The sequence below is a fragment of the Eriocheir sinensis genome, chromosome 16 (assembly GCF_024679095.1).
Source record: "Eriocheir sinensis breed Jianghai 21 chromosome 16, ASM2467909v1, whole genome shotgun sequence".
In the NCBI taxonomy this organism is placed as follows: domain Eukaryota; kingdom Metazoa; phylum Arthropoda; class Malacostraca; order Decapoda; family Varunidae; genus Eriocheir; species Eriocheir sinensis.
This window is the reverse complement of record NC_066524.1, coordinates 5,109,967-5,236,614: the sequence shown is the minus strand read 5'-3', so window position 1 is coordinate 5,236,614 and position 126,648 is coordinate 5,109,967. Positions and strand designations below refer to the sequence as shown.

At 43.9% G+C, this 126,648-nt stretch overlaps 1 protein-coding gene and 1 long non-coding RNA gene across 2 annotated transcripts; one reads left to right on the top strand and one right to left on the bottom strand.

The window, feature by feature from the left end:
* Positions 1-8,431: 8,431 nt before the first annotated feature.
* On the bottom strand, positions 8,432-66,110 carry LOC126999207 (uncharacterized; the record flags this gene model as incomplete). Its single annotated transcript, XM_050861535.1, is given in 8 exon segments — positions 8,432-8,599; positions 31,975-32,167; positions 40,248-40,375; positions 41,118-41,223; positions 44,708-44,838; positions 45,563-45,718; positions 59,420-59,548; positions 65,892-66,110. Coding segments are annotated over 8 exon segments (1,074 nt in total), but the record flags the coding sequence as incomplete, so codon positions are not given.
* LOC126999208 (uncharacterized) lies at positions 21,177-21,921 on the top strand. Its single transcript, XR_007753144.1, has 2 exons — positions 21,177-21,341; positions 21,529-21,921. It is a non-coding gene; the product is annotated as an uncharacterized LOC126999208 (long non-coding RNA).
* Positions 66,111-126,648: the final 60,538 nt, after the last annotated feature.

Sequence of the window (126,648 nt, the reverse complement as noted above, 5' to 3'; positions counted from 1 at the left end):
GATTGTTTTATTATTATCATACACCTCCCTTAAGGTCACCGACGCCCTCACCGGCTCACCTCAACCACCATAGCACACCAGCACTCCAGTCAGATAAACAAAATACAACAAGAAACATAAACATTTTTTTTTTTTTTTTTTTTTTTTTTACGTTGTTGCCTATTGCGCCGGTAGGCATCTTCCCGGTGGGGCCTGATGGTCGGCCCAAGGCTTCTTCCAGGTGGGGCCTGATGGTCGGCCCAGCCCGTTCTGGCGCAGGCGAGTGTTTATAGTGGCGCCATCTTGCATTGGCTCATGCTGCCCCCCGGAACTCGTACTTGATTCGCTTGGACGGCTTCCTCTAGAGTCCGGGTTGATGGGTGGTCTTCAGGACAGCAAGTGATGAATATGTGGAATACACAATAACATTTGGAAGGGGACTGTGAAGGTGCATGATGAACCTCATTTTTTTTGTTGTTGTTTACAATCACAGTCACCCGAAACACCTCTCCGCCATCACTTTGCCCTCGCCGCCTCATTGCAAAAGTAATTTTTACGGCATTGCACGGCGTTAGGTCCGCTGTACATCAACAATATGTATATGTCTACATGTCTATGAGCTCCTTCTAATGTCCTGTGACGAGGGCGTGGCTGTGCGGTGGGGCAGGCAGCGGCGGCGGCTGGATCCCACTGAGTGTTCAGCACCACTTTCTGTGGTTGTGTATTTGCATGGTGTATTTTAAACATTTTGAGGTCCCCTCCTGGTAATCTGGAAAATCTGATAATCCGAATGGTCCGTGACCCCCTGCATTCTGGGTAAAAGGACTTTTACTGTAAAAGCAGAACACAGCTTCAACGTAACCAAAAACATTTTGTTTAAACATGGACTTAATTAATGACTGTCCAGATGTATGATGACATCCAATCATGGAAGAGTTGTATATACGGCTTTATTCCTAGTCCATTGCATTTGTGATCGAGGTCATATGCCGGTATTTCTTGTCGTGGCTACCGGACTGATTAATGACTATTGTCGCATGCCTACCCCCATGTGAAGGTTAGCTTACAACAAAATAATTATGTAGATAAAAAAAAAAACATGAAATGAGTTACCCATACGAAATCATTTATGATATATTTTTTTTTCTTAACTGATGTTCTCTTGTGCTCTCTGTGTGGGTGCTTGGAACATCCTGAGCCTCTCAATCCCCGTTTACACAGTCACGACTTTGTCTCCGACAACGCCACGATCTCGCAATCGTAGCGTTGTCGTGAGTGGTTTTCATGATGGTTTTCATCGATTCGTGGCCTTTCGGCGACATGTCTTCGATCCTCTGGGCTTGTCGCGGGGGGTCACGATTTTTTCGTTTTGCAAAAAAAATTCGCGAACGGTCGCCGACACTAATGACGTCACAATTTGTCGGCGAGACGTCAGCGACTCTTCGGCGAAGCTTCGGCTAAGTGTCACCGACAAGTTTTGGTCTGTGGCCGACAAAAATGAGTTGAAAACCGTTATAATTTCAAATTTTGCGCTGCCATCGCAGTCGGGAAGGGTATTTATACGTACTCCAATCCATCCTCCAGTCCTTCACCCATAATGTTCTCCGCCTGGGTCTTATCATTCTCTCAGCGGGTGTCTCCCGGGCTTCCCTTCGTCGTTGTTCAGCTTCCTCCTCTTCCTCGTTAGTTATCATGCCCAACAGGATGCTTTGATGCAATGTCAGTTGGCTCAGCAGCAACGCCGTCCATTGTCGAGTGCGTCTCTGGTCCATGGTGGGTGGTGGGGAAATGTTATGGCGGTTCTGCTGCTGCTGGTGGATTGTGACGCAACCACAAACAAACGACGCATATATAGGTCAGCTGAGTACAGCTGATTCTCAGCTGGGAGATCGTGGCCAAGGTTTTGCCTGACGGCGACATGTTTCCGACGCGTCGGTGACATGTTTCCGACGAGTCGGTGACATGTTTCCGACGAGTCGACATGTTTCCGACGCGTCGGAAACATGTCTCCAATGCGTCGGCGACATGTTTCCGACGCGTCGGCGACAGAAAAAACGTTAAAAAATCGTGGCCGTTGTCAGCGATTTTTTCGCTGACAACGGCCACGATTTGGGTCGAGCCTTTGTCGTGGCCTAAGCCGTAACTGTGTAAACCAGGCATCACAGCATCAGCGACTGTCTCATGTTATATGAACTAAAGAGGTTGAAAGTGGACACAGTGGGGCTCTCTGAGATGAAGAAACCTGGCAATGGAGAGATCAGTATACCTACTATTGGTCAGGCCAAAGCAATGGTGTATGTCTCAGGGAAATTGTTATAGCTATATTAGGCACTGAATGGCAGAGGGGCTAATGCGCCAGTAATTGCAGGCGGCGTCTGGTAGCTCAAGGCTTCTTTTACCAGAATATGAATCATTTGAAGGTAAATCCATCGGTATATCCACAGGATTGAGGAGTGAGCTTCGCCTACTTTTTTCTCTCCGGTTATCTTCATATCCAAAATTTTCATAAAATTGATTTAAAGATCATTAAAAAAATTATGATTAGGATTAGGAAAATATAATTGCTGCAGACGATTTTGGTCATGAAGGGACTTTACTGGGTAGGATTAGTTTTAGAATCTTTTAGTATTTTGTGCTGGTCGATATAAAATTGGTAGGCCTATGCGATAGTAGGCCTTTTACGATTTAATTATTTTCTTGATTCATGTACATATTGTATGTATGTATTGTATAAGATCAAAAAGATCAACCCTAGAGCATTAATTTGATGTATGATAGGGAGCAATTGAGAGTATAAAGAAGTATCTGCATGATCTCCAACTTCAATCTTCATTCACTCAAAGATATGGTACTGGCGTGCTGGGCCGCTGGCCTCTCTGCCGCTCAGTGCCTCATACCCAGCCGACTGCAGTCCTTAATTTTTGGGGGTTACTCCTGTTGATGAGCGTATGATGCTGGTGAGGTTAAGCACACCTTGGGCTTCATATATCTTATTGCAAGGTACGCACCTACCGAGATGTATGTAGGCCGAGGACCTCGTGAACAAAACCCCTTGTACTATGTATATACGACGTAAATCGGACGTGATGCCGTACAAATTTTTAGAATGACTGGCAACGTGGTGGCGAGGATGAGGTTGCGGCGGTGAGGCGTTGAGAGTAGAGGGGCTGATAAGTCAAGTCCAGGGTGCGCCAGTGCTTTCTACATTTTTTTGTTGTTTAACGTTTCGGCCTATAGCTTCGGTAGGCTTTCTTGGTGGGACCTGTTGGTCGACCCAGCCCCATTGACGCAGTGTCGGCCCAAGGCTTCTTCCCGGTGGGACTTGATGGTCGGCCCAGCCCGTTCTGGCGCAGGCGAGTGTTTCTTGCCATCTTGCATTGGCTCATGCTGCCCTCCCGGAGCTCATCTTTAATCCTAGAATCTAGAGTCCGGGTTGATAGGTGGTCTTCTGGACAGCATGTGGGTAGTTTTAAGCCACTCGGCGGCGGCTGAAAAATCCCAGCTTGGTGGCACCGGGCGGGGATTGAACTCGCGTCCTCCTGAACGCGGTGGTGTTACTCTGTCGATTCAGCCACCGCCTACCCCATCATGCGTACGTACACCCTTACACATGTTATTGTGTTTACATTTTTATTGCTTGTTTTTAAAAAAAAATTCCTGTTTTGTTTTGTCTGATTGACTGGAGTGTCAATGTGATGGCGGTGGGGCAGCGCCGGCGGCACCGTTTGTAAACAAACAAAAGTATATGAGGTATGCCATGCGCATTTCACAGTGCCCTTAACCGTATTATTGAGTTTATTTTACATTTCCATCACTTGTTTCTGTTTCAGATAGGGGCAGGTCTATCTGGATGGGGAATGCAGGGTCCCGAGCTGTGTTTCTTTTTCTTTTTCTCTCGTCTGCTCATCCTTCTTCATTTGGATAACTGGGGGATTAATTCTCCCAGGGGTCCTGCGTTCCTACCCTATGGTGAGCAGTCAGTCCAGCCCCTGACCTGGGCTGGTTGGGGAGGGGTTAGCACCCCCTCCCCCTATAAAAAAAGAATCATAAACCAAAACAAATGTGATGTAGAGGTCGGGGTCGTGAGGCGAGCCTCGACCCCGATCCGGTCTTGCTGGGGGGCCCAACAGCGCAGGAAGCTTCCACGATTCATCCGCATTCGGGGAGCCTGCCGTCAGTGACGTGTGCAGGGCAAACCCTACGGTACCCCTGCACCTCGAAAGAGGAGGGGCCACATAGCCCCTCTTTTTGTTTTGGGGGCGGCCGGGGTGGTGCAGAGGCTGCGCCCGCCCGCAGAACCAGGCCTGGGGTTAACCTTCGGAGGGCTCTGCGTGCGGGCTCCTGGAACGTCCGAAGCCTTTCAGACGATGATCGACTGCCCTAACTACCAAATGAGCTCAGAAGGCTGAGGGTGGACATAGTGGCACTCTCTGAGACGAAGAGGCCTGCAGTGGCGAGATCAGTAAGGAGGGGTACACCTGGTACTGGTCCGGCATGAGCAATGGCTTCCATCTTAAATCCAATCTTTAGCTTCCATCCCCAGCCAACTGCTGCCATTTGTGGTTGAGGTTGCTCCGGATGAAGAGCGTATAAATGCGAGTGAGGCTGAAGCACACACTATGCTTCATGTCTCTTGTTGCAGTGTACGCTCCTACCGAGATGTGTAAAACGGAAGAGAAGATGTTCTACGCCAAACTCGACCCCGTACTAGACCAGTGCCCTCCCCGGGACACAATTATTGTCTTGGGTGACTTCAATGCTACTACTGGCACTGGCAGGGCAAGATCTAGGAGGTTGAGAATTAAGGGTTCCTGATACCAGAGACCAGAGCTGCACCGCTGGACTTGGTATAGCGATGCCGCAGGGGTAGCTAAGGAGATTGATCACACCCTCGTAAGTACTCATTGGAGGATCCTTCATAACTGCAGGGTTTAACGGAATGATGAGTTCTTTGCAACTGATCATAGGCTTGTTGTTGCAACGCTCAAGCTTCATGTCAGGTCAAGAAGACTTTCGAGATGCACCAATACTGTGTTCCATCTCGAGAGGCTGAAAGACCTGGCATGTGCTCAGGAGTATGCAGTGGCCGTCTCAAATCGATTCAATGTGTTCAGCACCCTGGAGGACCATGTAGAAGTGTGGGATACCTTCAAACGCGAGACTCTTCAAGCAGCCAAGGAGTGCACTGGAGAGCGCTACAGATCTAAGAGTGGATTTGCCTGGGCGGAGACGCTGGAGAATATTGAGGAGTGTCGCGCTGCCAGACTTGCTGGGAATCGGAACCGATACAGAGTTCTGTCGCGTAGGACTAGAGCTCTCATGAGGAGAGACAAGGAGAGATATGTCAAGGGTTTCGCTGAGAAAGTCGAGGGCCATTTAAATGCGAATTACCTCTGACCTGCTTACCGAGCCCTGAAGAAGCTCCGCTCCAAGTCTCCCTCTCAGGTGAGTGCTATCCGAACAGCTGATGGCTGCCTCGTGTCGGACATGGATGGGCAGAGTATTTTTTAGCAGCTGTACATGGCGGAGCCTCCAAGTGGGCAGCTTCCAGTTGCTGGGTTGCAAGTGGTGGATGCTGATCCACCCATCGACGAAAGTCTGCCCTCTCTCGCTGAGGTCAGAGAGGCTGTGGCAAATTTGAAGGGTGGAAAGGCACCTGGCATCTGTAACATCAGTGCGTAGCTACTCAAAGCTTGGGGTGAGGCCATGATCCGCGGGTTGCATGCGGTCTTGACTGCCGTATGTCAGTCCAGTACCATTCCTCCTGACTGGAAGAGGGGCTTGGTCGTCCCTATCTTTAAAGGGAAAGGGGGCGTCCAAAACTGCAACCTCTCTTTCGGCCACCTCTTATGATTCTTTTTTAGGAGCAGCGAGTAGCGGGCTTTTTTTATATTATTGTTTCCTTTTTTTGTGCCCTTGAGCTGCCTCCTTTGTCGTAAAAAAAAAAAATTACACTGTTCAGTGTGCCAGACAAGGTGCTTGCCCCCCTATTGCTGATGCGAATTTGCAGCCAGCTGCTGAAGCTGCAGAGACCTGAACAGTCTAGGCTCACGCCTGGTAAGTCAACAACTGACCATATTCTAGCGTTTCGCGTACTGGTGGAGCACCGACGTGAGTATCGACAGGGGATGCTTGTAGCCAATGTCGATCTCAAGAAAGCGTTTGACTCAGTGCAACGAGAGACACTCTGGGATCATCTGCGACTCCGTGGGATTCCTGCAAGAACTATTGGTTTGCTGACTGGCCTGTTTTCTGGGACTGAAAGTGCTGTGAAGTGTGGGGGGGACTTGTCCAGCTTCTTTCCCGTGAATAAGGTAGTGAGGCAGGGCTCTGTTCTTGCCCCATCGCTTTTCAGCACTTGTATGGACTGGGTACTAGGCAAAGTTGTGGACCAGAGTCATTGTGGAGCATCCATTGCCAATACCAGTGTCACTGACCTTGTTTTTGCCGATGATGCAGTAATCCTGGCGGAGTCGCTGAAGGTTTTGGTGATAGCTCTCGAAGCATTGCACGAGGAGGCAAATCAACTGGGACTTCAGATCTCCTGGGCCAAGACCAAGGTACAGGTGTTTGGAGAATTGCTAGATGAAACAGTACAATCTGTTCATGCGTGTGGAGAGGCCATTGAGATCTCGGAAAATTTTACATACCTTGGTAGCGTAGTTCATAACAACGCTGAGTCTCACCAGGATGTCTTACGACGGATTGGTTTGGCTCACAGTGTTATGAACTCGTTCAGCACGACTATATGGCGTTGTCGATACCTGTGCAGAAGGACAAAGATCCGAAACTTCAAGTCTCTTGTCCTTCGTCTTACTTTATGACTGCGAGACATGGACACTAAATGGGGACTTGAAGAGGCGGATTGATGCCTTTGGTAATAAATGTCTACGGAGAATCCGTGAGACTGATGAGACATGTATTACCTGCATAGTCCGTCAACGCCATCTCCGGACTATACGGGTACGTAGGACGTTACCCAGAAGCTGATCCTGCTCATCGGATTGTCTCTATAAGAGACCATCGGATTGTCTCTGTAAGAGACTATCCTGAGTGGAGAAGGCCAAGGGGACGAACACGGAGTTTGTGGCTTGAGCAAGTCGATAGATCCTGCCAGGAGGTATTCAAGATGGGAAGGGGACCTGCATGGAGACTCGCCTGGAGGGACCCTCGGACTTGGCGTCGTAGGGTGGGCGAGGCGACTCGCCCCCCGGCGTATGCCCCCATTGATTGATTGATCGATTTCTGTTTCTGTGTTTTGTTTTGTTTTGTTTGGCTGACTGAAGTGTCATCATGGATGCGGAATTTGATAATTGGTTCATTTCTTACCTGCACCTCGAGTACTATGGGTTCAACTTGCGCACTTTAGTTTGTGGGTTATACTTTTAGGTCCTTGCGTAGTAGGTGTTTCGCATAGTGTGAAGACCCGTAGTGGGTGTGCCTGCTTTACCCAAAATGCACATATTTATTGTTTATATGTCATGATATAGTAATTATGCCTCCCAAAAAAAGAAAAGTCGCACCAGATTAGCGTCAGACGTCATTGCCTCTGGCATTGAATGGGTTAAGCAGCACCTCTAAGAGATTAACCAATTCAAGTTATTTGAAGACAAGCATTACATGTCAACAAAGGACGCACTGTCTTGGAACTCAGCTGAGAATTGTAAACACAAACATGAGTGCGTGTCACAGGAAAAAAGACGAAGCTTATTGAACTCATTTTTAAAGTTTCATTGAAGACACAGACACACTTTAAGCATGATGTACTGATCCACAATTAGCAAACAAGGAATTCAACAATTCTGAACAGCAATACAAAGCGTAGTGAATTTGTGAATCTGTGGTGAAGCCTGGAGGCGATATGACAGTCATGGTTACCACAACAACACCACCAGCATCACCACCTGCAGATAAAAGTAGAGCAATGAGGAGATAAAGAGAGTAACGCGAATGAGAAGCAAAGAATGTGGATGACCAGAAGAGAGGCGATGTAGGTCAAAAGGAGATAAAGAGGGCACTGTGTCGGCAGTGGCATAACAGCATTTTCCATTTTCATCTTCATCTCTTCGGTTGGAGGAAAAATCTGATGTATGGCCAGACTTTTGTTCAAGCATCCGGACTTGGCCAGGCAAATATCCGGCAACCGCCTAGCTTAACCGAACCACAGATGTTATACCTGGATTCTGCTTAGATTCCTAAACTTGACAGGTCATATGTCTAACGACTAGCGGACCTTGGATTTTGTCAGGGAAATCAAGGTCTGGGAAATCGAGGGTCGAGTGTATTAGGAAAACTATTGTAAATATGTCCCCTGAAAAGTATGATTTCAAAAGAAAAAGAAAACAAGCTTTCCTGCAAATACGTTTAAACTTGAACCGAACGACATTTAAGTTAAAAACCGTGTAAGATTAACATTGACTGTTTTGTACCTTTACTACCTGGAAGTACTTACAGCTACAAACTGTCCAGGAAGGCAACCCGTGTGGTCTGTGGGTCTGGTGAGCGAAAAGGTGAAAGCAGCCATCTTCTTGGTAAGATCTGTATGAGATGTGAGGGTCAGTGGGGTCCATGTGTCTTGGTGAAGTGCTGCATGATGCAAAACTCCATCACTGCTTTTGACCTAGGGAAAAAATAAAAGAATTATTTAGGCAGAGCAACTTGATGCCACAACTGTTTTGGTAGTGTTGTGAAAGGGTTTTGTGATGTGCAGTTGCATCATAACCACTGAGGTTAATCATATTACAGTGCCATTGTCCAAAAGTAATGTAACTGAAGGGTGATGAGATAGAAATGTGTTCAGCTGGCAGCAATCCTACACACTTTAATGGAAAGATATGGAGATTTCTTTTATCCTTGCAAATATCAGACACAAACATTTTCGACTCTATACTCCTCCAAAACTTTGACTACTGATCCATCAGTCAAGCTTATCAACCCAATCATTTTTTTCATAATTCACAAGTGAAAGGTACTTTCCTTACTTGGCAATTGTTAATATTTAAACCACTGATGTTCACAGAACTGAATCAAAATAATATACTAAAAAATGGCAAATGCTGACACAAGAGACACTATCTTCACAATCACAGCTACTTGACTTCACTGTTCAAGCTAACTTGCAGATGTCTCATGAACCACAGCCAGCCCCTGGATTTATTAAAGCCATTGTTCACTATAAAAAAAAAAAAAAAATATATATATATATATATATATATATATATATATATATATATATATATATATATATATATATATATATATATATATATATATATATATATATATATATATATATATATATATATATATATATATATATATATATATATATATATATATATATATATATATATATATATATATATATATATATATATATATATAATACCATTACAATGGATGAGTGCTTGTAAAGTGCGCCATTCTTATGCTCAGGCACGCTATTAATAACACCTCCACTAATCAAGGGAAATGGCAGAATTTCAATAATTTTCAGTCAATATGCAAAAAATAAACTATGGTGAAATGTCTATTATTACTAATTTTATATGAAAAATTAAAAATCCAGAATATAAATATCCATGAAATCAAGCAAATACTGTATTTAAGTGGGGTAATTGGATTTACAATAGTTTTATTAGGATGGTGCTAAGGTCGAATAGAAAAAAAAAAAAAGAATATTCGTATTTAAGGCATGATATTTTCAGGATAGGCTAGGTATGTTCGGAATATGATTTCCTTCATTTTTTTTTACGTGTACGCCTATAGCGCCAGTAGGCTTTTCTTGAGGGGCCTGGATGGTAGTCGACCCCAGCCCGTCATGGTGCAGGCAAGTGTTTATAGTGGCGCCATCTTCTCTTGGCTCATGCTGCCCCCCGGAACTCGTTCTTGATTCACTTGGACGGTTTCCTCTAGAGTCCGGGTTGATGGGTGGTCTTCAGGACAGTATGTGGCTAGTGTGTATGCATATAAATGTTTTTTTATGCATGATGTCATGACCTCATGACGTCATGCAGAATTTATTTAAAATGCTCAAACGGCCTTATTGTTTGTCATTAAGAAACGTGTTGATGCATGTGAATATGTATAGCTATGTTATCTACATTGACGTAGAGATTGTTTTTTTGCAAAATTCCCTATACGTCATGAACTGTTTGGGTGCATGGCGTAGCATGTCATGACGTCACGATAATATGCCGATTTTGCACATTTACTTCCTCCTAATATGTATTATATTCACTTTAAAAAAATCGTCTCTACATTTATTTTTCCCCTCATTATCAATAAACACATCAAGTTTCAAGTAAATATATTATATTATGGACCAAAAGATATTTTATTTTTATATGTTTTATTTATGAATATTTTTATATAAGAAAAATCATGCTTGCGAGTAAATGGCACTTTAAAGTTTGGAAATCCCTGTATCAGTCATTCTTTCTTTCCCGATTTGGATAATTTATACATATGTTACTGATGAACACATAGTGATGATGCACCATAACAGTCATGTAGCTATTTCAGTATTTGCCAGTAATTATTGCGAGCAATCATCATGAGATTGCGTTGTAGGACACGTGAAATTTTCTTGTTTTGTCCCTTTGCCGGTAAATTGACTCTACCTCACTGCTGGGGATCATCACAATGCTACTTCATTAGAAAGGGGTTTATTTCTACCAGCAGCGATTGGCTTCTCTTTCCTCCATAACATTCCTAACCATTCCTAACCTCTAAGGCAGTGCAGAACTGTCCGCCAGCTGTGTGTGTCTGTATATCTCGAACGAGCAGTGAGCAGAATTGCCAAGACTCATTAGTTATAACAATGTTGCCATCACACATTCATCTGCACCTAAATAAACCAATACTAACCGAAAATGAACGATACACAACGCGGGTATAGAGGTCAGTGTTGCGGCACGCCCCTTCCTGGGGTTAAACCTTGGTCGCACCCACAGAGGCAGGGATGGCAGCATAACATTTCCTCATTAAATACAATGATTTTTGTGGCGAAACAGTACAAAAGAGGCGAGAAAACTGGGCTGGAAAAAGAGCGACTCAAAAGAATGGGATGATTCCCTAGTAGTAATTTCAAGGAAATTATCTGTAATTCCTTTCCCATGGCTTTTACACACAAACAGGTCAAATTGCTGGAATGTAGAGGTCTTTGGGTACTATCAAAAATCCTATGAGCACAAAGTTATTTTGCAAAAATGTGAAATAAGTGCAATTGGTAGGACCAAGTCGCCTTCAACCACATTCTCTCTCTCTCTCTCTCTCTCTCTCTCTCTCTCTCTCTCTCTCTCTCTCTCTCTCTCTCTCTCTCTCTCTCTCTCTCTCTCTCTCTCTCTCTCTCATTCTTTCTCTCATTCTCTCATTTTCATTCTTTCATTTTCATTCTCAATCTCTTTCAGTCTCATTCTTATTCTGTCTTATTCTCTCATTCTCTCTCTCATTCTCATTCTCTTTACTTCTCTCATTCCCATTCGCTCATTAATTCTCATTATCATTCTCCCTCAATCTCATTATCTCACTCATTTTCATTTTCTATCTCGATCTCTCATTCTCATTCTCTTATTCCCATTATCTCTCATTCTTATTCTTATTTCCTCTCTCTCATTCTGTCATTCTCATTCCCTCTCTCATTCTCATTCTCTTATTCTCATTCTCTCATTCTCATTCTCTCTCATTCTAATTCTCTAATTAATTCGTATTATCTCTTTCATTCTCTCTCTCTCTCTCTCTCTCTCTCTCTCTCTCTCTCTCTCTCTCTCTCTCTCTCTCTCTCTCTCTCTCTCTCTCTCTCTCTCATTATCATTATCATTCCCCCTCATATTCACTTCTCTCATTCTCATTCTCACTCTCATTCTCATTCTCTCATTCTCATTTTCATTTTCTCTCATTCGCATTCTCTCTCATTCTTACTCTTATTCTCTCTCTCTCTCTCTCTCTCTCTCTCTCTCTCTCTCTCTAGTAAGTTTTTTTTTTCAGCTCTGGTCATCAAGCCATCTCCGCCACTCCACAATCATTTCTCCCTAAAAACATGTAACCAACCCCTCTCAGTAATTGGCACCTGACCTGTATGTTGCATTTTCTCCATCTATTGGTTAATATACATATAATAATGACATGCATGATTGTTTAACACTGTTCGGTAACGTCGAGTCAAATATAGACTATTATATATATTTGCGTATGGGTAAGTTTTTTTTTCCTTCCTGCCCTAATACTTCCTTCTGTTTACTCGTAGTGAGTTGTGATCAAATCTGAGAGGCTCTATAAATTATAGAAGGCTGTACATGCTTCTACAATAAAAGTAAGACCATGGTCAATATATAATAAAGATTATACAGAGGAAGTGTGAGGAATCAAGGCGGATGTGGAACATTTCTTCTCAGTTTCTACGGAATAAAGACAAGGAAATGTTTTTCTATTAAAACCTGTACATACATCCTTAGTGCATATACTGCAGCAGTTAAATAACTAAAAACATAAGATTTGTGGAAGAAATAAGGCAGACAAGCTCATTTACGCCGACGGTCTGGGAGCGAGAAATGCAGTGATTTGGGTTTAATTCTTGGCTCCGCCCACCGGCCCCTCCTACCTCGCTTGCTTTACCTCACAATGAAGAGCGACCAGATGAGGGCCACTCCTTGTATTATTTCTCCTTTTTCTTTAAATAGTTGCCTGCGGGCGGTGTTGTCATTTTGTGTCAATTTATTTAATTCCTAGTATTTATAAATGGTTTTACTTCACAAATCTGCATGAATTAAAAAATGAAAAAAATATATTTTCTCTTGAATCCAGCCTCAGTAACCCCCATACAGATCTTGTATTGAAAAAAATGATGGCAAGTTGGAAATATAGGTATTTCGATAAATTCAGGTTCAAGGAGATCGGCAAGAACTGGATGAGTTTGAGTAGAAAGTCGAGTGTAGCGGTGGGAAGGGAGGTATGCAGTTAGCAAGTTCAGAAGAGCAGTCAGCATAAAAATGTCTATAGCAGATAGAAAAAGATGCAACATGGCGGTGTAATTTACGAAATAGAAGACTGTCAGTAAGAGGGGAGGAGTTGATGAGACGAAGAGCCTTAGACTCAATTATGTCCAAGGGAGCTGTGACTGTTGAATCCCCGCACATGGGATGCATACTCCATACGAGGGCGGACAAGGCCCCTGTATATGGATAGCATCTGGGAGGGGGAAAAGAACTGGTGGAGACAATACAGAACGTCCAACCCCAGGAAGCTTAAGTTCTAGATTAAAAATGTGGTTTAAAACCTTACAGAGAGCATGCAGGTGCCCAAGCAAAACGGGGCTGTATGGAACACATTATATGCCTGATTATAGTGTGATATGGCGAAACGGAAAAAAAAAATATTTGTGAATATTGTTGATTTTTCCCCGGTCTATGACGGTATTCCATGTTTTTATGAATGATGTTTTCTATGCCCTCTCTGGTATCAACTCTCGGAATGGTTATGGACCTGATGGAGTGCCTTCTATTGTCCTTAAAAACTGTGCTTCCGTGCTGACACCCTATCTAGTCAAACTCTTTCGCCTCTGCCTGTCAACATCTACCTTTCCTTCCTGTTGGAAGTAAGCCTGTGCCTAAGAAGGGTGACCGTTCCAATCCCTCAAACTACTGCCCTATAGCTTTACTTTCCTGTCTATCTAAAGCTTTTGAATCAATCCTTAACCGGAAGATTCAAAAGCACCTTTCAACTTCTGACCTTCTATCTGATCGCCAGTATGGGTTTTGCAAAGGGCGTTCTACTGGCGATCTTCTTGCTCTCTTAACTGACTCTTGGTCATCCTCTCTTAGCCGTTTCGGTAAAACTTTCTCAGTTGCGCTAGACATATCGAAAGCTTTCGATAGAGTCTGGCTGAAGTCTTTGCTTTCTAAACTGCCCTCTTTCGGACTCTATCCCTCTCTCTGTTCCTTTATCTCCAGTTTCCTTTCCGGCCGTTCTATCTCTGCGGTGGTAGACGATCACTGTTCTTCCCCTAAACCTATTAACAGTGGTGTTCTACAGGGCTCCATCCTATCACCCACTCTCTTCCAGTTATTCATCAATGATCTTCTTTCCATAACACAATTTCAAAACAATAAATCAAGTAAATAAAACCAGATACTGAAAAAGTAATCACATGCGCTTGTTAGGATAATAGGAAAGTATCTTATGTACGTGTAAGAAAGAAATCGGTGAAGAAACGACAAAGCAGACCCAAGTTGAAAAAAAAACAAAAAAATAAATTTTTTGTCCGATCATCTTCAAAATGTAATATGATAGTTATAATACTGTTATACACACATTATGGCCTAACAAAGACGATATGTACAATTTAAACCTACGGCATACTGTTCTCGTAAGTGGTAGTGTGAGATTTTTTTCATATAAATAAAAATGTTCTTCTTGAGATTTTCTCTTGGAAACAGAGGACGTGCACTATATGTTCTGGAATATTCTGCCAGTAACTCAAGACATACACAGCGCATCATGGATTGCAAAGGGTTAATGAGAGACGGGAGTCAGATGCTGGGTGGTTAGTGAATGGGAGAGGTGTCCTGGAAGACCCAGATTTACATCCTGCCCACAATTTTCAGTCATCACTGTGTGGCTGAAAACTACCCACATGCTGTCCTGATGACCACCTATCAACCTAGAGTTTAGCAAAATTATCAAGAGTAGCTAGTGGAGCTCCAAGAAAAAAAAATGATGCAAGCAGGAATGGCACCACTATACAGGTAGACCTTGATTTATGACGTATGCAACCATGGCCGCTCACACTTACGACCAAGGCCAATAACATTAGTAGTACTTGTTAAGGGGAGCATCAGCCTCCCCATTTTAGGAAATTCAGCAACATTAAAAATAAGTAAAACGCTCTGTCATGACCGTCTATGCCTAAGCTATCAAATGGCAGCTCTGTTTATGTTTTCCTCAAATTTAATGCCCCATTGAGCCGGGTTTAAATGCGTAATAAGTAGGTGTGGCGAGCCAGTCTTAGTGTGGGTGGCAGGAATCGTTTTGTTACACTAATTTCAATGAATATTTTAAAATGATCACATACCAATGTATTTCCGTGCATCTGGCAACCTCTTCCCGACCCACCGCGGCATTCCCGCCATACACTCAGATGAACTGGTGCCTGAGGGAAGTCTTTTTTTTTTTTTTTTTTTTAGAGCAAAGACAACAGTTCGAGGACAACAAAAATAAAGTGTAGAAAAAAGCCCGCTAATCGCTGCTCCTATAATAAATGCAAAGAGTGGCCAAAAGAGAGGTCAATTTGGGGTGGAGAGGTATCTTGATACACTCTTCTTGAAAGAGATGAAGTTATAGGCAGGAGGAAATACAGACGAAGGAAGGCTGTTCCAGAGTTTACCAGTGTAATTTATGAGGTAGAAGATTGTCAGTAAGAGGAGAGGAGTTGATGAGACAAGAGCCTTACTTATATTTTTTTTAGTTTGTAAAGACTTTCCGCTTTTATTGTAAACATACAGTATCACCGACTGGATTCCCCATCAGTACTGGTCCAACAATATTACTCAGTGGGAGATTATGTTCATCAGAATAGGATTTTGTGCCTGAGAAAAGTGATGATGTTGTGCAGAAAGTAAATGTAAGTAATGTTAAAAAAGTTTCTTGACATATTTACATGAAGAAGGTATCTTTCACAGATGCAAAAGTGTTTGGTAACTGAAACATCAGTTGTCTCACCCATAATTAGAGAAAATGGAGTGTGTTGTATGTCGTTGATCAAGCTATCATGGAGGATATACAACATTGGTGAGAATACTACTACACTTGTCCTTTGAAATTTCATATTGTACAAAAAAAAAATTCCTGAAGATTCCTTTATAATTGTCCCCCCCAAAATGGCAGAATACGGTTATATTGCTGACTAAATATGGCATTTTTTATTGCAACACTTAAAATATACCATAAAAAGGGCATTTGTTTGAGGCAACCGAGATTTAAGGCAAGAAATGCCATAAATTATACGACCTGGCAAACCGATGTGGCTGCCCGCGTCTGAACAGTCATGGATACCAAACAATCTTATAAATTAACTTATCCGTGTTACTGGATATTTGCGTGTAGATCAACATTAATTTTTATTTCATAATATATAATATATATTACAGGTAACTCGATTTACGCGAGTTTGGTTTACGCGTTTTTTAAATAACGCGGGGTCCAAAATCCAATAAATGTTTAATTTACACGCTTTTTCCACTTATACGCGATATTTTATGGAGTGGCCACCAGATGTCTCACGCAACTGGACTCACACGGCGCCGCGGCCACACAGCTGAGCTCAGTTCTTTCCGCGCGCCACTTGAACAACAATACAGTACCCACGCTACCACGCTACTCAACAATAGGGATGGGCAGGGACCGGTCCCAATACCGGTTCTAATGGTACCAGCTATACGGTACGGTACCGGTACCAGACTGCTCGGTACCGGTACCAATACTAGCCAGTCGCTCATGGTGTCCCTCATTTCTTCCTCACACGAATGAGGCTGAGACTGAGTGCCTGAGTGGTTATCTCGGTGATAAGGATATTCTCTCTCTCTCTCTCTCTCTCTCTCTCTCTCTCTCTCTCTCTCTCTCTCTCTCTCTCTCCCCACTGAATGAAGTGAATATTTATTTTTCGATAGAAACCTACCTCCTGTTTTATTTACATTGTTTTTGATTTACGCGGCCTCTTCAAGGACACAATACTCGCGTAAATCGAGAGTTACCTGTAATACATTGGTGTGTGAAAAATGGATTTTTTGTCTCGTTTTCTATAATTATTGGTTTGAAAGTTCTACCAACATTATTATGACGTGCATATCTGTCTCGGGGACGGAAAGGGGGAAGGGAGGTTTATACCCAGACCCCCGTATGGGGATGGGGACGGGAAGGGAAAGGGGAAGACTAATACTACTGCCGTTAGACTCTACTCTGTCCAAGAGAGCTGTGCGTGTGGAGACCCCACACCTGAGATGCATACTCCATACGAGGGCGGACAAGGCCCCTGTATATGGATAGCATCTGGAAAGGGAAAAATAACTGGTGTAGAAGATACAGAACGCCCAACCTTGAGGAAGCTGAGCTCTAGATTGATTGATTGAAAAGGCTTTAAGCCTTACAGAGAGCAAGCAGGTGCCCAAGCAAAAAATGGAACACATTGTATGCCTGAGATTATTGTATGATGTGGCGAAACGGAAAATAATAAAACTACTTGTGACTTGTGTTGATTTTTCCGAGACAGGTGTTGTTTCGCGTGTTACGTCGACTTGGGTGTGGAGCAGTGATGCTGGCGGCCTTGGCTGCCATGAACTCCGTTACAGAGAACATTATTGGTGACTTGATTAAGATGATAAAAAAAGGTTGTGATGTAGATACCTTCTTGTCCTGGATGTATATTTTAGTATTTATGGATGACACTGTACTTTTAGCAACAACAAGGAGCCGCATGATGCGGAAAATTAAGATCCTTCAAAAAATATTGTGATGAATATGGCATGATTATTAATGAGGCCAAGTCCAAGTTTTTTTTTTGTAATGAATGGGCAGGCGGGTGGTGCGGAAGCACTGTGAGTGGGCGATCTAAATGTCGAGGCATGTGACAAGTACGTAAATCTGGGACCACCGTTCCCCGCAGATGGCTTCCCGTCGTCCGCCGTCAACGCCCATACCATGTCAAAGATGCCTCACGTACTCAAGTTTGTCTCCTTTATTGGGAAAATAAATGACATTCCTTTTGTTGCGAAGAAACGTGTGTTTGACGCAGCGCTGATGTCGTCAATACTCTATGTTTGTGAGTCATAGCTCAACGCTGACCTTAATCCTATGGTAAAATTACATTATTGGTGCACTAATTAATAAGGAGTTATAAGGAGTTCGAAAAACAACTCGTTATGATTAGTGTTACATAGAAGAAGGATGTATTGCCCTGAAACAGTTGGTTCAATATAAGCAACACAAGTTCTTTAACAATATATGGTCTGAGAGGTCAGCGTTGAGAGGTGATCCTCTCATGTATGCGATGAGGGTGGTGATGGAGTCAACCATGGTAACATCTAGGTTAATAAAATACTACACTAAGAATGTGACTATGGACTTAAATACGGCAAAACAAGAAATAAGCGATACAATCACTGGGAGTGACTCCGTCAGGCGAGTAACATGAATAAATGAATCCAAGCTTGGACACACATTATATTTACTCCGAGAGGCATAACATACTAGCGCCACACAGAATGTCGTTCATGCTATTCCGTATCTGCGGCCACAGTTTAGCGCGTGAAACAACAAGGAGCCGTGGTCGCGCCCCCCTGGAGGAGCGTGTGTTTACTAAGATGCGGCTCCGTACAGACGGAGCGACACGTTGCCCAGCACTGCCCCCTCACCCAACACCTAAAAAACTACTATTTTTCTACCATACCGCAGTTGCTGTCTGATAGTTTACTCTAGATATCACATGTAAAATTATTCATGATATTTTAAGCACATAGATGTAGATACCTTAGACTATTTCATGAGGTTGATCTTCGAATTTAGGGTTATTAAATATGAGGCAAATAGATATACAGAATTTAGGGAAATATTATGTACATATGTTTTTGTGACTTATAATTGTAGTACAGGAAGTATAGGAATGTATTTGTTTAACTTTAACATTATATCATCGGATTGGCAACCCGTCACCAGTGGCGTGCCCCAAGGTTCGGTCCTGGGGCCAACACTATTCATAATTTACGTGAACGACTTAGAAACTGATATTCTATCAAAAGTAGCCAAATTCGCCGACGACACCAAATTAGGAGGTACGTTAATGAACAATCAAAGTTGCGAAAAGATTCAATCAGACTTAATAAGACCTGCCGACTGGAGCGAAAAATGGCAAATGAGTTTTAACGTAGATAAATGTAAAGTAATGCACATAGGTGAAAAAAAATCCTAACTTTAAATATCAGATTCAAGGACATGAGCTCAGCGAAGTAAAACAAGAAAAAGATCTTGGTGTCATTATCAGTAACACTCTTAAAATGAGTGATCAATGTTCTGCAGCGAGTAAAAAAGCCAATATGATGTTAGGATTAATCTCAAGAAACTTTGATTATAAATCACCTGAACTTATGAAGAGATTATATTTAGCATTTGTAAGACCACACCTAGAATACGCCGTTCAGTTCTGGTCACCGAACTATATCAAAGATCAAGTTTTGCTAGAAAGGATACAGCGACGAGCAACCAAACAAATTCCAGCGCTCCGAAACTTGCCAGATGACGAGCGTTTAAAGCGTCTAGATATGTTTTCCCTAAAAAAGCGAAGGATAAGAGGGGACTTAATTGAAGTGTTCAAAATTCTTAATGGATTCGACAACATTAACCCAGATAGTCTATTTCAGAGAGACACCAACACAATAACACGCAGCAACGGTATGAAGTTAAAGGGAAACCGATGTAACACATTGATGCGCAATTTTTTTTTCAATAATAGAGTCGTTGATCACTGGAATAGACTCCCACCGTCAGTAGTTAGCGCACAGAGTATCAATAGCTTCAAGTCTTCATTGGATAAGTACTTCAGGGATATAAGATTATACTGACCCTTCTTCGCATGTTTTCAGACAGATTGCAGCAAGACGTCAACCTAAATTCATATTATTCTCCCCCATAACCTAGATTTCAAGTAGCGTAAGTTAACAATAGAGTAAAGCAACAGTTAATGTCCGCATGACAGGTGGAGTGAAGTGTGGGTGCAGTAAGGTGACAGGTTACTGGTGCCGTGCCTAGTACCGCCGGTAAAACGAGGATCAAGCCCCCACCTGTGCCCCTGAAACTACACCTCACCCATCTTGAGTATTAGGGGGGATCCTGAGGCTGCCCTGTGTAGGCCACTCGTCCTCTTCCATTCTCCTTGTGTTTCTGTGTTCTTATGTTCTTATGTAATGAAGTCGTTTTCCCCCACAGCTTAGGTTACCAGTAGTGTAAGTTAAGGGTAGTAATTTCCTCTTATTTCTCTCTTTACTGTAAAATTTCCATGTCCCTTTCTTTCTTAAAGGTACATGGTGTTCTCTGCTAACTATTTCCTGCCGGCACGTTGCCGGAGGGAGAGGTGGGTGGGGAGGAGCCTTCATCTTTTCTGTCCTGTCCTACCACACGTAGATTACTAGTAGTAGCGGTAGTAAACAGACACCCTCGCCAAAGACCGATAGGTCTTCTGGTGTCTGTTCTTCCTATGTATTCCTATGTACAGAAGGTATAATGTGGATAACAGAAGCTTTCACTCTGCTTTGTAATGTAAAGGTTCAAGTAAAATCAAGTTGTAGAACATTATTCTGAGGTCAATAAAAAATCTATCTTTATAGCTATCTATCACACTGGCCGTTTTCCTACAACCGTTGGGGCTACGGGAAACCGCGGCTGTTGTCCGTACGCCCGACTGGGAGCGAGTGGTCGGTTGTTCGAAAGCTGGTGTCTTACTGGACCTTTTTCCTCCAACTGCGTTAGTAGTAGGGGCGACCGGCAACTCCAACTTTACTGTGTGTGCGTCACACACGGCCAAGATCGGTTGCCTGTATCCACAACGCAAACAAAGCAGTCGCCGAATGGGCTAATCACACTGACGTGCTATTCTTGATGTATAAATAAAAACCCACACTGGCAGACGATAGTTATATTTCTAACCAAACAGTTTCGGTGGACACTGCCACCATCTTCAGTGGTGTAAAGGAAGAGTAGAAGTAGTTACAATGGTTTGCAATTCTCCTTATATACAAAACGGAACGAGTAAATATGGGAGGGGAAGGACAGAGAGGGATGGGTAAGTCCATCAAGTCCAGGGGAGGGAAGTGAGGTCACCACCCCGCCCCAAAGCTGCGACTGACAGATGGGGGGAATAAGGGGGCGGGGGAAGAGTAGAAGTACAGTCGTCACAAAAAGTATCGGTGCATAAGGGGTGCGATGACTACTGTAAACATTCGAGCATCCGCTGATATTGTGGGAGGGTTGGCACGCCTGACTGTGGCTTCTCTGCAAGATTCGAACCACAAGCGATTGTTTCATAACTCAGATCCGAAACATTTCAACCTAAATCCGAAACGTTTCAAAGACTGACAGGATGTTAATGTGGTTATCTTCGTACCATGGCCATGCCAGTCAACATGGAAACACCGCAGGCGACGCGAGGGGCTATCGTAGCCCTCCATGCTAGGGGTTTTACCATAACTGGTATTGCCCGTCAGCTTGGTATTCACCGGAACACAGCAGCACGGTGGATTCGGCGGCACGGAGACACTGGTGCTACAGAGGACATGCCACGAGTCGGGCGCCCACGCTGCACCTCCGCAGCCGAAGACCAGGTTAAGGATATAATATTCTACAGTAGAATATTACATTCTGTAGTAGAATATTAGTCTGTACTAACAATGTAAATAGTAACATGGTGACAATAACTGGATAGGGTAATGTGTTGTAATATAATATCTCGTGTTGCTGTTCACCATTCACCTTACCATACTGATTGGGTGTTTGTGGTTTTATATCTAGGCCATAAATAACGCCATCGATGAGGACCCATTCACACCTGCTGTCAACATTCGCCGTGACCAGGGTCTGCAGTGCAGCACTCAGACCATTCGGAACAGGCTTCACAACAGGAATTTCCGAGGTCGGAGGCCAGCCACAAAGCAGAAACTAAGCGAGCGTAACATGGAGCAGCGCATGGAGTATGCGCTCGAGTATGCTGACATGCCAGCAGACTTTGGGAGAATGTAGTCTTTCTGATGAAAAGACTTTCTACTCAGATGGCACATCAGCAGCACAATATGTTTGGCGGAAATGTGGCACCAGGTTAGTCTCTCTCTCTCTCTCTCTCTCTCTCTCTCTCTCTCTCTCTCTCTCTCTCTCTCTCTCTCTCTCTCTCTCTCTCTCTCTCTCTCTCTCTCTCTCTCTCTCATGGACACTTAAACTAGTTGGTTGTTTCTACAGGTGCCTGTAGCCACCCGAACAGATTTGTGTTGTCTGTCTTGTCTACTACTACTCAATACCGGTTACAGAAGGTTTTATGTGACTAGTTCATAAATAGTTATAATGTTTCAGATACGACATTGGAAATGTAATTGCTACCAGAGGAGCGGGCGTGTCTCTGCTGGGTTATTTGGATGGATGCATGCCAGTGGCGTTGGAGAGTTGGCTGATGTTGGACCGGGATATTTAACAGGTGATAAGTATGTTGAAATCCTGGAGGAGGTCCTTCTTCCCACGGTAGAGGCATTGCTGTTCCCCGACGGGGAGCCTTTCTACCTTCTCCAGGATAACAGCCCAATCCACACATGCCAGGTTGTTAGAGAGTGGTTTGGCCGACATCCACACGTCACTCTGATGCCACATCCTCCCAAATCACCAGACCTCAACCCCATCGAGCACGTCTGGGCAGCAATGGTCCGACATATGCCTGAGCAGGACAGGGGAAGGAACCGTGATGCTGTCGTCAGAAGTGCAATGCAAGCATGGGAGCACCTCCGTCGTCCACCTGGTCAAGATATAACTAGTGCGTTGGTGGCATCCATGCCTAAACGGCTGAATGCTGTCTTAGCTGCAGGTGGTGCCTATACGTCTTACTGATGTATATTAATAAAGATAATGAAACACGCGTTGTTATATTTACCCTAGAAGTAGTAGTATAATAGCAAACCTACTGCTATAAAAAGTCTGTTCCACGAGAATTAGGTGATTTTTTTCAGGGGTGGACTCGCGAACGTGATATTGCATGTGTGCTGATACGGCACGCTCATTTGCCAATTCTTAACTTAAGTATTGTGTGCCTTGTGAACCATTAGAAATTCATCTGAAACAATTCGTAACAAGAAAAAATACCCTTCCTCTCGCTTTGAAACTGTGTTACCAGATCAAACAATCCAAGGCAGACAGTAGGCAGGCGAATGTGACTCGGGCCAGATGCCGTGCAGTTTTCTTTAGCCGTCGTGTGGACGGGCCTTAATGGAGTCAGAACTGCACGTGAATGGACAATGTCCAGCAGGCAGCGACTGAAGCGAGTGTTGAAACTATGCATTCTTCATTTTTTTCTGCTATAAAGTGCTTTGGATGTTTTTTGGCTTGGCATAGTCATAATGTGTATTGATGATATGGAGTCTTAACGGAAACATTGCTCTACGGCAAGAACCTTCACATTTCTCATCGTCCTATCATTATTCCTAAAAGATCTAATATATGTGGGTAATAAACTAATAAATAATCATAAGGAAGAGGGATAATAAAAATAACTACATTCATATATCAATAGTTTTGATTTTAAAAGTTTTTAATAAATTTATTACGCAAATAACGGGAGCTCCATGGTGTAAATGGTAGCGCGCTCGGCTCACAACCTAGAGATCCCGGGTTCAGTCCCCGGCCGGAGCAGAGTTAGATGGGCTGTCTCTTTATCCCTTGACCCTGTCCACCCAGCAGTGAATGGACCGGGTATCAGGTATACGGATTGTGTCCCAGCTTCCCGGGAAGGTGAATTGTGGTAACCCGGATGTCACAGTGGCCATGTGGCCCGGGGTAGCGGGTTCATACCCACCACAAGGCCAATGCGGCGGAGATGAGCTCCGTGGCTAAGCGCTGTTACAACGTATGCCCCCACCTTTTTTTATAGCGTCAAACAGAGCGAGTTTTACAATATGCATTTGTTTAAATGCCACACAACACCTGCTGCCCTTACCATGACACACACACACACACACACACACACACACACACACACATTAAAACAGAGAGCAGGTTGATGCATTTTGATTTTAAGAGATAGCAAAAAGCGATAAATAGTAGGCTATGTCATGCCAAGCGAAATTGCCGTAGCTTAGATCTACGTAGTAAACAACAGCCAATGAGCGGTGCGGAGACCGTCACTCAAGCAATGACGCCAAGTCCGCGAGTCCAACCTTAAAATGAAAATCTCCGCCAGTTATCGTGGATTCGACTATAGTAGTATTAAAACAGCATAATTACTACTATGAGTAATAAAGGCTATATTTTATGCATGACCGTATTCGACTACCATGTATACTTCACATACCTCATTTCATAGGTGATGTGTAGATATGTTTTACCACATGAAAGTGTTACCGTAAAAACCACGTGACAATATCTTGTTGCATTATCAACGAACGCAGATTGGCCATTATACGTAAACACAAGTGAACCAGTATGTGGTATCAAGCTGGCTGGTGAATTATGGCATTCACCTCACAGCAGAGCTACCAACATGCATCAAGTCGGCCACCTCTTTTCACTGTCTTTCGTTCCGTGCTGTCAGAATGATTCGTGCTTATACTGCACCGATAGTTTTTGTGACGACTGTACATAGGTATAGGGATTAGCAAAATAATCTTATTGACAAAAGGAACGTGTAAAAACAGGAGGGGCAGGACACGGATGGGTGGGCTAATTGTGGAGGTGAAATGTTAGGCAAAAGCTCAGTTTCAAAATATTCCATACATAAGGTACTTAATACTAGAGACCTGAGGGCTTAGGGTTGCCCACCCATCCTTGTCCTGCCCCTCCCGTTGTTACCCGTTCCTTTTGTCAATAAGATTATTTTGCTAATTCCTATACCTACTTCTACTCTTCCCGCCACCTAATTCCCCCCATCTGTCAGTCGCAGCGTTGGGGCGGGGTGGTGACCTTACTTCCTTCCCCTGGACCTGACGGACTTACCCATCCCTTTCTGTCCTGCCCCTCCCATATTTACTCGTTCCGTTTTGTATATAAGGAAAATTGTACACCATTGTAACTACTTCTACTCTTCCTTTACACCAATGAAGATGGTGGCAGTGTCCACCGAAACTGTTTGCTTAAAAATATAACTCTATCGTCTGCCAGTGTGGGTTTTTATTTATAAAAGCAATCGCCCTGTATCGACATGGCGTCATCTGCTAAAGTAAGGCTGTCGTGGCTTGTGCTGCCGTTATCCAAATTATGGACTTGTTGCTGCAGTTAAAAGGGTGGAAAAATTAGTTGTGGGTACGATTACTACAAAGATGGGAGGACAGGTGTGTTTACCCAAACCTCGTCAGAGAAATGTGCTGTGAAGATCGGTGTTGTGTTACTGAGCCAAAAAGTGGCCTTCATGCGGTGATTCATGGGTAAATTTACGGGAAATAGCATCTTGATATTTTCAAAAAACAAAACTGTCTCCATGTGCATATGCAGGCTCGTAATTTTGGTAGATTTTTTTGCGAGGCTTCAGGGCATCATAGGTTCATGAGGTGGGGGAGCTGGCAAGCAAAGTGCGCATAGCCATGCTGTCGGGGAATGCGTGAGAACAAGTCAACAAGTCTTTGTTGATTACATTCGCTTCTGAGCATGCATAGTTCGCGGCAGGACAGCCAGGAACACAAAACCGGGAGTCACTGGCAACTCTGCCAGTGAACTTTACGAGTCTTTAGGTGGGTCATCTTCCACTGCTCCTCATTCCTCAGCCGTAGCCGTCGTCAGTTTGTTCACATATAACCGCGCTGTTGCTCGTACCCACAACCATTGTCCATCCGTACGCTCAACCAAGAACTCGCTCCCGGTTGGGCATACGAGCAACAGCGGTTGATCGTAGCTCCAATGGTTGGAAGAAAACGGCCATTATGACACCACCTCTTAAGGCAGCGCGCGTGGCGCCGACGGTAGGTAGACGTGACCCCTACATGTCAAAGCAGTGCGAAACTCGGGGCGATAATGCGTGAAAATCTGGATGGTAAGAATTAAGACTAAGCGCTAAACTCGAGGATCGCGAAACTCTTACAGCGCAAAACTCGGGAGAGTACTGTATGTCGAATCAATCTCACGGAGTAGTCTCCGGTTTGCCTTAAAGTTATTCCAGTGATATCCCGTGATTCTGCGTAGACATTTATTATCAAAGGCATCAATCCGCCTCTCCAAACCCCCATTTACAGCCATAGAGTAAGACAGGGAGCACAAGGGACTTGAAGATTCGTATCTTTGTCGTTCTGCACATGTGTCAACAACGCCATTCACTCGTGCTTAGCCAGGCAATAACACCGTGGGCCAGGCCAATCCGCCATAAGACTTCCTGACAAGACCCAATGATTTTCTGAATTACCCTACCAAGGTATGTGAAATTTTCCGAGGTTTCATTGCCCTCGTCACATGCATGGACAGACTATATTGTTTCAGCTAAAATCTGAAGTAAAGTCTCAAGTGACTATATCCTTTAGTTCTGGCTTTTAAACGTATCTACAGTACCTTTTCGAGCTTGGCGCTATCTGAGTTTCGCAATCCTTGGGTTTCGCGCGTAGTCCTAAATTCTTATTATCCCGACTTTCGTGCATTATCACCCCGAGATTTCAGCTGCTTTAACTTGTACGGGTCACGTCTACCTACCGTCGGCGTAACGCGCAATTCCTTAAGGCGGTGTCACACTGGCAGTTTTCCTCCGACCTCAGCAGCTTAAAGGTGCGGTCACACAAGCTAATTACTCGGGAATTTTCCACCGAAATTATCTCCCGAAAATTTTGTCTCTAATTTTTCCTCAAGTTTGGTCACACGGAGGAGTACTGCATTCTGGGATAGATCAGCTGAACAGCAAAACAAACAATGTTTTCAGATTTTGCAGCGTTTGCTTTGTGGTGTTTGCTGAAGAAAAAAGGAAAAGAATGAAAAGAGAGCATATGTTGGTTCTTGAATGGTTAGCTCGCAGACAAAGGGAAAGTGTGTTACAGCTTGCTACTATTAAATGCTACGAGAACTTAGCAGTGAGGACCCAGACACGATGAGAGAGTGGCTAGTAGGAGTAGGTAGGAAGACACCTACCGAACGGGCGTGAGCTACTCCCGGTGAGGATATATGGGAAGCGAGGAGGGTGCTGAAGCCCTTCAAAGACCGTTTCCCTTTTGTCTCATCAACACCAGAGAGCAGTTCAGCATGCTCTCAAAAGACAGTTCCTCTCTCTTTCTACACCACACTACATTCACACAACACACACACCTTTTCCCAAAATTCAAAATTCAATATGGCTAACGAAAACACTGCCTCGGAGTCCCCGCCTGGGGGGGGGACCATAAATTCCCCAAGGGAGGACTCCCCTTCTGGCTGCCGACTTGAGAGGTGTCCTGATAACTCCTCGAACCTCCTCCTTATCAATTTCTGCAACATTCGCGGTCTTCGTTCTAATTTTCATTCTGTGGAACACCATCTCTCCTCCTCTAAACCTCACCTTCTCTTCCTCACCGAAACACAGGTTTCTGAGGCTACTGACAGCAACCTCTACTCTGTTCCCTCCTACTATCTCTATCCTAAATTTCAATCTAAAGCTGGATGTTGCGCCTACGTGCGCAACGACATCACTTGCTCTCGTGCCCACGACCTTGACTCTTCTGAATTTTCCACCATCTGGCTAAGACTTCATTGTCATTCTATCACTAAATATATCTGTGCTGTTTATCTCTCGCCTAACTCTACTAACTATGTAAAATTCTTTGACTATTTGAACTCTAAAGGGGAACACATCTTGACTCACTCTCCCTTTGCTGAAATCTCCATCTTGGGAGATTTCAATGTTCACCACCAGCTTTGGCTTTCATCCTCTTTCACTGACCAGCCTGGTGAACAAGCCTACAACTTTGCTCTCCTCAACGACCTAGAGCAGTTGGTTCAGCACCCTACTCGTATTCCCAACAGTCTTGGAGACAGGCCCAACATTTTAGACCTCTTCCTTACCTCTAATCCTTCTGCTTACTCTGTCAAACTGTTCTCTCCGTTGGGCTCCTCCGATCATAACCTTATTTCTGTATCCTGTCCTATCGCTCCTGTACATCCTCTGGACCCACCGAAGAGGCGATGCTTCTGGCATTTTGCTTCAGCTCGGTGGGAGGACCTGAGGATGTACTTTTCCGATTTCCCGTGGAATGATTACTGCTTCCAGGAGAGAGACTCCTCTGTGTGTGCTCAGCGCATCACAGAGGTGATTGTCTCTGGAAATGAGGCATACATTCCACGTACTTTCTCTACTCTTCATGCTAAAAAGCCTTGGTTCAATCATGCTTGTTCTCGTGCTATTAAAGATAGAGAGGCAGCTCACAAAAGGTTCCAGAGCCTTCGAACTCCCGCTAACTTTGATCTTTACATTTCAGCCCGGAATCGTGCCAAATATATTCTACGACTTACCAAAACTTCTTTCATTTATAGAAAATGTCAACACCTTGCTTCTTCTAGTTATTCCCGTGACTTCTGAAATCTAGCCAAAAATATCTCCTCCAATTTCACTTCTTCCTCTTTCCCTCATCTCCTTAACCCTGACGGCAGCACTGCCGTCTCATCTGTCTCTAAAGCTGAACTCTTCGCTCAAACTTTCTGTAAGAACTCCACCCTGGACGATTCTGAGCATATTCCTCCTACTCATCCCCCCTCTGAATCCTTAATGCCTGTTATTAAGATTCTTCCAAATCATGTTTTCTATGCCCTCTCTGGCCTCAACTCTCAGAAGGCTTATGGACCTGATGGAGTGCCTCCTATTGTCCTTAAAAACTGTACTTTTGTGCTGACACCCTGTCTGGTCAAACTCTTTCGTCTCTGCCTATCAACATCTATCTTTCCTTCCTGCTGGAAGTATGCCTTTGTACAGCCTGTGCCTAAGAAGGGTGACCGTTCCAATCCCTCAAACTACCGCCCTATAACTTTACTTTCCTGTCTATCTAAAGCTTTTGAATCAATCCTTAACCGGAGATTCAAAAGCACCTTTCCACTTCTAACCTTCTATCTGATCGCCAGTATGGATTCCGCAAGGGGCGTTCTACTGGCGATCTTCTTGCTCTCTTAACTGACTCTTGGTCATCCTCTCTTAGCCGTTTCGGTGAAACTTTCTCTGTTGCGCTAGACATATCGAAAGCCTTCGATAGAGTCCGGCACCAGTCTTTGCTTTCTAAACTGCCCTCTTTCGGATTCTATCCCTCTCTCTGTTCCTTTATCTCCAGTTTCCTTTCCGGCCGTTCTATCTCTGCGGTGGTAGACGGTCACTGCTCTTCCCCTAAACCTATCAAGAGTGGCGTTCCACAGGGTTCTGTCTTATCACCCACTCTCTTCCTCTTATTCATCAATGTTCTTCTTTCCATAACAAAGTGTCCTGTCCACTCATACGCCGACGACTCCACTCTGCACTATTCAACTTCTTTCAATAGAAGACCCTTTCAACAGGAAGTACACGACTCCGGACTGGAGGCTGCAGAACGCTTAACCTCAGACCTTGCTATCATTTTCGATTGGGGCAGAAGGAACCTTGTGTCCTTCAATGCCTCAAAAAATCAATTTCTCCACCTATCAACTCGACACAATCTTCGAAACACCTATCCCCTATTTTTCGACAACACTCAGCTGTCACCGTCTTCACCACTAAACATCCTCGGTCTATCCTTAACTCAAAATCTCAACTGGAAACTTCATATCTCCTCTCTCGCTAAATCAGCTTCCTCGAGGTTGGGCGTTCTGTATCGTCTCCGCCAGTTCTTCTCCCCCGCGCAGTTGCTATCCATATACAGGGGCCTTGTCCGCCCTTGTATGGAGTATGCATCTCACGTGTGGGGAGGCTTCACTCACACAGCTCTTCTGGACAGAGTGGAGTCTAAGGCTCTTCGTCTCATCAGCTCTCCTCCTCCTACTGATAGTCTTTTACCTCTTAAATTCCGCCGCGATGTTGCCTCTCTTTATATCTTCTATCGATATTTCCACGCTGACTGCTCTTCTGAACTTGCTAACTGCATGCCTCCCCCCCTCCCGCGGCCCCGCTGTACACGACTTTCTACTCATGCTGTCAGGACCCAGAAAACGAGGAAACAGAGGAGTGAGATATACAACTGTGTAAACACCTGACAGGACAAACACTAACAAAAAGGGTGACATATATATAAGTGTAAACATCTCAAGTACAAAAGAGGGGAAACAACGAGGGTAAAGGAAAACAGATACCCAGAGAGGAAGGCAGGGTATACACTGTGTAGTGTAGACAGACACACACACACACAAAAAAAAAAAAAATAACATATATATAAGCAAGCAAGCATCTCAAAACAACAAAAGGGAAAAAAAAAAAAAACAGAGAAAAAGAGATAGAAGAGAAGAGAAAAAGAAATGCCCAGTGGGTGTGAAAGAACAAAACAGAAAAGAAAAAGACTCTGACTGACGACGTGAGTCAAGTCGTGGTGACATAATAACCATAAAAATAAAAAAAGAAAAATCAAACTGACTCTGTGAACAATACGAAAAGATAAACAATAAAACATAAAACAAAAGCACATGTGGACAGGTGCAGCAGGAAGGTGTGGTATGAAAAAATAAAAAGAAAATATGTAAAAAAAGGATGTAAGTCGCCTAAAAAAAAAAAATGTAAAAAAGAAAGTAATGGTATAGAAATGAAGTAGCTTGGTTCTCGCCTCTTGGTTCTCGCCCTCACTCAGCTGAGAATATTATTGGCAACAATGAGCACATATTGTAGTATTATGTTTAAGACATGTCATTTTGTCATATCATTGCATCATGCTGAATATGCCAGTGTTATGATGTCTGAGCATAGAATATTAGGCAAACAATTACTTTTTTTTAAAATTAAAATAAATGTATTTGTTTTTTTTTTTTTTGTCCGAACACATAGTCTCAAATAACAAAAAGCTAGGGACTACCAGGGATACGGGACGGTGAGGATCATTGAGAGATTTTAAAATTTGATGAAGAAAAAGTTGAGTGATAAAACAAAGAAAGAATAAAATGCTCATCCCTATACTGTCCAAACCCCTTATGCAAGAGTTAACCAGCATCTTCACTCTTTCATCCCTCACGCTGGTAAACTCTGGAACAATCTTCCTTCATCTGTATTTCCTCCTGCCCACGACTTGAACTCTTTCAAAAGGAGGGTATCAGGACACCTCTCCTCCCGAAATTGACCTTTCTTTCAGCCACCTCTTTTAATTCTTTTTTGGGAGCGGGCTTTTTTTTATTATTGTTTTCTTTTTTGTGTGCTTTTGAACTGTCTCCTTTGTTGTAAAAAAAACAAAAAAAAACCAGCTTAGGCAAGACAAGTCCAAGACCTGTTCAACCTGGCTACTCCAAGCTTATCTAGCTTTGTGGAACTCATTGTGTTACTGGAATAAACACGCGCATAGCTACTGGACCGGTCAACTGACACGCTCTTCTGCTTGTGACCACAACTTACCGACCTTACGATAAAAGTAACCGACATGCTGGTGACCAAGATTCTGACTAGAATTTTGATAAGTTTCCCATTAAATGCAGCCGACTTTGAATCTCTGTACAAAATTCCAAAGAAACTAGCTGTTGGGTGACCGTGTTCACAAGTGCTGGGGCGGAGTTCACAGAGATCGATGCGTGCTAATGGCCTGCGGTAAAAACTACGAACTATTGATTTAACTATCAACGTTGACTTTAGATTCACAAAGCTTTCGTTTCGTCATAATCAGAGGCCGGTGATTGGGTGAGCGCCGGCGATGACTTAAAAAAGTACTCGGACCCAGTAAATCACAAGCGTGTTTTTAGAACTGTCACCCAATCGTAAGGCATCCGCCTTCACTGTGGCTTCAAAACAACCCTTTCTCTCTTCATACTTTCTTCCATTTTCAAGGTACGTATTTAGAGGCAACAAGGGAGTAGAATGGGAAAAAAAAAGTCAAGATTCTCCACAGACAAACACAAATAAGTGCTTTTTTTCAGTATTTTTAATACCCCGAGGCACACGATCCACGAGTTTAGCGTTATACCTTCGGAACAAAGCAAGAGCGAAACTCAGGAGGGTACTGGAGATTGTTGCGGGTGTGAAATAAATGCTCTAGCAATGATCCTAGATATATGTTGATTACTGCATATTTTGAAATAGCCATATTTTGACCCAGTAGTGATTAACACCCTCTTAAAAAATTGTGGTGTACAACATCAAACTCATAGCAGATAATTATATGACTGGGTTTTCTTACTAACCTCTGTGGCTGATGCAGGTGGTGCAGTGTTAAAAGGGTTGGTAAAGTCAGTGTCCTGATAGGGATGTGAGGGAGGTATTTCAGATGCTTCACGGGCCGCCTCATCAAGAAGTTGGCGTCCCAAGGCTTCCTTCTGGCTGGGTGACATCTTTTTCACTTCTCGTTGCACTACACGCTGGTTTGTGGACTCCTCCCTGGTGCAAAGATGGACTGCATTTGAACGTGCTGTTAGCTGGTTACACACACACTCCTTTCCATACCTTATATCAATATACATGAACTGAAGTAGTGCTAGTAATGTCATGTTTCCACTTGTATTTTTACATAGCTTTTATAACTGAATTCATGAATGTCTTTACCCTAATCTACAGTGCTCTCACATTTTGTGTGGAGTTGGTGCTAATAATGTTTCCAAAATGCAGTTTCAAAAAATGTGATAAAGGGTGACCATTCCAATCCCTCAAACTACCGTCCTATAGCTTTACTTTATTGTCTTTCTAAAACTTTAGATATAAATATTTTGTGGACCAGCAGTCAAAGGCACACTACCGAAAATAAAAGAGGAGTGTTTCATAAAATCATGATGTTTTTCAAAAGAAAAAAAAATCCCCGAAATACTTGTCCAAATTTCATCAAGCTTTCAGGCTTTTAAAATTTCAATATAAAAATAATAGGCATAGGAAAAACGTTTTAAGGAGCCGAAAAAAAAAAAGTTCGCGTTTAGGAGTAACAGGCGGAGGGTCCCCATCAGCAACTATCGAATTCCGACCTTTTATCTGATCGCCAGTATGGGTTCTACAAGCGGCGTTCTGCTGGTGATCTTGCCTTCCTAATTGACTCCTCTCTTAGCCATTTCGGTGAAACTTTTGCACTTGCCTTAGATATCTCGAAAGCTTTTGACAGGGTCTGGCACAAATCTTTGGTCTCCAAACTACCCTCCAACGGATTCTATCCCTCTCTCTTTACTTTCATCTCCGATTTCCTTTCCGGCCTTTCTATCTCTGCTGTGATAGATGGTCACTGTTCTACCCACTTACCTATTAACAGTGATGTTCCGTAGGGCTCTGTCCTATCTCCCATTTTCTTTCTGTTCTTCATTGATGATCTTTCCAAAACAATATGTCCTATCCGTACTTACGCCAGTGACTCTACTCTGCTTTACTCAACATCTTTTTAAAAAAGACACTCCAAACAGGAACCACATGATCCCAGGCTGGAGGCTCCAGAACGCTTAACATCAGACGTTACTATCATTGCCGATTAGGGTAAGAAGAACTATGTGTCCTTCAATACCTCAGAAACTTAGCTTCTCCACCTGTCAACTCGACACAATCTTCCAAACACCTGTCTGTTATTCTTCAACAGCACTCAGCTGTCACATCTTCTATAATAGATATCCTCGGTCTACCCTTACCTCATAATTTCAATCGGAAATCTCATATCTTTTCTCTTATTAAATCAGCTCTTTAGGAGAGAGTAGAGTCTAAGGCTCATCGTCTAACCAACTCCTCTCCTCTTATTGTGTCTTTTACCTCTCAAATCGCGCCGCCAAGTTGCCTCTTTATATATATATATATATATATATATATATATATATATATATATATATATATATATATATATATATATATATATATATATATATATATATATATATATATATATATATATATATATATATATATATATATATATATATATATATATATATATATATATATATATATATATATATATATATATATATATATATATATATATATATATATATATATATATATATATATATATATATATATATATATATATATATATATATATATATATATATATATATATATATATATATATATATATATATCATCATCATCATCATCATCATCGTTTAACGTCCATTGGACGGGATATAAGCCTCCTCCACTGTTGCCGGTCCATAGCCATTTTTCCGTGATGTTCATCATTCTCATATCTTCCTCCACCACCTTTCTCCACGTCTTCCTTGGCCTTCCTGATGGTCTTCTGCCCTTTACCTCAAAGTTCAGTGCTCGTCTTAGGATGTGTTCTTCTCCTCTTCTCTTCACATGTCCAAACCACCTTAATTTTGTCTTACTCAGTAACTCCCTCTTTGACAACCCCGACCTTTTCCGTCCTGACGGTCTTCACCTCAATGCGATTGGCTCAGCACGGCTTGGTAGGCTGCTGAACGAGGAAGTACTTTTGTACTCAAAAAACTCCGAGCGCGGGAGGGGCACCAAAGTATCGTAAACAACCAACCAGTAGAGCCCGCCCAGCATACACCAACGCCCCCAACAGAAAACACACGCAGACACCGGACTACTGTGCCTCGAAGCACTGAAGTCAAGAAGGACATTTCTGTCCTATACAAACACGCGCGGAGCTTAATACCCAAACGGGATGAGTTACTTGCCTACGTTGACGTAGAAAGTCCGGACGTGATTGCCATCACCGAAACGTGGGCCACCTCTGACCACCTAATGACCGAATTCTCAATTCCAGGATACGAGAGCTTCTACAAAAACAGACTTCACAAGAAAGGAGGAGGTGTTATCTGTTACGTCAAGAACAAATACCCTGCCGTGGAAGTAACCAAAGGAGACTCAGAGAAATATGACACAGTATATGTTGAACTGGAGACTAGCAAGCACAACAAAATAACGATTGGAACCGTTTACAGACCTCCAAAGCAACAAGAAGCGGACGACGAAGCGCTGTACGAAGAAATCCACACCGTAACGCAAAACAAACAATCAGTCATTATCGGGGACTTTAACTGTGCCAACATTGACTGGACCACGATGATTGGAGATCGGGAGGGTAACAGATTGCTCGAAATGTTAGAAGACACTTTTCTTACTCAGATTGTTACCCAACCGACGAGGGAAAATAACATATTAGACCTAGTACTCGTGAGTGATTCAGATCTCACACGTGAATGTCAAGTCGGCGAAAAGCTGGATGGTTGCGACCATCACCTAATCCGCCTAAAGATCAGAACAGACCATGAACTCACCGAAAACACGTCCAAGATTCCAGACTACGAAAGAGCCAATTTTAATTTCGCTCATGAGCTGCTAACCCAGACAACTTGGGAACCCATGACCTACACTCCTGTGGACGGAGCGTGGAATGGCTTCAAGAACAAACTCCTGGAGGTAGAGAGAACAACTGTTCCCATGAAGACAAGGAGAACAAATAATGCCATAAGCCCACCATGGATGACTACCCAGGTTCGACGGGCGATTAATTTAAAGAAGAGAAAATACAACTCGCTCAAAGAAAACGGCACTGACGAGGCACGCGAACAATACCATCAAAGCCTCAGAGCTTGCAGAACACTCATTCGCCAGCGTAAACGCGACTATGAAAAGCAAATTGCACGCGAAGCCAAGTCCAACCCGAAAAAGTTCTTCACGTATATAAGAACCAAAAAGAAAACAAAAAGCAATATCGGTCCCTTAAAAGATGAAAGTGACGTACTAACACAGGACAGTAGCCAAATGGTCGAAATCCTAAACAGAAACTTCGCGTCTGTGTTCCGGTCGAGAATACCCAGTCCGTACCCGAGAGCCCTACCCCACCGATGGGAATCACTCCCCTAGAAATTGGCACAATCGAAGAACGGGATGTGAAGAAGTACCTAGACAAACTCGAGACAAACAAGTCCACCGGACCCGACGACTTGTCACCCAGGCTGCTCAAGGAACTCAAGCAGCAAATCTTCAAGCCACTCACCACCATCTACAATCTGTCACTACAACAAAACAAAGTCCCAAAAGACTGGAAACAAGCGAATGTAACTCCGATCTACAAAAAGGGAGACAAAAACGTGGCCCTAAACTACAGACCAATCAGCCTGACCTCTGTGGCGGGAAAAATCCTCGAGAAGATCATTAGATACAAACTCGTTAGGTTCCTTGAAGACAACAACATCATTTCCGATGCTCAGCACGGTTTCAGGAACAAGCGCTCATGCTTAACCAATTTATTGGACTTCTTCCAAGGTATCTATGAAAACTGGGATAATCATATCCCCAGCGATGTTATATATCTAGACTTTCAGAAAGCCTTTGACAAAGTGCCACACGAAAGACTCCTCAAGAAACTCAAGTCGGCGGGATTAGGCGGCAATCTGACAGCGTGGATCAAGGACTGGCTCACTGGAAGAAAACAGCGAGTTGTACTCAACGGACAGGCCTCCGAGTGGCTCCCGGTCACAAGTGGAGTGCCACAGCGGGTCAATGCTGGGACCCATACTTTTCATCATATATATCAACGACCTAGAACTAGGATTGAAATCCAATCTTTCAAAATTTGCCGACGACACAAAGGTGGGTGGGAAGGCCCTCACAACGGCAGACTGCAAAATTATCCAGAGAGACCTGGACCAGATCACTCGGTGGTCAGAAAAATGGCAGATGTCCTTCAACACTGCCAAATGTAAAGTAATGCATATCGGATCCAGAAACAGCAACCACACATACCACATGGGTGGCGAACCACTACATGTTGTGCAAGAGGAAAGAGACCTCGGGGTCACCATCAGCAGTGACTTGAAACAAATAAAACACTGCAAGTCCGCCTGTAAGAAAGCCAATACAATGCCTGGGTTCATATCGAGGAACTTCGAATACAAGACGCCGGGAGTTATGTTATCCTTGTACAATTCGCTGGTAAGGCCCCACCTGGAATACGCCGTGCAATTCTGGTCTCCTAATTACAGGAAAGACATTGAATTACTTGAGAGAGTACAGCGCCGCGCCACGAAGATGATACCATCACTGAGGACGAAGCCCTATGAAGAGCGACTCGAGCGACTCAACCTCTTCACGTTGGAAAAGAGACGCCTGCGGGGAGACATGATACAAGTCTTTAAGTACCTGAACAAGCTCAGCAACGTTGATCACTCCAAACTCTTCACGCTACAAACCAACCTGAGAACAAGAAACAACGGAAAAACAATTCAAGCAAAGCGATGCAATACCGACATCGGCAGGAGTTATTTCTCGAATAGAGTTGTTCGCCACTGGAACAGCCTTCCTGCAGAAGTGGTTAGCGAAGAGACCATCAACTCCTTCAAGAAACGCATTGATCGCCACTTTGCTGCATCGGGAGTGAACTGAACGTTCCCAAGAGTAGATACACAAGTGCTTTAATCCTTCCCTGCAAGCCACTCCTATGGCAAACGGATTGATTGAATCACTGAACGCAGGCAGCCTAGTTATGAGCCAACAGGCTTTCTGCTGCCTGCTAGTCCATGTTTCCATGTAAACACACCCCGGTAAAACAGGATTGCCAAGGCGGCCTCATCCTGTCGCTCCCACTTTTATCCAGTCATTCGTACTGTATTTCCGGTCTAACATACCCTACGACCACTCATTCGTACCCGATTCCCGGTCTAACATGCCCTACGTACACTCATTCGTACCCGATTTCCCGTCTAACATACCCTACGTCCGGTTATTCGTACCCGATTCCCGGTCTAACATACCCTACGTACACTCATTCGTACCCGATTTCCCGTCTAACATACCCTACGTCCGGTTATTCGTACCCGATCTCCGCTGTAAACACAACCCTGTAAAACTAAATTGCCAAATCAATACCACCCCATAGCCCGCAGCTAGATGGTATACGTTTGGCATTCTATCCCCTACTAACGGGTCGTTTTGAAGCCGCAGGTGAAGGCGGCTGCCTTACAATTTTTTTTTTTTTTTTACATCTCTGCCTATAGAGCCGATAGACTTTCGTCAGGGGCCAGGTGGTCGGCCCATGCCCATCATGGCGCAGGCAATTTTTATAGTGGCTCCAGCTATACTTGGCCCATGCTGCCCCCCGGAACTCATTTTTGATTTACTTGGACGGTTTCTTGTAGAGTCAGAGTTGATGGGTGGTCTTCTGGACGTGCATGGTCTTAGGCCACTCGGCGGTGACTGGAAAAATCCCAGGTGGTAGCTTGGGGATTCGAATCGACGTTGTCCATGGCGTGATGAATGCTGGGCCCGCACGCTAACCACTCAGCCACCGCCTACTGAAAACACGCTTGTGATTCGCTAAGCCCGCTGATGTCATCCACGGTATTCACCCAAACATCACCCTCTAACTACGACGGAACGAAAGCTTTGTGAATCTGAAGTTAACGTTGATATCGATAGTTCATAGTTTTTACAGCGAAGTTAACGTTGAATCGATAGTTCATAGTTTTTACCGCGGGCCATTTGAGATCATCTCTGTGAAGCCCGCCCCAGCACGTATGAATACGGTCAACATGGTCACCCAACTGAGGGAGTCTGAAGCTGCTGTTCTCACACTGGGCCTTTTATCTCCAACCCCATTGGCGGTAGGGGCAACCAGCAACTCCAACTTTTTCGGGTGTGCGTTACACGTGGACAGGGTCGGTTGCACATAGTATTCACAATGTTTACAAAGATAGTCACCCTGTATTTCATGGCGCCGTTTGCTAAATGCGGCTTGTGCTTCCGCTACCCAAGTTAGGGACTTGTTGCTGCAGTTAAATGAAATGAAGAAGCAATTCTGGGCACAGTCATGGTTTCAAAGACGAGAGGACAGGAGGGTTTACCCAAACCTCGTCAGGGAGCTGTGCTGCTTAGACCGGAAATCTTTCTACAATTTTCATGGAATGGAGAAGAGTTTTTTTAGAACTAGGATCCCACAGAGCGGGATGTTCTCTTATCTTGTCAATTAAATAGTAAACAAAGCAGCTCTGCCAGTCCACTTTATAAGTTTCTTGGTGGGCCATCTTCCACTGCTCCTCACGCCTCAGTTACTGCCGTCGTCTGTTTGTTTACATACAGCTGCGTGGTTGCTCGTATCCCAAACCATTTTCCATCCGTACGGACATCTGACAACTTGCTCCCGATTAGGCGTGCAGGCAACCGGGGTCGCCAGTAGCCCCAACGGTTAGGGGAAACTGGCCAGTGTCATACCGCCTTTTAAAGCAGAGCGCGTGACGCCGACGGTAGTTAGACTTGACCCATACATGTCAAAGCAGCGCGAAACTTGGGACGATGGTAAGAGTTTAGGACTAAACGCGAAACTCAGGATCGTGAAACTCGGATAACGCGAAACTCGGAAGGGTACTGTATATCGTATTGACGGGAACTGAACTAATGCTGTAAATCATCTTAAAATGGCCATGGTAGCGGGGTGCTGAGGGTGAGGTGGTGGCGATGAGGTATTGAGCGGCGGCCCTGCTAAACAAAGGAAAGAGGTGTGTCACGTGCTTTTCACACTGGGTATCACTGGAGTGACACTCCAGTCAGTCAGTCAGTCAAAACAAAAGAAAAAAAGTAAAATAAATACAATAATGTGTGGAAGGGCACTGTGGAATGTGCATGGCGGGCCTAATACTTGTTTCTTTACAATCAGAGCGGTGCCACCCGCGTTAGTTTACGCCCTCCACCACATCCTGCCGACTCAAGTTAGTCAGAAAAAAATATAATGGAGAGACACAAAAACAAGCAATAAAAATAGTGAATAAGCAGAATAACATGTTGAAGGGCACTGGAGTGCGCATGGCGCACCTCATACTGACTAGGTTTGGTGATGGCGGTGAGTTGGAGCGGGCGGTGCCACTTGAAAACAAAAGTTTGAGGCGTGCCTTGCACATTCCACAGTGCCGTTCCATATGTTATTGCACCTTTTCATCGCTTGTTTCTGTTTTTGTGTCTCATTTGTCCTTCAGTCCTTGCCTCCACATCACGTACTGTGGGTTCAACTCGCGCACATTGAGATTGTGGATTATATTTTTAGGTCCTTGCGTAGTAGGTGTTTCGTGTAGTGTGAATACAAATAGTAGGAGTGCCTGCTGTATTTTGAGATACCAAGGGAGTAAAGTGGGAAAAGAAAAGTCAGCTTCTTCACTGGCCGGAACAAATAAGCGCTTTTTCAGTGTTTTAAATATCCCGAGTTTCACGATCCTCGAGTTTAGCGCTATACCTTGGGAACAAAGCAAGCGTCAAACTCTGTAGGATACTGTAGGTGTATAGCCTGTAAGTATGTGCACCTTCTTGATGCCCTTCGAGGCGACCGTGCGGCGCTTGGCGAGGGAGCCAGCAGTACAGAAATGGTCAGGCAGTCAAGCCAGTGCTCCCCATACTACTATTTTTCCCCAAAGAATATGAATTCCTACTACGCGAGTTTGTTTGGCACCCAATATAGTCACGTAGTAGACGTGCCTTCTGTACTTGCGTAAAAAGAGAGGTACCTTCCAACTCTCAAGGACTCTGAACTTACCATAGATCAATAGAGGGGAAGCCAGTCAGTGCTGCCAGACCAATCAGATTCCGCAAAACTTCATTAGAGGGGGCCATGACCCATCCAGCCTTCCCATCACGGTAAAGTCTCTCAAGTCCCAGTTCTGTCTGAAAGAGACAGATTGGTTAGGTGAAGAGGATGGTGCAGGCAACCCGTAAAGAGTGAATTAAAGAATGTAGCTTTATCAACCTTGATCTATGTTTCTTCGCCATATTGGCCCTTGAACCTGTGGCAGGAAATAACCCATTACCCTGAACACAGGGTCAATGTGCCATCTGGGCTACCACAGTTTACTTTCCCTAAGTTTCCTCAAGTTATTTATTTACTGACAAACCTGTAAGGATGGATGAACAGCTGGGTCAGCTATCTGGAGACTTCCTGGGCAAGGGATTCAAATTGAGCCTTGTGGATTTTTAGCTAGGCGTGTTAATCACCACTGAGGTGGTCACATAGGGTCAGTCAAATCACGAGACCAATGCAAGCATGGAAGGAAAGAGCGCATTAAGGAAAAATGTGTGCTTCTGTACCATGGGCATGGTAGAAGTCTCAACAGGCAAGGATATGTCCAGTAGAAAAAAGTTATGTGCGAACAGAATGTTGGTTAACAAATGGCATGGTATGAATAATAGAGAGGTAAGCAGATGTAGTTTGGTTGTGAGAGCAAGGTGACAGGGGTGGCGTAAATGCTGCAAAATGGGAGCATGTGATCAAGGAGAAATGCACATAGTAGTACTACTGCCATAGCTACCCATTCAAATGAATTTCTCATAGGGAGCAAGGCATCAAAGCTAGACAAAACATCAAAGCCATACAAAAAAAAAAAAAAGAGATACATAAACATGTACTCACTTTATAGCCAGTACCGCCACACACCCGCAGCATGTTCTCTGTTACGTTTGCCACATTCTTTGCAGCAGTAAACTTCAATTGCCAACACCAGTGTATCTTGCTTGACCTGTGGATTTGTTGTACACACAATTAGATATACGTACATGTACACGTCACTATCACTAACCTCACATTTTTACATCAGAGGAAGCTGGTTGCACTGAAGTGACTAACATCCTAAAAAGCTGCCACAGAATACTATATTTCAGTTATTCAAATTATAGTGCAAAATTTCATTCATGGATGTCAGGGTTGTTGATTATTTTTATCAATAAATAAATAAAAAAATCGATTTTTTTATATTTATGAAAGTAATTAAATTATGTTGCCGTATTTTTGCATCATATTTCATCATCATAACTAACCTGGTTGGCTGTTTGAGCCAGTCACAAGACTGGCCAGCCACAGCCAGCCAGTCATGGCCAACACCACACCACAACTCTCTCTAGTCACTTAACAGTCTAACCAGATCATGTCATAGTTTGGACACGTCCTGACTGAAACTGCACAAAGAAAAACGACACCAGCTTCAAATGGAAGCATTAGAAAAAGGATGTGGATGATCCAGATACCTAAGTATGTTTGGTGATTCTTTGAGAAATATAGGTAAATATTCAAATATTTTCTTTACTGGCACATCCTATTATTGGTGTTTTTGTTCCTTTTAATAGCTTCTCTTTAGTTCATTTGATTGTTTGGAGGGTCCTAAGACTACCCACATGCTGTCCTGATGATTGCCTATCAACCCGGACTCCAGCGAAACTCTAATGAGGATCAATTGAAGCTCGGGGGTGGGTGAGAGCGAATAGCCAAGCAAGATGGCGGCACTATAAAACACTTGCCTGTCCCTGAAAGAAAAACATCAGCTCCATAAAAAAAAGGTATACTACCAATATAAGCCGAACGTAAAAAAAAATAAAAAGATCCTAATAAAGGGTAAAGTTGGGGCATATGCTATAGCTGAGCGTGGCCGCAGTGCTCATCTCCGTAGCACTGGCCCTTGAGCTTGTTGTGGGAAGAATTGATCCCCCCAGGACACATGGTCAGCGTGACATCTGGGTTACCACAGTTTACTTTCCCCAGATTTCCCCGGGTATCATTTAACAACCAGCCCAAAAGGGAGGATGAACAGCTGGGTGAGCGGCACGCTGACTGCCCAGTCCAGGATTCGAACCCAAGGTCGCTGATTCGTAGTTAGGCACGCTTACCACAAGACCATGGAGGCACAAAAAAAAAGACTGAAAGGGTGAGAAACTTGTTATATGGGATAGACTTAATCAGCATCTAACACAGCCAATGTCAACAAGACGAGAAAACAATTACAACAAGCAAATGAACTGGAGTTGCTAACCCATGGTTGCACTGCACACATTCTAAATATTTGGATCATTATTTGGAAATTGGTAACATAAAAGAACAAGTGGTTTTTGTTGTAAGATACTTTTGAAACCATAACTCTACCCTCAGCAAGATACCCCAGGACACTAGATCACTAGTGTGTAGCTGATTAAAGTTATAAATAATGCACTAACCAGCTCAGGAAATGTTATGAAGTTGACAAGGGAAAATATTAATATCAAAGCTAGAGAGTGTTTTTTTCGATTATTTTTTTTCCATTTTATATTGTTGCCCTGCAATAAAATCAAGATTTAAATCAATGACATTAAAAAAAATAATTTGATTTCAATCTTGATTTCAATCAATGATTTAAATCAACTTGATTTACATCAAACAGCCCTGATGTACATTAAATGTGTTTTAAATCTAAGCTTTCACTAATACATACATATGATTCAATGATGCAACAATGTTTTGCCTCAATCAAAACAATAAAAAAAAATATTTCCATAACATGGAAATACAGATTACTCAAGGTATAAAAAACACCTGAACGGTTGGTTCCTATAAGAGAGAGAGAGAGAGAGAGAGAGAGAGAGAGAGAGAGAGAGAGAGAGAGAGAGAGAGAGAGAGTTGTTATACAAACTGCAATAACTGAATTATCTTAAAGTACACCACAAAGTGCTACAGACCAAACCCAGGCCTTCTGCATAGAAGTCAGGGCACATCACGGTTGGGTTGGTACATTGTGCACTGCAATAAGAAACATGAAAGCTAATGTGTGCTTCAACCACACCAGCACCATACGCTCATCAACCTGAGTAACCCCAACGACAGAGGACGGCAGTCGTCTAGAAATGGATATAGCTACTCCCTTGCAACGAGCACCATCGTTCTGGCCTGAAAAGTGGTAGGTTTAACCCTCACTACAGATCTCTCCATTGCCAGGTCCCTTTGTCTCAGAGAGCCCCACTATGTTCACCCTCAGCCTCATGAGCTCAGGTGAAAGATGTGGCAGTTGCTGATCATTCGAGAGGGTCTGGACGTTCCAAGCACCCACACGGAAAGCCCATTGAAGGTTAAATCCAGGCCTGGTTTGACGAGCTCGTGTCTAGTTTGCACCACCCTGGTGGTCCATGAGAGAAAGGAAAGGATGTGTTTGGGCCACGGATGCTCTCCTGCCCCAACCAGACCTGTTAAAAGTACTGGATGTCATATATTTATGTTGGGAAGTTAACTCCTGTGTCCCTGCCCACCATGGCGCCCAGCAAAGGGTGGCCGACTCTTGCATCTATATAAGCCCAACAGCCCCAAGGGGAACAGAAGAGTGTATGCAGCCACCACCTGACACAGTGGTGGGCGCCTGGAACTGGTCATGCAGACTAGCCGACTGACCTCTTCGAATCAGAAGAGGCTGCACGCCTTGGCCTAAATAAGGGACCAAAGAGGTGTGTTGCTAGCAGCAGCGCATGACTACGGCATCGCTCAACCTCAAGGACTCCCGTCTCCCGGCCTTACAGGGGACGCCACATACGGAAAACATGTGGGAGGACTATGGTTAAGGGCGCATCAAGCAGTCCTCAGGGTTTGGCACATCCAATGGAGAGAAGGAGTGATGAAAGAGGGAAAAAAATAGATGAAGAAAAGAAGAAGAAGAAAAAGAAGAAGAAGAAGAAGAAGAAGAAGAAGAAGATTGCCAAATACAGCAATACCTCGGTTTATGAGTGCCTTACCTTACGAATGTTTTGATTTATGAGCAAAAATAAATTACTAAAAATGCATTGGTTTACGAGTGGTGATGTGGTGCACGAGCATCCTGTGCGTTGTTTCCCTTCGTTCGCTCAGAGTGGAAAACAATGGGAATGGGGTCTCAGTCCGCGTTGTACACTCGCAGAGGTAGCACCCGCGCGCTCATGTCCACTTGCGTTTGAGCGCTAAAGTGCGATCTTTGTGTTTTCAGCACTAGAGTATGCGTTCCTTTTGGTTCACTAGTTTTTTGGTTTGCAAGCAAAATTCTTGAACGAATTAAGCTCGTAAACCGAGGCATGACTATAATTATGCAAGAGTCTGGAGCTACAGGCGTTGAGTGTAAATAATTATCTAATTCATGGAGAGAAGGTTAGAGAGCAATGTAATTTGGTTAGTTAAATATAGGCAAAGCTCACACTCATTATAATAAAGCTATGTAAACAACACTGCAGATAAATACCCACCTTGGTGTAACACTCAGGTCAGAATGAATGGTCCAGTCATTGTTATTTGTGACAGAGTCCATCATCTGGCACAGTAAATAGGCTGTGGCGCGTGCTGAGGTGCTCTCTATAACACACTCCCCATAGGCATCCTGGGATCAAGGAAAAATAACCTATTTAATTATTTTCAAAAGGAAATGGGTGCAGATTGACACGATCAGCCTATTAACGAGAGATACAATAAACTCTCGGTACAACGGACTTCCGTTTGTACGCTATTAACCGACTTATAAAAAAATAAAAAATAAGATATTGTATATTTGTCTTCATGCATCACACGATATCAACATGAATAAAATTATTATTGCCTTGTGTAATAGTATGAATGTACCCAGGGGTGGCAGTTTTGTTAACAAAACATAAGTAGGCCTTGTAGTTTTGAAAATATTATTAAAGAGCTAAGATTATTACGCTGATGCACAAGTCGCACAATTTGTTGCCAGTCATGTATCAGCGGTAAAATAAACTTATGGAAGAGGTATGCTACTCGGTTAAATAAAATTGGAGAATGGAGAAACACTTTCCAGGCAAAACAAATGGTAAAAATATACATGGAAGAAATACATCTAATTCAAGTGTTATTAAGGAAAATTGGTTTCATGAAAGACAAACAACTACAAGTAATGTCATCCATTGGTAAATAGGAAAAAAAAGCGAGTTTATTAGAATCCAATTTAGAGAAATACCAGAAGCAAATACCAAGTAAAGTAATCAAGAATGAAGATTACAATAATGTTGATAAATATATTAAGTAATCTTTCATAATTAAGAACTAGTTTGGTGAAATAAAAATTAATATCACAAAATGTTACACACCTGGATGGTTGGGTAGTCACACACCCGCATACCAATGTCTGCGTGAGCACTGGAGGTGAGGTGGCGGCGAGCGAGGTCGAGGCAGCCCATAGCAATTCCATTCCAACAGGATGATGTAAGCAGGAGGAAGTAGGCGTCTATGCACTCGACCATGTTCTAGGGAAAGGGATCCAACTTCTCAAAAATAATATGGCATTTCATGGATTTCACATTATTATTTTATACTCATGTAAACATTAACCCTACGGCTAGGATATAATTGACTGAGGAAGAAATTTAACCCTTAATAATAATATTGTAGAGGTCCATTACTACAAATTCTAGTTCCAAAAATCCTACTAGTCTATTTTCTAAAGCAGTGGCTCTAAAATTTTTTTGATGGGCTGCACACAATAGACAATATTTTGAATTTTGTCAACGCACCAAATGATATATGAATACATATTAAGCATGGTTTCATTATGAAACTACATACAGGTAACTCAATTTAGAAGAGTGATGCGTTCCTGGTGAGTTCGCGCAGAGTGAATTTCGCGTAAATTAAACATTTATTTTTATATTTCCAGTGGAACCTTGGATCACAAACGCCCTAAACACGAACGAATCGGTTCACAAACAAATTTTCCGAACACAAAAACATCTTGGGTGACGAACGGCGCCTCGAGCAAAGAACACGCAAACCGGCAACATCATGGGGAGACAAGCCTCGTTTGATCGTCTGTAGAATAATACACACACACACACAAAAAAAAAAAAAAAAAGTAATGGAGGGGAAAAGGAAGGAGAAGAGGGAAAGAGAGCGAATGATATGAAAATAAAGATATGTGGAAGGGTGAATGAGGAAAAGAAGTGGAGGAAAGAGAGAGAGAGAGAGAGAGAGAGAGAGAGAGAGAGAGAGAGAGAGAGAGAGAGAGAGAGAGAGAGAGAGAGAGAGAGAGAAAGGATGAAAACAGAAAGGGAAAGGAGAAGGGTGTGGGGGAGGAGGGACAGAAAGGAAAGTCAGGTCAGGGACTCGGTCAGGTAGAGGATCCGGAAATTGTGTGTGTGTGTGTGTGTGTGTGTGTGTGTGTGTGTGTGTGTGTGTGCGTAATTCACCACGGCCTGATTGGTTGGACCAAAATCTAATTATAACAAGTCTGGTCACTTCCCGGGAAAATCTCGTCGGGCTCGCGCATGACGTCACGCTGCCTTCAGAGGCGGGGGCCGTTGGCACCCGTTGCATGGAACCGAGTCAGTCAGCAACGAGACGGGGTCGGGTGCACAGCGTTGACATGAACCAGGATACCTAATAAATGTGCTGTAGGTGGCTGCACATACAATTATAAAAACAAATGTGGAATTGTTTTTCACATTTAAATAAGAATGGTATACTTGGAGTTGATAAAGAAATAATAGAATGACTGAAAAGGTAGTATACAGTGTACAAAAAAATATACAAGTCACCTATCAATTACTCCGTTTTCTGTCCTCGGACCATGGAGGTAGAATTTGTGGAGTCGACATCAGCTCTAAAAAGTGAATCCGCCGAACTGTCATTTTTAGGGCCGCAAGGTTGTGGACACCTGCCAGGTGTCAGGTGATGTCAGGTCAGGCTGCCCCGTAATGGGCTCGGCCAGGCTGCCAGGTGTTGTCAGGTCAGGTATTTATGAAATAGATCTACCGCAACAATAAATGTACAGTACTCAAAAGCACCACCATCATAATGAATGGGACGGAGTCTGTGGTAAAAACACCTAAGGTAATGGACGTGAGCTCTCACCCGGGTATCCCTCATCATGCGGCCCTAAAAATGAGAGTCGGGCGGCTTCACCTCAATGAATGGGTTTACCGGGCCGTGTCGACTCCACCAATTCTACCTTCATGCGTCGGACCCACCAAGGCAGCATGACGTCACGTCTTTGCACGCCTCTCCTGCGCTTGAACAGGCTTGGTATGAGTTGTCTTTGAGAGTGAACAAAATATAACAAGTCTGGTCACTTCCCGCGAAAATCTCGTCGGGCTCGCGCATGACGTCACGCTGATTTCAGTGGCGAGGTTGGTTGCGTGGAACCAAGTCAGTCTGCAACGAGACGGGGTCGGGTGCACAGCGTTGACGTGGACCAGGATGCCTAATAAATGTGCTGTAGGTGGCTGCACATCCAATTATAAACAGAAATGTGGAATTGTTTTTCACAGTTAAATAAGAATGGTATACTTTGAGTTAATAAAGAAATAATAGAATGACTGAAAAGGTAGTATACAATGGATATAAAAAAATACAAGTCACCCATCAATTACTCCGTTTTCTGTCCTTGTTTGTGGAGTCGACATCAGCCCTAAAAATTGAATCCGCCGAACTGTCATTTTTAGGGCTGCAAGGTTGTGGACACCTGCCAAGTGAGAGGTGATGTCAGGTCAGGCAGGCTCGGCTAAGTTACCAGGTGTTGTCAGGTCAGGTATTTATGAAATAAATCTACCGCAACAATAAATGTACAGTACTCAAAAACACCACCATCATAATGAATGAGACGGGGTTAACAACTAAGGTAGTGGCGCCTTCACCTCAATGAATGGGATTAGCGGGCCGTGTCGACACCACCAATTTTATCTCCATGCCTCAGACCCAACAAGGGAGCATGACGTCACCTCTTTGCCACACCTCTCCTGCGCGTGAACAGACTTGGTATGATTAGGCTTTGGGTTGGACTCGCTTTCGCCAGCAGGTACCCTCCTGACACGAGCAAGTGCATGCTCATTATAGTCGATCTCTGGGTACTGCCAGGACCTCACAGATCACACACCCCATCCTCCTTGCTCAAGGGGGGAGAGCAACCACTCCTAGTCAACGGAAAGAATCCGGCCTGAGCGGGGCTCGAACCGCCGCCTGTTTGGCCGTGAAGCCTTGCAGCGCGGCGCTCTAGCCGATTGAGCTACCGGATTGGTGTGTGTGTGTGTGTGTGTGTGTGTGTGTGTGTGTGTGTGTGTGTTTCCTAATTTGTATAAATCTATTTGTAGTATACAGGGCCTGAGCTCAAACTCGGATAGTCATGTCTCCCAATCTATATTTGTCGTACATATCCTTCATTTAATGGACACTGCCTGCCCGCTTCAACAATGTCATTACTTGGTCCATTCCATGTATCCACACTCCAGTATGGAAAACTGTATCTCTTTAAGTCTTTCAAACTTCAAATTTCAATTTCTTGCTGTGCCCTCTTAGTTGCTCCACCCCTTTTGTCTCGATCAGATAATTTTTATCCAACATGTCCATTTCACTTGCAGTCCTGTACAACGCTATCAGGTATCCTCTTTCTCTTCTTTCTTCGAGCGTTGGTAAGCTCAGTTCCATCAATCTAGCCTCGTTTGGCAGACTTGATAGTTCTGGCACCATCTTATCGTAATTACAATCCTTTGAATCCTTTCGAATTTCCTTATATCCTGTTTCTTGTGAGGTGACAAAACAACCACTGCATACTCTAACCTTGGTCTAATTAATGTTGTTCTTATTTTCTTCGTCGTCCCAATCCAAGTTTTGAAATGCCACTCTAATATTTTGCCGCAAACTATATATATCTCCGAATATCTTATATATGTGCTTCTCAGGTGTCAATGTTTCTTTTTCTCCACTAACTGTTGATAATGTCACTTCCATCCTAGACACTCCACATGGTCTATTTTTACTTTTTCCCATTTTCATTGTGACATTTCTTTTCATTAAAATCCATATTGTATTCTTTACTCCAATCATGTATCTCATTTATATCTTTCTGCAGCTTATTACAATCATCATCATCTCCTATTTTTCTAAGGATTTTGGCATCATCTGCAAATATACTCATAAAATTATTTACATTTTCCGGCATATCATATATTTATATTAAAAACATTATTGGCGTTATCCATGTGGCACTCCAATTCTGACCCTTCTCCAATCCGATTTTACATATTTCAACAGGTTCTTATTTCTCTGTTTGCCAGGTCACTTTTCATCCATTCTGACCTTTTTCTCCCTAATCTTCCTCTGTGTTCTGATTTCCACAACAATCTTTTATGTGGAACTTTATCAAATGCCCTTTTAAGGTCCAAAACTATGCAGTCTGCTGAGAGGTGGTGGCTGAGTGGATTGCGTGACGGCGCCGCGTCCAGGACGACGCGGGGTCGCGCCCCGCCCGGTGACACCAAGCTGAGATTATTCAGTCACCGCCGAGTGGTCTAAGAGTACCCACATTTTTTTTTTTTTTACAACAAAGGAGACAACTCAAGGGCACAAAAAAAGGAAACACTAATAAAAAAAGCCCGCTACTCGCTGCTCCTAAAAAAAGAATCAAAAGAGGTGGCCGAAAGAGAGGTCAATTTCGGGAGGAGAGGTGTCCTGATACCCTTCTCTTGAAAGAGTTTAAGTCGTAGGCAGGAGGAAATACAGTGAAGGAAGATTGTTCCAGAGTTTACCAGCGTGAGGGATGAAAGAGTGAAGATGTTGGTTAACTCTTGCATAAGGGGTTTGGAGAGTATAGGGATGAGCATGAGTAGAAAGTCGTGTGCAGCGGGGCCGCGGGAGGGGGGGAGGCATGCAGTTAGCAAGTTCAGAAGAGCAGTCAGCGTGGAAATATCGATAGAAGATAGAAAGAGAGGCAACATCGCGACGGAAATTAAGAGGTAGAAAACTATCAGTAGGAGGAGGAGAGCTGATGAGACGAAGAGCCTTAGACTCCACTCTGTCCAGAAGAGCTGTGTGAGTGGAGCCCCTCCACACGTGAGATGCATACTCCATACAAGGGCCGACAAGGCCCCTGTATATGGATAGCAACTGCGCGGGGGAGAAGAACTGGCGGAGACGATACAGAACGCCCAACCTCGAGGAAGCTGATTTAGCGATTGAGGAAATGTGAAGTTTCCAGTTGAGATTTTGAGTTAAGGATAGACCGAGGATGTTTAGTGTTGAAGATGGTGATAGCTGAGTGTTGTCGAAGAATAGAGGATAGGTGTTTGGAAGATTGTGTCGAGTTGATTGGTGGAGAAATTGAGTTTTTGAGGCATTGGAGGACACAAGGTTCCTTCTGCCCCAATCGGAAATGATAGCAAGATCTGAGGTTAAGCGTTCTGCAGCCTCCAGTCTGGAGTCGTGTACTTCCTGTTGTGATGGTCTTCTATTGAAAGAAGTTGAATACTGCAGAGTGGAGTCGTAGGTGTATAAGTGGACAGGACAATTTGTTATGGAAAGAAGATCATTGATGAATAACAGGAAGAGAGTGGGTGATAGGACAGAACCCTGTGGAACACCACTGTTGATAGGTTTAGGGGAAGAATAGTGACCGTCTACCACCGCAGAGATAGAACGGCCGGAAAGGAAACTGGAGATAAAGGAACCGAGAGAGGGATAGAATCCGAATGAAGGCAGTTTAGAAAGCAAAGACTTGTGCCAGACTCTATCGAAGGCTTTCGATATGTCTAGCGCAACAGAGAAAGTTTCACCGAAACGGCTAAGAGAGGATGACCAAGAGTCAGTTAACCCGTAAAGGCCGATAGGTCCCATATGGGACTGCGTCACCGCAGGCCGATAGGTCCCTTATGGGACAGCTACTTTACGCGCGTATCAAAACTGCGCTATCATTGGTAACGCTGCTAATTTGGCTTGAGGAGTAGGCTTATGTCTACACTGTCGACCCGGACCATCACTACCTCCCCCACGCACCCTACCTCTGTCCCATAGACCGACCCCGGTAAAGTGACCACCACCTCTGCTACGTCAACAACGAGTGCTACGGCAGCTGTAGCAACGGCTGCTGCTTCTGCACGTGCCCCTAAACGTCCAAGGGGGACCAAAAAGGCTGCAATGATGTCGGGAGATGATGCACGTGGGGCAGTTATGCGGGGGTCCAGTGCAGGCGGTCAGTCCTCCCACGCCTGAAAAAAATCACACTGTGACTGCCCCACTGTCACATAGGGTCAAAAACAAACAAACAGGCCCATAATAGACCAGGAAAAGGCCCTGAGCGCACAACGGACCGAGTCTGACATCGCAGCAGTCCAGCCCAGCTCGGAGGGTTGCACGCGCCACCACAATCTCCAACTACCGGCGATTATTCTGAAGCAACCGGGGTGGGCTAAGCAAAAATATTTCACATGCTGATGTATTTCTATGTATACTAACAGCTAAAATTGCAACGGACCGAGTCTGGCACCTTAGCAGTCCAGCCCAGCTCGGATCGAGGGTTGCACGCGCCAACACAATCTCTAACTACCGGCGATTATTCTGAAGCAACCAGGGGGAGCAAAGCAAAAAATATTTCACATGCTGATGTATTTATATGTATACTAACAGCTAAAACTGCTTCAAGGTAATTCTGCAAGAGTTCATTTTAAGACGATTAATGCGGCTGTGGGGGGGTAGACGCGGGGGGTATCGTCGGCCTTTATGGGTTAAGAGACCAAAAAGATCGCCAGTAGAACGCCCCTTGCGGAACCCATACTGGCGATCATGCTGTCCAGAAGACCACCTATCAACCCGGTCTCTAGATTCTAGGATCAAAGATGAGCTCCGGGAGACAGCATGAGCCAATGCAAGATGGCGCCACTATAAACAATTGCCTGCACCACAACGGATTGGGGCCGACCTACTATGCAAGCCTAATGGCACCACAAGTGAAGACGTAAAAAAAAAAAAAATCTGCCTCATGTAATTTATCTGTTACTCTTGAATGATAACTTAGTAAGTTTGTGACACAAGATTTACCTTGTCTGAATGTGTATGTGTGTGTGTGTGTTTTTTTAATATTTTTTTTACGTCGTTGCCTGTTGCGCCGGTAGGCATCTTCCTGGAGGGGCCTGATGGTCGGCCCAAGGCTTCTTCCAGGTGGGGCCTGATGGTCGGCCCAGGCCGTTCTGGCGCAGGCGAGTGTTTATAGTGGCGCCATCTTGCATTGGCTAATGCTGCCCCCCGGAACTCGTTCTTGATTCGCTTGGACGGCTTCCTCTAGAGTCCGGGTTGATGGGTGGTCTTCAGGACAGCATGTGGGTAGTTTTAAGCCACTCGGCGGTGACTGAAAAATCCGAGTGGTAGCGTGGGGATTCGAACCCGCGTCGTCCATCACGCGGTGAATGTGGGCCCAGTACGCTACCAGTTCGCCCACCGCGTGTGTGTGTGTGTGTGTGTGTGTGTGTGTGTTTACTTATTTTTGTTTACCTATTTGTAGTTTACAGTGCCTGAGCTCAAGCTCGGACAGTCCTGCCTCCCAATCTATATTTGACCAACTTTCCCTTCATTATATGGACTAGTGATGTATCGGATATTCGCCTCCGCCTCCGCCTCCGCAGTGTAAATAAAATCTGCATTACAATCCGCATCCACGTCAATGAACCACGGAGGTTGCGGAGCTCTATCCATCCAATATTTTTTTTCTCTTTTTGTCATATTTCCTTTACTCTATATTTCTTTTCATCCACGTCTCTCCTTTCCGTTCCTCTCACCTACCAGTCCTAGTTCCCCCCCCCCCTCTCTCTCTCTCTCTCTCTCTCTCTCTCTCTCTCTCTCTCTCTCTCTCTCTCTCTCTCTCTCTCTCTCTCTCTCTTATTTAAACATACACATATATTTACAAAACCCAAAGGTGTACTTCCGTGTGCTGCCTATTCAAAGGGCATAAAGTCTATAAATACATAAAAGAATAAAATTAAAACATACATTATACACATACATATATATACATACTGCACTGTGTCACTAATCAACTACAAGTGTTAGTGGAGTGGGGAGTGAGCTTCTCCAGTGGTAGGCCGCCAGTTTAACCTCCTAAGTGTTCATCCCCCGGACGTGAGGGACGGTGACCGTGAACACATTCCACATTCGGGAGACTATCCACAAAAGTGCGTTGGTGCTGGCTGGTGCGGGAACATGGCACCTCCACTGCGTCACCACGGTATAACACCATTCTCGTGTCCCACGTGGTGACTCTCGGAGGTTGACGTAGGCCCGCCAGGTGTGGCACTTCCTGCACCTGTGCCTTGTGGAAAACAACAAGCACCGCGACGTCCCTGCGGTGTTCCAGCGATTCGACGGAGCTGTGGGTCTCCGTCTGGGCTGGGGGGTCAGCAAAATCCACCAGTCGCAGCGCCCGTCGCTGATGCTGTCGAGTCTCCCGCTGTGCGAGGCAGCACACGACATCCAAGAGAGGGCAGCGTACTCTAGGTAAGGCCGTATCTGGGCCTTGTAGAGCAGGAGCCTCCCCTTTCTGTCGAGGAAGCTGGCCACCCTTCGCAGGCAGGAGACTGTGGGAGGCCTTTTGGGCAATGTGTTTGATGTGGCTGTCAAACCGTAGCCCTCGATCCACTTCCACTCCCAGAATCTTAAAGGATTCCTGGAGTGGGAGAGGGATGCCGCTAAAGCGTAGCCTCCCTTCCACTGCTGGCTCGGCAGTGGGGGATCGAGAGACCACCATTGCCTGGGTATTCTCCGGGGCAAAGGTCACCTGCCTGCCCTAGTCCTGTAGCACCCTCAGCTGCTGATTGACCTCATCAGCAGCTCGCCCACTGTCTTGTCGGGGGTAGGTGCAGGAGAAAGTGCAATCATCAGCTTAAGCTGAGACTGCTGGCAGCTGCCGGGGAAGGTCGTCCACGTCAGTGTTCTACAGGACTGGCCCCAGCACTGAAACCTGTGGCACTGATGCCTCCACTGGCAGGGACTCAGACGCCTTCCCGTTAACGACAACCTGGAGCGTCCTTCCTTGCAGGTAGTCCCCCAGGATCTAAAGAAGGTCGCCTTGGATGCTCTTTGCGCGGAGTTTTTCGAGGAGGCCATCGTACCCCACACTGTCGAAAGCACCCACTATGTCCAGGGCCACCACGACAGTGTCCAGGCCGTCGTCAAGGGCGTCCTGCCAGCTCTTGGTGAGAAGCATGAGCAGATTAGAGGTGGTCCGGCCAGGTCTGATCCCAAACTGTTGGTCTGAGAGGAGGTAATTGTCCTTTAGATGGCGACAGACTATGTCTGCCACAACCCCCTGGAACACTTTCCCCACCACAGACAGCAGGGAGATGGGCTGGTAATTTTTGCAGTCAGACCTGGAGCTCCTCTTGTGGACGGGAATCTCTCTCTCTCTCTCTCTCTCTCTCTCTCTCTCTCTCTCTCTCTCTCTCTCTCTCTCTCTCTCTCTCTCTCTCTCTCTCGGAACTTTATCAAATGCCTTTTTTAGGTCCAAAAATATGCAGTCTCCTGCACTATATCTATTACTCTTGAGTAAAAACATTAGATTTGTGACACTTGATTTACCTTTTCTCTTTCTGCATTGCCTACCTTTGAAATAACAACCGATGAATTCCTTAAGGCCCTCCAATTACTTAAAACAAATAAAAGTCCTGGACCTGACAAAGTATATCCTACACTGCTCAAAGAAACAAAGAGCGAAATACTCTCCTCCTTCACAACCGTATTCAATATGTCCTTGCGACAAGGAATCGTCCTTTCGGATTCGAAAAAAACTAACACGACACCGATTTTTAAGAAAGGAGACAGAAAATTACCAGGCAATTACAGGCCCATTAGTCTAACTTCGGTTGTAGGTAAGCTACTTGAGAGCATAATTAGAGACAAAATTGTGAGTTACCTTGAAAGCCACTCATTAATTGGGGACTCACAACATGGCTTCCGTAACAAAAGATCCTGCCTATCAAACCTCTTTATAACGACCTTTTATAACGACCTCTTCACAGTTTATGACGTAACCAAATCACTGGACGTAGTCTATCTTCATTTCCAGAAAGCGTTTGATAAAGTCTCACATTATAAATTACTTTATAAATTAAAGCAAATATGTATTGACGGTCAAGTACACCAATGGATCGCGAATTGGTTGAGCAACAGACAACAAAGACTGGTGATTGACGGATTTAACTGAGAGTGGGCGCCGGTCACTAATGGCGTCTCTTAGGGCTCGGTTCTTGGCCCAGTGCTCTTCATTATTTACATCAACGATGTGGATGTTGGAGTCAATAATGGCATTAGTAAATTTGCAGACGACACAAAGATTGGTAACTCGGTTCAGGCTGACGAAGACAGGCAAAGCCTCCAAGAGGATTTGCACAAAATTTCAGCTTGGTCGGATAGATGGGAGATGCCCTTTAACGTAGACAAGTGCCACGTCTTTCAAGTTGGAACAAGGAATAAGAAGTTCGATTACGAAATGCGCGGCGATGAACTCAAAAGCGTTCAATGCGTTAAGGACTTGGGGGTCAAAATCGCGTCAAACCTCGAATTCTCACAGCAATGCATCGATGCGGCAAATAAAGCGGACGTAATGCTGGGCTTCATTAAAAGAAACTTTTTATTCAAGAACAAACTTCCACTCTACAATAGTTTAGTCAGACCCCACTTGGAATATGCGGTACAGTTTTGGGCTTTCCACCATGCAAAAGACATTGCTAAATTAGAAGGTGTTCAGCGTCGGGCAACAAAAATGATCCCTTCCTTGCGCAACAAATCTTACGAAGAAAGGCTTTCCACCCTTAACATGTTCTCTCTTGAGAAACGTCGCCTTCGAGGAAAACTGATCGAATGTTTTAAAATACTTAATGGTTTCACGAATGTAGACAGATCAACATTGTTTATGATCGATGACACTTTGCGTACGAGGAACAATGGCGTAGAACTCAAATGTAGACAAGTAAATTCAGACTGCACCAAATTTTTCTTCACCAACGTTGTAGTGCGAAAATGGAATAAGCTCCCACCGTCAGTGGTCCAGTGTAACACGATTGACTCCTTCAAAAACAAGCTCGACCGCCACTTCCTTCAACTTAATATTAACTAGAGTTGAAATGCAGCGTTTTGGAGCCATCTGATTAATGTAGAATCACTTAGGTTTAAGGACAGACCACCTAGTCTGAACCATGGGGTCTGTGTGGTCTGATTTTCTATGTAAAATAACATACTTAAAACTTCCGTATTGTTTGGTCCTGTTCTCACTTTTAACACTTTTAAGTCAGTTTTGACCAATATCATCACCCCTCCACCACTCTTCCCTATTCTGTTTTTTCTATACATGTTGTAATTGCACTGTTCTATTCCCACCATTTCTGTACATTTTGTTAGTTTTGTTTCAGTGAAGCACATTGCATCTGGTTCAACTTTGTTCAGTTAGTCCTTTAATTCTAGCTTTTTTATACGAGTCCATCGACATTAGTGTGCGGTAACCTAAGCTTTTTCGTTCCCTTTTCTTTCTTATTTTTGTTGCTTTTTACTTGTTCTCCTCTTCCCTCTTTCTGATCCACCACTTCATCACTCTGTCCTTTCGCACCGTACAAAAAAAATTCTGACTGTTCTTTCATCATTTCTATGCTTTGCTTTGTTCACAAATTCCCGCATTTTAACTCTTTCTTCTATGCTCATATTTTCTTTTATATATGTTTCTTTATATTGTTCTATACCTTTTAGTATTCCAGTCCGACTTAAGATCATCTCGGGTGCTATTTGTGACCTTAAGTTCAGCTTGATTGGTCTATTTTTCCCTTCTTCATATTTTCCTTGTCTCGTCACCTCATCCATCTCCTCCGTCAGCCGTCCGAATTCATCTAGGCTTGTGAGTAATTCTTTCACTTTGTTGATCTCGTATCTCTCTCTTTGTGCCCTCATTGGGATTTTCTCCTCCCTAACACCCATACTTATCACAGTCTACTTCTTTTCTGCCAGTTTTCGAAACAAGTCTTCCTTATTTCCCATTACCTGGACAACCTCACGCTCCATCTCCACTTTTCTTTCCCTTTCTTGTTGTTCCACGATTGCTTTGAAACTTCCTTTCTCCATTTCATTTTCTTTTTTCCAAGCATTTATTTCTACATCAACTAATTTCTTAATCTTATTTCCGATATCTACTTCACTGTCAATATTTACCTTTACCCTTTTTGATACTTCCTCTTCGACCACTGTCTTTTCCTTGTCTTCAATATTATCATCACTGGCACTTCCCTATTTCAGTTTTTCGTTTTCCTCCCTTAGTTTTCTGACTTCTTCCCCTTTGGCAACTAACTCCTTCCGATCATCCACGAAGTCAACAAATTTTCTCAAGTCCTCCCTCAAACCCATTACCTCCTTCTTAGAGTCTTTCATTTCCTTCTCCAGTCGTCTGATGGTTGTCCACATTCCCGGGGCTGGCATTGGGGCCGGCGAAAAGCTAGCAAAACCATAGTCAGCTTCGTACACATTGTCCTCCTGATCGTCCCTACCCGAAGCCATCTTGCCCGGGCGGGTCCGACAATGACATTGTTTACACTTACGTGCGTGTGTAATTCACCTCTTGGTCTGCTGCGGGTCTCTCTCGAGACAGACAGCCGTTCCCCTACGGAAGAGCACAGAGCTCATAGTACCGATTTTTGGGTAGGACTGAGACCACTCACACACAACACACCGCGACAATGAGGTCACAACTCCTTGCCTGATGTCGCGTACCTACTCACTGCTAGGTGAACAGGAGTTACACGTGAAAGAAGATAAACCCAACTTATCTTCACCCGGCCGGGGAATCGAACCCCCGGTCCTTCTGGTTGTGAGGCAGGCACTCTATCCACTGAGCTACCGGGGCGTGTGTGTGTGTGTGTGTGTGTGTGTGTGTGTGTGTGTGTGTGTGTGTGTGTGTGTGTGCATTTACTCTAATGGGGAAGGAGAGAGGGAGGAAGAGAGTAATGAGGGAGAGATAAGAATAGGAAATTAATTCATGTACCGCTCCGCGCTACTCCGTCACATCTGGACCACGTGGGTATTGTTGTTTAGCGGTGCTTAGTGATGGGAAGTGACTATCTAATTTTTGAAGCGTGTTGTTATCCATATCCAACTAATTCATAATTCGCTCTGTGAAACCCATTATTTTTTTCACCGTGGGTCAAGGGTCACCTGAATGTCGCGTGCAGGTAGGTACCCAGTCTTCCCGTGCAGCTCCCCAGCAGCGACTTCTTGGGCCATCTTGATGCAACTTGCCCATTCATTCCTCCCAGCCAATTGGAATATTTTCACTATTTCTGCGGCTTTGATCATTAGATTTGAAACTTGGGAATGTTTCCACCCTATCAATAGACTTGAAATTGCTAGTTAGAAATACGGCAGTCATGGAACCCGACTGTACATGGAAGTAGGAGGTGTTGTGTCAAAGGCAAAGTCTCCAATGCTCATCAGATCTAATCTGGGTCGATGTCATTTTTCAATTATTCTATGAAAATAAGACAGTTATGGGCACTTCTGGCAAATACAGTGACGTTAAGTATTTGAGGAAATTCCCTTAAGCATTGTTGACTTTGTAATACCAACTAGATAAATGTTTGTTGTCCTTGATAAATAACAAAATGTTAAAAAGGGTTGGTTCATCTGTTCGTAACCCCCATCAGCTGAGCAGCAGTCTGTGGAGTCTTTATACACATGAATACTTACATTACATGAAACTAATCATCTTCACTATGTATTACGTAGCTAATTCGTGACAATCTATATAGTTCGATGTTGCAGTCAATATGTTCAAGGGTCACAGTATACTTTTCATATAAGACTCGTGTTACAGTTGTGGGCAAAAACATTGATTCAACGTACCCTAAATGCCTGATTTAATAGGCATTTTCCTCATGGTAAGTCACCAGGGGATAGTTGGAATGTGAAGGGAAATTTGGTCAGGATGAGAGGGGGTTAGGGGATGAACTGATGAGGGAAGAGAGTGATTTTCTATGAGCCAAGGTTCTACTGAGTCTCAGCAAATTTAGAGTAAGGTGAATCAATATACATTTATGTCTGCAACTGTATATTCCAGTGTGTGTGTGTGGTGCAAGGGTGGCCCATCTGTGACTCCATTTGAGTGTAGGCCAAGTACATGAGCCATCTGAGGTCTGGTTAGCTGTTTATATATAACTCACTTTGCTCCCATCACCAGCTGGGCCAATCATCCTCTCAACATCAAATTTGCCCTCCACTATCATTGGGCCAGAATGGTTGGCATGCATCCCCAGGGCACTCCAATCTTCAGTATTGGCCCGCACTTCATCCTGAAAATAACAAAGGCATTATTCACATATTCAGTGACGTTATACTAATGAAAAGTTGATTGCACAATAGAATTGACCCCTTAAATCTGTAGAATCCATACACTTAAGCTGCATCCCTCTCTAAAGTGGGTGGATCCCTAGCCGCGTATGGAAAGACGGGGCTGATTGGCTGTTTATCAGGAGGGGTGTCTAACGTCTTTGTCGCCCAACACAAGCTGAGGTCCAGAAAATATTATTTTTTCTTTACTCAGGTCATATGTTACACAACACAGGCAAATTTTGTTAACATCAGTAGATTAAGCAGTAACTATAACCCTGACACGATTAAATACGATAAACAAAACTGGCTAATTCTGGTGAATAAGAGTCAAAGAATAATAAAATGTTGATATCACTTTTTTGTCTATTATTTGTATTGGCAGGAATTATAGAACCAATTCTAAAATAAACACATTTTTCTTATAAGCAGATGAGATAGAATTTGCAATAGGAGAACTTTGCCCAGAGTAATACCATAGTAATTTTTGCAGTCCTTTTGGTCACCTTTCTCTTTCCAGACACGGACAACCAACCCCTTTTCCAGTCACGAGGGAGGGCACTGCAAGCCATGGATCATGGCTTCACCCCTGGTTTTCAGCAGCTCTGAACTTTATTACAGATCCCAGCTGCCTTTCCAACTTTCGAATTTCTCACACCCTCTCTCACCTCTGTAAGAGAGAGGGTGGAGTTTTATGTATTGGTGGAAAATCAGCCAGCCTTTGCAAACCGGCCAGACGAAGCTGTCCGTTTAGGAGCTCTGCCTTGCGCAGCACACACATTCCCGGGGCTCTCACACATTCCCGGCCCCGGTCCCGATCGTCCCCAATGACTCCCGATAAGCCGATCGGGGCCTGACCGCCGACAAAATAGGCAACAATCCCGGGACCGGCGGCTTACTGCCGGTCTGCCTGCGGTAGACCGGCGACCATATACGATTTTCGATTTCTCCGACCGGCATCTGCAGCAGGTCAGTCGGCGGTAGGCCGCCGGCCTACCGGTGGCAGACCGCCGGTCTACCGGCGGCAGACCTGCGGCACATCGACGAGCAAACACTTTCTTTGCATTTACATATATTTATAATTACCTCATAAACCGCTTCATACCTAAATTCATTTGTGTGCATAAAACACACACACACTCTCTCTCTCTCTCTCTCTCTCTCTCTCTCTCTCTCTCTCTCTCTCTCTCTCTCTCTCTCTCTCTCCTTTCACCCATTCTTCTTCCTCCTTTCTTTCATCTCTTTCCATCCTCTCTCCCTTCCTTCCTCACTCCCTCTCTCTTCCTCACTCACTCCCACCTGTTCCTCCTTCCATTCCTCTCTCTCTCTCTCTCTCTCTCTCTCTCTCTCTCTCTCTCTCTCTCTCTCTCTCTCTCTCTCTCTCTCTCTCTCTCTCTCTCTCTCTCTCTCTCTCTTTTCTCTCTTTCACCCACCCCTCTTCCTCCTTTATCTCGTCTCCCTCTCTCTCTTCATCCCTCGCTCCTACCTGTTCCTCCTCGTTTTCCTCCTTCCTCCCTTGCTAATCCCCAGGTCATACACAGGTGTTCACTCGCGGTCTACCGCCGGTCTGCCGCCGGTCTGCCGTGGGTGTCGGCGGTTGACCGCCGGTCGACCGGCGACATTTTTCGACACCGCCGGTCGACCGGGCGCATCGCCGATATCTTTGAAAATTTTAAAGTTGACCGGAGGTGGTCGGCTGCGTCGACGGTCCTCAGGGTCGACCGGCGGTCGACCGGCGACCGGCTTATCGGGAGTCATCGGGAACTGTCGCGACCGGGACCGGGAATGTGTGAAAGCCCCTTAAAAGTACTTAGCTCTCTCCCTGGGGAATGACGCTTATGGCTTCCTACGGGAGACTGGCGTCATCAACCTCTTGTAGGTTTTGCTGACCTTTTATTGAGTTCTCTTTTATCATGCTTTTAATTAATTACCGTCTTTTAATAGTTTTATATTATAATTTATTTTGTTTTATATTCGGCGCCATATAACCCTCCAGTTGCGGCGCCAAGAACAGAACGCCCCAATAATCATCATCATCATCATCTCACCTCTGTAAGAGAGAGTGGAGTGTTATGTATTGGTGAACAGCAGCCGCCATCTGTAAACCAGCCAGACGGAGTTGTCCGCTTTGGAACTCTGCCTTGTACAACTACCCAAAATACTTGGCCAAACAAGCCCATCCGCTCATCAGCCATTCATATAGTAATCGTCTAAGATGGGAATTTGAAGCACAGCTTCTTTAGAGCTCGAAAGACAGGTCTAAGGTCATTTTCATTGAGACAACCCTCAACATCCTCAGCGAAGCCTTTGAAATACTTCTCCTTATCCCTCATCAAAAGACTTCTAATCCTTTGTTACAGAGTTCTGTGTCAGTCTGAGTCCCCAGTCAGCCTGGTAGCATGGCTCTCCTCTTTATTCTTCAGTCTCTCCCTTGAGGCAACTCCATCCTTAGACGTTGGATGCTCTCAAATGCACTCCTCGGTAGCTTTGAAAGTTTCACAATAAAAGTACGTATCTCACAACTCTCCAGGGTCCTCAAGAGCAACAAGCACCTCAAACCGATTTAAGACTACCACTGCATACTCCTGAGCACACGCCTGGTCCCCTAATTTCTCGAGATGGAACCCTCCAGGGTTCCATCTTGAGAAATTAGGAAGTTTCTTCGATCTGTTGCAACACTAAGTCTGTGGTCGGTCACAAAAAAACTCAGCACTCAGAGAGCCCTACAGTTCTGAAGGATCCTTCAACGAGTACTAACTAGGATGTGATTAATCTCCTTTGCCATGCTGCCAGCTTTACTATACGAAGTCAAGAGGCAAGACTTGCGTCTCTGGAACCAGGTACCAGCAATTCCCAGCCTTCTGGACTTTGTAAAGTTTAGAAGGAGTGACTTCTTTACATTTCTGGTGCCAGAGTCATGGGGACCAACACATAGCTCATAGCGAACTCTCTCTTATCAGTAACTGCATAGAAGTCACCCAAGACAATGAGTGTATCACTTGGGGACACTTTGGAAAGACACATATTGGAAAGTCACCAAGGGATAGTTGGAGTGTGAAGGGAAAAGTGGTCAGGATGAGAGGGAGGAAGGGGATGAACTGATGAGGGAAGAGAGTGATTTGCCAAGAGGCAAGGTTTTACTGAGTCTCAGCAAATTTAGAATAAGGTGGATCATTATACATTTATGTATATGGATGGAGATTTGTTTGGGGTGTTTGAATGGATTAAGGAGATTAGCAAGAGTAATTTTAATGAAGATGATGCGAGAACCTGCTGTAATGAGGATAAGCTGGTAACTTTAGATTAACTGTTGTACAAAATACAAACAAACTTGGGTATTAGTGCAAATCAAATACCAGTGAGAACTTGATTTGAGTTAGCTTCGCATCAGCTTGGCGGTAAGTGTCTTGCTACTGCATTAAACATGGTTTTAAACTTCTGTACCCTCCTCGTGGGGGGAGCTCACAAGGACCTTCAAGACATAAAACAAATATGCAAAAGGGTCACCACACGAAGTAATAATCAATCAGCAGACCAGTCGGGACAAAAGTCGGAGAGGGACTCAAAGAGTGGGGGAATTTAGTTTGAGTCAGCCAGGAACCAGACAATCAGTGAGACAAGACTCACACTGGATTACGAGAGGCAAGGACTCATCTAGATCATCCCGGTTGTGACTGTAATGTACTGATGCAAGAATAAAGACTACCATTTACTTCCCAGCTTTCAATGACCGCTTGCTGGCTAGTGTTGTCTCCAGTGTATGCAAACGCAGAACTCACTGGAAGAGAACGTGTGAGAGAATCCACAACTATCATCTGTGTAACAAAAGAATAATGATTTTGGTTTCATTTGGGAGGATAAACGAAAGTAGTGGTTTTCTTCTCTTTCATTCTACCATAGAGTATTATTTGAATCAAATTTTGTTGTACTTCGCCTTGTTTTTTCACAGAAGCAAAGGAACGATGATTTACACTTTTGCTTGCAAATGCCAGACTGGCTAATAGTAGTTAGTGATATCTGTTGAAAAAAGTTTTAATAATTCTCCATTATCAACAGAGAGTAATTATGACAACATGTATTTCCTGAAAATATCTATAATGTATTGTACACAACAGCGTCCATTACTGTCCTGTAGTCGTCACTGTACCTACGCTGAGTCCAGTGTTGGTTAGGGATGGGCAAGTACCGTTAATTTGAGTACCGGTTGTACCGGTGCCGAAAACTCAAGTACCGTTAGTACCGGTACCGGTACCGGTACCCAAAGGAGTTTTTTTTTTCTTAATGACTTCTGATGAAATTCCCAAATAAATTTCCTGTAAAAAAAACTCTCTCTCTCTTCTTCAACTTAATATCAACTAGAGTAGAAATGCAACGTTTAGGAGCCTTCTGATTAATGTAAAATCACTTAGGTTTAAGGACAGACCACCTAGTCTGGACCATGGGGTCTGTGTGGTCTGATTTTCTATCTCTCTCTCTCTCTCTCTCTCTCTCTCTCTCTCTCTCTGAATGAAGTGAATATTTATTTTTTCGATAAAAAAATAGCAAGGATAGTTATTATGGATGTACTCGATCATAGTCTAATAACAATAACAATATATATTAGCGTTTTCTAAAGACTCGTGGGACTCACTAACTTTTAACCCAAGACTTCGTTTTCTTTTTACTTGCCACTGTTAAATTCGTACGACTCGTTAACTTTTAGAGAGAGAGAGAGAGAGAGAGAGAGAGAGAGAGAGAGAGAGAGAGAGAGAGAGAGAGAGAGAGAGAGAGAGAGAGAGAGAGAGAGAGAGAGAGAGAGAGAGAGAGAGAGAGAGATCATATTTATCCAATAAAGCATTAACGAAAAAAGAGTTTGAATCCCTTGGCGAGAGTTTTTGGCTATAAAGAATTGTATGATGGATTATATAAGATGATTAAATATTGGAGGTGTAGTAGGAGAGAGAGAGAGAGAGAGATCACCACTTAGTAAGTGGATATCTCGGTGATATGGGTAGTGGGTACTCGATCATAGTCTAATAACAATAACAATATTTATTAGCAACCTAAAAAAGAAAAAGAATCGGACATCAAGAATTATCCAGTAACTCCAATAAATAAATCAAATAATAAAATAATGGAAACAGGAGCTGTGATGGAAACGGAAAGCACGGCAATGCGCAGTGCCGAGTGATCGAAGCTTCCCGGAACCCAAGTGATCATGAGGCTTCGCGGTACCAGGTACCGGTACCGGGTACCGCGAGGAATCGATTCTTCGCGGTACCAGGTACCGGTACCTGGTATCGGTACCTGGTACCGCGAAGCCTCATGATCACTTGGGTTCCGGGAAGCTTAATGATCACTCGGCACTGCGCATTGCCGCTAGTACCGGTACCGTTTGGATCTTAGTGACGCTCGGCGCTCGCCCGCCTCCATGTGGTATGGGCCCTGTGTGTAGACGCTGAGTCACTGCCCCGCTGACCGTCTCCCCAAGTTCCCACCATTTTGTCCTGCTTTCCGTTTCCATCACAGCTCCCGTTTCCATTATTTCATTATTTGATTTATTTATTGGAGTTACTGGATAATTCTTGATGTCCGATTCTTTTTCTTTTTTAGGTTGCTAATAAGTATTTTTATTGTTAATAGACTATGATCGAGTAGTCGAGTACCCATATCACCGAGATATCCACTCACTGAGTGGTGATCTCTCTCTCTCTCTCTCTGAATGAAGTGAATATTTATTTTTTCGAAAAAAAAATAGCATGTATAGTTATTATGGATGTACTCGATCATAGTCTAATAACAATAACAATATTTATTAGCAGCCTAAAAAAAAAATCGGACATGAAGAATTATCAATAAATCCAATAAATAAATCCGAGCAACTGGTACCGGTACCGAGCAATCTGGTACCGGTACCGTACCGTTTAGCTGGTACCGTTAGTACCGGTACTGGTACCGGTACCTGCCCACCCCTAGTGTTGGTGGCGTCAATGCTAGCAGGTAAGACATCTGAAGGAAACCTATGTGTTAAAAAAAAAAAAAAAACACATACACGTCAGGGGATAGATGCAGGACAGTGAATATAGTATGAATTTCACATCAGATGAACTTATAGATTTTTACGAAAATAGCACGGTTCCTGATGTTGACACAGTTAGTTCTTTTGTCCCCAGAACATATACGATTATACTTATCCTTGCTTGCAGCCTTGATGGAGTTGCATTATGCTCACACAGCCACATCCAATTTTACTACCACTCTCCATATTCCGTCTTCTTTACGGCTGTCACTTTCCCAGTGACCCTCGGATCCTTTCCCATTGCTTACCTTGTACACTACAAAGAGCGACATGTTTTCATAGTTTCCTGTGAACTTCGGACTAACGGTCATGATGCTGTAGAAGTCGGCGTGCCCAGCGCTGGTGACCCATGAGCCAAACTTAAGTAGCTGGACAATCTTCTCATCCTTCAGGAACTTCACCTTGGAGGACAATGGGTACCAGTCATGGCTTCCTGTAGAGAGAACGGGTAACGATGAGAAATATATTAGAATGAAAACAGATCGAGACCAGTTTATTGTCAAGTTTAGGGACTCAACTTTTAGATGGATACTACTCTTCTAGTGGATTACTACTACTGCTACTACTATGGCTACAATGGCCTCGCATCCGACGCGTGGTTTTGGTCAGAGATCGTATCGAGTTTGACAAAATTAGCGTCGGATTAACAAAAGAACCTATGGAAAAATGGACTTTGACAGATAATTTCTGAAAAAGGCACACGACCCTCGACTTCCTAGATACCGGATTTCACTGACAAAATTTGGGGTCTTCGACATATGGCCCGTCAACCCTAAGAATCTCAATATAGTCCAGGTATAAATTCTAGGGTTCGGCCAATTTTGGCAGTTGTCGGACATGCTTAGTCAAGTCCGTGTCTTCAACACTCACTAGGCGGCAGCATGCTGTTGCTGTGATGTCACCTCCATAAAAGGTTCACTAATTCACTAAGCTTCATATTCTTGTTCAGTGTCGATGAATTCCTATAATTTTATTCGCTCTTTGTGCATTGGTACTTCACTCTTTCTTTAAGTTTATCTTTGTCTTCAATGAAATGTCCATAACGGGCTCAATAAACTGCTTCTTCCCGGGGCAAACATTCTTATTTGTTTGTTTACAGATATCAGCTGACCAGCCACTTGTAGTTTTGATTTTTTGCTATCATTCATTTGATATTTTCACAACTTGATATAGAAGGCAGAATGTATTTGTAAATAAGAGGCATGGGATGATATGCTTCAAAGTGCTTACATGGTGTGGGGGCAGGCAGGTTGGTTTACCCAGTGACTCCGATATAGGCAAAATATGCACTTTTTCACATCATGTGACAGCCCCTGCTCATATAAGTGGATAGTGCCACACACCACACTTCTAGCTGATCAACAGGTGCAGTGTACCATGGATGATTTTTCCACGCATCACAGATATGTCTGCAAATTAGAGCTACTTGTCAGCAAGGCTTGTTGCACGCTGAACCATTTTAAATGCGCTACAGTAATATAAAGGATAATTATCAAAAAATGCCGCATTGAATAAAAAATGCCCTGGTCACACATATTGGACATGAGGCCACTATACTACTACTAATACTAATACTAATAACCATAATATTAATAATACTATTACTACTATAATAAGTCCTCGAATAACAACAGGGTTTGGTTTTGATTGGCAGGTTGTAAGTCGAGTTGGCTGTAGGTTGAATAATTTGTAGGTCGAAATTTACATTAATATAATTAAAAACCACAATGTATACTATGTACTGTACTTACTATCATATGGGACCAACAACCAGCGAGTGGCTATATCCTTCACTTATCAGGCAACTGGGAACCTACTATACAACCGTGCAGTATACGGAACTTATTTCTTGTTTGTGTATTACGGGTAGTCCTCGAGCTACATCGGGTTTCGGGACCGACATGCTGGTTATAAGTCCAGTTGGTTGTAAAATGAAATTTACATTAAAACTAATCAATCAGTGGGGTCATACGCCGGGGGGCGCGTCGCCTCGCCCACCCTACGACACCAAGCCCAGGGGTCCCTCCGGGCGAGTCTCCATGAGGCCCCTTTCCTAACCCGAGTACCTCCCGGCAGGATCTATCGACGTGCTCAAGCCACAAACTCCGTGGGCCTCCCCTTGGCCTCCTCCACTTAGGCTCAGCTTTAAGGTAACGTGCCACTTTGCACGTATAGCCGGAGTTGGTGTTGAGGGACTATGTTGCTAATATATATCGAATCAGTCTCACGGAGCAGTCTAGTCGGCGGCTTGACACAAAGTCATTCCAGCGATATCCCATAATTCTGTGTAGACATTTATTACCAAAGGTATCAATCCGCCTCTTCAAGTCTCCATTTAGTGTCCATGTCTCACAACCATAGAGTAAGACAGGGAGCACAAGGGACTTGAAGATCCAAATCTTTTTCCTTCTTCGCAGGTATTGACAACGCCATATACTCGTGTTGAGCGAGTCCTTAACAACGTGGGTCAGGCCAATCTGCCGTAAGACTTCCTGGCCAGACTCACCGTTGTTATGAACTACGCTACCAAGATACGTGAAACTTGCTGAGATCTCAACGTCCTCGCCACACGCATGAACAGACTGTACTGTTTCATCTAGCAAGTATCCAAACACCTGTACCTTGGTCTTGGCCCAGGAGACCTGAAGTCCGAAGGGCTGCGCCTCCTCATGCAGTACCTCGAGAGCCAGGTGCCAGGTGCCTTTCCACCCCTCAACTTTGCCACAGCCTCTCTGGCCTCGACTAGAGAGGGTGGGCTTTCGTCAATGGGTGGATCAGCATCCGTCACCTGCAACCCAGCAACTGGAAGCTGCCCACGTGAAGGGCCCGCTATGTACTGCTGCTTAAAGTACTCATCCCAACGAGCCCTCTGCCCATCCATGTCCGACACGAGGCAGCCATCATCTGTTCGGATAGCGCTCACCTGAAAGGGAGACTTGGATCAGAGCATCTTCATGGTTCGGTAAGCAGGTCGGAGGTAATTCGCATTTAAATGACCCTCGACTTCCTCAGCGAGCCCCTGACACACCTCTCCTTGTCGCTCCTCAGGAGAGAGCTAGTCCTACGCGACAGAGCCCTGTATTGGTCTCGATTCCCAGCAAGTCTGGCAGCGCAACTCTTCAATATTCTCTAGCGTCTCCACCGAGGCAAAGCCACTCCTAGATCTCGGGCGCTCTCCAATACACTCCTTGGCAGCTCGCAGAGTCTCACGTATGAAGGTATCCCACAGTTCTACAGGGTCTACCAGTGCGCCGAGCACATCGAAACGATTTGAGACTGTCACTGCATATTCCTGAGCACATGCCAGGTCCTTCAGCCTCTCGAGATGGAATACAGTAGTGTTGCATCTCGAGATTCTTCTTGACCTGACATGAAGCTTGAGTGTTGCAATAACAAGCCTATGGTCAGTTGCAAAGAGCTCAGAACTCCGATAAACCATGCAGTTCTAAAGGATCCTCCAACGAGTACTTACGAGGATGTATAGTCAATCTCCTTAGCTACCCCTCCGGCATCGCTATACCAAGTCCAGCGGTGTAGCTCTGGTCTCTGGTACAAGGAACCCGAAATGGGTTTACCTAACATCACCAAATATGGGGTACAAACTTGGCGGAGAGACTGTTTTGGGGGGCCATTGAAAGTAATGGGCTAAAGAGTAGCCTATTACGAGACATCCTAGAGTTAAATCAAAGTATGTGCTTATCTTTGTATTCATTCATACACAGACTGGTAATATTTATGTGGTATATTTATGAAAGCTCACGAAGTCACAATAAGTGACATCACCTGCTTTGTGCAGTAAAAATATGCTATATAAAGTATCTGATACCCGGAAAATGGCGGGCGATGCTGCCTCGGGCATCGGGGCTACAGACCAACGTTGCCAGATTGTCGTACTCTCCCGCTTAGATTTCCCGACTTCCTACTCCCAAACTGTCTTCTGGGCTCCAGTAACGAAACTAATTTATAGTTATCGTTAAAAGAGTTAGATTCTGATGTTTCTTGCAATAATTAGGCGTCGGAAACCAGTAAATACTATGCTCTAAGTACGACAATCTGGCAACGGTGGCTATACGTATTTTCATATTATTGTTCTGTTGAGTATTCAATGTTGTGTTCAAGAAAAAGAATACTCATAATTTGAGTTAGTTTTTGGTTATAAGGATTCTTTACGAAATTTATAACGTTCCTCCTCTACCTTAGGAAACGTCCTGAATCCTGGATCGGCTATGGTGATGTTAGGTGCGCCTATTCTCAGCCTTCTGGATTTTGCAAAATTCAGGAGGAGAGAGTTGTTGATGTTCCTAGTACCAGAACCAAGGGGATCAACACCTAGCTCGAAGCCAACCCTGTCAGTGCCAGTAGTAGCACTGAAGTCGCCCAGGATAATGAGTGTGTCCCGGGAAGGGCACTGGTCTAATACAGAGTCGAGTTTGGCGTAGAACATCTCCATCTATTCAGTTTCACGCATCTCGGTAGGAGCGTACAAGAGACATGAAGCCCAGTGTGTGCTTCAGCCTCACTCGCATTATACGCTCATCAACCGAAACCTCGTCCACAAATGGCAGCAGTTGGCTGGAGATGCCCATAGCTACCCCCTTGACATGGAAGCCATTACTCATGCCAGACCAGTAGATGTACCCCACCCTACTGATCTAGCCACTGCCAGGCCTCCTCGTCTCAGAAAGTGCCACTTTGCTAGGTAGGGCAGTCGATCATCGTTCGAGAAGCTCCGGACGTTCCAGGACCCCACACGCAGAACCCTCCGAAAGTTAACCCCGGGCCTGGTTCTGCGAGCGGGCGCAGCATCTGCGCCACCCCTGCCGCCCCCAAAACTAAAAGAGGGGCCAGGGGACCCTTCCTCCTTTGAGGTGCAGGGGTCCCGTAGGCTTAGCCCTGCACCCGTCACTGACGGCAGGCTCCCCGGATGCGGATGCATCGTGGAACCCGGCCGTGCGGTCGGGCCCCCCAGCAAGACCGGAACAGGAGAGAGAGAAAGAGGGGAAAGACAGCTCGGGGAGGTTGAGGACGCTGCATTCCTCATTCAGACAGACCTGCCCATACCCGAATAAATAGATAAAAATAAAACAAAATATTATTCAAAAGGTCCTTTTGCAGATAGAGGGATGTTCCTGATCCTCCTCCCCTCCCCTCTAAACCTGGCTTTGTCCTCATGAGCTCGCCGTGCCTCAGCCATGCATTTGGTTGGCCCTTTAGCCATGCAATGTTGTGCAACGTTACAAAACTGAGCCATAAAATTTTGTCAGAATGGTGCCATTAGCCAAACACTCCACCAAGTCGTTGCGCCGCCGGTTGTGCTGGCAGGAGAACAGTGTAAACAGTGGGCAAGTCAATTATGTTAGTGGCCAGTGTCACTTCTGTTGCATTTTCTTTTTCAATGTTTCTTTCAACTATGATTGCTTTTCCAGTAAACAGCCACCTATAACAGCTACCGCAGGAATACTGTGAGGGGACTGTTGTTGTGGGGTCACCATTTTTCCAGCATATTAATGTCTGCTAGATCTAGCAGTAAGCTTGGTAAAAAGTGCAGGAACTCGGTGTAAACAAACAGCTGCTTTACCCACAGCAGGATATATGAAATGTCAACTAATCACTTAACCAAGTGTTACTAATATTATTGGCCTGGTTGAAAGTAGGACTACAAACTTATAGAATAGCGACGAGTGACTCCACCATGAATAGCACTTACAGTTTGAGTTCCACAGGCAACTGAGGGGAAGCGTGGATGAGCTGGCCTAGTCCACCAACCCTTAACCTATCCTGCCTTACCCCAGCCCTGCTGAGTCAGCACGTGAGGACAGCAGTGGGGAAAAGGCATGAGAACTATCTATAAACAAACAGCTGCTCTACCCCCAGCAGGATACTTCAAATGTCAACTCATCACTAACCATGTATAACTATTACTATTGGTCTGGCAGCAAATGCAAGTGTTTGCAGGTCGCATATGTCGGAATTGAGGACTACCAGTACTGTATGCCTTATTAACTCATGCCCTGGTTAGCAACGGAGATTTATTAATAATGGCATCCAGCCCACCTGACTCAGTCCCTCAGTTCCCCCTCAAATGAGTGAAAGAATATCTTTGTCACATTTGATATTTTCTCTCCTTCACTCCAATCTCTCTCTCTCTCTCTCTCTCTCTCACCTGTGGGATCTCTCTCACTCAGAGCTTCTCGGCAGGGATGCGACGTAAGAGTTGCTGCAGGTGCGGGTTATTGTGGTAACGAAAGAGTAGAGTGGAGCAGGCAGCCACGTGCATCGCTGTGTGAATGTACGAGTGTTTATGTGTAAGAGAGAGAGAGAGAGAGAGAGAGAGAGAGAGAGAGAGAGAGAGAGAGAGAGAGAGAGAGAGAGAGAGAGAGAGAGAGAGAGAGAGAGAGAGAGAGAAAGACACACATGAATAAAAGATAATATAGTATTGACCTAATAACATTATCAATCAGAAAATAAATATATATGAATACAGTTAACACACACACACACACACACACACACACACACACACATATATATATATATATATATATATATATATATATATATATATATATATATATATATATATATATATATATATATATATATATATATATATATATATATATATATATATATATATATATATATATATATATATATATATATATATATATATATATATATATATATATATATATATATATATATATATATATATATATATATATATATATATATATATATATATATATATATATATATATATATATATATATATATATATATATGTATATATATATATATATATATATATATATATATATATATATATATATATATATATTTATTTATTTATTTCGGGGAGGCGGTGGCTGAACGGATGGCGAGACGGCCCCGCGTTCAGAAGGACGCTAGTTCAATCCCCGACCGGTGCCACCAAGCTGGAATTTTTCAGCCGCCGCCGAGTGGCTTAAAACTACCCACATGCTGTCCAGAAGACCACCTATCAACCCAGACTCTAGATTCTAGGATCAAAGATGAGCTCCGGGAGGGAAGCATGATCCAATGCAAGATGGCGCCACTATAAACACTCGCCTGCGCCAGAATGGGCTGGGCCAACCATCAGGACCCACCGGAAAGAAGCCTTGGACCAACCATCAGGATCCACCGGGAAGAAGCCTACCGGCGCAATAGGCCGCAACGTAAAAAAAAAAAAATATATATATATATATATATATATATATATATATATATATATATATATATATATATATATATCGGCGGTGGCCGAAGTGGTAGCGTACTGGGCCCACATTCACCGCGCGATGGACGACGCGGGTTCGAATCCCCACGCTACCACTCGGATTTTTCGGTCACCGCCGAGTGGCTTAAAACTACCCACATGCTGTCCTGAAGACCACCCATCAACCCGGACTCTAGAGGAAGCCGTCCAAGCGAATCAAGAACGAGTTCCGGGGGGCAGCATGAGCCAATGCAATATGGCGCCACTATAAACACTCGCCTGCGCCAGAACGGGCTGGGCCGACCATCAGGCCCCACCAGGGAAGATGCCTACCCACATATATATATATATATATATATATATATATATATATATATATATATATATATATATATATATATATATATATATATATATATATATATATATATATATATATATATATATATATATATATATATATATATATATATATATATATATATATATATATATATATATATATATATATATATATATATATATATATATATATATATATATATATATATATATATATATATATATATATATATATATATATATATATATATATATATATATATATATATATATATATATATATATATATATATATATATATATATATATATATATATATATATATATATATATATATATATATATATATATATATATATATATATATTTACAGCTAAGGAGACAGTTCAAGAGCGTAAAGAAAAATATTAATAAAAAGCCCGCTACTTACTGCTCCTGAATAGAGGTTAAAGGAGTGGCCAAAATAGAGAGGTCAATTTCGGGAGAAGAGGTGTCCTGATACCCTCCTCTTGAAAGAGTTCAAGTCGTAGGCAGGAGGAAATACAGATGAAGGAAGATTGTTCCAGATTTTAACAGCGTGAGGGATGAAAGAGTGAAGATGCTGGTTGACTCTTGCATAAGGGGTTTGGACAGTATAGGGATGAGCATGAGTAGAAAGTCCTGTGCAACGGGGCCGCGGGAGGGGGGGAGGCATGCAGTTAGCAAGTTCAGAAGAGCAATCAGCATGAAAATATCGATAGAAGACAGAAAGAGAGGCAACATGGCGGCGGAATTTAAGAGGGAGAAGACATCAGTATGAGGAGGAGAGCTGATGAGACGAAGAGCCTTTGACTCCACTCAAGGAGAGCTGTGTGAGTGGAGCCCCCCCACACATGAGATGCATACTCCATACGAGGGCGGACAAGGCCCCTGTAAATGGATAGCAACTGTGCGGGGGAGAAGAACTGGCGGAGACGGTACAGAACGCCCAGCCTCGAGGAAGCTGATTTAGTAAGAGATGAGATATGAAGTTTCCAGTTGAAATTTTGAGTTAAGGATAGACCGAGGATGTTTAGTGTTGAAGAAGGTGATAGCTGAGTGTTGTCAAAGAATAGGGGAGAGTTGTTTGAAAGATTGTGTCGAGTGGATAGGTGGAGAAACTGTGTTTTTAAAGCGTTGAAGGACACCAGGTTCCTTCTACCCCAATCGGAAATAATAGTAAGTTCATGTAGGGTGGGTCTTCTATTAAAAAAGGTTGAGTAATGCAGAGTGGAGTCATCGGCGTAAGAATGGATAGGACAATTCGTTTTGGAAAGAAGATCATCAATGAACAACAGAAAGAGAGTGGGAGATAGGACAGAACCCTGCGGGACACCACTGTTAATAGGTTTAGGGGAAGAACAGTGACCGACTACCACAGCAGAAATAGAACGGTCAGAAGGGGAACTGGAGATAAAGGTACAGAGAGAAGGATAGAAACCGTAGGAGGGTAGTTTGGAAAGCAAAGATTTGTGCCAGACAATATCAAAAGCTTTTGATATGTCCAGCGTAACAGCAAAGGTTTCACCGAAACGGCTAAGAGAGGATGACCAAGAGTCAGTTAGGAAGGCAAGGAGATCACCAGTAGAACGCCCCTTGCGGAGCCCATACTGGCGATCAGATAGAAGGTCAGAAGTGGAAAGGTGATTTTGAATGTTCCGGTTAAGGATTGATTCAAAATCTTAAGATAGACAAGAAAGTAAAGCTATAGGACGGTATTTTGAGGGATTGGAACGGTCACCCTTCTTAGGCACAGGCTGTATGAAGGCATACTTCCAGCAGGAAGGAAAGGTAGATGTTGACAGGCAGAGGCGAAAGAGTTTGACCAGGCAGGGTGACATCACGGAGGCACAGTTTTAAGGACAATAGGAGGCACTCCATCAGTTCCATAAGCCTTCTGGGGATTGAGGCCAGAGAGGGCATAGAAAACATCATTTTGAAGAATCTTTATAACAGGCATAAAAGAGTCAGAGGGAGGATGAGTAGGAGGAATATGCCCAGTTTATATATATATATATATATATATATATATATATATATATATATATATATATATATATATAAATATATATATACATATATATATTTTTTTTTCACAACAAAGGAGGCAGCTCAAGGGCACACAAAAAAAGAAAACAATAATAAAAAAAAAGCCCGCTAATCGCTGCTCCTAAAAAAGAAATAAAAGAGGTGGCCGAAAGGAAGATCAAGATCAAATACGGGAGGAGAGGTGTCCTGATACCCTCCTCTTGAAAGAGTTCAAGTCGTAGGCAGGAGGAAATACAGATGAAGGAAGATTGTTCCAGAGTTTACCAGCGTGAGGGATGAAAGAGTGAAGATGCTGGTTAACTCTTGCATAAGGGGTTTGGACAGTATAGGGATGAGCATGAGTAGAAAGTCGAGTGCAGCGGGGCAGCGGGAGGGGGGGAGGCATGCAGTTAGCAAGTTCAGAAGAGCAGTCAGCGTGGAAATATCGATAGAAGATAGAAAGAGAGGCAACATTGCGGCGGAATTTAAGAGGTAGAAGACTATCAGTATGAGGAGGAGAGCTGATGAGACGAAGAGCCTTAGCCTCCACTCTGTCCAGAAGAGCTGTGTGAGTGGAGCCCCCCCACACATGAGATGCATACTCCATACGAGGGCGGACAAGGCCCCTGTATATGGACAGCAACTGTGCAGGGGAGAAGAACTGGCGGAGACGGTACAGAACGCCCAGCCTCGAGGAAGCTGATTTAGTAAGAGATGAGATATGAAGTTTCCAGTTGAGATTTTGAGTTAAGGATAGACCGAGGATGTTTAGTGTTGAGGAAGGTGATAGCTGGGTGTTGTCAAAGAATAGGGGATAGTTGTTTGGAAGATTGTGTCGAGTGGATAGGTGGAGAAACTGTTTTTGAGGCGTTGAAGGACACCAGGTTCTTCTTACCCCAATCGGAAATAATAGTAAGGTCTGAGGCTAAGCGTTCTGCAGCCTCCAGCCTTGAGTCGTTAAGTTCCTGCAGGATGGGTCTTCTATTAAAAGAAGTTGAGTAATGCAGAGTGGAATCATCGGCGTAGGAATGGATAGGACAGTTCGTTTTGGAAAGATCATCAATGAACAACAGAAAAAGAGTGGGAGATAGGACAGAACCCTGTGGGACACCACTGTTAATAGATTTAGGGGAAGAACAGTGACCGTCTACCACGGCAGAAATAGAACGGTCAGAAAGGAAACTGGAGATAAATGTACAGAGAGAAGGATAGAAACCGTAGGAGGGTAGTTTAGAAAGCAAAGATTTGTGCCAGACCCTATCAAAAGCTTTTGATATGTCCAGCGCAATAGCAAAAGTTTCACCGAAACGGCTATGAGAGGATGACCAAGAGTTAGTTAAGAAGGCTAGGAGATCACCAGTAGAACGCCCCTTGCGGAACCCATAATGGCGATCAGATAGAAGGTCAGAAGTGGAAAGGTGCTTTTGAATCTTCCGGTTAAGGATTGATTTAAAAGCTTTAGATAGACAAGAAAGTAAAGCTATAGGACGGTAGTTTGAGGGATTGGAGCGGTCACCCTTCTTAGGTACAGGCTGTATGAAGGCATACTTCCAGCAAGAAGGAAAGGTAGATGTTGACAGGCAGAGGCGAAAGAGTTTGACCAGGCAGGGTGACAGCACGGAGGCACAGTTTTTAAGGACAATAGGAGGCACTCCATCAGGTCCATAAGCCTTCTGAGGATTGAGGCCAGAGAGAGCATAGAAAATATCATTTTGAAGAATCTTTATAACAGGCATAAAGGAGTCAGAGTGGGGATGAGTAGAAGGAATATGCCCAGAATCGTCCAGGGTGGAGTTTTAAGGAAAAGTTTGAGAGAAGTGTTCAGCCTTAGAGATAGATGAGACGACAGTGATGCCGTCAGGACTGAGGAGTGGAGGGAAAGATGAAGAAGTGAAGTTGGAGGAGATGTTTTTGGCTAGATGCCAGAAGTCACGGGAAGAGTTAGAGAAAGCAAGGTTTTGACATTTTCTGTTAATGAAGGAATTTTTGGTTAGTCGGAGAATAGATTTGGCACGATTTCGGGCAGAAATGTAAAGTTCATAATTAGCATTAGTTTGAAGGCTCTGGTACCTTTTGTGAGCTGCCTCTCTATCATTGACAGCACGAGAACAAGCGTGATTAAACCAAGGCTTTTTAGCGTGAGGAGTAGAGAAAGAACGAGGAATGTATGCCTCCATTCCAGAGACAATCACCTCTGTGATGCGCTGAGCACACACAGAGGGGTCTCTATCCTGGAAGCAATAATCATTCCACGGGAAATCGGAAAAGTACATCCTCAGGTCGTCCCACCGAGCTGAAGCAAAATGCCAGAAGCATCGCCTCTTCGGTGGGTCCAGAGGGTGTACAGGAGCGATAGGACAGGATGCAGAAATAAGATTGTGATCGGAGGAGCCCAACGGAGAGAACAGTTTGACAGAATAAGCAGAAGGGTTTGAGGTAAGGAAGAGGTCTAGAATGTTGGGCCGGTCTCCAAGGCGGTCGGGAATACGTGTACGGTGCTGGACCAACTGCTCTAGGTCGTTGAGGATAGCAAAGTTGTAGGCTTGTTCACCAGGCTGGTCAGTGAAAGAGGATGAAAGCCAAAGCTGGTGGTGAACATTGAAATCTCCTAGGATGGAGATTTCAGCGAAGGGAGAGTGGGTCAAGATGTGCTCCACTTTAGAATTCAAATAGTCAAAGAATTTTACATAGTTGGTAGAGTTAGGTGAGAGATAAGCAGCACAGATGTATTTAGTAATAGAATGACAGTGAAGTCTTAGCCAGATGGTGGAAAATTCAGAAGAGTCAAGGTCGTGGGCACAAGAGCAAGTGATGTCGTTGCGCACGTAGGCGCAACATCCAGCTTTGGATTGAAATTTAGGATAGAGATAGTAGGAGGGAACAGAGTAGAGATTAATGTCAGTAGCCTCAGAAACCTGTGTTTCGGTAAGGAAGAGAAGGTGAGGTTTAGAGGAGGAGAGATGATGTTCCACAGAATGAAAATTAGAGCGAAGACCGCGAATGTTGCAGAAATTGAGAAGAAAGAGGTTCGAGGAGTTATCAAGACACCTCTCGGGTCGGCAGCCAGAAGGGGAGTCCTCCCTGGGGGAATTTGTGGTCCCCCCCCCAGGCGGGGACTCCGAGGCTTGGTGTATGTGCACCATTTTGAAATTTTAATTTTGGGAAAAGGTGTATATGTTGTGTGAATATATATATATATATATATATATATATATATATATATATATATATATATATATATATATATATATATATATATATATATATATATATATATATATACACACACACACACACAAGGCGTGTCAGAAAAGTTCCAGGACTGGTGTGACAAAAGATTTATTTCGAATTGAAACTGCAAACTACAAGTTTTCTCCTTCGAAGTAATCCCCCTGGAGTCTAACGCACTTTCCCATTCTTCTCTGCCACGGTTGCATGCACTCCTAGAAGGATTCTTCCGGGATCCTCCGCAACTCCGTCGTCACGGCCTTTTTGATGTCGTCCACGTTTTCAAAACGGGCCCCCTTTATGACTACCTTGAGCTTGGGGAAGAGGAAAAGTCACACGGAGCCAGGTTGGGTGAGTAGGGAGGTTGCTCCAGCATGGCGATGTTCTTCTCGGCCAGGAACTGTCGGATGCTCAGGGCATTGTGAGAAGGCGCGTTGTCATGGTGAAGCAGCCATGAGTTGTCCTGCCACAACTCTCGCCTCTTCTCGCGCACTGAACGAAACAAACGCCGCAGTATCTCTCTGTAGACATGCTGGTTTATCGTCTGGCCCTGTGGCAAGAACTCGCAGTGGACGATGCCCCTCACATCGAAGAATGCGATCAACATGACTTTGACTTTGGACTTTCGAACGTCGGACTCTTCCACTGAAGGCTCTGGCTGCTGGAGCAACCTCCCTACTCACCCGACCTGGCTCCATGTGATTTTTCCTCTTCCCCAAGCTCAAGGGGGTCATGAAGGGGACCCGTTTTGAAGACGTGGACAACACCAAAAGGGCCATGACGACGGAGCTGCGGAGGATCCCGGAAGAATCCTTCCAGGAGTGCATGCAGGCGTGGCAGAGAAGGATGGGAAAGTGCGTTAGACTCCAGGGGGATTACTTCGAAGGGGAAAACTTGTAGTTTGTAGTTTGGATTCGAAATAAATCTTTTGTGACATCAGTCCTGGAACTTTTCTGACACACCTCGTATATATATATATATATATATATATATATATATATATATATATATATATATATATATATATATATATATATATATATATATATATATATATATATATATATATATAGTTGGTAGGAAGACACCTACCGAAACGGGCGCAAGCCACTCCCGGTGAGGTATATATGGGAAATGAGGAGGGTGCTGAAGCCCTTCCCATGTCCTCACTAACCGTTTCCCTATTGTCTCTTCAACACCAGAGAGTAGTTCAGCATGCTCTCTAAAGACAGATCCTCTCTCTTTCCACACCACACTAGCTGCCTTGTATAGGCCAACCGGCCTCTTGCAGACTCCTTACGTTCTTATGTTCTTATATATTCACACAACATATACACCTTTTCCTAAAATTCAAAATTCAAAATGGCGCACAATAACACTACCTCGGAGTCCCCGCCTGGGGGAGGGACCACAAATTCCCCAAGGGAGGACTCCCCTTCTGGCTGCCGTATGAGAGGTGTCTTGATAACTTCTCGAACCTCTTTCTCATCAATTTCTGCAACATTTGCGGTCTTCGTTCTAGTTTTCATTCTGTGGAACACCATTTCTCCTTCTCTAAACCTCACCTTCTCTTCCTCACCGAAACATAGGTTTCTGAGGCTACTGACAGCAATCTCTACTCGGTTCCCTCGTTCTATCTCTATCCTAAATATCAATCCAAAGCTGGATGTTGCGCCTACGTGCGCAACGACGTCACTTGCTCTCGTGCCCACGACCTTGACTCTTCTGAATTTTCCACCACATTGCTAAGACTTCATTGTCATTCTATTACTAAATACATCTGGGCAGTTTATCTCTCACCTAGCTCTACTAACTATGTAAAATTCTTTGGCTACTTGAACTCTAAAGTGGAGCACATCTTGACCCACTCCAACTTCGCTGAAATCTCCATCTTGGGAGATTTCAATGTTTACCACCAGCTTTGGCTTTCATCCTCTTTCATTGACCAGCCTGCTCTCCTCAACGATCTAGAGCAGTTGGTTCTGCACACTACACGTATTCACGACTGTCTTGGAGACCGGCCCAACAAACTAGACCTCTTCCTTACCTCTAACCCTTCTGCTTACTCTGTTAAACTGTTCTCTCCGTTGGGCTCCTTCGATCACAACCTTATTTCTGTATCCTGTCCTATTGCTCCTGTACACCCTCTGGACCCACCGAAGAGGCGATGCTCCTGGCATTTTGCTTCAGCTCGGTGGGACGACTTGAGGATGTACTTTTCCGATTTCACGTGGAATAATTACTGCTTCCAGGAGCGAGGTCCCTCCGTGTGTGCCCAGTGCATCACAGAGGTGATAGTCTCTGGAATGAAGGCATACATTCCATGTACTTTCTCTACTCCTCATGCTAAAAAGCCTTGGTTTAATCACGCTTGTTCTTGTGCTGTCAAAGATATAGTGGTAGCTCACAAAAGGTACCAGAGCCTTCGAACTCCCGCTAACCATGATCTTTACATTTCCGCCCAGAATCGTGCCAAATCTATTCTTTGACTTACCAAAACATCTTTCATTAATAGAAAATGTCAAAACCTTGCTTTATCTTATTATTCCCGGGATATCTGGCATCTAGCCAAAAACATGTCCTCCAATTTCACTTATTCATCTTTCCCTCTTCTCCTTAAACCTGACGGCAGCACCGCCGTCACATCTATCTCTAAGGCTGAACTCTTTCCTCAAACTTTCTGTAAAAACTCCACTCTGGATGATTCTGGGCATACTCCTCCTACTCATCCCCCCTCTGACTCCTTTGTCTGTTATTAAGATTCTTAAGAACGATGTTTTCTATGCCCTCTCTGGCCTCAACTCTCAGAAGGCTTTTGGACCTGATGGAGTGCCTCCTATTGTCCTTAAAAACTGTGCTTCCGTGCTGACACCCTGCCTGGTCAAACTCTTCCGCCTCTGTCTATCAACATCTACCTTTCCTTCCTGCTGGTAGTACGCCTTCATACAGCCTGTGCCTAAGAAGGGTGACCACTCCAATCCTTCAAACTACCTCAATATAGCTTTACTTTCCTGTATATCTAAAGCTTTTGAATCAGTCCTTAACCGGAAGATTCAAAAGCACCTTTCCACTTCTGACCTTCTATCTGATCGCCAGTATGGGTTCCGCAAGAGGCGCTCTACTGGCGATATTCTTGCTCTCTTAAATGACTCTTGGTCATCCTCTCTTAGCCGTTTTGGTGAAACTTTCTAAGTTGCACTAGACATATCGAGAGCTTTCGATAGTGTGGCACAAATCTTCGCTTTCTAAACTGTCCTCTTTCGGATTCTATCCCTTTATCTGTTTCTTTATCTCTGGTTTCCTTTCCGGCCGTTCTATCTCTGCGGTGGTAGACGGTCACTATTCTTCCCCTAAACCTATCAACAGTTGTGTTCCACAGAGCTCTGTCCTATCATCCACTCTCTTCCTGTTATTCATCAATGATTTTTTCTCCATAACAAACTGTCCTATCCACTCATACGGTGACGACTCCACTCGGCATTATTCAACTTCTTTCAATAGAAGACCCTCTCAACAGGAATTACATGACTCCAGACTGGTGGCTACGGAACGCCTAACCTCAGACCTTGCTATCATTTTCGATTGGGGTAAAAGGAACCTTTTGACCTTTAATGCCTTAAAAACCCAATTTCTCCAAATATCAACTCGACACAATCTTCCAAACACCTATCCCCTATTCTTCAACAATACTCAGCTGTCACCTTCTTCAACACTAAATACCCTTGGTCTATCCTTAGCTCAAAATCTCAACTGGAAACTTCACATCTCTTCTCTCATTAAATCAGCTTCCTCGAGGATGAGTGTTCTGTATCGTCTCCGCCAGTTCTTCTCCCCCACACAGATGCTTTCCATTTATAGGGGCCTTGTCCGCCTTCGTATGGAGTATGCATCTCATGTGTGTGGGGGCTCCACTCACACAGCTCTCCTGGACAGAGTGGAGTCTTAGGCTCTTCGTTTCATCAGCTCTCCTTCTCTTACTGATAGTCTTCTACCTCTTAAATTCCCCCGCCATGTTGCCTCTCTTTCTATCTTCTATTGATATTTTCATGCTGACTGCTCTTCTGAACTTGCTAACTGCATGGTTCCCTCCTTCCCGCGGTCCCGCTGCACTCGCCCGTCTACTCTAGTTCATTCCCATACTGTCCAAACCCCTTATGCAAGATTTAACCAGCACTCTTTCATCCCTTACACTGGTAAACTCTGGAACAGCCTTCGTTCGTCTGTATTTCCTCCTGCCTATGGCTTGACATCCTTCAAGAAGAGTGTATCAAGACACCTCTCCAGCCGAAATTAACCTCTCTTTTGGCCACTCATTACTTTGTCTGTTACGGGAGTGGTGAGTAGCGGGCTATTTTTTTGCAGTCTTTGTTGCCCTTGAGCCGTCTCCTTTGTTGTAAATATATATATATAAATATATATATATATATATATATATATATATATATATATATATATATATATATATATATATATATATATATATATATATATATATATATATATATATATTATCGAAAGTGAGAAAAGAGAAAGACTTGGGAGTTGTCATACATGAAAACCTATGACCTGAAAGTCACATCAACAAAGTGTTTGGAGAAACGTACGAGTTCTTTAGAAACATAAAAGTTGCGTTCCATCACCTTGGCAAGGATATGAAGCTAATTACTTCATTGATCAAACCAAAACTTGAGTATGCAGTAGTATGGCAATCACATGAAAAGAGACATATAAGGAGATTAGAAAGAATATAACAAAAATATAACAAAAATGGTTCTATAACTAAAAGATGTTGGACATTTACGCAGACAGATTGTGGGAATTTGACAAGTTTAAAAGAATGAAGAATTAGAGAAAATCAAATTACCATATATAAACTTGAAAATGATCATCAAAAGATTGATAAACAGGGTCTGCTATTAACAAGAGAGCGTAGAGGAAGAAAACTAAGAGGACACAGGAGGTGTAGGAGGTAGTGGCGGGGGCACCATACCACTATACGACACCAGCCCACCATACGACATGGACGAATCAAATTACAGTTATAATGGAGTGTGGAATAGCATTGGAGCATGTATTGTGGGTGGGAGATTCAAAATTGACTATGGATTGTAGCGAGTATTTAGCGGAGTTGTCCAAGTGTCCTGTGCGGTTGTTGCGAGCATTTAGCAGTGAAAGGATTAAATGTCAAAAAGTTCAGTTTTCCATATAGGATGGTAAATACGTGGAAGGGGTAAAGGAAAGATGTTGTGATAGCACTCGGAGTCAAACAGTTTAAGGAGAGAATGAACAACTATAGATGTGGAGACGGGACCACATGAATGTAGCGCTGACCCTGTCTTCAGGTAAATACAACTATGTAAATATACACACATACATACACACATAAGGCGTTTTCAGTAATGTCACCGACAACTCAAACGAAATCATACAACACAGCATTTTTAGTGAAAACGAATTACAGCCCCGCTGCCAGACGACAGACGCCAACCCCTGGGAATAACTCGTGTACATCACTCTTCAGACCCAAGTACTCAGTAGAAAGTAGAAAGATGAAGAATTCGACGATTTGTTCCTAGAGGATGACTACAGATCACCTTTGTATATGCCCCTCATCCAGAGGCAGACGATTTCTCGGTGGGAGGAGTTGTGTTTACAATTCGCGTGTATGAGTTCTGAGCCACCTCTCATTTTGTCCTTGTTTTAGCTTGATGTCAACTATAATATTCCAAAAATATATATTTCCTCGCCCGCGCATGATGATTATGTTAACAGATGATGCAAGAAACGCACCAACATACGAAAAAACAGCTCTGCTCCGGGATAAAAGTCATAGCCATGAAATAGAGTCGGACAACGCTACCTAGCGGTCAAAAAGATGCGAAATGTCATCAGAAAACGCACCATTTTCCCTTCTTTCCCTTGCCTAAGTCATTTTAGGTTCTTTTTAATGTGAAATGACAAGAAAATAAATATTTCTTTATACAACACCAACTTTCTAGGTTTCAAAGAGCTTTATATTCTATATTTTATTCTCCAAAACATTTCTACGGGAACTTGACTGCTGTGTGCTGTGGTTATACCTACTCGCTGATTGGCCAATGAAAAGCGTTTGCTGGTATTTGCCTTTTGGGTAAACATATCTCGGAGCACGTTTGATCCCATTTGCATCTGGATGCTCTCGTTTGAGTTGTCGGTGACACTACTGAAAACTCCTATATATACATGCAAAGACACTCTTCATGTTAATGACCCAACAATCTTTTAAATAGTACAGTTCTTACTGAAGATCATGGCGGTAGAAGGACAACCGTAGCGAGCAATCGTCTCCACAACCATTGCCGCGCTCACATGGTTCTCGCCCATGCCGCCCATCTCCTTGGGGATGATGATGCCCATCAACCCAAGATCTCCTAGAGCATTGACCGACTCCCTCGGATATTGGTATGTGCGGTCACATTGGATCTGTAACGAGGAAAAGATCATGTTCTACAAAAAAGAACCCCATATTATTAAATATATATATATATATATATATATATATATATATATATATATATATATATATATATATATATATATATATATATATATATATATATATATATATATATATATACAGCTAAAGAAACAGCTCAAGGGCAACAAAAAAAGGTATAAAAAAGCCCGCTAATAGCTGTTCCCACAAAGAAAAAAGTAATGAGCGGCCAAAAGAGAGGTCAATTTCGGGAGGAAAGGTGTCTTAATACACACCTCTTGATAGAATTCAAGTCAGAGGCAGGAGGAAATATAGACGAAGGAAGGCTGCTCCAGAGTTTACCAGTGTAAGGGATGAAAGAAGGAAGATGTTAGTCAACTCTTGCATAAGAGGTTTGGACAGTATGGGGATGAGCATGAGTAGATAGTCGCGTACAGCAGGGCCGCGGGAGGAAGGGAGGTATGCAGTTAGCAAATTCAGAAGAGCAGTCAGCATGAAAATATTGATAGAAGATAGAAAGAGAGGCAACATGGCGGCGGATTTTAAGAGGTAGAAGACTTTCAGTGTGAGAAGGAGAGCTGATGAGACGAAGAGCCTTAGACTCCACTCTGTCCAGGAGAGCTGTGTGAGTGGAGCCCCCCCCACACATGACAAGCATACGAGCATATATATATATATATATATATATATATATATATATATATATATATATATATATATATATATATATATATATATATATATATATATATATATATATATATATATATATATATATATATATATATATATATATATATATATATATATATATATATATATATATATATATATATATATAGATATACATATATATATATATATATATATATATATATATATATATAGATATATATCAATAAATATATATATATATATATATATATATAAGTTCAGAAGAGCAGTCAGCATGAAAATGTCGATATAAGATAGAAAAAGATGCAACATGGCGGCGGACTTTAAGAGGTCGAATACTTTCAATATGAGGAGGAGAGCTGATGAGGCGAAGAGCCTTAGACTCCACTTTGTCCAGGAGAGCTGTGTGAGTGGAGCCCCCCAACACATGAGATGCATACTCCACACTGAATGTGCAGTAACAGTTAGTGGGATGATCACTGACTGGTTTGCAGTAGATGGAGTTAGCCAAGGCTGCCTACTCTCACCAGTGATGTTCAATCTGTTTCTCGAGTTTATTATGAGGGAATTGGTAAGCTTGGACGATAACTTACAATATAGTGAAACTCTATCCATTGACATCAGATATGCTGATGACACTACCCTTCTGTCAGCAATTTTTAACAAGCTGAAACAATCAACGAGGGAGCTGGACGATGCTTGCAAAAAATGGGGCATGAAGATAAACAGTAGCAAGTGTAAGATCATGACACCCGAACAAGAAAGTATTGAAATAGAAGTACGGGAAATAGACAACGTACAACATTTTGTTTTCCTGGGTAGCGTAGTGCCGAGCACAACAGAGAACGTCAAGAGGAGAATATCACTGGGCTCAGCAGCCTTTGGTAGATTGAGAGCAGGAGTGTGGAACAGGAGAGACATAAGCAGAAGATTAAAAATAAGGTTGTATGGCTCCCATATTCTGCGAATTGCCATATACGGTTCGGAAACGGGGAGATTAAAAGCACACACAGATTAGGAGCATTTGAAATGAAGTGCTTAAGAAGTCTGCTAGGAGTGACTCTGCGGGACAGGATGAGAAGGGAGTAAATACGAGAAGAACTTAACATAGCAACCAACATTGCTGACAACATCAAGAAGAAACGGGTGAGGTGGTTTGGTCACATTGTTAGGAGACCAGAGGACAGCTATGTTAAAAAAGCATATGATGGAGATTTTAGGAGAGCCAGACCAAGAGGAAGACCACCGAAAAGATGGAAGGACCAAATACCATCAGACACAGGTCTGATACTACCGACGGTCGAGAACATCGCCACTGACAGGGACGAGTGGAGACGAACGATTGAGGCTGGTATGGATAGGAGAACAAGGGGTCGATACGATCTACGCAATTAAGTCAAGTATGTCATATATATATATATATATATATATATATATATATATATATATATATATATATATATATATATATATATATATATATATATATATATATATATTGAACTCTAAAGTGGAGCACATCTTGATTCACTCTCCCTTCGCTGAAATCTCCATCTTGGGAGATTTCAATGTTCACCACCAGCTTTGGCTTTCATCCTCTTTCACTGACCAGCCTGGTGAACAAGCCTACAACTTTCCTCTCCTCAACGACCTAGAGCAGTTGGTTCACCACCCTACACGTATTCCCGACCGTCTTGGAGACAGGCCCAACATTCTAGACCTCTCCCTTACCTCTAATCCTTCTGCTTACTCTGTCAAACTGTTCTCTCCGTTGGGCTCCTCCGATCATAACCAGTAGTATGTAATGGTGACAGTGACGGGACCAAAATAATTCGCAAGCATGATCAAGAATTCGCAGCAGAAAAAATTACGTCGAAAAATTTTATACGTCGAATTTGCCGGCCGGGGCAGCCGGCCGGGGCGGCCAGCCAGCCGCCGAGGGGACCTCCCCACTACCCAACCGGGTAGTGGTCATAAACCTACCCAAAGTGACCATCCCCCCCCCCCCCAACCCCCCCCCCCCACCCCACCCAACCCCCCATCCCAAACCCCACCACCTTCCACGCCATCGTGTCTCCCCCTACCCCCCGGAGGCCTGAGCGTCACCCTCCTGCCGGGGATTGGTTAGGGGCGTCCTTTCGCGCCGTGCCGGGGCGTCGCCCTCCTGCCGGGGATCGGTTAGCGCGAGCGGTGACTTGTTCGGGGGATCGGTCAGGGGCGTCCTTTCGCACCGTGCCGGGGCGTCCTTTCGCCCCAGTGCCGGGGGATCGGGTAGGGGTCTCCTTTCGCACCGTACCGGGGCGTCACCCTCCTGCCGGGGGATCGGTTAGGGGCGTCCTTTCGCCCCAGTGCCGGGGGATCGGTTAGGGGCGTCCTTTCGCACCGTGCCGGGGCGTCCTTTCGCCCCAGTGCCGGGGATCGGTTAGGGGCGTCCTTTCGCACTGTGCCGGGGCGTCACCCTCCTGCCGGGTGGACTTAAGACTCGAGTTTTGGAGCACGACATGCGTGTTTGGGCGGGAAAAAAAAAAAAACTGGTGTGCATGCGGCTTGGTCCCCTACGCCTTTCCGGCGTGCCCACGCCACCATGTCTCCCCCCTACCCCCCTTCTATACCCACCCTTATGTGAGCGTCGGCTTGTTGGGCGGAGGCCTGTGGCTACCATTCCCCCACCTCCCTCCACCCAGGGAAATTTATTGAAGAAAAGTTGCTCATTTTATCACGAATGAGTCTGTGAAAAGTATAGTTTATAAACTTATAAGGAGAGAAAGAGAGAGAGGAGCGAGAACGGGAAAAAAAAAAAAAGTAGAACAGCGGAAGCAAGGCCTCGGCTTGGTGACCGAGTTATTTATTGCCTCCGAGCAGCGACCACCACGCCACGCCGTCCCTTGCGCCCTTTTCAGTTCATCTGCGACAATCGAAGCGAAGGGAGACACGAGCGTGAGTAAAGTGGTGTATATACGTAACCGTTTCGTCTATGAAAAAAAGAGTGTGGGGAACGTGCGCTATCGGTGTGATTTAAGCGGCGTATACACGCCTCCGATTTCCCACGACCGTATTTTATATATGAAAATTGGACGACAGTCAGTCAAACCGACCAAAAGGGTGTGCTACGCGCTGAGCATCGCCCTCCTGCCGGGATCGGTTAAGGGCGCCGTTCGCTCCGTGCTGGGGAGCCACCACTATCTTTCACGCTATGCCGGCGCGTGCCTCCCTCCAGCGACCATTGACGCCCCCCGGTGAAGCATGGGCGTGTTTGGGCTAGCGTGAGCGCTGCTTAGCCCCCTACCCCCGATCCCTCGCGAACGGCGGCGGCGGCTGAGGTTTGAAAAGGGGTGTGTGGGGAGACGTCCGTGTGATTTGCGCATATTTTATATACATGAGCTTGAAAAAAAAATCCGCATGATTTGTGTATATTTTATATAAATGAACTCAAAAAAAAAAAAAATGGAAGATACCGGCGATAGTAAGGATAATTGTTTGAGTTTCAAAAAAGAGATAAATGAGGAGGTAGATAAACTCATGGACATTATTAACAGCAGTGGCGAAGGAGAGGTGGATATGGACGGTAATTGTTTGAGTTTCGATGAAGAGATAGATAAACTCATGGGCATTATTATCGACAGTGGCGAGGAGGAGGAGGAGGAGGAGGAGGAGGAGGACGGGGAGGAGGAGGAGGAGGAGGACGGGGAGGAGGACTGGGAGGAGGATGAGGAGGAGGAGGAGGACGGGGAGGAGGAGGACGGGGAGGAGGAGGAGGAGGAGGATGGGGAGGAGGACTGGGAGGAGGAGGAGGAGGAGGAGGAGGACGGGGAGGAGGAGGAGGAGGAGGAGGAGGAGGAGGAGGAGGAGGAGGATGTTTGCTTGAGTTTCGATGAAAAGAGAAAGAAGGAGCTAGATAAATTCGCTGACATTACTATCAGCAGCGGCGGAGAATGGGACGGAGAGGAGGAGGAGGGCGAAGATTGTAGCGACAATGCTATTAATGATGATGATGATGATGATGATGATGACAGGGGGTTTGCCGCACATACCCCTGTCAGAGAAAGGGCGGAGGGGGAAAAGAGGGTGGAGGCTGACGCCCAGCAGCGTGGGAGTGGAGACGCCTGTCCAGATGCAAGCAAAGATGAGGTCAGCCAACAACGCGGGGGTGGAAGTGGGTGTCCCGCTGCCAGCGAGGAGGAGGAAGGGAGCGTTGGTGACGGCAATATTGATAGTGACACACCACCCGCTGATGAAGATAATGTTGAGAGACAGCGCGCAGAAGTCATCAGAAGGGAATACGCCTTTGAGGGCGATTTACTTTATTTAGAGTTTAGTATACCTCCAGATGACGCTAGCGATCCACAGAGCTTTCTTAGAAACAACGGAGTAGAATTTATTCAAATATTACGTGATGAGATAGAAGCCATGGATCATCCTCCCCCCCAAGTCAGGGCGTATGCTGAAATGCGAATCCAACTTGTGAGATTGGGCGAGGAAGAGGATATTAGTCCGTTTTATATGGTTTTTCCATCAGAGCTCATTACCCAAGGCGAGGTACCGCGTTTTGTAGAAAACGTAGTCCAGTACATGGCGGAACGCTTGGAAAGACATTTGAATGAAGTAGAAGGCTCGGGTTTCATGATACTGGAAATTGACATGTTTAAAGTAATCTTAGGTAGAACAGGTCATCGAGCGGCGATAGGCATACACGTCAATAAACCATTGGGCTTCCGGGGAGCTCGCACCATTTTTAACCCTTCGGGCGAGGAGGGTTACTGTCTTGTGCAATGTCTCGCGGCTCGCGCTCTTTTGGAAAAAGATCCTAAAATTCAGGACCTTCCTCGCAAAACAAAAACACTGAGACAATGCAAGAAATTAGTGACTGTGCCAGATATAGATTTCCCTCTAGCGTGGGAAGATATTGCGCTAATCGAGCGGATGAATAAGCTCTCCATTTATGTGTACGCAGTAGCCCCCATTGATGAGCATGATGATGATGATGATGATGAGGAGGAGGAGGAGGAGGAGGAGGAGGAGGAGGAGGAGGAGCGCCAAAGAATGCGTCGGAAGAGCGGAAATAGTTGGGGTGGGACTAGGCACGAGATTTATGTAACCCGGAAAGGTGCAGCTAGTGGGACATATGTTGCTTTATTATTACTGGATGGGCAACATTTTGCCCTCATAAAAGATTTCGCAAAATTCATGCCAGCATTTATGAGAGGTCATAAACGGCGCTTAAAAGGCCAGACGCTGAATCAGTACTCTAGATATTGCAAAAACTGCTTGACTGGATATTTTGACAAAGCCGACCTTGAGGAACATGAAGCCAGTTGTCAGATTCAGCAGAAACTTGTATTCCCCACCTCAAAATCAGTGCTGCAATTCACTGACAGCGGTAAAACATACCCTCCATCGCACACTGCCTTTTTTTATTTTGAGTCTATTCTTGACGACTCTGAATCCAACAGTCACGTTATCAATCAGCACAGAGCCATGGCGTACGCCTTCTGCATCTTGGATTCAGCGGGCTCTGTAGTTTGCAAACAGAATTACTGCGGGAGAGATGCGGCGTCACACTTTCTCAAGAACCTGGCCTCCTCCTGGAGGAAAATTAAAGAGGAAAGGAAAACATATGACATGGTCCTAACCCCCGAGGCGGTAATTGATTTCAAACGTCAGACGGCGTGTCAGATTTGTAAGAAAGAATTTCAGAATACAAAAGACAAACATCGCCATCACGATCATACCAGACCTGGCCCAAACTATCTTGGTGCATTATGTAGAAGATGCAATACATTATGTGTCAGTAACCGCTGTCAACTTCCTACATTTGCCTTTCACATGACTTATGATATGAGCCTGATACTGAAAGAAGCCGACCGACGGAGTTTCCATAGGAAGAAAACTAACGTAATCACTAAAGCGGGATTACGTTTTTTGAGGGTAGATGTGGACAATATAAAGTTTCTCGACGCGAGAGCCTTTCTTGATGGCAGTCTGGCCCATCTCAGCGCAGAACATATTGCCTCGGGGGAATCTCTACCTGTCACTCGAGCGCTCATAAATCATTTCCCCGCACCAGCGCGTGAGCTCCTCCTCACAGGAAAGCAATGTTTTCCTTACGAGTTCGTCAATGATTTTGACAAATTAGCGCGTCAGTCACTTCCAGACATTGAAGATTTTTATAGCAGGCTTAAAAGCCGCGGCGTAAGTGAGGAGGAGTACAGCCACGCGCAAGCAGTGTGGAATGCCCTGGGTTGTCAAACCTTAAAAGACTACATGCGCGCATACGCATCTAGTAGATGTAGGCTTGCTTGCTGACATTCTACAGAAATGGCGAAGCGTGTTGCATGAAACATGTGGATTAGATATAACACATTATGTCTCTCTCCCCGGATACGCTTTCGACAGCTTCTTAAAATCAACAGAAGCCAAAATAGAACAGCCGAGCGATCCAGACTTGTATCATCTTGTAAGAGACAATGTAAGAGGAGGCTTTACTACAGTAGTCCAACCACAGGCAGTTGCAAATAACCATCACATTAATCCTGATTTCAACCCCGAACGAGACACCCCAACACACATTATCTATTTAGATAAGAATAGTCTGTATCCTACAGTAATGTGTAGGCCGCTTCCTGAGAGAAATTAAAAAAAATTATCGGTAGAAGAAAGAAAGGAGTGGTTAAGAACTCATGACATAGCAAATGTGGAGACGAATGGAAGCGTGGGGTACTGGTTTCGCTGCGACTTACACCCAATTGAGCCCGATGTGGCTAGGTCAACGGATGAGTTTCCCTTACACATCCACCACATGGATATAGATAGCGAGCAACACCTGTCTGAACTTAGCAAGGCATTTATGGCGAAAACAGGATGTCAACTCCCTAGGGTGACGCGAAAGCTTGTTGGATCGCATTGCGCTCAGAATGGTGTCCTCACCACGCTACCCATGTTGCAGCTTTACTTGGGAATGGGAGGTAAAATTGCAGAAATCCACGATATCTATCAGTTTACCCAATCCACATTTCTTAAAGAGTTTATGGAGGGTAACATCAAAGCACGACGCGAGGCCAGCAGTAAAATCCTACAGAAAGCCTATAAAGTCATTTCAAATAGTATATTTGGTCGAACCCTTATGGATCCAGTCAAATATAGCGTAAATACAGACATTGTAACCTCCAAGCCAGCACTACGGCGCAGGTTACGAGACCCATTATTCAAGAGACTCATACCTCTTAGTAACGACAGAGTCCTTGTTGTTCGAGGAAGGAAGAACATTCGCATCAACCAACCAAATTACATTGGTTATCAGATTTTGGAGCTTTCTAAGGTTGAAATGTACGACTTCTATTACCACATAATTCGAAAAGCCTGTGGCGCAGAGAATGTCTCATATATTTACGGCGACACAGATTCGGCTGCCATATGCATCTCTAACTTCCAGGACATTAGTGAATTTTATTCGCTTCCACTCATAAAATCCATAATGGATTTTAGTAACTTCCCCACCCACCCCGCCTATGACACTTCCAAGAAAGGTCAAGCGGGTATGTCAAGTCAGAAGTGGGCGCGGCCCATATAAAGGAAGTGCTTTGCCTGAAACCTAAGATGTACTCTATCAAATTGCATGATCCCTCAAGCGGCGAGGATGCAGAAATAAAAAAGCTAAAGGGTACCTCACTATAGTTTGAGAAACTATAATCATGAAAAATACAGACAGGTACTGCAAGGGGGGGTGGATAAGGCACGCCTCTATAGCATCCGCACCCTGAAAGGTCAGGTATGCACTACCTCCATTGAGAAGGCGACTTTAAGCGCATTAGACAACAAAGAGTGCATCTGCTCTCTGATGACAGCATGCCGGGTAATCCTTCTCGTGTTTTTACGAGAGCTTATGGCCACCCTGATTTACCTGAGAATCTGCGTCAAATGCGGAGGACATCTCAAACTGCTTCTACTAGCCGCGCCACTACTGCCACTACTGCTAGTACTACTCATAATGTTGTCGGGGATACTTTAAGTGAAAGTGGTGATGAGGGTGTGTATAGTCACGGAACTAGACCAGTGGCGTGTAATCTATGGAGAAAAAGATATAGGAAATACAACGTAGAGAACGTTAATCGATCAAACAAAAGAAAGAGGAGAGAAACCAATGTCTCCCCATCGCGCCAGCTACCAGCAGCGTCAACATCATCTCCACGGTTGCCTTTATCCTCACCCTCCCCACCCCCGAGAATGGCATGGAGATTCCTCCCCACCGGGCTGGGTTTCAGACAAAGGAGCTCACGCGAGTGGCTGTAACGGTGACAGAGCTCGCGCTAAAAGCAATCATTGATATAAAGGTCGAATATATAGGTATATGACAGCTCACAATAAACTCGAGTATATTTCCATCTTGCAGAAGGTACTCGAGAGCTATAACCGCACGCTTCACGCACGTCTAGGAAAACCCCCAGCCGAAGTACATGCCATGAAGGACCCGCGAGGAATCATTCGTCAGTTTAAGAAAATGCATAATTATAAAAACAGAGAAAAGCGTCAAGGTAAAGCCAGTCGTGTGCTGAACATCGGGGACTACGTTCGACTCGTGGGCGCGGATAAAGCTTCTAAATTTAACCGAGGCTTTCATATCCAAAACACAGAAGAAATATTTAAAATTGCAAGCGTGGATTATCGACAATCCCCATTGGGTTATACCTTGCAAGATTTATCCAATCAACCCATCCAAGGCTTGTTTTACAAAGAGGAGCTTATCAAAGTTCAGCTACCGGACGTTTTCCCCATCATCATAAAAAATCGAGAGTGGTGAACGGTCGCAAACAATTTTTTGTATCTTGGTTGGGTTATGATCCGAGTCAAGACTGTTGGATCGACGCTCAAGATATTTCCTAATGACCTCGAATTCACCAACAAGAAGAAAAAAAAAAGCACCTCCCCTCGCCTTTGTTCACAAGGATCTTGTTTTGTTGTTGGCTAAACTCTCCCCCGACAAGCGGAAAAAAGTAATTGCAGTGTTGAACAAGAAACATATAGATTGCTTGTCAGAAGTGTTTCTAAATTTCCTAAAAACTAATCTTACGCGAAATACAAAGATTGTGAAATCCCTGAACAAATATAAAAAACTACTGCGAACACAGCGGGGCGGTGCTATACTCTCTGTGCTGTTACCTCTGGCAGCTAGTGTCATAACTGGTCTTTTAACAAAATGAAGGAATATTGTCTCATCCCGAAATCAACAGCAGAACAATTTTTACTCAAGTCTTCTACGGGGAGCCGTAACATAAAACGAAACAGAAAGACGGACGAGGAAAAAAAGAAAAGAGAGTGCGGAAACCGTTGTCGGGTTCGACGGTCAAGGTGTCAACTGCATTAAAAAATATAAAGAGACGCGCGCTGCAAGATGTATTAACCCCAAACAACCACCCGCCATCTATAGCGGCCATAGGTCCTCGCACGACGTTCCCCACCAATACTATCGATTCGAAACCTGCCATAGATAACAGGATTGATGTTAGAATGAAAGCAGCTCAAAGGGATTATGCCAAAGCTTTCTTAGCTCTCATGAAACATACTCCAGGAATTACATGGGATACAAACGGAAATCTTTTGAGCCCCATTAATAATTTTAACGTCATTGATATATTGCAAACCTTAAGTGACGTCAACAGCAAATTAGGCTTCAAAGCTGATGATATACCATTTATTAAAATGCTTTTCCACAACACAAACTTAGATCCCTCATTTATACGCACTAATAAGGCAAGGAAGCAACTGTTTGGAGGAGGAGGTGGGGGAGGAAGGAGAAGTGCCCCAATTCGGGCAAAGCCACGCCCCACGCCTTCTTTCTCCGCCCCCGCGCGGATGCCGGGTATGACGTGGGAGAATTATCGCGTATAAAAAGGATTTTGTTTTGGGGTGGGATATAGGCACTTGTGTGACCTCGGGACAGGGAGACTCTAAGCGTGAGTAAGAGCGAGAATTAATATATATTTTTCTATAAACATGTCAGACTATCCCATCATTCCTGTGAAGGGGCGAATGACCGATCGCCAGTTCATTGACGACAGTGTGTTTAGTAGCCACCATCAACGCCAGCAGTTTTAAACTTAGCGGTATAGCCAAGGACTTGGCTGAAGTGTATGGCTATGCTAATCTCTTTGAAAATCGGAAACAACTTTATAATTTGAACAGAGTCGTGTTGAGTGACAGACCGAATGTGGGGTCGCTGGTAGTGAAGGAACCACCTACGGAATCAAATTATCCCATTGTGGTGGGTATGGTGACTCAATTTTGTCAGGGTGAATCTGTAGAATATAATGACGTGTCAAGATATTTTATTGAAACCAGCAGAGATATGCATTATGTGAACGGTTTAATGTCGGACACCAAGCAAAGCAGACGCGATAATTTTAAATGTTGCCTCAATGAGCTAGGTGATTATGTAAAGCAGAAAAAAAACATTCGAAAAGTCATTTTTCCTACCGGCGTAGGACGAAGGGGAAAGATGGATCATGAATGGAACGTGGCCTACTTGAAGGAGCTAAGATCTTTTGCCCACCAACTAGATTTGAATAACGTTAAGGTAATGCTCTTGGGGCAGGAAGAGGGGACGAAGAATCTCCCCGCGAAAGCCTCAACTGCCGGGGATGGGCGACAGACACAAACCACTGTGTAGCTATAAAAATTACGTTTTATATTTTTTTAACTAGTGGTCATGCAGTCATCGTTGCGAACAGTGTTTCTTCCGCCTACGGAGGGTGAATTTTCAAGTCTTTTGAGTAGCTTTCCACATCAGGTGGGGGGTGGTTTTGGCAATATTCGAACTGTGCATTTCGCCCATCCTGCAAGACTACATCAAAGAGGTGGCGGTATTTTTAGTACGCTCGCAAACCTAGCCAAGAGTGTAATGCCCTTTCTATTCAGAACCGGAAGACATACGAGGCACAGTGCCTCTTGAACACAGTGGAAACTTACGCATAAGTCTTCAGCTTAAAAAAAAAAAGGCTTGGATGAAAATTTAGTAATTATCTGTTTTGGGGATACAAAGGGAGTGTTGTCAATCAACTCGGAGAGGCACGTGTCTTGCGACACTAGAGCATAATGAATAATCAACAAATTATGAAAGCTCTACAAGGAAGACTTTATCACAATAATATATATTTCTTAGGCTGTCTTCCCGCTGACGATGTAGCGAAATTAAATCTAAGGAGTGAGTCAGACAAGCCCATTGTCTTTATTGCTAATGTGTTAGGCGCACCGCAAGCTTCGAAAATGGGTCACTGGGTGGTGTTCTATGTTAGTGATAAGTGTATATATTTCTTCGACACATACGCCCTGACCCCATCATTATATTCTAAGTACTTTCGAAGTTTCTTAAATAAGCATAAAGATTATCCTGTTTTTAAACTTGCCACAAGATTACAGTCGGACAAAACTCTGGTGTGTGGCGTGTATTGCATTCAATTCGTATACTTATGTAATAAAATAGGCTCTGAGAGGACTAGTCAGTTTTTGAAAGATAATTATGATTTAGGAAATTTTTTGAAGAATGACAGAAAGGTGTTAACATATGCTTATAGAATGTTTAAAATATATATATATATATATATATATATATATATATATATATATATATATATATATATATATATATATATATATATATATATATATATATATATATTTTTCTTGTCATTTCAGCGGATGTTGGTGGTGGTGAGGTGGGGGATGTTCCAGAAACTCCCAAGTCTACCGGTGAACACATCACGGGCGAGTCATTGGGCAACAACAACCGCGGCGCGTTGGGAGGTGTCGGTAAAATGGGGCGGCGCGTGCTGAGAGAGGGGCTTCTGCGACTTCTGAAGGATGTGATACCTCCATTACCAGTGTCTCATCTGAAGAACGACCCACCGGCCAGCGTAACGCATAGTAAGTATTTTTTTTATTCTTACAAGAGAGAGAGAGAGAGAGAGAGAGAGAGAGAGAGAGAGAGAGAGAGAGAGAGAGAGAGAGATTGATTTTTTTTGTCTAATAATGTTTCTCTATCTTTTCATAAGTCCACGGCAACAACAACAGACACGCTTCGGTGATGGTGTGTCTTGACTCTCCGTCGGGCGCTGAATCGCGAGAGCGGCGGCGAAGTCGTCTGCAGCAAAAAGATCATGAAATGCGTCAATCACGACTGGAAAAAAAATGCAGCATATGGCGGAAGTGTTGCGGCAGCTCCAGCAGCAGGGGCGTAGCGAGCAGCAGGAGACGCACCAGAGACGACAAGATCGCGACCGGGGACAAGAACGGCGGCGAAGAATGACAAAGAATAATTTGCCGAAGCAGCAAGAACACCGGGACCCAAGACTGTCTCAGAAGAGCCTCCATAAAGTTGGGAGAAAAACTTCAGGTGGCCAAACGTGAGGCGGTCTCTTCTCCTCAGCAGCGGCGTACGGTCGGGGAAAACCAATGAAAAAAAATCTCTCTGTGACCAAGAAACTCGTCTTTGAAGACCCACCAGCGCGGCGTGCAGCAGCTGCGGCCGCTGAAGAAAATCTCGCGCCACAACCGGGCCCTTCCAATGCGGCTTGTGCGGACGAAACAAATGAAAGCTTCTCAAGCACTGACCTTCCTTCAGCTTTCAATTCTTTGAATTTTTCTCATAGCATGGACGTGAATAATATTATAAATGTTCTTGATGAGACTCCTATATTTAGTGCTTAACAATCATTTTTTTTATATATGTACTCGCTCTGTGTGTATTATTTTTTATATATATGTACTTGTGTTGTGTATTTTTTTTCTTCATTTGTATATGTACTCGTGTTGTCATCCTTTTATGGGCTGTCTTTGGGCATGTACGACATAAGTTTGTAATATGTCTCTTTCAATTAGGATTTATTTTGGGGGAGGGAAAAAAAAAAGGGTAGGATGGGTGGGTTTCCATTGTATTTCTTTGAGCCTGTACGGTGTGAGTTTGTAATATGTCTTTTTTTTTTTATGGCGATTGTGTGTTTTTGTTTTTAGGCTTAGCATGTATTTAGTCTGGATTAAGAAAGAACAAATTAGCCTGAATTAAGAAAGAACAAATAAAATAGACTAGATTAAGGTAATATAATAACTTGTCATACCATTTTTTTTCCACTATATTTCAATAAAAATGTATAAAATCTACTTTTCCCGTTCCTACCCCCTCAGTGAAAAGACAATCGATATAACTCCAGTCAATATGAAAATCAACAGTAACACACACACACACACACACACACACACACACGCATATGCTGGCAAACTGAAAAATCAATAGCGGGTAGAGGGAGAGGGAGGGGTAATGGTACCCTCAGACTGACCATCAAGTCACCGCTCGCGAGGGGTGGGGAATAGAGGGGACACGCACACACATGCTGGCAAACTGGAAAAAAAAAAATCAATAGCGGGAGGGGAAGAGGGAGAGGGAGGGGGAAAGGTAGCCACAGGCCTCCGCCCAACAAGTCACTGCTCGCGCTAACCGATCCCCGGCAGGAGGGTGAGGCCCCGGCACGGTGCAAAAGGACCGATCCCCCGGCAGGAGGGTGACGCCCCGGCACGGTGCGAAAGGACGCCCCTAGCCGATCCCCCGGCACTGGGGCGAAAGGACGCCCCATACCGATCCCCCGGCAGGAGGGTGGCGCCCCGGCACAGTGCGAAAGGACGCCCCTAGCCGATCCCCCGGCACTGGGGCGAAAGGACGCCCCGGCACGGTGCGAAAGGAGGCCCCTAACCGATCCCCCGGCACTGGGGCGAAAGGACGCCCCTAACCGATCCCCCGGCAGGAGGGCGACGCCCCGCCACGGCGCGAAAGGACGCCCCTAACCGATCCCCGGCACTGGGGCGAAAGGACGCCCCGGCACGGTGCGAAAGGACGCCCCTAACCGATCCCCCAACAAGGCACCGCTCGCGCTAACCGATCCCCGGCAGGAGGGCGACGCCCCGGCACGGCGCGAAAGGACGCCCCTAACCAATCCCCGGCAGGAGGGTGACGCTCAGGCCTCCGGGGGGTAGGGGGAGACACGATGGCGTGGAAGGTGGTGGGGTTTGGGGTGGGGGGGTGGGGGGTTGGGGGGGGGGGGGGGATGGTCACTTTGGGTAGGTTTATGACCACTACCCGGTTGGGTAGTGGGGAGGTCCCCTCGGCGGCTGGCTGCCCGCGCGGCTGGCTGGCCGCCCCGGCCGGCTGCCCCGGCCGGCAAATTCGACGTATAAAATTTTTCGACGTAATTTTTTCTGCTGCGAATTCTTGATCATGCTTGCGAATTATTTTGGTCCCGTCACTGTCACCATTACATACTACTATAACCTTATTTCTGTTTCCTGTCCTATCGCTCCTGTACATCCACTGGACCCACCGAAGAGGCGATGCTTCTGACATTTTCCTTCAGCTCGGTGAGACAACCTGAGGATGTACTTTTCCGATTTCCCGTGGAATGATTACTGCTTCCAGGAGAAAGACCCCTCTGTGTGTGCCCAGCCCATCTCAGAGGTGATTGTCTCTGGAATGGAGGCATACATTTCACGTTCTTTCTCTACCCCTCATGCTAAAAAGCCTTGGTTTAATCATGCTTGTTCTCGTGCTATTAAAGATAGAGAGGCAGCTCACAAAAGGTTCCAGAGCCTTCGAACTCCCGCTAACGATGACCTTTACATTTCAGCCCAGAATCGTGCCAAATCTATTCTCCGACTTACCAAAACTTCTTTTATCAATAGAAAATGTCAACACCTTGCTTCTTCTAATTCTTTCCGTGACTTCTGGCATCTAGCCAAAAATATCTCCTCCAATTTCACTTCTTTCTCTTTCCCTCCTCTCCTTAAACCTGACGGCAGCACTGCCGTCTCATCTGTCTCTAAAGCTGAGCTGTTCGCTCAAACTTTATGTAAGAACTCCACCCTGGACGATTCTGGGCATATTCCTCCTACTCATCCCCCCTCTGACTCCTTTATGCCTATTATTAAGATTCTACCAAATGATGTTTTCTATGCCCTCTCTGGCCTCAACTCTCAGAAGGCTTATGGACCTGATGGAGTGCCTCCTATTGTCCTTAAAAACTGCGCGCTTCCGTGCTGACATCCTGCCTGATCAAACTCTTTCGTCTCTGCCTATCAACATCTACCTTTCCTTCCTGCTGGAAGTATGCCTTTGTACAGCCTGTGCCTAAGAAGGGTGACCGTTCCAATCCCTCAAACTACCGCCCTATAGCTTTACTTTCATGTATATCTAAAGCTTTTGAATCAATCCTGAACCGGAAGATTCAAAAGCACCTTTCCACTTCTAACCTTCTATCTGATCGCCAGTATGGGTTCCGCAAGGGGCATTCTTCTGGCGATCTTCTTGTTCTCTTAACTGCCTCATGGTCATCCTCTCTTAGCCGTTTCGGTGAAACTTTCTCAGTTGCGCTAGACATGTCGAAAGCCTTCGATAGAGTCTGGCACAAGTCTTAGCTTTCTAAACTGTCCTCTTTCGGATTCTATCCCTCTCTCTGTTCCTTTATCTCCAGTTTCCTCTCCGGTCGTTCTATCTCTGCGGTGGTAGACGGTCACTGTTCTTCCCCTAAACCTATCAACAGTGGTGTTCCACAGGGCTCGGTCCTATCACCCACTCTCTTCCTGTTATTCATCAATGATCTTCTTTCCATAACAAACTGTTCTGTCCACTCATACGCCGACGACTCCACTCTGCATTATTCAACTTCTTTCAATAGAAGACCATCACAACAGGAAGTACATGACTCCAGACTGGAGGCTGCAGAAAGCTTAACCTCAGACCTTGCTATCATTTCCGAATGGGGCAGAAGGAACCTCGTGTCCTTCAATGCCTCAAAAACTCAATTTCTCCACCTATCAACTCGACACAATCTTCCAAACACCTATCCCCTATTCTTTGACAACACTCAGCTATCACCATCTTCAACACTAAACATCTTAACTCAAAATCTCAACTGGAAACTTCACATCTCCTCTCTCGCTAAATAATCTTCCTCGAGGTTGGGCGTCCTGTATCGTCTCCGCCAGTTCTTCTCCCCCGCGCAGTTGCTATCCATATACAGGGGCCTTGGCCGCCCTCGTATGGAGTATGCATCTCACGTGTGAGGGGGCTCCACTCACACAGCTCTTCTGAACAGAGTGGAGTCTAAGGCTTTTCGTCTCAACAGCTCTCCTCCTCCTACTGATAGTCTTCTACCTCTTAAATTCCGTCGCGATGTTGCCTCTCTTTCTATCTTCTATTGATATTTCCACGCTGACTGCTCTTCTGAACTTGCTAACTGCATGCCTCCCCCCCTCTCGCGGCCCCGCTGCACACGACTTTCTACTCATGCTCATCCCTATACTGTCCAGACCCCTTATGCAAGAGTTAACCAGCATCTTCACTCTTTCATCCCTCACGCTGGTAAACTCTGGAACAATCTTCCTTCATCTGTATTTCCTCCTCCCTCCGACTTGAACTCTTTCAAGAGAAGGGTATCAGGACACCTCTCCTCCCGAAATTGACCTCTTTTTCGGCCACCTTTTTTATTCTTTTTAGGAGCAGCGAGTAGCGGGCTTTTTTTTTTATTATGGTTTCCTTTTTTGTGCCCTTGAGCTGTCTCCTTTGTTGTAAAAAAAAAAAAAAAAAAAAGTTTTATGCCATTGTTCCTCGTTCGCAAAGTGTCATCGATCATAAACAATTTTGTTCTGTCTACATTCGTGAAACCATTAAGTATTTTAAAACATTCGATCAGTTTTCCTCGGAGGCGACGTTTCTCAAGAGAGAACATGTTAAGGGTGGAAAGCCTTTCTTCGTAAGATTTGTTGCGCAAGGAAGGGATCATTTTTGTTGCCCGACGCCGAAAACCTTCTAGTTTAGCAATGTCCTTTGCATGGTGGGGAGACCAAAACTGTACCGCATATTCCAAGTGGGGTCTGACTAAACTATTGTAGGGCGGAAGTATTACATCTTTATTCTTGAATAAAAAGTTTATTTTAATGAAGCCCAACATTCTGTTCGCTTTATTTGCTACATCGATACATTGTTGTGAGAATTTGAGGTTTGACGCGATTTTGACTCCCAGGTCCTTAACGCACTGAACGCTTGTGAGTTTAACGCCGCCCATTTCGTAATCAAACTTCTTATTTCTTGTTCCAACTTGAAGGACCTGGCACTTGTCTACGTTAAAGGGCATCTCCCATCAAACCGACCAAGCTGAAATTTTGTGCAAATCCTCTTGGAGGCTTTGCCTGTCTTCGTCAGTGAGAACCGAGTCACCAATCTTTGTGTCGTCTGCAAATTTACTAATGCGATTATTGAGTCCAACATCCACATCATTGATGGAAATAATGAAGAGCACTGGGTAAAGGAAACCGAGCCCTGAGGGACGCCACTAGTGACCGGTGCCCACTCTGAGTTAAATCCGTCAATCACCACTCTTTGTTGTCTGTTGCTCAATCAATTCGCGATCCATTGGTTTACTTGATCGTCAGTACCTATTTGCTTTAATTTATAAAGTAATTTATGATGTGGGACTTTATCAAACGCTTTCTGGAAATCAAGATAGACTACGTCCAGTGACTTGGTTACGTCATAAACTGAGAAGAGGTCGTTATAAAAGGTCAATAGGTTTGATAGGCAGGATCTTTTGTTACGGAAGCCATGTTGTGAATCCTCAATTAAGTGGCTTTCAAGGTAACTCACAATTTTGTCTCTAATTATGCTCTCAAGTAGCTTACCTACAACTGAAGTTAGACTAATGGGTCGGTAATTACCTGGTATTTTTTTTGTCTCCTTTCTTAAAAATCGGTGTCACGTTAGCCTTTTTCCAATCCGAAGGGACGATGCCTTGTCGCAAGGACATATTGAATACGGTTGTGAGGGAGGAGAGTATTTCGCTCTTTGTTTCTTTAAGCAGTATAGGATATACTTTATCGGGTCCGGGACTTTTATTTGTTTTAAGTTATTGAGAGCTTTAAGGACTTCATCGGTTGTTATTTCAAAATTAGGCAATGCATGCTCTGGTGCTGGTGGTAGTGGGAGGAAGACTGTTAGTATTAAACACCGAGGAAAAGTAACTGTTTCAGAGGTTTGCAATGTGTTGGCTGTCACTCACTAGTGCACCGTCGCTGTTTGTTAAAGGTCCAATTCCACTTCTGATCGCCTTTCTGTTGTTTATATAACTGAAGAAGAATTTCGGATTATTTTTACAGTTGGCTGCAATATTTTCTTCATATCTACGCTCTGCCTGATATACTAATCTTTTTACTCGTCGCCTGGCATCATGATAAAGTCTAACGTTTTCGGGCGTGCTTTGTTCTTTCTTTAACCTGTAAGACAATTTTCTCTCCTTGACTGAGTGTTTAATTTCGCTATTAAACCAGGAGAGGAAGACCGGAGACAAGGTAGAGGGACTGTGTAAAGAAAGATATGGAAGAAGTTGGACTAACTCCGGATGTAGCACAAGAGAGAAACACCTGGACGAAAATCGTGAAGGATCATTGTAGCGACCCCAAGTATGGAAAAGCTGGAAGATGATTCTCTCCCAAGCTTGCCCGCCAAGTTTGAAAAGCGCGCGCGACATTTCTCGTCTCCCATTGGCCGACTCCAGCGTCCTTCGCTTTCTCTGCCTTGATTGGTCGCGGCACCTCCACCCGAGGCTGTGATTGTCCCGCACCCCACGCGTTGCTACAGCGAGTCATCTGATTGGCTCGTGAGCATGGCGGCCATTACAAGTGTTCACAAGTGTTAACTTTACACAAACACTTAAAACTACTATCCATATCAGACCCTATGACATACCGTTTTTCGCAAATATCTTTCAAACGAAGACTCGGATCAGCATGGGGCTTTGACACAGATTGTTTCACACATTCCGCTAATTTTTGACGCTATTGTGCATTGCCAGATGCGGTTAATTATGGCGTTTACTCTTGACTGTGATGGCAAAACCTGCGTGAGCCACTTACACATTCGAACAAGTGAGGCGTGACGTATTTGTGACGTGTATCCACCACCTACCTCCACCCCTGGCCTCCCCTACTCCCATCCCTCCCTTTCCCTCCCTCCTACCCTCCTCCTTCTCCCCCGCACTCTCTCCCCCCGCCCTCTTTCTCCCCATACCCCCCCCCCCTCTCTCTCTCTCTCTCTCTCTCTCTCTCTCTCTCTCTCTCTCGGTGTACATGCGATGTGAAGCTTTGCACACATATGACTTGTCTATAATGGCGGATAACTAGAAAGTATATGCTAAGTATGGTCTGGTGTTTTATGCACACGACCCTGATTCCTGTTCCAGCGTAACGGGATGTTGCTTAAGTGCTGTATGAGGTTTGTTTGGCAATTATCCAACCATTGAAAGTTGTACGAGTATATGACCCTCCTTCCCACAGGTTGCGTTGAGCGTATGATGGGATGAAGCACGTAGCTGACGCTTGATCATTTATAGGAAATCGCGTAAGAGACGGAAAGGAATAAGGGTGGAATTGAAGCGGGAATTCATTGCAGAGTAAAAACGTGAAACGAAATTGGAGAAATAAATGAAAATTTTATTTTGAAAATAGGAAAAGACTGCCATACGATATGGGTTCATGTAGATATGTTAAAAAGTCATAGCACACAAAAATAGTCAGCGAGTATATAATGGGTGAATTAAAAATACAAATAACTGACCACATAATGTTACTTCAATATTCATCACTATCGACAAACAGGTCATCCTCGTCATCACTGTTGATGCTGATGCAGACGGCATATAATTTCTAATTATCTGCCATTAATTCAAGTCATACGTGTGCATGTATTCATATCTTGTGTACATCGCAAGAGAGAGAGAGAGAGAGAGAGAGAGAGAGAGAGAGAGAGAGAGAGAGAGAGAGAGGGGGGCTGGGTATTGGGAGAAAGAGGGCGAGGGGAGAGAGTGCGGGGGAGGTGGAGGAGGGTAGGAGGGAGGGAAAGGGAGGGATGGGAGTAGGGGAAGCCAGAGGTGGAGGTAGGTGGTGGATACACGTCACAAATACGTCACGCTTCACCTGTTCGAATGTGTAAGTGGCTCACGCAGGTCTTGCCATCACAGTCAAGGGTAAACGCCATAATTAACCGCATCTGGCAATGCACAATGGCGTCAAAAATTAGCGGATCGTGGGAAACTATTTGTGTCAAACCCGCTGGTGATCCCAGTCTTCGTTTGAAAGATATCTGCGAAAAACGGTATGTCATAGGGATATGATATGGATAGTAGTTATTTGCAACTTTGTCATTTCTGTGTCAAGTTTAGATCAGGTTAAAGTAACCTTGTCCTACTAATCACAGTTGGTTGCTAAACACATGTTTATTACAGCTCTCGTTGCCTTGCACACTGATTTTTTTTTTTTTTTTTTTGGTATTTTTAACTGTAACGAGTTGTCATTTGTGCTAATTGCCTTTTGTACTTCATTGACAGAGTACTAACCTAACATTCATTGATAGCCTACTTGCCACTGTCACTGTGATTTTGTAATCACTAGTAGACTATTTCTTTTCACAAATTTGTGTCATAATTTATACCATTGATTTGATTGCCTTCCAGCTGAGGTAACTTCACTTGTCACATAACTGTGCTGTTATTTTATTTTTCATGTTAACTTTACTTACTAATTCAGTACGTGCCTAGCTTTGCTATCAGGATCAGGTCGTCATTTGCAAACTAGCAGACCTCAACCTATGAATATGCCTGGGACTCCTACTTCCTCCTCCTCTACTCCTACTTCTACTATTAAATTGCTACACCAGACCCCTTCTGTCAAACTTTTCTCTGGTGAGGATCGTTCTTTCTCCGCACTTGCTTTTCTTAACCAGTGCGAAGATGCCATGGTTAACAGCACTGCTTCCTCTGATGCTGACAATATCTCTTTTGTTAGATCACTCATTGCCCCTGATTCCCTTGCTTGTGACCATATGGGTGCTGCATCTTTCAGTGCAAAACTCATTGACTATAAGTATTCCACGTTCAAGGAAAACTTTTTACTTACCTTTGGCCACACACGGTCTCATGACTCCTTACAATGGGCCTTCCGTCTAGTTGACTCTGCTGCTGCTGAAAAAAGTTCGTTCAATTTCTTGCGAGCTCAGTCTTCGGCACTTTAACATTCATTAGATGCTATTGCATGTCTTGAACAAACCTCTTGGTTTGAGTAAGGTGCTTTGTCTAAGAACAGACTTCAACTTTTGCTTCAATTTATATTTCATGTCCTTCACCTCCTTCACCATGAACGTCGTGCAGCTGCTTCCCTTGCTTATAAACCTGATGATCAACTAGTTGGTTTTGCAGCCAAGATTGCTAAGAAACTAGAGGATTCCCCCAAGGCTTCACCTGGCGTTCCTGTTGCAGCTTCCAGAAAGACAACTCACACCAAGTTGTGTGCAACTACTGCAACAAAAAGGGTCATACAGCACCAAACTGCTTTCAACGAAAGCGTGACATACGTTCTAACGATGTCAGTAACACAGGTGCTCGACACAAGAAGTCTTTCTCATCAAAGGGAGATAATTCTCCATCAGACCGTCGCCCGCCCCCCTCCTCCAGTCAAAAAGATCGGCATTCGTCTGGCCGTACACCACCGCCACAGAGGACTAAGTCCTCAAAGTGGTGTGCCGTTCATGAGTCTTGCAATCACTCCACAGATGACTGCTATGAGATTCAGCGTCTCCGACGAAATGTGTGCTCCCCTTCGGGTCCACTTGTTAGGGATGGGCAAGTACCGTTAATTTGAGTACCGGTAGTACCGGTACCGAAAACTCAAGTACCGTTAGAACCGGTACCGGTACCGATACCCGAAGGAGTATTTTTTTTATCTCATTGACTTCTGATGAAATTCCCAAATAAATTTCTTGTAAAGAAAACTCTCTCTCTCTCTCTCTCTCTCTCTCTCTCTCTCTCTCTCTCTCTCTCTCTGAATGAAGTGAATATTTATTTTTTCGATAAAAAAATAGCATGTATACTTATTATGGATGTACTCGATAATAGTCTAATAACAATAACAATATTTATTAGCAACCTAAAAAAGAAAAAGAATCGGACATGAAGAATTATCCAGTAACTCCAATAAATAAATAAAATAATAAAATAATGGAAACGGGAGCTGTGATGGAAACGGAAAGCAGGACAAAATGGTGCGGGAACTTGGAGGAATCGGTCAGCGGTAACCGGTACCGGTACCTGGTACCGCGAAGTCTCATGATCACTTGGGTGCCGGGAAGCGTCATGATCACTCGGCACTGCGCATTGCCGCTAGTACCGGTACCGTTTGGATCTTAGTGACGCTCGGCGCTCGCCCGCCTCCATGTGGTATGGGCCCTGTGTGGAGACGCTGAGTCACTGCCTCGCTGACCGTTCCCCCAAGTTCCCACCATTTTGTCCTGCTTTCCGTTTCCATCAGAGCTCCCGTTTCCATTATTTTATTATTTTATTTATTTATTGGAGTTACTGGATAATTCTTCATGTCCGATTCTTTTTTTCTTTTTTAGGTTGCTAAAAAATAGTGTTATTGTTATTACACCATGATCGAGTACCCATATCACCGAGATATCCACTCACTGAATGGTGATCTCTCTCTCTCTCTCTCTCTCTCTCTCTCTCTCTCTCTGAATGAAGTGAATATTTATTTTTTCGATAAAAAAATAGCATGTATAGTTATTATGGATGTACTCGATCATAGTCTAATAACAATAACAATATTTAGTAGCAACCTAAAAAAAAATCGGACATGAAGAATTGTCAATAAATCCAATACATAAATCCGAGCAATCTGGTACCGGTACCGTACCGTTTAGCTGGTACCGTTAGTACTGGTACTGATACCGGTACTTGCCCACCCCTACCACTTGTCCAGCAGTCGGGGGAAGTCTCGCGACCCCATCAAAGCCACCCAGACTAATGCATGCCCAAAAGTCACCCCAACAGCACACCACTATCCCCTGCATTATTGCTGCTTGTCCCAATTCTAGTATGTTAACTTTTCACTCCTTTGTTAATGGTGTTGCTTTTGCTCTAGAAGTTGACACAGGCGCTTCAGTAAATTTGCTTAGTCACAGTGCTTTCTTAGCTTTGAAAGTTACCCTGCAATACATTTCCTTAGATCATTCTGGTGTATCCTTAAAAGGTGTTGATGGTTATGCCTTAACTGTTCTTGGTACCATCATTTTGCCTGTCTCCTTCACACATGACTCCAAGGTATTCAACATAAAAAAAAATTGTCACCCCAAATTTTGCCCTTCAGTGTGATGGACTTTTAGGCATCCAGTCCCTTGTTTCCCCATTCTGTTCTGTGCTGGCTGTTGGGTCACTGCCTAGCTGACCGTCTTCCCACATTCCCACCATTTTGTCCTGCTTTTCGTTTTCATCACAGCTCCCGTTTTCATTATTTTATTATTTTATTTATTTATTGGATTTATCGGATAATTCTTCATCTCCGATTCTTTTTCTTTTTTAGGTTGCTAATATATATATATATATATATATATATATATATATATATATATATATATATATATATATATATATATATATATATATATATATATATTGTTATTGTTATTAGACTATGATCGAGTACATCCATAATAACTGTACTTGCTATTTTTTATCGAAAAATAAATATTCACTTCATTCAGAGAGAGAGAGAGAGAGAGAGAGAGAGAGAGAGAGAGAGAGAGAGAGAGAGAGAGAGAGAGAGAGAGAGAATATCCATATCACTGAGATATCCAACCACTGAGTGGTTATTCTCTCTCTATCTCTCCTGCTACACCTCCATTATTTTATCATCTTATGTAATCCATCGTGCAATTCTTTATATCCAAAAACTTTCGCCAAGGGATTTAAACTCTGTTTTCTTCGTTCATGCTTTATTGGATAAATATGATCTCTCTCTCTCTCTCTCTCTCTCTCTCTCTCTCTCTCTCTCTCTCTCTCTCTCTCTCTCTCTCTCTCAGATAAAAGTTAACGAGTCATACGAATTTAACAGTGGCAAGTAAAAAGAAAACGATGTCTTAGGTGATGACAATATGAATGAAGATAATGGTGACGAGTGTGATAACTATTCACAAAATGCGCAAGATGTCCTGGGAGACTGTGAAGGAAACAGTGATGACAATATGAATGAAGATAACGGTGACGAGTGTGATAACTATTCACAAAATGCCCAAGATCTCCTGGGAGACTGTGAAGGAAACAGTGATGTCATCAGTATAATAAAGTGGGGTCGGACAACAGTAGTAAGTCTAATAGTGACCAGAGACTGAAATTTAATGTATGTACTGTGGTGCTCCAAAAAGTTTATACGAAGCAAGAATGGCAACTTACACTGAGGAATATGGGTGTTTTGACTGTTACATGGAGGGCATAAAAACTGGTGAGAGTGAGTGAAAATGTTATATAATACTGGTAAAGAAGAATAAAATCATAATTAATAAGGATTGTCATGATACTGATTAAGGCTGTGGTGAATGATAATACTGTCATCCACTCGTTACTTTGTGAATGAAAATCTATCATCATAGGAAAATACGATGGTATAATAACCATATTGTTGACGATTATCATCATGAACTCGGAAATTTTATAGTGATTTTACTAATAATCATAATGACTACCATCTTAAGAAGGAAGAAGTCACCGAGGCTTTACTGTTTGAGTGTTACATGTGAGTACTAGGGCCAGAAGTATTTTTTACAACCTTTACTAATGACATTGACACAATAGTAAAGAAAAGTAACAATGTTTTTTTGTGTGTGTTTATTAAACAATACAAGAGGTACCCGTGGAAATTCCACGGCTAATGTGCCTTATACATTACCCTGGCAGGAGTAGATTTAGCTTATCTTTAGAGCATAACAGTTTTCTGTTTACCCGACACCCTGCCACCACTAAACCTAGCACTAACCAGTAACCACTAACCTCCTCCACCTCTAACCCTCACCAAACAGTTTACTGACCCAATTTACCTACCATTGGACACCCCACACCCCACATATCCGATAACTGGCCACTACCACTAACCAGTAACCACCACCACTAGGCTTAGCCACTAACCATCTGAACTGTGTGGTGAGGGTTAGAGGTGGAAGGGTTGAGTGGTTAGCAGTGGGAAACTTAGTGGTAACAGGTTGGTGAATGATATGGGGCGTGTGTACAGCACCAGATTTACGGCATCTTTAGAATGACAGTTTTCTGTTACGTAAGAACACATTGAACAGATGAACACGGAAGAGAGAGAGAGAGAGAGAGAGAGAGAGAGAGAGAGAGAGAGAGAGAGAGAGAGAGAGAGAGAGAGAGAGAGAGAGAGAGAGAGAGAGAAGGGGAAAGGAAGAAAAATATCCATATCAAGATATCACAGCGGAGTCACGCCGGTGTTTCCGTGGGCCCGTGTCACGGCGGAGTCACAGCGGACTTACAACGGAATCACCACAGAGTTTCCTCGTACAACACGCTGTCACAGCGGTGTTGCAGCGGTGTTTCCACGATGGTGGAGGAAAACGCGTTGTAACACCGGGGTGACTCCGCTGCAACTGCGGAAACACCGCCGTGACACTAGTGCAACACCGGCGTGACTCCGTTACAACTATGGAAATACCGCCGTAACACCCCTACAACACCGCCGTGACTCCGTTGTAACGCCACTACAACTCCTCCTACCTCTTATCAGGGAGTTGTGGGTACAGTCGGATACGATAAAAGTGTAACTTCCGGGTTTGGCGAGGAAGTTAGCCCGTTTCGGACACCCCCCTCTCTCCCGACCGCTCAACCAATAGCTTTCGCGACCTGGTTATGACCTGACCTGAATGGCTGGCTGGCATATAATGCTCCACCTCTCTCTCTCTCTCTCCCACCTTTTTGACCGCCTTTACCCCTCCCTTCCAGCCCACCTCTATCCGTTAATCCCCCTAATCAGATAGACACACCTGCACCCATATCATATCTGTCCGTCTCCCTTCCTCACACATTAACGCGAAGACATCTCCAATACCCCTACACACACACACACACGCACACACACACACACACACACACACACTGAAAAGTATTTCTTCAAAGTGCTGTTCATCTGTACATTTATTAGTGAATAGAAATATACACATCCTTTTTACCATATACTTGCTGAATATTATATGAGTTTCATACGCTTACAATGTAGTACAATAAAATGTTTAACATACAAATTGATACAAATGGGTGGCAACACACACACACACACACACACACACACACACACACACACACACACACACACACACACACACACACACACACACACACACACACACACACACACACACACACACACTCCGTTTATTACTTGAGATAATTATTAGAAAAGCTACATGTGTATACACTGCAATATAAAAAAAAGTTTATTATATAACTTACTTTATTAAAGAGTAGCAATACACACACATTCTCTCTAATTACTTTATGAAATATTAAAAGAACTTTATATTTATTTATCTTTAGAACTCACTACAACAGTTGCACTTCATGACATGTTGTCTTGCCAATGGACTCTACCTGCAGGCGAGTTATAGTACTCCTTCAAGTATTCCCTTAGTCTCTTTCCTGACGCAGTTGAAGTGTTCCTGACGAGAGGTTCCACTGGTACAAGGTTATTCCCTTCTCTCCATTGGCCTGGTCTCACTTCGTGTGTTTCTGGGTCTTCCACGTCAATCTGCCTGGAATGTTCGGTAGGGTATCTCATTCGTATTAGGTTATGGAGGCAGCGAACAGCCATAACCACCGACTCTACGTACTTCGGAAGTAAGGGGATTGTTGAAAGAAGACACCTGAATCTGGAATGGAAGTAATAAATATAGAAAAATACGGAACACTTGAAAATAATCAAACGACATAAAGTAGCACTAATAGGTAGTTGCCAAATTTTATGTTCATAAAATACATAGGTACACGTACATTACTTTCATTACAAACAAAAACAATTTTAGGAGATCCACGGTAATTAAACTTACCTGCTTGACATAATTCCAAAGGCATTTTCAACCACTCTTCTTCCCCTGGACAGTCTGTAGTTGAAGATACGTTCTTTTTGGCTCATGTGCCTGCGCTGAAAGGGCTTCATCGTCCACGTTCGGAGAGCGAAAGCATCATCGGCCACCATATGATAGTGAACTGGCTTGTTGTCGTTTGGCAGGGGTTCAGGATCAGGTAAGCCAATTGTGCTCGCTTCTAGAGCCTAACAGAGTTGCGTGTCAGAAAAAAAACACCACCATCAGATGAATGACCATAAGCCCCGACGTCCACGTACAGGAATTTATAATCAGCATCTACCAACCCCAACAGTACAATGGAGTGGAATCCCTTACAGTTGAAGTATAGAGACCTGCCTGAAGGAGGACACCTTATGGCCACATGTTTGCCATCCAGGGCACCCATGGTGTGGCGAAAGTCCCACCGGCTTGAAAAATTAAAACTCTTTGGCAACCTTCTTCCATTCCTCGGGATTTTTATGGCATGGCATTACTTCTTCCAAGTACTCGCTGATTATTGCCTCACAGATCTCTGGAATGATCTTGCTTATTGTGTTAGGGGCCGTTCTAAAAGCATACGACAGGTTTTTGTAGCTGTCTCCTGTAGCAAGATAACGTAGTGTTATTGCCAGGCGCATCCCAGGTTCAAGTGCCTTTCTCCAGAATGCGTCCTTCTTCTCAATCCTATGCGTAATCCTTGAGACCACTTCGTCAAACGGTTCTTTGGGCATCCGCAGGTAGTTCTTATAGCTTTGGGTATCTTCGAGAGAGAGTTCTTGGATTAAATGATCATAATGGCCAAACTCTTGTCGCCTCAAAAGCCACTGCCTCGTCCAGTACGACCTTTTCTTTTGCTTCTTTCTTGATTTTTTCCCGCAGTTCCATTAAGACATGATCTGTCTCGATCTCCTCTGCTAGAAGGTCCAACTCCACTTGTAACAATTTTATTTCAGGGCAAGGCGACACCATCCCGCACACGTGAAATCACACACTCTCAGGCACAGACGTATGTGGAATGAAAGGAAAATACTCGACCTTCTCCATTTTGTAGTTTACAGCGAAGTCACGGCGGAGTCACAGTGGTGTTTCAGCAGTGTCGCACTAGTTGCAGCGGTGTTACAGCGGTGTCACAGCCGTGTCACGTCGGTGTTGCGGCGGAGACACAACGATGTTTCCATGACCAAAGTTACGGCGGAGTCACGGCGCTGTTTCCACAGTTGCAACGCTGTTGCATCGGTGTCACGTCGGTGTTGCAGCGGTGTCACGGCGGTGTAACAGCGGAGTCACAGCGATGTTTCCATGACCAAAGTTACGGCGGAGTCACCACGTTGTTGTCTCACAGTTGCAGCGGTGTCACAACGGTGTAACGGTGGTGTTACAGCGGAGTCACGGTGGAGTCACGCCGTAGTTACAACGCAGTTTCCATGGCCAAAGTCACGGCGGAGTTTCCGTGGGCCCGTGTTGCAGCGGAGTCACCGCGGAGTTTCCATCAAAAGTTTCCTATGTGGGAAAGCCCCTATTGTCTTGGTCTCTCTCTCTCTCTCTCTCTCTCTCTCTCTCTCTCTCTGAATGAAGTGAATATTTAATTTTTCGAAAAAAATAGCATGTATAGTTATTATGGATGTACTCGATCATAGTCTAATAACAATAACAATATATATTAGCATTTCCTAAAGACTCGTGGGACTCGCTAACTTTTAACCCAAGATTTCGTTTTCTTTTTACTTGCCACTGTTAAATTCGTATGACTCGGTGACTTTTATCTGAGAGAGAGAGAGAGAGAGAGAGAGAGAGAGAGAGAGAGAGAGAGAGAGAGAGAGAGAGAGAGAGAGAGAGAGAGAGAGAGAGAGAGATCATATTTATCCAATAAAGCAAGAACGAAAAAAAAGTTTGAATCCCTTGGCGATAGTTTTTGGATATAAAGAATTGCATGATGGATTATATAAGATGATAAAATAATGGAGTTGTAGCAGGCGAGAGAGAGAGAGAGAGAAAGAGAGAGAGAGAGAGAGAGAGAGATAACCATTCAGTGAGTTTATATATCGGTGATATGGATACTCTCTCTCTCTCTCTCTCTCTCTCTCTGAAAGAAGTGAATATTTATTTTTTTCGAAAAAAAAAATAGCATGTACAGTTATTATAGATGTACTCGATCATAGTCTAATAACAATAACAATATATATATATATATATATATATATATATATATATATATATATATATATATATATATATATATATATATATATATATATATATATATATATATATATATATATATATATATATATATTAGCAACCTAAAAATGAAAAAGAATCAGACATGAAGAATTATCCAATAAATCCAATAAGTACATCAAATAATAACATAATGAAAACGGGAGCTGTGATGGAAACGAAAAGCAGGACAAAATGGTGGGAACGTGGGAAGACGGTCAGCGAGGCAGTGACTCAGCAGCCAGCACAACATTCAAGGCTTAAACCGTCTCCACAGGGCCCATACCGCATGGCGACGGGCGAGCGCCGAGCGTCACTAAGATCCAACCGGTACCGGCACTAGTGGCAATGGTCAGTGCCGAGTGATCATGAGGCTTTTCGGCACTGGGTACCGGTACCAAGTGCCGAGAAGAATCGATTTAATCGGCACTTGGTACCGGTACCGAGTGCCGAGTAGAATGATGATTACTCGGCACCAACCAGTGCCGAGTGGTCAGTCTCGGTACCGGTACCGAGCAATCTGGTACCGGTGCCGTACCGTATAGCTGGTACCGTTAGTACCGGTACTGGTACCGGTACCTGCCCACCCCTACCAGGCACTCACCTCGGCAGGGTCTCGCTGCCTAACCCTCGCCGCTCCTGTATTCTCCAATAAACTAAGGATAGGAACAAGGCCTATTCCTTCACCTACAACTACTTTAACATCCTCTCCACTAAATACTATCAAAAGTATTTCAGTATTTCCTTCAGGAAGTACAGGACTAATACATCACTAGAAAAGGTTTGTTGCGTAAACAGGCCAAAGCAGTGGAATGAATTATGATGTTACCACCAGGAGTAAACTATGCGGCGCACCCTTAAGAAGAGGTGGGGGGGATGAGATGAAATTATTGGCAACATTTTTAGCTGGATGTCAGAAGTCTTTGGAGTAATCAATATTGGCAAGATCTTCACATTATTTAACAGAGGATTTTTTGCTAAGTCAAATAATAAATTTCATAATGTAAAGATAATGATTATAAAGAGTTCAAAGGCTTGGGAACTTTTGGTACGCTGCATGAGGAAAAACATGAAATTGAACCACTTTTTTTTTTTTTGCAAGTGCGTGGAATGTGTGCTTCCATCCCACATTCAATCACCTCCATAATATACTATGCACACACGGAAGGATCTCTGACATGAAAGCAGTAATCAATCCACGGGAAATAGAATAAGTACATCCTCAAGTCATCTCTCTGAGCTGGAGCATAATGCCAGAAGCAGCGCCCCTTCAGTGTACTCAGAAGTTGTGCAGGAGCAACAGGACAGAATGCAGAAATAAGATTTCATATAACTAATCTATGGTCACTTGATATGAATTGATCCAATACTGTTGTATGCTTCACAATGGCTGGATTTCCAGTAATAATAAGTCAGTTAAATTAATTAAATGGTGTGTGAAGTTCGTCACTATTATGTTTAACTTCCTAAAGCAGAAATTTACTAGCATCTTTCTTTCATCTCCTTCATTTTCTTGTTTTACAACCAAAGAGGAAAACCACGGAGAAAACTAATTAGAAAGAAGCTGCAAATATAGCGAACTCCCATTAAGAGAACAGAAAAGGTTCCAGAGCCACACTCAATTCTGATCTGGGAGATCTGTGCCTGTCTTCCTCTCTTGAAAGCATTTTAGTCACAGAAGGGAGCTAATACAAGTGAGGAAGGGCTGTCTCAGAATATCATACGAAAGGGATAAAATAGTGAATATACTGGTTAACTGTTGCATTATGCTGGGATCACACATCCGCGATTTCGCTCTGCGACGGTTGGCGATTTTGAAAATTTTCGAAATCAGCATATACGCTCGACATCGTACGACGTCCCTGCGATTAGTCGCAATAGTCGCGCGGTAAAGTTCGCACGACTTGCGGGTGCCGGCCCGTCGCGCGAACATTTTGAAATGTTCAAAAAGTTCGCAGAAAGTCTGCGATATTGGCCAAATCGCACGATTATTCGCACAGTTAAGCGAGAGACCATCGCAATATGCGCTCGCATACCCTCGTCAAACGAAAGGGGTCGCGGCGTATGCGAGCGTATATGCGAGCGACTTTGTACATCGTGCGTATGGCAGCGACGCTACTTCGGGAAGCGAGATGGCAGCGAGAGAGCGGGAGGGTGTGAAAAACCGTTGGCGTCTTGGCAAGCGACCGCTCGCTCGCACTCAACACTTTCCTGCCACACGCCACTACCCTGCCCGCCTGCAAAATAATAGCCTAATATTCATGAATTTATAATAATAGCATATTATTCCTAACTGTTAAATAATAGCTTAGTGTTCATGAATGGAAAATAATAGAATAGTATTCCTAAATGCAAAATAATACCCTTGTGTTCATAAATGCAAAATAATAAAATAGTATTCCTAACTGCTAAATAATAGCCTAGTATTCATGAATACAAAATAATAGAATATCATTCCTAAATGCAAAATAATAGCCTGGTTTAACAAAATGCAAAATTATAAGCTAGTGTACACAGTAAAATTATTAGCTAGAGTACACAGTAAAATTATAATGTATTTCTCTTGACTACTTCATTAAACTGTTAGCAAGTTATTACAGATTGTAAAACTCTTTCCACTTACAATTTATTACAGAAGTTGTATATACGGTATAACATGCAGAAAACCTTTCACCATACGAATAAAATCCAATATTCCTCAAAACAACTTACTTCGTTCCCAGGAGATCACGACCCCCAGGTTAAGAACTGCTGAATTAGAAGCAAGAAACAATTAAGCAATATCAGCGACAGCAAGGGAGGGTAGCACGGCCTACTACTTACTTGAAGCACTGGGTGGTCGTTACTAACCGACTATCAAATTTGAATCGACACAAGCAACTGGCGTTGCCAAATGGGGATTATTTTACCATATTGAATACCTATAAGGTTGATCAGCCGAAATAATAACCTTAGCGTTAGAGCGTCGGGATATGCAGGGTGTCAAGATTACTTTCTGGTTAGTTAGTTAGTTTGTTAGTGTGTGTGTGTGTGTGTGTGTGTATATATATATATATATATATATATATATATATATATATATATATATATATATATATATATATATATATAATGTGTGGTGTGTGGGGGATGGATGGAAGAGAGAGCGCGAATAGTGTTGCCCGCCTATATAGGTCGTACAGCGACGCGCCCTCGACGTTTTCTCGACCATGCGTGCGACGTCGAGCGGCTAGACGAGGGGCGGTTGCGCATAGTCGCCAGGCCCTGCGTCCATCGCGAATCGTCGCAACGGGTTTTATTTTCAAAATTGGGTTCCTCTACGTACAGTCGCGCGCATTCACGCACGATTCACCTCGACGTCCCCTCGCCTGTCACCCTCGTGTGCGTATGGGCGAGCGACCCTCCCTCGCCATGTTGCTGTAAGTTGAAACAGAGGCAAACGCGCAGAGACAATGGCGATGCTCCCACGATTTCGTGCATTTTCAGAATCGCCAGCCGTCGCAGAGCGAAATCGCAGATGTGTGATCCCAGCATTAAGAAATTGGACAACATAATGATCAGATAGAGGGGATAGTCACATGCAGTGAGGAGAAGTGGAGGCATGCAATTAGCAGCCCAAAGGAGAAATTATCATAAATATAGCTATTAGAAGTAACAAGGGAAGCAAGATTGTGGCAAAACTTGAAGGGTAAAAAGCAGTCAGAAGGAGGAGGTTAATGAAGCAACATGCATCAAAATATCATTCTATTCAATATAGATTATTTTATTTTAAATTCTTCCGATGTGTTTTTCCTTTATATGAGCAGTCTGTTAGAACAATTCTCTTCAAAATACTCTTTGCTCTGATCTTACTTCTTGTACCTTAAAGAAATCTTCATCGATATTTAGACATAATAGATAAACATTTGCATGAAGACTGCCACATACAGCTCTGCTGAAGGAAAAAATAATCACCTTCCATTAGTAAGCTGACGCTAACAAGCTCAATCATAAGGTAGGTGGAAAGAATCCATGCCATGCACTTTGACTTACCGCCTGTGGTCTGATCTTAGTCCGGCACACCTCCATTAACCTTGCCCTCAGCTCCTTCTGGGTCTCTGTCAGTAGCCAGTCAGGGTCAAATTCTTCCCCAAGACCCCAGAACTCTTTCTGACCCCATGGTTTCATCTGGAAAAAAAGGAAAAAAGAAAAGAAAAACATTGAAAGTTTTATTATTTCTATTTTTCATTATTTTTTTATTTTATTTACATTTCGGCCGATGGCGCCGGTAGGCTTTCTTGGTTAGGCCTGGTGGTTGGCCCCAGCCTGTTGTGATGCAGGCAAGTGTTTACAGTGACGCCATCTTGCTTGTTTCATGCTCCCCCCCCCCCACGAGGTCATCTTTGCTCCTCTCTCTTAGTAATCAATCACTTTTCGATTACTTTCATCTTAAAACATCGTACATTGGGATATTGATAGAGTATAAAGTATAATATTATGGCTTATGTACTCTCTCTCTCTCTCTCATAACCAAATATTAAATATAACAAAAAAATCGGGAAAAAATGGAACAAACATGTATAGCTGAAAGTTTGATTAACATAAAATAGTACTCACAAACTAGTGACTTTAGATAATTGTCAATAATCGTTTGGTAATCGATTACTGGGAATTATATTTGATTACTGAGAAATTTTACCTTGTAACCGATGTAATCGATTATGCCCATCATTAGCATGTGGGTAGTCTTAGGCCACTCGGCAGAGACTGAAAAATCCCAATTTGTGGCGGCGGCGGCGGAAGTCAGCGTGAGGATGAGTAGGAGAAATATGCCCTGAATCATTCAGTGTATATTTTTTAGAGACAGTTTGAGAGAAGAGTTCAGTCTTTGAGATTGATGTGACGGCTGTGCTGCCGTCGGGGCTAATGAGCGGTGGGAAAGATGAAATATAATTTTGTGAGATATTTTTGGGTAGGTGTCAGTATTCTCTGGAAGAGTTAGAGAAAACAAGACTTTGGCATTTTCTATTGATGAAAGAGTTTTGGGTTAGTCGGAAAATTGATTTGGCACAATTTCGGGCGGAAATGTAATGTTCATGAGTGTGAAGGCTCAGGTACCTTTCGTGAGCCGCCTCTCTATCTTTGACAGCAAGAGAACAAGCGTGATTGAATCAAGACTTTTTGTATGAGGCGTAGAGAAAGAACGTGGAATGTGTGCCATCATTCCAGAGTCAATCACCTCAGTGATGCGCTGGGTACGCACAGAGGGGTCTTTCTCCTGGAAGCAGTAATTATTCCTGAAATCGGAAAACTTCATCCTCAGGTCGTCCCACCGAGCTGAAGCAAAATGCCAGAAGCACCGCCTCTTTGGTGGGTTCTGAGGATGTACAGGAGTGATAGGACAGAGTACAAAAATAAGGTTGTGATCGGAGGAGCCCAACGGAGAGAACAGTTTAACACAGTAAACTGTAGGGTTAGAGGTTAGAAAGAGGTGTATAATGTTAGGCGTGTCTCCAAGGTGGTCGGGAATATGCATACGGTGCTGAACCGACTGCTCTAGATCAATGAGGAGAGCAAAGCTGTAGGCTTGTTCACCAGGTTGGTCAGTGAAATAGGGTGTTAGCCAGAACTGGTGTTGAGCATTGAAATCTCTTAGGATGGAGATTTCAGCGAAGGGAGAGTGTGCCAAGATGAGAGAGTCGCTCCTGTATAACCTCTAGAGTCTAGAGTCAAGACCCACCGATGAGGCGGTGGCACTGGCATTATGATATAGCTTTGGGAGGGATGACCTGAGGATGTACTTTTCCAAGTACCTGTGAAATTACTGCTTTTAGGTCAGGGATCACTCTGTGTGTATCCAACACATTCCTGATGTGATAGTCTCTGAAATGAAGGCACACATCCCATGAGCTTTCTCTACTACTTGTGCTAAAAAGACTCAGTTCAATCACCCTAGTTCTTGTGCAATCAGAGATAGAGAGGCGGCACACAAAAGGTACCTGAACCTTAGTACTCCTGCTAATCATGCATGATCTTTACATTTCTGCCTGAAGCTGAACTAGATCTATTCTTTGATTCACCAAAACCTCTTTCATCAAGAGAAAGTGCAAAAGCCTTGCTTTCTCAAATTCTTACAGAGCCTTTAGTCATCTACAGCCAAAAATATCTCCAACAATTGTCCTTCATTTTTCCCACTTCTCCTTAGTCCTGATGGAAGCTCGGCTGTCATATCTGTCTCTAAGGCTGAACTCTTCGCTCAATCTCTCTAAGGAATTCATTCTGGACAATTCAAGGCATATTCCTCCTACTCATCTCCCCTCTGACTCCACTATGCCTGGTATCAAAATTCTTAACAATGATGATTTATATGCCCTCTCTAGCCTCATTCCTTAGAAGGCTTTTGAATCCAATGGGGTATCTCCTATCGTTCTAAAAAATTGAGTTTACGTGCTGACACCCTACCTGGTTAAACTCTTTCATCCTTGCCTTCCACCATCTACCTTTCCTTCCTGCTGGAAGTAAGCCTACTGCAGCCTCTGCCTACGAGGGATGACCGTTTTAATCCTCAGAACTATCATCCTATAGCTTTAATTTCTTGTCTTTCTAAGTCTCTAAAGCTTTTGAAACAATCGTTAATAGGAATGTTCATCGCATCTATCAACTTCTGATCTCTCTGATCTCCAGTATGGATTTTGCAATGAGTGTCCTGGTGATCTTCTCACCTTCCCAACTGACTCCTGGTCATCCTCTTTTAGCCGTTCCAGTAAAAAATTTGCTGTCGCCTTAGAAATCTCGAAAGCTTTTGACAGTCTGGCACAAAATCTTTTCTTTCTATCCCTCTCTTTGCACTTTTATCTCCAGTTTCTTTTCTGGCAGATCTGCAACTGCTGCGATAGATGGTCACTGTTCTTCCCCTAAAACTATTAAAAGTGGTGTCCCACAGTTTTATCTCCCACTCTGTTGTTCATTAATGATTTTTCCAAAATAAACTGTCCATCCACTCTTAGGCAGATGACTCACCTCTGGATTAATCATTTTTTTTAACAGAGAACACTCCCAACAGGAAAAAAAACAGGACTCTAGGCTGGACGCTGCACAATACTTAACCTTAGACCTTGCTATAATTTTATTAATGGAGCAGGAGGAACTTTATTTTTTTTTCTTTACAGCTAAGGAGACAGTTCAAGGGCGTAAAGAAAAAAAAAAAAAGCCCGCTACTCACTGCTCCTGAATAGAGATCATGGGAGTGTCCAAAAAGAGAGGTCAATTTCGGGAGGAGAGGTGTCCTGATACCCTCCTCTTGAAAGAGTTCAAGTCGTAGGCAGGAGGAAATACAGATGAAGGAAGATTGTTCCAGAGTTTACCAGCGTGAGAGATTAAAGAGTGAAAATTCTGGTTGACTCTTGCACGTATTCCTGACCGTCTTGGAGATCGGCCCAACATTCTAGACCTCTTCCTTACCTCAAACCCTTCTGCTTATTCTGTCAAACTGTTCTCTCCGTTGGGCTCCTCCGATCACAATCTTATTTCTGCATCCTGTCCTATCGCTCCTGTACACCCTCTGGACCCACCGAAGAGGCGATGCTTCTGGCATTTTGCTTCAGCTCGGTGGGACGACCTGAGGATGTACTTTTCCGATTTCCCGTGGAATGATTATTGCTTCCAGGATAGACCCCTCTGTGTGTGCTCAGCGCATCACAGAGGTGATTGTCTCTGGAATGGAGGCATACATTCCTCGTTCTTTCTCTACTCCTCACGCTAAAAAGCCTTGGTTTAATCACGCTTGTTCTCGTGCTGTCAATGATAGAGAGGTAGCTCACAAAAGATACCAGAGCCTTCAAACTAATGCTAATTATGAACTTTACATTTCTGCCCGAAATCGTGCCAAATCTATTCTCCGACTAACCAAAATTCTTTCATTAATAGAAAATGTCAAAACCTTGCTTTCTCTAACTCTTCCCGTGACTTCTGGCATCTAGCCAAAACATCTCCTCCAACTTCACTTCTTCATCTTTCCTCCACTCTCAGTCCTGACGGCAACACTGCCGTCTCATCTATCTCTAAGGCTGAACTCTTCTCTCAAACTTTTTCTAAAAACTCCACTCTGGACGATTCTGGGCATATTCCTCCTACTCATCCCCCCTCTGACTCCTTTATGCCTGTTATAAAGATTCTTCAAAATGATGTTTTCTATGCCCTCTCTGGCCTCAATCCTCAGAAGGCTTATGGACCTGATGGAGTGCCTCCTATTGTCCTTAAAAACTGTGCCTCCGTGCTGTCACCCTGCCTGGTCAAACTCTTTCGCCTCTGCCTGTCAACATCTACCTTTCCTTCTTGCTGGAAGTATGCCTTCATACAGCCTGTACCTAAGAAGGGTGACCGCTCCAATCCCTCGAACTACCGTCCTATTGCTTTACTTTCTCGTCTATCTAAAGCTTTTGAATCAATCCTTAACCGGAAGATTCAAAAGCACCTTTCCACTTCTGACCTTCTATCTGATCGCCAGTATGGGTTCCGCAAGGGGCGTTCTACTGGTGATCTCCTAGCCTTCTTAACTGACTCTTGGTCATCCTCTCTTAGCCGTTTCGGTGAAACTTTTGCTATTGCGCTGGACATATCAAAAGCTTTTGATAGGGTCTGGCACAAATCTTTGCTTTCTAAACTACCCTCCTACGGTTTCTATCCTTCTCTGTACCTTTATCTCCAGTTTCCTTTCTGACCGTTCTATTTCTGCCGTGGTAGACGGTCACTGTCCTTCCCCTAAATCTATTAACAGTGGTGTCCCACAGGGTTCTGTCCTATCTCCCACTCTTTTTCTGTTGTTCATTGATGATCTTCTTTCCAAAACGAACTGTCCTATCCATTCCTACGCCGATGATTCCACTCTGCATTATTCAACTTCTTTTAATAGAAGACCCACCCTTCAGGAACTTAACGACTCAAGGCTGGAGGCTGCAGAACGCTTAGCCTCAGACCTTACTATTATTTCCGATTGGGGCAAGAAGAACCTGGTGTCCTTCAACGCCTCAAAACACAGTTTCTCCACCTATCCACTCGACACAATCTTCCAAACAACTATCCCCTATTCTTTGACAACACCCAGCTATCACCTTCCTCAACACTAAACATCCTCGGTCTATCCTTAACTCAAAATCTCAACTGGAAACTTCATATCTCATCTCTTACTAAATCAGCTTCCTCGAGGCTGGGCGTTCTGTACCGTCTCCGCCAGTTCTTCTCCCCTGCACAGTTGCTGTCCATATACAGCGGCCTTGTCCGCCCTCGTATGGAGTATGCATCTCATGTGAGGGGGGGCTCCACTCACACAGCTCTTCTGGACAGAGTGGAGGCAAAGGCTCTTCGTCTCATCAGCTCTCCTCCTCATACTGATAGTCTTCTACCTCTTAAATTCCGCCGCAATGTTGCCTCTTTCTATCTTCTATCGATATTTCCACGCTGACTGCTCTTCTGAACTTGCTAACTGCATGCCTCCCCCCCTCCCGCGGCCCCGCTGCACTCGACTTTCTACTCATGCTCATCCCTATACTGTCCAAACCCCTTATGCAAGAGTTAACCAGCATCTTCACTCTTTCATCCCTCACGCTGGTAAACTCTGGAACAATCTTCCTTCATCTGTATTTCCTCCTGCCTACGACTTGAACTCTTTCAAGAGGAGGGTATCAGGACACCTCTCCTTCCGAAACTGACCTATCTTTCGGCCACCTCTTTGGATTCTTTTTAGGAGCAGCGAGTAGCGGGCTTTTTTTTATTAATGTTTACTTTTTTGTGCCCTTGAGCTGTCTCCTTTGCTGTAAAAAAAAAAATAAAAAAAATAAGGAGTTTGGACAGTATAGGGATGAGCATGAGTAGAAAGACGTGTGCAGCGGGGCCGCGGGAGGGGGGGGAGGCATGCAATTAGCAAGTTCTGAAGAGCAGTCAGCATGAAAATATCGATAGAAGATAGAGAGGCAACATGGTGGTGGAATTTGAGTGGTAGAAGACTATCAGTATGAGGAGGAGTGTAGCCGCGGTGCGGCCGGTGGACGCGGCGCCGCGGAAGGGTTAAAGGTCAGTGGTGTATGTTTACGTGTCGACGCGCTTTTTTACGTGTCGACGCTCTTATCAGGACCGTCTTCGCCCATATATTGGACCTACTAGGGTCAAAGGGTAATGCCTCCTAGGGTTAATGTAGGGTAACGTGGGGTTACGGGGTTAATGTGGTGGAGGCGTCGGCCATTACTCGAGGCTTGAGTGTCAACAAGGAACAGTCATCCCGATAGCGGGATGACTGTCAAAGAGAGCTGTGTGAGTGGAGCACCCCCACCTTGTCCTTCTATGCCTCAAAAAAGTCAATTTCTTCGCCTGTCAACTCGAGACAATCTTTTTATTATGCTCAGGTGTCCCCTTCTTCTACACTAAACATTCTCGGTCTATCCTTAATTCAAAATCTCAACAATAAACCTTATATCTCACCTCTTACTAAAACAGCTTCCTCAAGGGTGGGCGTTCTGCATCAACTCAACCAGCTCCCCCTCCCAGATGCTGTCTATATACAAAGGCCTTGTCTCCCCTCTTATGGAGTATGCATCTCATGTGTGGAGGGCTCCACACACAGAGTGGAGTCAAAGGTTTTTTGTCTCATCAACTCCACTCTTCTTACCGAGTCTTCTATATATACTTCTTGAAATCCACTGCAATGTTGCCTCTCCTTCTATCTTCTATCTATATTTCCATGCTGACTTTTTTTTTTTTACATCTCCGCCTGTAGCGCCGGTAGGCTTTTCTTTAGGGGCCTGGTAGTCAGCCCAAGCCCGTCATGGCGCAGAGGAAGTCTGGGTCTGAAAGTGGCTAACAACCGATTCATAGGTCTTTACCGTAGCACACGACATAACCATCTCGTGCAATTGTTTAATGGGCTCCATCTGGTTCGAGTTAGTACGTCAGAGGAACGTCTAGCAATCTATGTGGAAAAAGCCTTGGTTTTACAAGTTAGACAGACAAACAAAATGCCTTTACCCTCGTGACTAAATATATTTCACTGATGAGCCTGTCAAGTATAGTCCCCTACACTGTGGACCGGAAACTTGCCCCAGCCCTGTCATTAAGCCGAGAATTTTGGAAAATCAAGCGCTTTGATGTGAATCGCCATAACTCCCTTATTTCTAGGGTTACAGAATTTTTTTGGGTATCAATCGACGGCAAAATGAAAGGGCTCTATTTTTTAATAAGCGATCGGGCTCAAAACCCGACTCGAAAGGGTAAAACATCAAATAAATTTCGCAAAATACGACTGAAAAAAAAAAACAATTTTTGAGTTCCCAACCTTGAAACCCACTCATTTTTTGAGAATGTCAAAAAACTTATTTAACACATAATTTAGCCCTACGAATGTGCTTTCCAATATGATGCATATCATTTCCCTACTCTCAGTAGTTTCGTCTCTAGAGCTCGAAACGTAAACCCTTTTGAGAGTGATTTTGACGAACTCCAGACATTTTGCCGTTTTTGTCTAGTGTGGCTTTGCCATTGACTCTAGAAGGCTGTAATTTGGCATGTAGCCCCTTTTGGCAATGTAGTTTGACCAGCTCGAAGGATATTTTGATAGCTCGATTCTACGTTTGTTGTCGAGCCGTCACATAATAGCCTGTTTTTCGGCCCTTTTCCCGCGATTTGGACACGTCCTAGTTTTTTGCTTATAACTTTTTATTTATTTATTTAGTGCTTTCCTATTTGTTTTTTTCTGATTATTAATCTGTATTAATAGAGCTTTCATTTGCCACCAAGCACGCCTTCCTAGCTTCAGTAGTTTTTGCTCGAGCTTGA